At 43.4% G+C, this 114,533-nt stretch overlaps 1 protein-coding gene across 5 annotated transcripts; it reads left to right on the forward strand.

The window, feature by feature from the left end:
- Positions 1-3,405: 3,405 nt before the first annotated feature.
- On the forward strand, positions 3,406-108,895 carry top2b (DNA topoisomerase II beta). Of its 5 annotated transcripts, XM_078420956.1 has the most exons (38): positions 3,455-4,200; positions 4,942-5,025; positions 5,679-5,845; positions 11,349-11,537; positions 13,047-13,137; positions 14,756-14,819; positions 20,743-20,888; positions 20,988-21,085; positions 23,928-24,140; positions 25,746-25,919; positions 26,027-26,128; positions 26,221-26,358; positions 27,884-28,022; positions 28,258-28,415; positions 31,349-31,474; positions 32,889-32,999; positions 33,089-33,194; positions 33,447-33,556; positions 33,935-34,027; positions 34,110-34,224; positions 34,613-34,734; positions 35,525-35,673; positions 40,909-41,140; positions 42,739-42,873; positions 43,534-43,734; positions 43,829-44,024; positions 55,717-55,808; positions 72,958-73,113; positions 73,192-73,275; positions 74,432-74,632; positions 76,605-76,740; positions 77,797-77,955; positions 83,783-83,972; positions 87,344-87,435; positions 96,544-96,663; positions 101,397-101,627; positions 103,427-103,518; positions 108,406-108,895. In XM_078420956.1, the coding sequence occupies exons 3-38, from the start codon at positions 5,804-5,806 to the stop codon at positions 108,580-108,582; spliced, it is 4,980 nt and encodes a 1,659-aa protein (XP_078277082.1). In that variant the 5' UTR covers positions 3,455-4,200; positions 4,942-5,025; positions 5,679-5,803; the 3' UTR covers positions 108,583-108,895. The 5 variants fall into 5 exon arrangements, with proteins under 5 accessions (XP_078277106.1, XP_078277082.1, XP_078277098.1 ...); XM_078420972.1 differs by lacking the exon at positions 5,679-5,845; XM_078420965.1 differs by lacking the exon at positions 4,942-5,025.
- Positions 108,896-114,533: the final 5,638 nt, after the last annotated feature.

Raw genomic sequence — 114,533 nt, forward strand, 5'->3', positions numbered from 1 at the left:
GCATAGCAGTGGAAAGAAATGCCGTGCCTTTGAATGATTTGGCCGAGGGGGAGCATGTATAGAGAGAAGAGAATGGGGCCTAGGATGGAGCCTTGTGGAACTCCGCAGGAGAGGCTAGCGTTCACCTATTTTGCTAAGTACCAATAAGATTTTTATCATTATTTCAGATTTCTAGTCTCCACGAGAATTTACTTGATATTCAATGACTACTTGTAGCATCGTTGGAAGTTGTAAATAAAATAGTTGCCATTAAATCCAATATAGACTAACTTTATCCAAAGAGTTGTAGAAATGTGATACAAGCTACTCTGCGAACTTGTATTTCAATAGCATTCTTGATAGCACAAAAACAATTCATTATATTTTTCAGGACTGTTATAAATTATAATTTGATAATCAGCCACAATAAGAAATTAGGTTAGAAAATAAATATAGATTTCAAGGAGCACCTTGCACCTAGTGAGAGGTAAATTAGAAATTTAGAGCGTCAATGGTTGATTCTATTTCGGCCAGTAAAAGTGATCAAAATCAGGGATGTACAAGAAACCAGAATTATTAGGTATTAAGAATTGTAGTGATGGTGCTTTTGAGGCTTTTGTAGGGAGGGATGAGAATTACATTTGAGATATTTGGCTTGTTCAGTAAAACGCATGGTGGCAGAAAAGTATTTCGGGATTTAGAGTGGCATTTTGGACGGCTTTGTTTATTGGCTGTAGATCGAAGGAAGCTTCCTAGGAATGGTTTAGAATAGTAAAGCCTAGTGATAACAGGAGAATGGGCGAAGGGTTTCACAGAGCATGTGCTGAGGCAATTGCAAACTTTGGTGCAAAATGAGCAGAAGTACAAATATATGTTGATAATGTAACACGAGGCTCTATGTAAAGTCAGATTTGACAGGACTTGAACATCCTGGTTTAGTTTCGAATGACACCAGGATGTAGAATAATTGCAAGGGCTAGGGAAAATGAAGTAGATGTGAAGTAGATGGCTATTTGCCTGTTTAGTTGGGAAGAAATTTCTGGTCTTTGGAAATGGATGCAATACTCACAATTTAGAGCAGTGGAAGTATTGAAGGTCATGGTGGTAAGGTGAAGAGGGAGTCTAAATGCCCCACTCCTCTTATTTTCTTTTGTTTATGACAGTGTGTTTAAATTTTTTTATGATCAGCAAGTTTGGAATTTCATTTGCACTACATACTTGATGGGTGTCTTCAACTCCCCCACAGTTACTGAGATAAAAGTATGCAGTACAACATTTAATAGATATTTCAATTTTATGTGTATATTGCCTTCAAGTTAAATCATACTTTACTGAGCAAGCAAAATTATCTAGTTTATCCCTAGATTCCCAGTTCACCAAGTTTGGCAGTGGCTAACATTAAAGGCAACCCCAATGTAGGCAAATGATAGAAAGAGGAATAAACAAGTAATTAGAAAAGGAGAGTTATTAAACTTCTTATCATGTCCACACATGCTAGATATTGTGTTTCAGCCAAAACTGAACATAACTCTTAGCAATATCATTGTTCTCTGCGAGGTCCTCAGCTTTGTTTTTGTGCTCCAATAGAGGACATCTCAATAGGTGCTCCATAGTTTGTGGTTCAGTGCCACATATGCAGATAACGTCTTCTGTGTCTATATAACCCCACTTCTTGAGTCGCTTTACAACGACCAGTACCAGCTCTCAGTCTGTTGAGGCATTTCCATTCAACCCAGCTTGATTCAGCACCAGGAGGAAGTTCTTCTTTGGCATTTATGGACATGGATGTTGTTGATGGGAGATTGACTAGTCTCTCTTCCCATAATGCAACTTTAGTACCTTCAGCTGTATCATTTGGTTCAACTTCGTTGAGGAAGCTTTTCCTGGACTTTAGCCGACTGCGGGTTCATGGCCGAATATGTCGTACATCTGGTCTGGCGATGCTCTACTGCTTGCTGCACTGCGAAGAATCCCTGGTGGCGCTATACCAGATAGTATGTATAGGCTGTCAGTTGATGTTGGTCTAAGACATCGAGTGATAAAGCGGCAGGTTGTATTGATGGCTGGATCAATCATCTTAGCATAGGCTGATCTTTCCCAGACTGGGCAAGCATACTCTGCTGTTGAGTAGCAAAGGGCCAAGGCAGTTGATCATAGAGTGTCAGGAACTGTGCCCCATCTTGTTCCAGTAAGTTTGCTGACAATGTTGCTTCTTGCACAGACTTTAGCTTTTGTCTTTTCAACATGGGTCTTGAAGGAGAGACAACAATCTAAGGTGACTCCTAGATATACTGGGTGATCGCAGTTTTCAAGAGGGGTACCAGACCAGGTGACTGTTATTAAACTAATAACAGCTAATTGCTGGCATCTCAACCAAATTCATTGGGCATAAAGTTATGTTTCCATATTGCTAGTTATACGCACAACACAAAAAATGCTACGATTGTATTTTGTTTGACATAAAATATGCAGTAAAATGATTCAATGATTCATTGTTTATTTTCTGATTTCTATTTGTATACTAGATCAAGTGTGCCCAAACCTCTCCTGCATTGGTGCAGCACCCTCCTCCCCTCCCTCCTCCATCCACCTCCCCCTCCCCTCCTTCTCCCTCCTCCCCCTCCCTCCTCCCCCTCCCTCCCGAGATGTAAACTTTAAAATGTGAATAACTTTTAAAATATAACACCGATTTCAATGAAACTTCTTCCATTAGCACCAAAGGACGACGGCGAGCAAGGTGGGCCTAAAATTGTCACGCTATTGTGTACCGTTTTGCCTGTAGTTCAGGAACAAACAAATGGGAGTTTTAGTATATAGATGTTTAGTTGTATTTCTTAAAGCATTTCCAGGTGGAACCGTAAACTAAAAATTGGGTCAATAGGACATAGAGATAGTAATTGGAGAATTTGATGGGCGAATGCTTGGAGAATGGATTTAACTGAATAAAAAAAGCTGTAAATGATTTTAGATCATCCTCGTCCATGTATTGGAAACTGGGGAGATGTATATTAGCTATGCGGCCTTCACACTAACATAAAGAATCTGACTCCATGTCACTGGCAGGAAAGCAACTGTTCTCAGATAAATGGTTGGGGGACATGAATGAAAGATAATTAATACACATGGCAGTTTTCCATTATTCAAAACTTGGAAATGTGTATGTAGTCTGCTGTTATGTTTGAGAGTGATAAAAATAATGTTGAGTGTTGACCCCTCCAAATACAAATACTGATCTGATGCTGAATCAACTTCAGCACATCCTTAATGAAAAGCCGGCCGCTTCCCTGATGCCTGATGAAAAGCCGGCCGCCGTCATTGACACAGAGATCCTTCCACACCAGATGCATCAAGGACGTCGCGCCGGAACGAAGTCGATGATAGGTGGATGGGGACGACGGAGGCAGGCGATTGGCGGGGGTGGCCGGCAGCCGCCAGTCGGTGTGTGGCTCGCTCGGTGGGTCTGAGTGGAGCTGGCGGACGGGCGGAAGCGGTGGCGGACGGGCGGTCGGTCGGTCGGTCGAGCGGCGCGAGGGGCGACGGTGACGCTGCAGCTGCCTCGCGTTCCCATTGTCTGGGGTGGCCGCGTGAGAGCGCGTGCGCGCGCGCGCGGGCGGGCGGGCCGGCCGTTGAGACGTTGGTTTAACGGCCCGGAGGCCTCGCCAGGCCGCCGCTCAGTTCAGCCTCCTCCATTTTATCGTCAGGAACCGGCAGACCGTTTTCAGTGCGGGCATTTTGTTTACGTGTTTGCAGTCGCTCAAAGACAACAATCGGGAAGAAGAAGAAAGCAGCTCCCCACCCCCCCCCCTCCCCTCCCCCCATCCCTGTTGGTCCTGTGCTTGATGAACGCCATGGTGGCGGCCTCGCACTGAGGCGGGGAGAGACAGGCCGGGTGTAGGCGAACAAACGGCGATCGGCCTCCAGCCGTCATCCCGCTCCCGGCGCCCATTCTCCTCGGGCCTCCGTCGATACCCGGCGAGTGTTGAGAGCGTGTGCCGGCCGGTCACTGATGAGACGGGCAAAGCCGGGGGAGTGAAAGATCGGCCGGCTTGAAGCGACCGCCGACCCGGCGAGCGAGCGAGTGATCTAGTGATCCCCTCTGCTCAGCCCTGACTCTTCAGCAGCCGGCCGGCACCTTGCAGCGGCGGCGGAGACGGTGCGAGTGGTGCAGCCCTTGGGAAGATGTCTAAGGGAGACGGCGAGTCCGGAGGTTTGACCTGGGTGGTAAGTGTGTGTGTCAGCTGCGGGTCTAGGCTGGACCGAACAACCCCGATCAGTGTGTGAGAGGGAGGAAGGGAGCGGTGCCGCTCACCAGGCCCAGGTCGCCCGTTCCGGTGGATGGCTGGATGAATGCTGGGGCTACTAGTCTCAGAAACCAGCCAGTGTCAATCCAGGCAACACTGTCGTGCCCTGGGTTCATTCATCGTTTTTTAAATCAGAAACGAGCAATGTTTCTTTACAGAGTCAATGATTCAAACGTGCTCGGAGTTTTGCTAGTTGTCTTAAGGGTCCTAGCCTAGCGTCCCCATCTGCGTTTAATCCCGGCTGTCAATCGGCGTCTGATGTAACTTGACGCCATTCACGGCATTACACATGACAGAGACAGGAAGTAAACTTTCGGACTGTGAAGTATTGTATTTCATTGAAGAAATCACAAGCCATATAGTTGACGTAAATGTGAACCGTTAAAACGTTCTAATGTACATTGTGGAGTTCCGTTCAATCTCCTGTTTCAGTAATGATGAATATGAATGATGAAATGTTTTGGAACCTTTTTACAATGTATACAAATGGATGAAAGTACCAAAGTATGGTTTCTAAATTTGCTGTTGACACAAAAATAAGTAAGAAAGTAAGTTGTCAAGAGGACACAAGGAAGCTACAAAATAATATAGGTTAAAAAAATGGGAAATGATTTGGCAACTGAAGAATATTTATGCAAATGTGATTGACTGTTTTTGGCAGGAACAATAAAATGCACTATCTGAATGGTGAGAATCTGCAGAGTTCAGGGATGCAGAGGGATTGGAGTGACATAGTATACATAAGGTAATATGCTAGTGTCTGCAAGTTATTATGAAGGGAATCCGAAAGTAGCAAGGTTTTGTATTGGCCATTTCTGGAGTGTTGAGCACAGTATTGATCTCCTATTTTAGAAAATATGTTATGCATTAAAAGAAGTTCAGATGTTTACCCAAATAACAGCTTGACTGGGTGGGTTGTCTTCTGAGGAATGCTTGGACAAGCTGGGCATGTATCTGTTGGAGTTTAAGGAAGTTAGAGGTAATATGATTGAAATATGCAATACCCATCGGGATCTTGGGAGGATGGATGCAGAGAAGATGTTTCCGTTTGATTCTAAGGGGGCTGCCCACTGATGGAAGATGAAGCATTTTTTTCCTTTCAGAACATTGAGTCTTTGGAATTCACTTCCTCAAAGGATGTTGGAAGAAGAGGCAGATTCTATTTAATTTAATAGATAGATATTTTATAATCAAGATGATATAAGCTTACCAGGAAGACAGGAATTCAAAATTCAGATTATAATCAGATCAGCCATGATCAAGTTAAATGGCAGAGCAGGCATGAGGGGGTTGTGTGGCCTACTTCTGCCTAGAATGTTTAAATTCTGTAAGTATTTTATATGATCTTCAACTCTTCTACAATTTCTTTAATGTAATTTCATCCTTATCTGATTTTAGTGGTACTTCACCTGAATGTATTCAGCTAATCTGAATGAGCATGTTTTACATTTTCCCCTGATTGAATTAATGAATCAATCTGGATGGTGAATATTTAACAAAGGGGCTGGGATTGCCCTTAGCAGATGTGGATATTAACTCGGGAATCACAGTTCTTTGAATCTATGGTAAAAACATTTCAGTTGGCTATTGGGTTTTAAACAACTTTATTGCTTAGAGTCATAGAATATGGAATCCTTAAAGCACAGAATAAGGTCAATTAATCCATTGGGTTTGTGTTGCTTGTTGGTGGACCATTTAAGATAACATCCACCCTCAAACAAGATTTCAACCACTTTTGCAATTATGTTTCAGATCATAACCATAGCATGGATATAAGGTTTTCCAATTTGCCTGTTTCTTTTGTCAATTCCTTTTGAATCGAACAGTAACAGTTCTGCTTACATATTTTTTAGTGTTATGATGCAGTTCCCCTGTGGAGGGAGATACAGAGTTAATGTATTGATTTAATGACCTTTCAACAGAACGTTTTGCTTTTCAATTGCTCTCAACGTTCATTGTTTGCAATCTTTGTTACTTCAAAGAGCATGGGCCCAGTATTATCAATTTCATCTTATCACTAATCATTCGTCAATAAAATAATTATAATGAATTTTCTGTTCATTCTGTATGATCTTTATATCCTTATTAAGATTTGGTGACCAGAAAATGTTGCCGTTTGCTTGTGGGTGGTAGTCCGTTGTGTGGTTCAGCTTAGTGCCAAGCAGCCGGCCATTGCTGACCACAGCTCGGATGTGAACTGCGCACCTCTGTCGGAGGAGATGTCCGTTGGCACACCAAAGCAGGTGATCCAGTGGGCCGTGAGGGCACGTGCCCAGGTCGCAGTAGAGGTATCCGAGAGCGGAACGGCTTCTGGCCATCTCGTGAATCTGTCCACGATGGTGAAGAGGTGGGTGACACCTCTGGATGGGGGCTGAGGTCCAACGATGTCGACGTGGATGTGGTCGAAATGCCGGTGTGTCAGGGCAAAGTTCTGCAGCAGCGCCTTGATGTATCACTGAATCTTGGAGGTTTGATAGGGGATTCACCCTCTGGCCCAGTTGCTGACCTGTTTGCACAACCCGTGCCACATGAACTTGGCTGCCATCAGTGCCTTTGTTGACCGGACGGAAGGGTGAGCTAGGCCATGAACCATGTCAAAAATCTGGCGGCGCCAGGTAGCGAGGATAATGGATCTTGGCTGTCCGGTAGACATATTGCAGAGGAGTGTGGTGTCAGCGGGCCCGAATCGCACATCCTCCAACAGCAGGCCTGAGATGGCGGTGTGGTAGGCGAGCATCTTTTAATCCTCTCGCTGCGCCACATGGCCATGTAGTCGACATCTGAGGCCAAAGCGCGGATGTCATTGATGGCAGTGTGGGACAACGCATCCATGACCTGGTTGCTCTTGACTGCAATGTGCTGGACGCAAGTCATGTATTCTGAGATGTAGGTCAGGTGGCGCTGCTGTTGGGCTGACCAAGGATCAGACACTTTGGCAAAGGCAAAGGTGAGTGGCTTGAGGTCGTTGAAAGCTGTGAAATCCCTGCTCTCGAGGAACAAGCGGTCAAAAGCGCTGTATTGCTCCTCGGGGGTTCGCAGGTGACGACTGAAAAAGGCGAGGGGTTGTCAGCTACCATTGATCAGTTGTTCCAGCACTCCGCCCACGGCTGTGTCAGAGGCGTCGATCGTGAGAGCTGTTGGTGTGGTGGCCCGTGGATGTACCCGCACCTTTGCCAGCGCCCCCTTGGCGTTGTCGAACACGGTCGTGGCTGCGTTGTCCCAAACGAGCTCTTTCGGCTTGTTGGCCAATGCCTTGAACATGATCCTGGTGGCTGCTGGCACGAAACAGTGGTTGAAGTTGGCCATGCCGATAAACTCTTGGAGTCCTTTCACAGTAGAGGGTTTGGCAAACTTGCGAATCGCCTCGACCTTGGTTGGGAGTGGGACCTCTCCGTGCTGGTTGATGTGGTGGCCGAAGAAGTTGAATGAAAGTGAGGCCAAACTGACACGTGGCAAGGTTGATGGTCGGGCCATGCTCGTTGAGCCTCTGGCAGAGCTGCCGGAGGTGTGCGCAGTGATTCTAGTGAGAGCGGCTGGCGATGAGGATGTCGTTGAGGTGGATGAACACAAAGTCTAACCCGCAGCCCACCATGACCATGAGCCGTTGGAAAGCTTGGGCGGCGTTCTTGAGGCTGAAAGGCATGCACAGGAACTCAAATAGCCCGAATGGGGTGATGTGGGCCATCTTGGGGATGTTGTCTGGGTGGACCGGAATCTGATGGTAGCCGCGTACCAGGTCGATCATGGAAAAAATCTTGTTACTGTCCAGGTTTGCCATGAAGTTCTGGATGTGAAGGACAGGGTACCGGTCGGCTGTTGTGACCTCGTTGAGACGGCTGTAGTTCCCACAGGGTCCCCACCTGTGAAGTGGGGATGCCCAAAGGCTGTCTGAGCGGCAAACTATGCCTATTTCCTCCATCTTGCAGAGCTCATCTTTGGCCAGTTGGAGCTTGTCGGGGGTTCCTGCGTGCGCGTGAATGGAGTGGCGGTCCGGTGGTGGGGATATGGTGCTCCACCTCATGCTTGGGGCTGGCCGTTGTGAACTGGGGAGTTATGATGTCAAGGAAATCGGGCAAGATCCTGGCGCACTCATTTTCGGAGAAGATTACCGAGCCGAGGTGGGGCACAGTCAATTCGACGTGGCACAAGGTGATCGACTCGAACGTCTCAGAATTAACGAGAATTTGTCCTTTCACGTCGACCAGCAGGGAGTGCGCCCGGAGGAAGTCTGCACAGCCCAGCAGCGGTTGTGAGACATCTGCAATGGTAAATGTCCACTTGAAGAGACAGGAGTTGAAGTTGAGCGGGAACGTGCGGACCCCGTATGTTCTGATGTTGCTGCTGTTGGCGGCGGTCAGGAGAGGCTCCTTTCTGGAACAAGAGTCTGAAGAAGGGTCTCGACCCGAAACGTTGCCCATTCCTTCTCTCCCGAGATGCTGCCTGACCTGCTGAGTTACTCCAGCATTTTGTGAATAAATGCGTAATAGTGCTTGGTGACGTCGGCAGTTATCTGACGGATGTGGAATTGGGCTTCGGCTTGCTCAAACCACATTTGGGGCTGTGATGTCCAGAAGGTGGACTGTTTGAGTGAAACTGTGTTCTGCTGATCTGGATTGTCTCCTCCAGGCATGATGAAATCCAAAAGAGGCTCTTTTGGATTGTCGGGGTCACAACTGTAGAGGTTCACGTGTTGTATCAACACTCAGTTTAATATTTAAATGATACAGCTCAACAATTAGTACAAGAGGGCAAGGTGTGTGTTAGCGTGTTGACTGTGAGGTGAAGACTAGCTCTGTCGTCCGCTGCACACCGCCAGCAGACCACACAGGTCAATGTTGATTGTAACGACAGGTCCACGCGAGTGTTCGAGCTCGACGAACGACGGTTCAAGACCAAAGTGGGTCGGCCCAACACAATGCACAGCTAACTGCACAAGTACTATAATTTATGCATGTATCCTATTACTGCACAAGTGCTGTAATTTATGCATGTATCCTATTTTTCTTGCACACCCTTTTAGAACTGACATTTGGTCTATATTGGCTTTTCACATTCTTCAAAAGTTAATCCATTTTTTTTGTTATAAGCCACATCCATTTTGCCAGCCCACATTTTCTGGAAGTCTTTTTAATCACATCCCCAAGTTTGATGCAACTTACAGATTTTAATATAACCCCACTTCCAATCAGTGAAGCTGTGGTCTGAGCACTGCCTCTTGGTGAATATAGGTGTTCCAATCCAGTAGTCTAAATATCAACTATTTACCATAGTTTTTTTGCTTTTTCTTTCCTGAGATTTTATTAATCATTCCATGGCCTCACTTTTGCTACCCATCCTTTTGTTTGGTACTTTGTCTTCTAAACTCACTGTCTCTATCTTTTGGGAGATATTTTTGCAGAAGCCAAGATGTTATTGGAATAGATTTTGTAGTTGCAATTATGGTATGCTACTGATGTAAAATTATAGTATGCTGCTGATGAAAACTTTAAAGTATCCTGGTGGCACTGGATCGATGAATTGGAGTTGGCCTGGCAATAGGCTATGCTTGATCTGTTCACTCACATGGCTGCTGAAGGGTCTCATGTGGTCGCCCCCACTGACCTGTGACCACACAAATGCGGCATCCGCTGCCGCTCTGCTTAGGTGAATTGAGGATGCAATGTTCCGCTTCCCGAGCTGATCACGGAACTTTAGGCCGCCAACATTCCCCTTCACCTTCAATTGCTACCATTGTGGAGGAAGAGCAATAATAGAATAATGGAAAAGATTTTAACTTTCACTATGAACTGCAACTATTCCATTGCCTTTTCATTCAAAAAGCCATGGATTGTTGTATTTTCCAGGATTTAATCAAAAGTAAAGCAAATGCAAAATTAAGGGAACAGGAGTGATAGTAATGGAAGCCTAATTTGTTTTTTGGTTGAATATAAAGGATTTTTTTAACACAAGGAATGATAAATTTCTTATGAAAAAACAGACTCATGGCAACGTCATTATGAAATGCTTCATCACAGAGACAGAGATATGCACATCTTCAAACCTCATCTGCATTGGTGCGAGACCAAATGTAGACTAGGTGACCATTTTGCTCAATACTTGTACTTGATCCATCAAAGCATGTTGGATCTCCTGGTTTCTAACCATTTTAATTCCTCTTTTCATACTGACCTTTCTGTCCTGGGCTGCCTAATAGCCAATGACCACCTTTTGCAATCGCTGAAATAAACGATATCTTTACAGTGAACCGCAGCAACCTTCATTTACAGTAAATTTATAGCGATATCATTTCGAAGTTGAATATTTTTGATAATGAGCCATGTTTTGGATTTTCTGTCATTTCTCCATGAGCCAATATCTAACCAGACTTTTATGTCTATGCAGTTTAGTACCAAAATGTCAAATGCATCATCATTGATACAGTTTCTCTGTATAACCTGCACTTTTTTTTGTAGTTTTCACCAGTACAGTATGCAAAACCATAAAAACTGATTGGATTTAAACTTTTTTGAAATCTTTTCCTATGAAATAACCTGAAAATGTTGTCTTATAAAATGAGGAACAAATGGGTTTTAATGCTGCTTAGCAACCAATCTGGCCATTTAAGAATTAATTTGCTGAATGTATGATCCAATTCAGACTTTCAAAATGTAAGGGATTTTGTTCTGTCTGGGAGAATTCTTTAATGTGATTTTCTGTTCATCTTCTATGACTTCATAGTTACATTGAACTTGATAGTACTTGGCATCGGAAGAGAGCAAAACAATAGTTAAATCTTTTGTGGGAGCTCTCTTTGAGGTGTTACTGATTTGCTACTGGTTGTAACTTTCTGGTTATTTTGGAATTGGCCAATAATAAGTTGTTATCCTAACTGCATAGTTCCTTCTGTGAAATAATTCTATCGTTCCAAACTTTCCTTGTATGCAATGCGTGATGAGGTCTAGATTTGGTAAATTTGACCTGCCATTCCTCTTGGAACAGTAGAAAAAATCTGGTTCATAGTTACGAAAATATGATTTTTAATCCAATTATAGTTTTCTACAGTAAATTTTAACAACTTTTGTTCTGCAGACATTGTTCAGCAATCAGAAAGGTCTTGCAAATAAGGAAGAAATAAATGCTAAAGCTGACACTTCAAAAAAGATGTCAGAGGCTTCCAAGAAAATGTCTGTGGAGAGAGTTTATCAGAAGAAAACACAGTTGGAACACATCCTCCTCCGTCCTGACTCGTACATTGGTTCAGTGGAGCCCGTAACCCAGGTGAGAAATTATTACTTGCCTGTCGCATTCATGGTTGATGTGAAATGAATGAATTTGTAGTCTTTCAAATTTTTTAATAACAAGTAGTCACTGATAGAAACTATAGGTTTTAAATATTGCACTGAGAGTCATAAATTCTTATAAAATTGAAACATGCCCGTTAACCCACTGCAAATGCAGACCATCAACCACCTATTTACACTAATGCTCCAAGAATCCTTTTTCTTTCTTCTTCTCCCCATACTTCTATCAATTTATCACAGGTTCTCCATTTACCGATATACAATGGGCATTTTTACAGTGGTGTAAACCCATATGACTTTGGGATGTGGGAGGAAACATAGAAAATAGGTGTAGGAGTAGGCCATTCAGCCCTTTGAGCCAGCACCGCCATTTAGTATGATCCTAGCTGATCATCCAAAGTCAGTACCCCGTTCCTACTTTCTCCCCATATCCCTTGATTCCGTTAGCCCTAAGAGCTATATTTAACTCTCTTGAATACATCCAGTGAATTGGCCTCTGCCTTCTGTGGCATAGAATTCCACAGATTCACAACTCTGGGTGAAAAAGTTTACTTATCTCTGTCCTAAATGGCCTACCCGTTATTCTTAAACTGTGACTCCTGGTTCTGGACTCCCCCAATATCGGGAACATTTTCCTGCATCGAGCCTGTCCAATCCCTTAAGAATTTTATATTTATTTCTATAAGATCCCCTCTCTTCCTTCTAAATTCCAGTGAATATAAGCCCAGTCGATCCATTCTTTCATCATATGTCAGTCCTGCCATCCTGGGAATTAACCTGGTGAACCTATGTTGCACTCCCTCAATATCAAGAATGTCCTTCCTCAAATTAGGAAACCAAAACTGCACACAATACTCCAGGTGTGGTCTCCCTAGGGCCCTGTACAACTGCAGTAGGACCTCCTTGCTGCTATACTCAAATCCTCTCGCTATGAAAAGCTAACATGCCATTTGCTTTCTTCACTGCCTACTGTACCTGCATGCTTACATTCAGTAACTGATGTACAAGGACACCCAGGTCTCGTTGCACCTCCCCTTTTCCTAATCTGACTCCATTCAGATAACAATCTGTCTTCTTGTTCTTCATTGGATGCAATGTGTGATGAGGTCTAGATTTGGTAAATTTGAAACCAGAATATTGGAGAAAACCCACACAACCAAGGGAGAACATGCATACTTGAACAGCACCAGATGTCAGGATTGATCCCAAGAATGATCCAGAAGTGAGTGGGTGATCTGATACGGCATGTTTGCTCAGATTTTTTTTAAAAATTGGTAAATAGGAGAAAGGAATGATAATGAAGTTTCAAACCCATCTGCTAAGGGAACTGAATCTGTTTCATTTTGAGGAGGGAAAAGACTACATGGCATGTTTCAGGCCTTTGAATTCATGTATACTTGATTTATAAAAAGGAAACTCTTCTATAAAGGCTAATCTAATAGAGGAAATTGTAAATTCAGGAATTTTTAATTTTTATTTTTTTCAGTCAATGTGGGTATACGATGACGAAGTCGGTATGAATTTGAGGGATATTACCTTTGTTCCTGGCTTGTACAAAATATTTGATGAGATTCTAGGTAAGCTCTTTTATTTTCCCCCACTTCAACTGCCGTTTTAAGATAATTGTAGAGTAAAACTCGTTGTCCAGTTGTTTGGAATTCCCAGTAGTTTGATATCTGGCTTCTGCATTAGTCTGATACATGAGGTGGGAGTCTTGAGTGTGAGATGAATGCAATACTGGGGGCTCAAGAAACTAAAGGCAGCCAGAACAAAGCAGTCCACTCGAGTGATATGAGCAATCATTAAATACAGGTGAAGTTGTGGAAGACTGTTGGCAAATGTTGTGCCTCGATTTATGAAGTGCTGCAAGGAAAAGCGTGGAACTATAGGTCAGTGAGTCTAACTAACATCTATAGTCAGAAAGTTATTAGAGAATATTCTGAGGGATAAGTTATACATGCTTTTAGATAGACAAGGGCTGATTAGGGAGAGTCAGCATGGTTTTGTGTATTGGAAACCGTGTCTCATGAATCTGATTGAGTTTTTTGAAAATGCTACCAGGTTGGGACTGTATATTCCTTGGAGTGTAGGGGATGAGAGGTGATTTTATAGAGGTGTATATGATCATGAGGGGAATGGATAGGGCAGATGCATAATCTTTCACCTAGAGTAGGGGAATCAAGAATCAGAGGACATAGATTTAAGGAGAGAACAGCAAGATTTAAGGGGAATCTGTGGGGCAACTTTATTACATAGAGGGTGGTGAGTATATGGAATGAGCTGCCGGAAGAGGTAGTTGAGGCCAAAATTCTAGCAACATTTAAAAGACATTTGGACAGGTACGTGGATAGGAAAGGTTTAGAGGACATGGGCCAAATGCTGGCAGGTGGGACCGAGCGCAAATGGAACAAATTGGTCAGCATATATAACCTGGGTCAAAGGGCCTGTTTCCATGCTGTACGTGGCTGTAGCATGTGCAATCTAAGAAATTCACTGTAATTACTCATCTAGGCTACTTCAACAGCACCTAAATTGGATACCTCAAATCCAAGAGGAACATGGGAACATTACTTTTTGAAGTTCCCTTCCAAGTTGCTACAATCCTGCACTTCTAACCCACCACTCTATCTCCAGGTCCCTCAGGTCTAGGCTTAAGCTCAGGGGTGACCACGCTTTTACGGTTGCAGCTCCTAGACTGTGGAACAGCATCCCTCTCCCCATCAGAACTGCCCCCTCCATCGACTCCTTGAAGTCCAGGCTCAAAACCTATTTCTACTCCCTAGCGTTTGAGGCCCTCTGAGGGGGCGCTGTGAACTGTTTATGTATGTGCTGTTATGTTTGTGTGCCATTGTATGTTCGTTCTTAGTACCTGAACTGATGTACAGCACTTTGGTCAACGTGGGTTGTTTTTAAATGTGCTGTACAAATAAAATTGACTTGACTTGACTTGCACTTAAAATATAGCAGTGGCAGTCAGTAGAATAAACTGTGGTGGAGATTATCGCTACTTCATCAATGCTGAGCCAAAATTGCAATCCAGTTGTACTTTTCAGTGTACTTTATTTTCAGTGGCTGTTAATGGTGGTCTATTAGAGTTTAACATATAAAATGAGGCAAAGATCATTTCCTTTCAAATGTTATTTATGTGGTAGATATTTTTTGCTTTATAAAAAAAGTGGCTTTGTTTTATTTTAGTTAACGCAGCTGATAACAAGCAGAGGGACAAGAATATGACCTGTATCAAAGTATCAATTGATGTGTAAGTCTTTGCATTAGTACTGTGCACATTGCATGTCCATTGTCAGATTTACATTTTATTGCTTTTTTTCCATTAGAATTTAAGAATGATTTGCTGACTTTCTTATTCTATTGATGACTGTTTAGCAATTGATAATTGATTAAAAATATATTCTATTTGTAATTATTCTATTGATTATTGATAAATAATCAAAGATGTCAAGATCATTAATTTGATAACCGTTAAAGCTTAATAATTGACATCAATGTCAAATATTTGTAAACAAATTGTGCGATGGTTATCTTATCTGATTTGTGATTGGATTTGCTTGTATATTTGCCTGCTCGTGTGTCTAAATTTCTATTCTTCACTTTAATTTTCACCATGTTCAAATAGGGATCAAGGGATTAGCTTCTCACCTCCCTGGATTCCCAGTGAGCCATGTTACAAACTTATACGAGTCTTCTAGGAGATTCTAAATGCTGTACCTAGTAGCAAAAAAATATATAATCTATGCACATCAACAAGTGTGAATAAAATTGTTGTGGCATTAAGTGAAGTAAACTGGTGAAGATTAGCCAGAGATTGTAGAGATTGTTAGAGATCGCTGAACACTTAAGTGGAGTAGATGTCGGGCGTAGACAAGATTAAACAATGTATAATGGGTGTCATCATTGGCCTATATGAGATAACCAAATGAGGCTTGGGGTTAGAGTATGTGGCTGTGTGGCGGGCCATATAGTTTAAATCATAAACTGGAAAAGCACCTACTGACCAAAAAGATAAGCTTCAAATATTCAAGCTCGATAATTTGTGAAAGAACATCTTATTTGAAGTGTATACAATTTAATTTATTTTCATGGGCATTACACAAAGATGTGAGTGAAGCAGTAATTGTTTACTTTAAGACATTGCATGTTTTCACAAAATATTGAAGAGGGCTATTCCTCCAAGAAATTATTTAAACAGTTGGATCAGTAACCTGGAGGAAAAGATTTAAGACATTTTTTACCAAATGGGCGAAGATTTTTAAGGAACTGGGTTGTTGTGATCTGTAATGTGCTACCTGAAAGGATAGTGGAAGAATATTTCATATTAATTTTCAAATAGGAATTTGATTAATGTTTTCATTTTGAATTTGCTTAGTATTTCACTTCCATGAGTGGCAGCAGAAGTGTGGTATCGGTGTTGAAATCCTGAATTTTATTTTTGAAGAACAGTTAAACTCCAATAATCTCCTATCCAATTTTTCATAAAATCCAATAGTTTGTAACATGGCTCACTGGGACTTCAGTTCCCATGCTTCCTTTAAACTTGCTGGGTTTGTTGGAAAATTTATTATACTACTGTATAACATATATTTTTTAATATCAGAGGAATATTCATTAGAATAACATGCAATGGTCCAGAATAACCACCACCATTCATGTCCGAAGCATGCCAGATAAATACAATTTTACTATATTTTAAATGTAAATAATATAGAGTGGCGGCCCCTGGGGATTAGGCCACTCCCTGGGTCGAACCCCTTGGCACTGGATGGACAGGTCTGGGACGGCCCCAGGCTACGGGGTTTCCCTGGAGGGGTTTGGTGGCATTCCTTTGTCTGTCTTGTGGTGTGTGGATGCATGAATGATTATTAAACGACGTTCTCGGGACTTGCCTGGTGTCTAGCCTTATTTCAGGTCTGGACATCCACACCGCTACACTGGTGACCTCAACGTTCCATTATTTGAAACAATGGATCAAAACGCAGACCGGGGCCAGCTCAGCGCGGTCCGACTCAAGCTGCGGACGTTTTGGACCGCCGAGCCGGACGTCTGGTTTCAGCAGGCGGAGGCCCAGTTTAACCTCCGGGGCGTCACGGTGGATGCAACTTGCTTCTACTACATGGTCGGCGCCCTCGATCAGGTGACCGCTAGCCGCATCAGGCCTTACCCTCGCGCTGCTCCGGCGGACAACAAGTATCCCAGTTTGAAAGCACTCCTGCTCCGTCAGTTCGGCCTCAGCGAATTCAAGCGGGCGGTGAAAATCTTCCAGATGGACGGCCTCGGGGATCGGCGGCCGTCAACACTGTTGAGCGACATGCTCTCACTCCTAGACGGCCACCCGCCCTGCTTTCTGTTCCGGTTTGTCTTTCTTCAACAGCTGCCGGACGATATCAGCCTGCAGCTCGCCGGCGATTCCTTCGCGGACCCACAGGCCCTGGGTGAGCACGCCGCTATGCTGTGGATGGCCCGTCGGCGGGACGTGAACCCGCTGGACATGGCCTCCACGGCGCCGGTATTCGAACTGCAGGTTGGTGGAGCCATCCATCGCGTCTCGGCTGCGCCTCGGAGGCATGTGCGAACCGGCCGCGCTGCTCCAGCCTGGCCCACAGCCTGCACCAGGCGCCACCAGCAGACCTCTGTTCTACCACCAGCGCTGGGGTGCTACAGCTCGTCAGTGCGGCAAGCCCTGCTCGTTCCTGGGAAACGTCGGGGCCGGCCTCTGGTAATGGCTGCGGCGGCTGGTCACATTCATCGCCTGGGATTGGCGCTCCGGGGGTCGATTCATTGTTGATACCGGGGCGGAGTTGAGCATCCTGCCACCTTCACTGGCGGACATTCGTTCCGGTAACCGGGGGCCCATACTCACCGCAGCGAACGGAAGCCGCATTCGGACTTATGGGGTTAGCACAGTCCTGCTCATCTTTGGGGCCTGTCATTTCTTCTGACCATTCACTGTCGCTGATGTCTCCCAACCGTTGTTGGGCGCTGATTTCCTCTGGGCTCACTACCTCCTGGTGGACGTCAAGCGGCAGCGCCTGGTCCACTCTGCCACGATGGAGCTGATCACGCTGCGTCTGGGCGATCCGATTGCGCCGCCTGCTGGCCCGCTGTCGTCCGTGGACTCCTGCTACGCACAGGTACTGACCGAGTTTCCTGACATCCTGACCCCCCAGTTCCGCTCGTCGAGCCCCAAGCACGGCGTGGTGCACCACATTCCAACTACCGGCCCGCCCCTCCACGCCCGTGCACGCCGGCTGCCGCCTGATAAGCTCCGCCTCGCCCGGGAGGAGCTCCGCGCTATAGAGTCCTTGGGGATCGTCCGTCCTTCCGACAGCTCATGGACTTCCCCGCTTCACATGGTTCCTAAGGCAAGCGGGGCTGGCGGCCTTGCGGGGATTATCGGCGGCTGAATGACGCTACCACCGTGGACCGGTATCCCACGCCCCACATCCAGGATTTCAAAGCCCATCTGGCTGAGGCAACAGTCTTCTCCAAGGTGGATTTGGTGCGGGACTACAATCAGATCCCGGTCCACCCGGATGATGTGCCCACGAATGCAATTATCATGCCATTTGGACTTTTCGAATTCCTCCGGATGCCCTTCGGCCTTAAGAACGTTGCGCAGGCGTTCCTACGGCTCATGGACGGAGTGTGCCGCGGTTTCGTCTTCGTCTACGTTGACGACATCCTGGTGGCTAACCGCTCGCGGCAGGAGCACTGCACTCACCTTCGGCAGCTCTGTCAGCGGCTCAACAAGCACGGCTTGGCTATCAACATCGCCAAGTGTTGGCTTGGGGTTTCTACCATCGACCTTTTTGGCCACCTCGTGACCAGGCGAGGCACGGTTCCCCTGCCGGACAAGGTCGATGTCATCCGCCGATTTCCCCGTCCATCCTCTTCGCGTGGTGTGTAGGAGGTCATGGGGATGGTTGCATTTTACCACCGTTTCATGCCATCCGCAGCCCGGATGATGCGGCTGTTGTTTCATCTACTAGCGGGTAAGCGCAAGGACATTCAGTAGACTGCCGAGGCGGTGGCAACGATTGATGGCGCTAAGGAGGCCCTGGCTCGGGCCGCGATGCTTGTCCACCCGCGGGAGGATGCCCCGACTGCCCTCACTGTGGACGCCTCGGAGGCGACGGCCGGGGTGGTGCTGGAGCAGCTGACGGATGGGTGTTGGCGGCCCCTGGCCTTTTTCAGTCATCATCTCAGCAACGCCCAGAGGAATTACAGCGTATTTGACCGGGTGCTCCTTGCCCTGCACCTGACGGTGCTCCACTTCCGCTACTTTTTGGAGGGCCGCCCTTTCACCGCTTACACGGACCACAATCCCCTCACCTTCGCCTTTGCTAAGGTTTCCGACCCATGGTCCGCATGGCAGCAGCGGCAGTTGGCATTCGTGTCCGACTTTACCACTTCCATCCGCTACGTCGTAGGCAAGGAGAATCGGGTCACTGATGCGTTGTTCCGCCCCACTGTCAATGCTGTTCTCGAGATGGCCCCCGGCATCGACTATTCTGCCCTGACGACGGCTCAGCTACCGGACTGCCATTTCCGACCTACGTCTGGAGGGCGTCCCTTTCGGTCCTGGAGTGGCGATGCTGATGTGCGATGTCTCATCCGGTCAGCCGCGCCCCATCGTCCCTGCAGCATGTTTTCGACGTGATTCACGGGCTGGCTCACCCTTCCATCTGAGCGATGACGGCCCTTGAGGCTGCCCGCTTCATGTGGCACAGTTTGCGCAAGCAGGTTGCGTTCCGTGTCAGACTGCCAAAGTCCAGCGTCATGTCCGGGCGCCTCTCCAGGAGTTCTGCGTGCCCCGCCAGCGGTTTGATCACATCCACGTAGACATTGTGGGCCGGCTACCGCCGAACTGTGGTGTCACTCACCTCCTCACCGTGGTGGACTGCTTCACGTGGTGGCGAGAGGCCGTTCCCTTGGCTGACACTTCTGCGGCCACGTGTGCTCGCGCTCTGGCGGCGCATTGGATTGCCCGTTTCAGCGTGCCCAGGACATTTCATCAGACCGGAGAGCCTAGTTAACGTCTGAGCTGTGGTCGGCCATGGCTCGCCTGTTGGGTGTTCAGCTACACCACATCACGGCCTATCACCCGTAGGCGAACGGCCTGGTGGAGCGGTTCCATCGTCAGCTCAAGGCTGCCCTGAAGGCTCGGCTCACGGACCCGTACTGGATGGACGCGTTGCCGTGGATCTTGTTGGGCATACAAACCGCCCCAAGAGAAGACTTGGCCGCCTCCTCAGCGGAGCTCGTCTATGGGGCTCCGCTCACGGTGCCTGGGGAGTTTGTTCCGTTGGCGCAGGGGAAGCAGGAGCCGCCGTCATCCGCCATGCTGCCCCTCTGTGAGAAGGTGGGCAAGCTCGCTCCGGTACCGACGTCTCGCCATGTGTCGTTTCGCCGTCGCATCTCGTCTGCGCTGCAGGACTGCTTGTACGTTTTCTTGCGCCGAGATGCTCACCCGACGCCGCTCCAGCGGCTGTATGAGGGTCCCTTCAAGGTGCTGCAGCATGGGTCAACGACTTTCGTACTGGACATGGGGTGCCGGAGCGAGACGGTGTCGGTTGCACGCTTGAAGCCGGCTCACATGGACATCGATTGTGTTGGTTGCCCAGCCTCGGTCTCGGGGCCGCTCTCGGCAACCTGAGCCTACGCTGGTCCCTGCGCCGCCGGGTATGCGCACTCGGGCTGGTCGTCTCTTGCGTCCCCTCGGTCCGGTTTATGGTTCGGGGGGGGGGGGGGGTACTGTGACGGCCCCTGGGGATTAGGTCACTCCCTGGGTCAAACCCCTCGGCACTGGATGGACAGGTCTGGGATGGCCCCAGGCTGCGGGGTTTCCCTGGAAGGGTTTGGTGGCATTCCATGTGGAAGCATGAATGATTATTAAACGACCTTCTTGGAACTTGCCTGGCGTCTAGCCTTATTTCAGGTCTGCACATCCACACCGCTACAATAGAAAGTTTTTAAAACTTGTTTTTCATATGGCTCATTGATCTTGATCCCTGCTCAAAAGCTTGGATCCCTGAGTTTTCAAATGGTTTGGGATGTATTTTTGAAGTATTGCAATCTGTAATGTGCCATTTAGTCTATCCATTAAAAAAAAATCAGTCATATTGGAAGATAAATCCTCATTTAAATGGCTTTTTGTGTTGTTCAAGGGACTCCAACATTATTAGTATTTGGAATAATGGGAAAGGCATTCCAGTAGTGGAGCACAAAGTAGAAAAAGTATATGTTCCTGCTTTGATTTTTGGACAGCTCTTAACCTCAAGTAACTATGATGATGAAGAAAAGAAAGTCACAGGTAAGAACCATGTTTGCCATTACATTCAATTGTGAATAATATTTTCAGCAGTTGATGGAATTGATGCCAGTAAACTTGGTAATTGTATGGATTTTGTAGGTGGAAGAAACGGCTATGGTGCTAAACTTTGCAACATATTCAGCACAAAGTTTACAGTGGAGACTGCTTGTAAAGAATACAAAAGCAGTTTTAAACAGGTAAGATGCGATTTTAGTCCATTTTCATTAATCGGAAGTTGAGGAAACATTGTAGTTTGGAAACGAGAATGAAAATGTAATTATTTACTTATTCATCTATCCACTTAAACGTAGTCTGTAACATAAGACGGCATTATATGAAATTTGTAACAGTGTTCCAAATTTAGTCAGCTGCCATGTATGCTTCATCCCACATTACTTTGAGCACTATAGTAGCTCGGACCCTCAAGTCCTGGCAGCATCCTTGTATCTTCTCTGCACTCTTTCCAACTTAACATCATCTTTCCTATAACATGGTGCCCAATACTCTGAATGCCGTCTCACCTACTTCTTGTATAACTGCAACATGACCTCCCAACTTCTATACTCAATATTTTGACTAATGTGCCAAGAAGTCTTTTTGACTACCCTATCTACCTGTGACGCCGCCTTCAAGTTTTCCTCCAAAATTTTATATTTGGAAATACAGTAAACCCTTGTTTTAATGGACCTCTTCAAAACAGATTTGGTTATAGCGGACTGATCTACCGAAGACTGCCCACGCCATCCCCAGCCAATTGCAGCACCAACTGCCCCCACGCCGCCACCAGCTCACATCACCTCCCCAGCTGCTTGCAGTGCCGGCTGCCCGGCTCGCGCCGCTCCCCTGAAGGCCTACAGGCCAGGGCCGTCAACTCACCTGGATTTCAGGCCCAGTTCCAGACTAAGAGTCTAAAGAAGGGTGTCAACCCAAAACATCACCTATTCATGTTTTCTATAGATGCTGCCTAACCTGCTGAGTGACTTAAGCACTTTTGTGTATTACGATGTGTATTGTGTATGACATAACACGAGGAGTTAGGTATAGGAGCAAAGAGGTCCTTCTGCAGTTGTACAGGGCCCTGATGATACCACAACTGGAGTATTGTGTGCTGTTTTCGTCTCCTAATTTGAGGAAGGACATTCTTGCTATTGAGGGAATGCAGGGTAGGTTCACGAGGTTAATTCCCGGGATGGAGGGACTGTCGTGATGAAAGATTGGAGCCTTGTATTCACTCTAATTTAGAAGGGTGAGCGGGGATCATATAGAAACATAAAATTATTAAGGGATTGGACACGCTAGATGCAGGAAACATGTTCCTGATGTTGGGGGAAGTCCAGAACCAGGGGGCACAGTTTAAGAATAAGGGGTAGGCCATTTAGAACTGAGATGAGGAAAAACCTTTTCACACAGAGAGTTGTGAATTTGTGGAATCCTCTGCCTCAGAAGGCAGAGGATGCTGATTCACTGGATGCATTGAAAAGAGAGTTAGATAGAGCTCTTAGGGCTAGCGGAATCAAGGAATATGGGGAGAAGGCAGGAAAGGGGGAATGATTGTTGATCAGCCATGATCACATTGAATGGTGGTGCTGGCTCGAAGGGCCGAATGGCCTACTCCTGCACCTATTTTCTATGTCCATGTATGTATTAACCACCAACTGCAGGTACTTATACAATGATAATACCATACTCCTCGGTTATAGCAGATTATCAGCAATAACGGACACACTCCCCCCCCACCCATCCCTATGGTCTGCATAACAAGTATTGGCCCAAACCTTCTATTGAAATCTTAATGAGCCGCCAACTTGTCCCATGCTATTTTATTGCCTACACCTCAGTATGGTTTCCCATTGATCCCTTTTCCTTCTAGAGCAGGTGTAGATCTTTGACTAAGCTGCACACATAACAGAAATCATGTAATCATGTATTGTCTTTCTGCTGACTGGTTAGCACGCAACAAAAGCTTTTCATAATACCTCGGTACACTTGACAATAAACTAAACTAAGAAATGGTTTGATTCACTCTGCAATTGTAAACATGTCGCGCCAGATAAAAATATGGGTACATTTCACAGTGTTCATTTGGGGTCAGGTTGTTAGTAGTTATGTGTGCAAACAAGAGTAGTGGTGTACTGCTACATCAAAATGTTTTATTTCTCTAGTGAGTGACTTCCAAAACAGAGATATAACACATACTTTACAGGAATATAAGAAAACAAATACAAATTTCATGTTTTTCTGCTGTACCACAAATGACAATTTTAAAATTTAAATTTAAATGTGTGCTCCTGATCTTCCTTTTATTCGCTCTTTTGTGCCCAAATGCTCAAGCCTTCACACCAATCTCCACTGTGTCTTTTCCCCTGTTTTTTCCACATACCCCTGCTTAAGCACTTTAGAATGTATACTTTAGAATGCACACGGGTACTCTTCCCAAGTTGAAGTGTGAAATACTTGGAATCGTACTCAATCTATCTTTACATATTTGTGGAATCTAAATTTAGATTTGGAGTTTGGTGCTAAATATATGAATGTGCAAAGGACAAGGGAGGAAAATAAATACTTCTACCCGAATATAATCTATTTAAACTCCCTCCTGCATTAATTCTTCAAAAATTACCCAAAGCCAAAAAATGTTCATGTTGTGCTTTTCTGAAATCTTATTTAGATTTAGTTGTTATTGCTGATTTAGAGCTTGTATTTGTATTATTTTCATTAAATCTTCCAGCATTTTATTGAATTTAGCTTTAAGGTTAGAATACTCTTCCTTATGCTGAGGAATGTATTATTTTAATAATTGGGCCTTGGTTTCATCTGCTACTAAAATGTATAATTAATTCATCCTTTATATTTTGTATGTGATCATCTATAATTATTATCCTATTAACAAAGGCAGATCACATGATATTTTTCTTTGTACAATCAATCTTGAGGTAACTTCCATAAGGCAAAAGTAGTGATATTTGTTACATTTGTGCCTAATCTATGAACAAAATTAAATTTAAAAATATTTCAAAACATTTTATTTTCTGAATGCAGACGTGGACAAATAATATGAACAAATCATCTGAGTCAAGGATTAAACATTTTGATGGAGATGATTACACGTGTATTACATTCCATCCTGATCTGTCGAAATTTAAGATGGAAAAACTGGATAAAGATATAGTGGCACTTATGACGCGGAGAGCTTACGATGTAGCTGGGTCATGTAAAGGAGTCAAAGTCATGCTTAATGGAAAGAAATTGCCAGTAAGTAATTATTAAATGCATGTTTAGATTGCAATATTTACCGGATGTTTTTGAATAGTCCATAAATAAAAATATTCACCAGGTCTGGCAATATCTTTGGACAGAGAAGACAACTGATGTTTGAGGTTGATGGCCTTTTCAGAACTGGGAAAAGTCAGAAATAAAACAAGTTTTTTGAATTCAGTGGTAGTGTGGAAGGGGCGTTTTAGACAACCAAATAAGGGTGGAGGACAAAAGATTTAAAACAACGTGAGACTGAGCTGAAACAATATGATACAAGCAGGGTGAAACAGCTGAAAAGACATGTAAATCATAAATTGTTGGTCTGGAAAAAGCATTAATAGGAGAAGACACGTATTCAAAATTACAATAAAGGGAAATAAGTTCTGAATGCTCAACCAAAAAACACAGTGCTAGCGAAACTCTGCAGATCAGGCAGTATCTGGGGAGGAAATGGACAGGTGGTATTTTAGGTCGGGATCCTTCTGCAGACCCTTCTGTCGGGGAAAGAAAGTTGAAAAAGAGGTGGAAGCAGGGCAAGGTGGATACAGCTGAAGGTGGTGATTGGCAGGTTGATGAAGGTTAGTGATAAAGTCTACTAGAGGTGAAAAAAGAGACAAAAGGAAAGAAGAGAAAGAGTGAAATATAAAGTTGGCAGAGGGATACGGGTGAAAGGAGACGGTGGGGAGATAGGGAGGTTAAAAAGAAAATTAGAGATAGCAACCTTCATACTGGCTTGTAAGTTGCCCAAGCGAAATCTCAGATGCTGTTCCTCCAATTTGCATGTGGTCCCACTCTAACAGTGGAGAAGGCCCAAGACAGAAATGTCAGTATGGGAATGAGAAGGGGAGTTAAAATGTTTGGCAACCACGAGATCACGTAGGCCGGACTATGTGTTCAGTGAAATAATCGCCAAATCTACGCTTGGGTCTAGCCGATCTATAGGACCCCACTCCGGGAACATCAGATGCATTAGATGAGGTTGGAAGAGTTGCAAGTAAACCCCTGCCTCACCTGAAAGGACTGTTGGGGTCCATAGATGGAATCGAGCAAGGAGCGATATGCTGCCTGACCCACTGATTTACTCCAGCATTTTGTGTCTTATCTTCGGCATAAACCAGCTTCTGTGGTTCCTTCCTACACCATTTGCCTTATAACAGGAAAGATGTGGAGGATTTGGAGAGGGCACAGAAAGGCTTCATCAGGACGTTGCTGGGATTAGAGGGTATTAACTTAAACTGTTTTCTCTGGAACATTGGAGGCTGAAGGGAGACCTGATAATTATATAAATCTCTATGAGAGCCTTGATAAAATTGACAGTCAAATCGTTTTTCAGAGTGGAAATCCCAAATACTCAACCACATAGAGTGAAACAGTTTAAAGAAAATATGTTGGGCAAGTTCTTTTTTTTACATGGAGTGGTGCATGCCTGGAATGAGCTGTCAGGGGTGGTCTTGGAAGCAGACACAAATGGGGTTGAGAAGGAAAAATAGAACATCTATGATTGAATTATTGGGCAGGCTTAATGGGCCAAATGGCCTAATTCTACTCCTATGTTTTATGGTATGGAATGGATGTTTAACTGTGTTCTTGTTGACCTTTTAGATAAATGGATTCCGGAGTTACGTGGATCTTTATGTCAAAGATAAGTTGGATGAGACTGGCATTGCACTAAAGGTGGTTCATGAAGCAGTGAATGATCGCTGGGAGGTGTGTCTGACCATGAGTGAGAAAGGCTTTCAGCAAGTCAGCTTTGTAAATAGTATTGCTACCACGAAGGTCGGTATTTAAAAAAAGGGTATATTATCAAACAATGCTTTTTAAAAGATCTCGCCTAACTTTCTTGCAAATTAAAAATAATTCAAAATTTGATGTTATTTTCAAAGGGTGGTAGACATGCTGATTATGTGGTAGACCAGATTGTAAGTAAATTGATTGAAGTGGTGAAAAAGAAAAACAAGGCTGGCGTATCAGTAAAACCGTTTCAGGTATGTTTTTAGTAGAATTTTAGTAAAACTTGACAAAATAAATTTAAATTTGAGTATGAAGATAACTTCAGATGTGTTTTTCTTTTGCAAAGGTAAAAAATCATTTATGGGTCTTTGTCAACTGTCTAATTGAAAACCCAACATTTGATTCACAAACAAAAGAAAACATGACTATTCAGCCAAAGAGCTTTGGATCCAAGTGTGTACTTTCTGAGAAGTTCTTCAAGGGGGTTAGTATTTCAATGTTAATTTGTCAAAATATACAACTTTGATTTAATACATTGTGTACAGGTAGGAGGTAATTCTCATTAAAAACATTGGGTGACATTGGTTAGGGGTAAAGTTCTTAACCTGAAATAGAACTAAGTGTGCTCACAGCCTGTCACGTTTTGATGTTAATTAACTCATTCATTCAAAGAATTGCTGGGTTGATGGGTTAAATCTTTCAAGGAAGTTGCTTGCTTCTCTTTTTATAGGATTTCCTACTTAATGTTCATCGGGCTTTCCAGACATCTGGAAACACAGCAGGTAAAAAGAGAGTAAAAGTGTCATATCCACTTTCCAGCACTGGTTTGTAGACTTTGAGGAGCAGAATTTTCTTCAGGCCAACAAGCACTTCCTCCAAACACTTTCTACCATGCCACATCACTGACATTCTGTGATGATCACCCTCCTTTCTCAACATAACTCCACTCCCACTCACATTTTCATTGGAGCATCATTAAATTTTGCAAAGTAGCAATATGCCATGCTTCTTACCTTGATTGTTACTTGGTTTTCAGTGACTTAACCTAAAGACGGCTAAGCAATATATGTAAACATAGATATGTTAATATTTTACATTGTTAAAGCCTCCAAGTAGAGTCACTTACTATTGCTCTCTGTTGAGTCTGCCCCACACCCCCAAACACAGACAATTAACAAGCTGGAAAACGAAGACAAAAGCAAAAATGTTTTTGATTCAAAACTTAAACTTGATTTTCTTGTTATTATTTTCACTGCAGTTGGCACTAACTCGGTCAAGTTGAAACAGTTAAAAATCCTCACTCTCATGTTTTGATTTCAAGGCTATATCCTATCCAGTACAAAACTGGTTTGTTTAGCTTCAGATATCAATCTGTGAAGAACTAAACTCTACTTCTGTGGTGTGTTTTTTGTGACATCCTTCACTCCAATAAACAATTTTATCTTAGATCAACCACTCGTATCCTGTCCATCACCAATTTCCACCTTTCTAATCGCTTCAAGATATTCATGTTTGAATTTACTTATAGCTACCCCCTCTTGCCTTTCATCTTTCTTCACTTGGTTATCCACATAGTGTGATTGGTAGCAGCGTTAGCTTTACTCTGAAACTTGTTCTCTAAAACTCTACCATCGCTTTTTTTGGGTTTTAGAAAGTAGTCTCAGAGCTAGCATTTCTTCCAAGTTTTTAATTCCCTCTGCATTAGTTAAGGATAAGTTCCTGCTCCTTCCCCCTCCAGGATTATTCTAGGCTTTAGACAAATGATATGAATGCCATTTTCAGATTCATTAAAGATATTTTTGTGATTAGATCATTTTGTTGATTTAGACTAAGATGATTGAGCTAAGAGGATCCAGCAGAAAACTGGAGCCAAATGGTTTACTCCTCCTGTTTCCTATTTTATGTTTTATTGCATTTTGTATTGTTAAAATGAAATAGATATTTCTTGAATCGATTGTTTTTTTTTCACATTGTTTTACAAGGAATGAAAATTTCTTTGGTCCTTCCAGGCAAACAACTGTGGCATTGTTGAAAGTATATTAAATTGGGTAAAATTTAAAGCCCAGACCCAACTTAACAAGAAGTGTTCCTCAGTAAAACACAGCAAAATTAAAGGCATTCCAAAACTGGATGATGCCAATGATGCAGGTACAGTAAGTGCTTTTGCTTTCAATTCTGTTAGAACACTGATGACATAATCTATCATATCCTTGGTTTAAAATAAAGTAGTCTTTGGTGAATTTTTTAAAAAAAATCAGAACTACAGTGGTTTAAAAAAGGCCCTTCAAATATTTGTGTGCAAAACACTTTCGAAGATTCATTTAGCATTAGTCTTTTACATGCAAACTTTGTAAACTAAAGGACGTGCATATATTTCTAACAGGTGGAAGGCATTCATCAGACTGTACATTGATTCTGACAGAAGGAGATTCAGCCAAATCCTTGGCTGTGTCAGGTCTAGGTGTCATTGGCCGTGATAGATATGGTGTATTCCCTCTGAGGGGTAAAATTCTCAATGTTCGGGAGGCTTCACATAAACAGGTATGATCTTGCACAAGTAATGTCAAATTGCATTGTATACATTAACTTGGAATGAAGAATGTGCTATTTTGACCTCATTTGGAAACCTCTTTAATGTGAAAACAATTGTGAATGAAGCATTTGAGTGATAGTGCCGTACTTGATAAGAAGTGCGTTTAAAATGCCTATGCACATGTATTTTGCAGGTTGTCTTATAATAGCAAGTTTGTACTTCAGATTTATTTTTATATTCAAATAATCTCTTTTTTGGTTCACTCCAAACCCTCCACACCTTTAAGGAGAGTACAAGCTTAAGTGTCCAAGCTAATGATGTTTATTATTGATTACTCCAGTTGGGTGCCAAATAAATGGAGTATCATAACGTTAGATTACGCAATTTTGAAATCATTCGGCAAAAGATGGATGGGAAGGGAAGGTATTGAAAGTAGATGTTTTTCCAATTTCTCTTATTAAAGCCCCATATCATTTTTAGAGCTTTTTCTTGATTTTGATTTGCTATTTTTGGATGCCAATTTCACAACTAAAGCTTGTCTCTCTTTCTTCCACATTAATGTATCTGTTTTCATGAGACTCTTCTTAAAGTCAATATCTGAAGATTTTGCACGTCTTTGAGGAATCTGTTGAAATCTAAATTTGAATAAATTAGTTTAAATACCAGAATAAAGTTACATAGGTGTATCTTTTTGTGCCAAATTTCAGAACAAATTGTTGCACTTGCAAATCATGCGCAAGTTTTAAAATATTTGCATTTTGAACCATTAACTAACAAAGCAAGTTACAATGTGTTAGATTTTGTGTGAGAATCTAAACTGCAATAGGCGTTTAAAATTGGATAGCTGCTACAGCCATCAGAAACAAAGTTGTCATGAATCACCTTTCTTATTGCAATTTTTCTGTTCCCCCTTTGAACATAACTGTTTTGCAAATGCCATGCTCTCATTTTTAACCTGGTAGTAGACCAAGTAGACCCGTTGGGCCCAAACCTCTCCTGCATTGATGCAGCACCCTCTTCCCCCTTCCCCCCCTCCCCCCCACTCCATCCCCTTAACCCCCTTATCCTCCCTCTTCCCCCTCCCTCCCTCAGCCCCCCTCCCTTCCTCCCTCTCCCCTCCCTCCCTAGGAGATAGATTTAAACTTTAAAATGTGAATAACTTTAAATATAATACCGACTTCAATGAAACTTCTTCCATTAGCACCAAAGGGACGACGGTGAGTAAGGAGGGCCTACAATTGTCGCTCTAGTTCAGGAACAAACAAACAAACAAATGAGAGTTTTAGTATATCTATAGATAACAATCTAGGAAATAGCAGTAGGAGGAGGCCATGTAACCACCTCAAATCTGCTCTATTTTTCTATATTATCATGACCAATCTCCACAACCCTTGATTCTCCTATCGTCCTAGATAACTCAACGCCCACATCTAGGACAGAGAATTGCAAAAAATTACAACCTGAGTGAAAACAAAGACTTATTCCTAGTCTTAAGTGGTTGATCCTTCATTTAAAGATTATATCACTGTCTTGTACATTCTCCTGCTTTTAAAAATATTCATCACACCAACTTCTCTGCCAAACCTACCCAGAACCCTGTCTCACTAAGAATATCTGATATTCTTCAAACTCCCGGGAGTCTCAGAGATCCATTTAATCACTAGGAAAAAAAACTGCAGATGCTGGTTTAAATCGAACGTAGACACAAAATGCTGGAGTAACTCAGCGTGTCAGGCAGCATCTCGGGAGAGAAGGAATGGATGACATTTCGGGTCAAGACCCTTCAGTCTGAAGAAGGGTCTTGACCCGAAACGTCACCCATTCCTTCTCTCCCGAGATGCTGCCTGACCCACTGAGTTACTCCAGCATTTTGTGTCTACCTTCCATTTAATCACTTCTCATAATATCCTCCTAATCCCAGGAATTGATCTGGTGAATGTTTGCACCAACAAATGGTCTCAAACAAGGAGACCAAAACTAATGGTGTGTCCCAAGAGTGGTCAGGCTTACTTCTGTAAACCAATTTCCTTGTTGCAACTTATTTTCTTACATAATGTAACAAACATGGTTTGCAAACCTGGTTACATTACAGACAATTCCTTCATCTAAGGCATTAACATAGAATCTAACTGTAAAGTTATATTTCTTATTCTTGGTGCATCACAAGGAGTTGGCAAAGTGAAAAGTACTTTTTATAAACTCCTACCCTTTATAAACATGAGAAACACAGCATGAATAATTGTCACATGTAATATTAAATTGCTTTTAAGGTACCAACTCATTTGAAACGTGTGTATTTCCTGTCCGTTAATGGAATTGGATTTGTAAGAGCATAAGAACATACCATTCACAAATCAATCTACTAATTTGTTCCAGATTTTGCATTCAGAAGTTTAAGAAAGCACATTACACTCCCCACTCTAATCTCTTAAATCCTTTAAGACAACTTTTTGAAAAGGAGCCTAAAACATTTCTGGAAATTCTGCTTTGATTTCAAGAATGCCGTGCATTTGAATCTTACAACTGAAGCAAAATTGATGTTTAGCAACAATAATATTAATTGCACAGTACACTGTAAGTCATTGACAAACAAAATGTTCCTCTGATCTGTTTAAATAATACCATGAGTAATTGAATTCCCTTTTTAGCATGGCTCTAATGTTTGTTGTCAAACATACTCAAAGGCAATAAATCTTAGCTATTCTGTTGTTAAATAGATAACAGAAAAGAGGACTAAGCTTAATGTATTGTACATTTTGCTATTGAAACATGCTACTTAGCAATATTTGCTAGCTTGATATTTTGTGTTTTATTTCTATCATATACTAGGTATTTCAATATTGTTTCCTCTTGTGTATGTTACATACTTTTAGTTCTTACGTTATTAAAATACTGTGGGGGGAGTTCTAGAACAGTAAAGTTATGTTACTTTGTTGTGCAGATAATGGAGAATGCAGAAATCAACAACATTATCAAGATAGTTGGTCTTCAGTACAAGAAAAGTTATGATGATGCAGAGTCATTGAAATCTCTTCGCTATGGCAAGATTATGATCATGACTGATCAGGTCAGCATATTATATGAAATTAATCTTAATTAAAAAGATATACATGAGGTTATCCTGCATAAATATTACAGGAAGCCTGTTTTATGAGCATGCAAACTGACACAATCCAATCAATGTTCTGGGAATCAGTGCATAAGATCTGTTAAGACAAATCAAAGACTACAAATTGCTTATGTTATTCACAATTTCCTTTAAGTTTTCAGAGCCAACCTAACCAAAGCAGAATATTGTGTAGGAAGGAACTGCAGATGCTCGTTTACACCATAGACACAAAATGCTGGAGTAACTCAGGCAGCATCTCTGGATATAAGGAACGGGTGACATTTCGGGTCGAGGCGCTTCTTCAGACTGAGCATCAGGGGAGAGGGAGTTACTGAGACCAAGTGTAAGAGACCAAAGGGATGCAGATCAAGGAAAATGTAGAATTGACTATTGTTAGCTAGGAGCAGGTGACAACAAAGAAGACAGAGATTTATCTACTTCTATTCCATGTGGTGTATGGAATAATAACCCTAGCCTGTATCACACCCAGGTAACTGTATCCACGAATAACCTCAAGTTTAGGATTTCACTGAAGAAGATTTGGATTTGTGGAGAGCAGTTGGCAGTGAAAGTTCACCTGCCACCCTCCTTCATCTTGTGGGAGAGATCATCATCTCATGATTCTAGTTCCAGATCCGAATGGAAAATTTTAGTGAAAGAAAAATGGTTGAGACCTAAGGGAAACCAGGTGCATAGGAAGGAGGAAAAATGAAGTTTAGGAAAAAAAACTGCAGATGCTGGTTTAAATTGAAGGTAGACACAAAATGCTGGAGCAACTCAGCGGGTCAGGCAGCATCTCGGAAAAATGAAGTTGATAGAATTTTTTGAAAGATGGTGCAAATTATTTTTCTTATCCACACAAACCTGTGACAAAATCAGCAAAAACTGATGACTGTACTTTAACTCATTGTTTTTCTTGAGACCTTGGCACACTGTAACTACATCATTTTTGTTTTTTTATGGTAAGTCCACTTCAAAATAATGCTTTGGCAGCAATGTGTTTAAGATGGGTGTGGTCTCTCAGAGAAGATCTGTGTAAATGTAATTGAAAATTCTTTCTTTCTGACTGTTTCCTGGACTGATGTTGCAAGACTGAATGCTTTGGGTCATGGAATTTCATATTTTGATTATAGGGTAAGCAAAAAAATAATACGTAAAAACCAATGCAAAAAACTTTGATGTATGTAAAGAGAGGCAGATCCATTGCAGTAAAAGAAAAAAAGGATAACTATCACTGAAGCATTCATCATGATCGTGAAGACTGCTATGAGCGAAAAATTAATTTGAATTGTACGAGCAAAATCTTTGAAGTTTATAATTATGACTTGATAAAAAGAGTTGATATTAATTTGCGTATTTTTAAATGTTACAGGACCAGGATGGCTCTCACATCAAAGGCTTGCTGATTAACTTCTTTCATCACAACTGGCCATCTCTTTTGAGACATAATTTCTTGGAGGAATTCATTACTCCTCTCGTAAAGGCGAGTAAATCGTTGGCACCATCTAAATCGTATTGCTGTAGATAAAAATAAATATACGCAGTACTGATTATAATTTTTTTTAAATAAAGGCTACCAAGAATAAACAAGAATTGGCATTCTACAGCATTCCTGAATTCGATGAATGGAAAAAACACGCAGAAAACAACAAATCTTGGAAAGTAAAATACTACAAAGGTTCGTAATATAAAAGCTAAATTCAAAATAGTCAAAAGTAAGAACCGAGGAGGTGGTGTATACCTGACTTCATTTAATTTAGTAATTTTGTATTTTTGCGCAGCTGCCAACGTTCTTTTAATGCTGCTGATATACTTTCGAACTGGAGTTGATTTTGATTCTGCCAATCGCAGGTACTCATTAGAGCTAATGTTAAGTAATAATCATATTAAATACACATATAATGACTGGAATAGGTGATGTCTCATACAGGTCTCGGTACCAGCACATCAAAAGAGGCAAAAGAATACTTTGCTGATATGGACAGACACCGCATAATGTTTCGATATAACGGCCCAGAGGATGATGCTGCAATAACTCTGGTATTATACATAATAATAATCACTATAAAAGTCTCAACATGTCAATTTTATTTTCAATAAATGCCTCAAATGCTTTTCAAAGCTGGTTTAGCAATTAAAAGTTAAATTCTGTACTATTATTGTAATTAAACATTATGATTGCATTATTGGCATTTGTTACAGGAGTACTAAAATTAACATCCGAGGATTAAAAGCACAAAAATGAATGTGTTTTTAGTCCAAATTATTTCAATATCAGTGGATTTTAAGTTAGTTTATAAACTTTTTTTTATAACTTGGCTATAGTGTGAGTTAGTGAATTATTAGTAGTTAGAAACTGCCACATTATTTTCTTTCCGTGATGTAAATGCTGAATTTATGTTATTAAAAATATGTTAGGCTTTTAGCAAAAAGAAAATAGATGATCGAAAAGAATGGCTGACCAATTTCATGGAAGATAGAAGACAGAGAAGGCTACATGGATTACCAGAGGTCTGTAGTGTTGAATTACAAACTATAATTTTAATTTTCCATCGTGTTTATGAATGTGACTTTTTTTAATTTAATTTTACAGCAATATTTATATGGAACAACAACTAAATATTTGACATACAATGACTTCATCAACAAGGAATTAATTCTTTTCTCAAATTCTGACAATGAGAGGTCCATTCCTTCTCTTGTTGACGGTAAGCATCTGCAAATTTTCAGAATTGTGTCTAAAGTGAAGCCTTATCTCTTAAACATAAATTTGAGTTCAATTTTAGCAGAAGGCATCAAATTGTGATTTGTTTATTGCTACTCACACATACACACAAATGTGCCCATAAGCAGGCACACATGCACGCATATGCAAACACACACAGTTTTTAAGCCTCAAATGCTGGGAATTTCTCTTCCTGATTTGTTTCATTCAAATAAATAGCACAACCTAGCCTTTTGGGGGTTTTTTCTCAGCCACTATATCTTCATATAGGCCTGAGTTTTGCAGCATGTGATTCACTATCCATGAGAATTAAATCCATATTGTAAAGCTAAGTAATATTTGAAAAATCATATATTTTTGTTTAATTTCAGGCTTAAAACCAGGTCAGCGAAAAGTGTTATTTACGTGTTTTAAAAGGAATGACAAACGAGAAGTCAAGGTTGCTCAACTGGCAGGTTCAGTAGCGGAAATGTCGGCCTATCACCATGGGGAGGTAAGTAAATATTTTTGTACAGCTTTCAGTTGATGTCAAATAACAATTGCACCTTCACAAGAAACTGTTGATGCTGGAATCTTGATAGACAAGTAAAGTGCGGGAGGAATTCAGCAGGTTAGGCATCATTTATGGAGCGAAATGGAGAGACAACATTTCAGTTTGGACTCTTCAGACTGTTTGGAGTAGGGAGTTGAAAGGTGGAAAAGAAAGGTGGGAGTGTACCTCCTCTTTTACTTCCAACCACGGACACCAGCAGCCCTTCTAGGTGAAACAGAATTTTAGGATGGTTTAATTAGAATTTCAGAGTTTAATACTACTATTTGGGCAGTTCCATGGAATTGAGATTGATTTACTTCCACCCGAGTTCTAAGGTAACTGATGATGCCAATATTAGTACTTAAAAAGCTGAAGGTTAATGAATTAAATTCAGGCCAGAAATGGAGGCGTGCACGTGACTTGGACAATTGTAGAACTGGTATATTTTAGAGAGAGAGAAAGTAGTGAAAATGGTGATTGGGGAGACCACGGCAAGATTTAACTCAAGAATGATATTTAATATACGAGGCACCACAGCTGCCACCGAGGAATACGGCTGATATTTGAGTGAGATGTGCCAGTTAGGAGCATGTCTCTGCAATCTTCAGATTGTCTATGAAATTTTACTCACAATAAAGTATTGCTTATTTCTCTGTAAAGCGTCTTTGAGTATATGAAAAGCGCTATATAAATGTAATGCATTATTATTATTATTATTATTATTATTTATTAGTTTTGTTTTTCATTTTAGCAAGCACTTATGATGACCATTGTAAACTTGGCACAAAACTTTGTTGGAAGTAACAATATTAGTTTATTGCAACCAATTGGGCAATTTGGTACAAGACTACATGGTGGGAAAGATGCTGCCAGTCCGCGTTACATTTTCACTATGTTAAGGTAAGCCAATAGCACTGATTAGGAACAAAATCCCCAAGACATTGCTATATTTCTTGTCCCTATTTCACCTTGACTCCCCCTTAGATGCTAGCGGACTTTCAATGACAGATAAAGAATTTCATTGTATTATCTTTTTTTCTGGTTTATTAATCTTTCTGTATTTGTTGATTTTAGTTGTTGACCTTCCTGCCCGTCTTTTGTTAAATGCTTTGACAGGATCATATACAAATTTACTTCTAAAACATTTTGGTGGTGCATGAACATGATTATTGAAATATTGCGTAATAGTATTTTGGATTAGTGTAGCTAATTTATTATGCAGTAGCTATTTTTGTTGTATCTGAAATGTATAGTTTAGGAGGAGGTCATTTAGCTATCACGTCCATGCAGATCAAAATTACACCACAACTAAACAATTCTTCCTTTGAATTAATCCTCAACAGCACATACAACAACCAAGTAAATGTACTCAAGTCTGTCAAATCTTTCCAGAGTGAGTTCATTAAAACTAAATATAGTACTCTAGCTGTAGCTATTTGTTGTTCATACAAATTAAACATGACCTCCATGCTTTTAACATATATAACATATAACAACTACAGCATGGAAACAAGCCTGTCCGGCCCTACCAGTCCACGCCGACCATTCTCCCTGACCTGCACTCAGACCATAACCCTCCAATCCCCTCCTATCCATATACCTATCCAATTTACTCTTAAATAATAAAATCGAGCCAGCCTCCACCACTTCCACCGGAAGCCCATTCCATACAGCCACAACCCTCTGAGTAAAGAAGTTCCCCCTCATGTTACCCCTAAACCTTTGTCCCTCAATTCTGAAGCTATGTCCCCTTGTTGGAATCTTCCCCACTCTCAAAGGGAAAAGCCTACCCACGTCAACTCTGTCCGTCCCTCTCAAAATTTAAAAAACCTCTATCAAGTCCCCCCTCAACCTTCTACGCTCCAAAGAATAAAGACCCAACCTGTTCAACCTCTCTCTGTAGCCTAAGTGCTGAAATCCAGGCAACATTCTAGTAAATCTCCTCTGTACCCTCTCCATTTTGTCGACATCCTTCCTATAATTTGGCGACCAGAACTGCACACTATACTCCAGATTCGGCCTCACCAATCCCCTGTACAATTTCAACATTACATCCCAACTTCTATACTCGATGCTCTGATTTATAAAGGCAAGCATACCAAACGCCTTCTTCACCACCCTATCCACATGAGATTCCACCTTCAGGGAACAATGCACAGTTATTCCCAGATCCCTCTGTTCCACTGCATTCCTCAATTCCCTACCATTTACCCTGTACGTCCTATTTTGATTTGTCCTACCAAAATGCAGCACCTCACACTTATCAGCATTAAACTCCATCTGCCATCTTTCAGCCCACCCTTCCAAAAGGCCCAAGTCTCTCTGTAGACTTTGAAAATCTACCTCACTATCAACTACTCCACCTATCTTAGTATCATCTGCATATTTACTAATCCAATTTGCCACACCATCATCCAGATCATTAATGTAAATGACAAACAACAGTGGACCCAACACAGATCCTTGGGGCACTCCACTAGACACTGGCCTCCAACCTGACATACAATTGTCAACCGTTACCCTCTGGTATCTCCCATTCAGCCATTGTTGAATCCATCTTGCAACCTCACTATTAATACCCAACGATTTAACCTTCTTAATCAACCTTCCATGTGGAACCTTGTCAAATGCCTTACTGAATTCCATATAGACAACATCCACAGCCTTGCCCTTATCAATTTCCCTGGTAACCTCTTCAAAAAATTCAAGAAGATTAGTCAAACATGACCTTCCAGGCACAAATCCATGTTGACTGTTTCTAATCAGGCCTTGATTATCCAAATAATTATATATATTGTCCCTAAGTATCTTTTCCATTAATTTTCCCACCACAGACGTCAAACTAATAGGTCTATAATTGCTAGGTTTACTTTTAGAACCTTTTTTAAACAAAGGCACAACATGCGCAATGCGCCAATCTTCCGGCACCATCCCTGTTTCTAATGACGTTTGAAATATTTCCGTCATAGCCCCTGCTATTTCTGCACTAACTTCCCTCAATGTCCTAGGGAATATCCTATCAGGACCTGGAGACTTATCCACTTTTATATTCTTCAAAAGTGTCCGTACCTCCTCTTCTTTAATCCTCCTAATTTCCATCACTACTCTACTTGTTTCGCTTACCTCACATAATTCAATATCCTTCTCCTCGGGAAATACCGAAGAAAAGAAATTGTTTAATATCTCCCCCATTTCTTCCGGCTCAGCACATAGCTGTCCACTCTGACTCTCTAATGGACCAATTTTATCCCTCACTATCCTTTTGCTATTGACATATCTGTAGAACCCCTTGGGGTTTACTTTTACATTACTTGCCAAAGCAGCCTCATATCTTTTTTTCACTTTTCTAATTTCCTTTTTAAGATTCCTTTTACATTCTTTATATTCCTCAAGAACCTCATTTACTCCCTGCCGCTTATATTTATTGTATATCTCCCTCTTTTTCCGAACCAAGTGTCCAATTTCCCTGGAAAACCACGGCTCTTTCAAATTATTATTCTTTCCTTTCCACCGAACAGGGACATAAAGACTCTGTACTCTCAAAATTTCACCTTTAAATATCCTCCATTTCTCTATTATATCCTTTTCATAAAACAACAATTTCCATTTCACTCCTTTTAAATCCTTTCTCATCTCCTCAAAATTAGCCTTTCTCCAATCCAAAATCTCAACCCTTGGTCCAGATTTGACCTTCTCCATAATGATATTGAAACTAATGGCATTATGATCACTAGACCCAAAGTGCTCCTCAACACATACCTCCGTCACCTGACCCATCTCATTTCCTAACAGGAGGTCCAACACTGCCCCTTCTCTGGTAGGCACCTCTACGTATTGCTGCAAAAAACTATCCTGCACACATTTTACAAACTCCAAACCATCCAGCCCTTTAACAGAATGTGATTCCCAGTCTATATACGGAAAATTGAAATCACCCACAATCACCACTCTGTGCTTACTACTAATATCTGCTATCTCCTTACATATTTGCTCTTCCAATTCTCGTTCCCTATTTGGCGGTCTATAATACACCCCTATAAGTGTTGCTAAACCTTTCTCATTTCTGAGTTCCACCCAAACAGCCTCCTTAATCGAGCCTTCTAGTCTGTCCTGCCAAAGCACTGCTGTGATATCCTCCCTGACAAGCAATGCAACATCCCCACCTCTTGCCCCTCCGATTCTATCACATCTGAAACAATGAAATCCTGGAATATTTAATTGCCAATCGCAACCCTCCTGCAACCATGTTTCACTGATCGCCACAACATCATACTTCCAGATGTCAATCCAGGCTCTAAGCTCATCCACCTTTCTTACAATGCTCCTAGCACTAAAATATACACATTTAAGGGACCCATCATTTCTTATTCTCAGTTTATTTCTTTTCCCTTCTTTCTCTCCTACATATTGGGTCTGAGTGTTTCCCTTTTCTGCCTCCTGCCTCACACACTGCCTATTAGCTATCTGTGTTTGAGTCCCTCCCCCCAACCGTACTAGTTTAAAGTCTTCGCAGTTATTTTAGCAAATCTCCCCGCCAGGATATTGGTTCCCCTCGGGTTCAGATGCAACCCGTCCTTTTTGTACAGGTCATACTTCCCCCAGAAGAGGTCCCAATGATCCAGAAACTTGAAACCCTGCTCCCTGCACCAGTTCCTCAGCCACGTATTTATCCTCCACCTCACTCCATTCCTATTCTCACTATCGCGTGGCACAGGCAGTAAGCCTGAGATTATTACTTTGGAAGTCCTTTTTTTTTAACTCTCTTCCTAGCCCCCTGAATTCTCCTTTCAGGACCTCTTCCCTTATCCTACCTATATTGTTGGTACCTATATGTACCACGACCTCTGGCTCCTCTCCCTCCCCTTTCAGGATATCCTGGATACTCTCAGACACATCCCGGACACCGGCACCAGGGAGGCAAACCACCATCCGGGTCTCCCGACTGCGTCCACAGAAACGCCTATCTGACCCCCTCACTATAGAGTCCCCTATTACTACTGCTCTCCTCTTCCTTTCCCTACCCTTCTGAGCAACAGGGCCGGACTCCTTGCCAGAGGCCCGGGCACCGTCGTTGCCCCCAGGTAGGCTGACCCCCCCAACAGTACTTAAACAGGAGTACTTATTTCCAAGGGGTACAGCCACCGGGGTACTCCCTAGTCCCTGCCTCTGTTCCTTGCCCCCCCTAACAGTGACCCACTTGTCTACCTCCCGTGGTCTAGGAGTGACCACCTCCCTGTAACTCCTATCTATAACCTCCTCACTCTCCCTGATCAGACGGAGGTCATCAATCTGCCGCTCCAGGTTCCTAATACGGTCCCTTAGGAGCCCCATCTCGTCACACCTGGCGCAGATGTGGATGTCTGGAAGACTATCAGACTCCCAGATTCCCCACATCTGACACCCAGAACAAAAAACTGCCCTGGCAGTCATACTCTCCAAACAAAGCCCCGCGCTCGGTTACTAAACCTACCGCCCGGCCGCTACTCCAACCGCCCGCTTTTGTATTCATTGCTTGCCTAGTAAATGAAATTATTCTGTATGCCACCTCTGCTATCATATTGGCATGTCTTGATCCCATTTAGGCATCCATGAACTGGCGATCCAAGTTTCCTCAACACTTCAACATAGCTTTTTTTTTGTGTATTCTCATATTTTGCTCCCCTAAATTATGCTAGATTGAATTTCACTTACCACTTCATGCCTATCTTGTCCATAATATTCTGACACAATATAACCTTTCAGCCGATCAACTTCATGGTCAGGTTTATCTGAACACTTGGGGTTTACCCAAAACAAAGTTAGGCTGATTGTACTTAATTAGGCTATATATTTCTGAATGACCATTTGTAAATCCATAATAATAATAATGGAGTAAAGCTTTATATTAATAGCATTGAGGTGTAGATCAGTCATGATCTGACTTAATGACAGAAAAGGCTCAAGTACCTGAATGGCCTGTTTCCATTCTTATATTTGCACAGCTAATGCAAAGGCAAATGAATTCCTTCCTCATTGTCCAACATACAATTTTAATTATTAGTACGTTTCCTGTAATGTTGCTATACATTTCTATCATAATAATTGTAATATATGCTAAAAATATTTTGAGGTTTAATGTGTTGAATTTGTTTTTAGTACATTGGCACGCTTGCTTTGCCCTCATGTGGATGACAATTTGCTGAAATTTCTTTATGATGACAACCAGCGAGTTGAGCCAGAGTGGTACTGTCCCATAATTCCCATGGTCCTTGTTAATGGAGCTGAAGGTATTGGTACAGGATGGGCTTGTAGAATTCCTAATTATGATATCCGGGAACTAGTCAACAATGTCAGACGGATGCTGGATAGCTTGGATCCCCTTCCTATGGTAAATAATGAAAAACATATGCCATTTTTCTGAACCTTTAATCATAGTTTAATAGATTACAATGTTTTATACTTCCAAATGTGTGTATATTACATTGGTGCATGATTTTAAGAAAGTATATTTTCTGAAGGAGACCTCGTAAAGCACTGATATGGATGTAGTAGTGGCACAGTGGTTAAATCACCAGACGAATAATCCAGACTCATGGAATAACAATCCAGAAGTTAGACGTCATATCTCACCATGGTAACTACGGAATTTAATCTCTGTTAATAAACTGGGTATTAAAAAAAATTGAAATTATAAAATTTTGCAAACCGCTGAGTTCAAGGACAACTATGAAAGTAATGCGCAAATCTTAAAATAATCGAAGTATTGGAAGTGAAATCAGTCTTTACCAATTTGTATGTTCTCTCCTTGATCTGTGTTGGTTTTCTCCGGGATCTCCAGTTTCCTCCCACACTCCAAAGATGTACAGGCTTGTGGGGTATTTGGCTTGGTAAAAATGTAAATTGTCCCTAGTGTGTGTAGGTGTTAGTGTATGGGGATCGCTGGTCGGCATGGACTCGTTGGGTCGAAGGGCCTGTTTCTGTGCTGCATCTCTAAACTGAACTAAACTGGGTATGTAATGCTACATCCTAGTTTCTTTTCATCTGAGTTGAATGGAAATGAAAATTGGGTATGGGTGTGATGTAAACTTTTGCTTTGCTATTGTTACTAGCTATATAATCTATAATGACACTTCAAGGAAGTCCTATTTGATTTGATATTATTGCATTACATATTAAATTGATACCTAAACTTTCAATTGTAGTTTACGTTGTACTTTTTGAGCAAGATGAAGGTTGTTTTCTTTGTATGTCGCAAACATTTATTCCTCAAAAATCATTGACAGTTAGCTGGCCATTGAAGAAAAAAAATTGTTGCACCTCGCTGAAAGAATGAACTTTAGCATTGTTGACAATTCGCAAGCAGATTTTTAGTAATTACTTTGGGATGTTTTCAAAAGACCAATATTATGACTTAATTTGTTCTTCATTAATTAATATTATCAAGAGTCAATAACTTGTCAATCTAGATGGCCACCTGATGTGAAACTGACAGACTATTCTTAAGAAGCAATGCTGTTTTGATTGCTGCAGGGAGGTTACATGGAAACATTTTCCAAGACTTTTTCTTCCAAGACAGATCTCTTTCTGCTTGTTAATTTCCAAAGTAACTGTTAAGTGGTTCTTTGCTTGTCGATCAAAGTTGTGTATGACCATTTGGGCTCGCATGATGCAAATGATGTTACCTAATTTATCGATTGATTTATATACAATTCACGTGATGGAAAGACACGATATCGCTGTATGGCTGTGTGATAAAGATAAGGCTTTAATTCGGATTCTTAAGGTCAACTGTTAATTTATATGAAAAGATGTTCACAATTTTTTTCAGCATATTGTTTAGATGCATCCAGTTCATTGGTGTATTAATAACAAGCTGGATATGGTTGGCTTAGAAATACATTTATCATCAGTGAGATTATAAAGGAAAGTTAAATATTTTCCCGGAGGTATAATCACTCATTCTTTTACCTTTCTTTGATTTACAAGTTACCGAGCTACAAAAATTTCAAAGGAACAATTGACGAAGTGGGCCAAAACCAATATGTTGTTAGTGGTGAGATATCAGTTTTGGATCGGAATACCGTAGAAATCACAGAGCTTCCAGTTAGGACTTGGACACAGGTAACATGTATAACGAGTTTTAAATAGGTTTTATAATGCCAGTAATTAGGACATTTATGAAGTTAGTAACAACTGGTGAACATGGGTACAAATATGTACACGTTTTCTCTAGAAAGTGGGGATAAAATTGTGTTTTTCCATAAAGAATTGTTTTTGAATGCATTCTAATCATTCTCACAATCCGGGGATAGGGTTTTTTTCTGAATTTTTTGTTTCCTTTATGCTTCAATTAAGCTTGGTGACTAAAGCAATTTCTTGATGACGTTTGGTCAGTTATGACCCATTAGTAATTTATCCTTCCATTAAGTTTAAGGGTGTTAAATCAAATGGAATCACTCAAGGAACTGATTCCATTTGATTAAACATTGTTAATTTATTGGAAGAAGTTCATTAAGATTTTTATAATCAGTTATGAAGGTTTACCATTAAGTGCTGTGTGTTGCAATGTATTAAAAATAACTTGTAGAGCTGAGGAGGAATGAGGTGTCCCTTTTTGTAAAAAGTTACTTTCTCTCAACATCTTAACATGTGTAAATTTGTTTTTCAAATATTTTGTGTGTGCTGGTAACTACTAACTATAAAAGTATAATTTTATTTATAATTGAATAATAAAATTATTTTATTCTGAATTGAATAAAAGATTATCTTTTTATCCTAAAGGCATACAAAGAACAAGTTCTTGAGCCAATGCTCAATGGAACTGAAAAGACAGCAGCTTTGATAAATGACTACAAAGAATATCACACTGATGCCACAGTCAAGTTTATGGTAAAAATGTCAGAGGAGAAACTTGCGCAAGCAGAAGCTGTTGGTTTGCACAAGGTGTTCAAACTACAAACGACTCTCACTTGCAACTCCATGGTAGTGTTTTTTTTTAAACACATTTTGATATGAGAAATCACTAATTGGATGTATTTAAAACTACTTCATACAGCAATAATATTGTTCATTGCAGGTCCTTTTTGATCACATGGGTTGCATGAAGAAATATGAAACTGTGCAAGACATCTTAAAGGAATTCTTTGATTTAAGGTTACATTATTACAGTTTGAGAAAAGAGTGGTTGTCAGGAATGCTGGGAGCAGAGTCTGCAAAACTAAACAACCAAGCTCGCTTCATTATAGAGAAAATACAAGGGAAGATTACAATTGGTAAGGATGGCTGGATTAAAATACAAAATAAATATTTTCATGCTGTAACTTATTAATTAGAATTATGTGCTGTATAAAGTATATTGAGACATACAGTGTTGGAGTAATTCAACGGGTCAGGCAACTTCACAAGAAAAGACAACATAATGGATAAGTGACATTTCGGGTCGGAGCCCATTTATAAACTGCAGTGAGAAGAGAGGAGGGGCAGGACAAAGCCTGGCAAGTGATGGTTGCAGGGGTGGGGGTTAGACAAATGGTTGAACAGAGACCTAAGAGGAAAAGACTAAAAGTGTGAGATAAGGATCAAAGAGTTGCAAATGTTGAAGTCATACGAAGGAATGTAGGCCAGGGAGCAGGGAAATAGATACGTCCAGGGAAGAGAGAGGGGATAGTAGGGGGGGGTGGGGTTATAGTAAATTACCTAAAATTGGAGAATTTAATGTTCATACCATTGAGTTATAAGCTACCCAAGCAGAACGAGGTGCTTAGTTTAATTTAGAGATACAGCGTGGAAACAGGCTCTTCGGCCCATCAAGTCCATGCCGACCAACAATCATCCCATTTACTAGTCCTATGCTACACTCCAGGGACAATTTACAGATCCCAATTGACCGACAAACCTGCATGTCTGAATGTGAGGAAACCGGAACACCCGGAGAAAACCCATGCAGTCACAGGTAGAATGTGTAAACTCCGCATAGACAGCAACTGTCTTAAGTGTACAGGATCTAATTCGGGTCTCTGGCACTGTAAGGCAGCAACTCCACCATTACGTTACTTTGTATTCCCACCCTTTGTGCCCCACCTGGACTAGCACCCATTTCTTCACCTCCACTTGCATTCCCTTTACTGGCTTCACCATTCTCAACTCTTCTATCCTTATCTTACACATTACAATACAATACAATATATCTTTATTGTCATTGTACAGGGGTACAACGAGATTGGGAATGCGCCTCCCATACGATGCAATAATTTAATTAATTTAAACAACAACAACCCAACGAAACAAATTGTAACAGTTTTAAGACGGAATAAAGTGCAAGTAGATCTGTGCCGGATCACTGCGATGTGACCATCCCGTTCATCATATCATATCATATATATACAGCCGGAAACAGGCCTTTTCGGCCCAACAAGTCCGTGCCGCCCAACGATCCCCGTACATTAACACTATCCCACACCCACTAGGGACAATTTTTACATTTACCCAGCCAATTAACCTACATACCTGTACGTCTTTGGAGTGTGGGAGGAAACCGAAGATCTCGGAGAAAACCCACGCAGGTCACGGGGAGAACGTACAAACTCCTTACAGTGCAGCACCCGTAGTCAGGATCGAACCTGAGTCTCCGGCGCTGCATTCGCTGTAAAGCAGCAACTCTACCGCTGCGCTACCGTGCCGTTCATAGCAGCTATGGCCCTGGGGATGAAGCTGTTCCTGAGTCTGGAGGTGCGGGCGTAGAAGGCCTTGTATCGTCTGCCCGATGGAAGGAGTTCGAACAGACTGTTGCAGGGGTGTGAAGAGTCTTTGTGGATGCTGGTGGCTTTTCTGAGGCATCGTGTGTTGTAGATGCCCTCCAAGTCTGGTAGCTATGTTCCGATGGTCCTCTGAGCTCTATGGACCAGTCTCTTCATCTCTGGCCCTTGTCAAGCCATCTGCCTATCCAAACCACCACCAACCCCCCCCTCCCCCCCACAATAATCAGTCTGAAGAAGGGTCCTGGTCCTGATTTCCAGAGATGCTGCCTGACCCACTGAGTTACTCCAGCACATTGTGTTTTTATTTGTAAACCAGCATCTATTCCTTGTTTCTAAAATATATTGAGAAATTGTCTTGTCTTGTTTGTAAATACGATAAGATTGAATGATTTAATTGGACAAAATTCCAATCCATTCCCTTTATGTTAGGATCAACTCACAGCGCCTCCAAAAAATACTAGAAAAAAACAACTAAATTCAGCTAAATTAGTAAAGAAATCTGCTTCTGATTTTTTTCCTCTGTTTACACCACCTGAAAAGCAGATGAACCTAAAAATTATTAACTGTCAACAAAAATGAATTCAAACTAAGATCAGAGGATTGGGACTCTTTTAAAGAGCAACAGAAGATAACTAAAAAGGCAATACGGGGAGAAAAGATGAGGTACGAGGGAGGGTAAGCTAGCCAATAATATAAAGGAGGATAGTAAAAGCTTTTTTAAGTATGTGAAGAGGAAAAAAATAGTCAAGGCAAATGTGGGTCCCTTGAAGACAGAAGCAGGGGAATTTATTATGGGGAACAAGGAAATGGCAGACGAGTTGAACCGGTACTTTGGATCTGTCTTCACTAAGGAAGATACAAGCAATCTCCCAGATTGATTAGTAGGACTACATGTTACAATCCCTAAGGTTTGCACTACAATTGACTGGTGGTGTTCTTGGGGGTGACCACTAGGTAATGTTGCTACCATTCAGACACATCTTCAGTTGTGTACCTCAACGTCACTGGGTGTTGCGGCCTTTTATCACAAGATACCCTCTGTCAAGGCAGGCCCACCGCAGGGTGATCAGACCTGGGTGTGTCTTATGGTTAGCCTCTAGATGGTCACGTGGCAGCCCAGACAGCATATTTTCTTTTCAGCCACAGCCAGTGACTGCTCCGTTCTAGTGGCCAGAGATCCTAGTGTGACGGGATGAACTAAAGGAAATCCACATTAGGCAGGAAATGGTATTGGGTAGACTGATGGGACTGAAGGCTGATAAATCCCCAGGGCCTGATGGTCTGCATCCCAGAGTACTTAAGGAGGTGGCTCTAGAAATTGTGGACGCATTGATGATCATTTTCCAATGTTCTATAGATTCAGGATCAGTTCCTGTGGATTGGAGGGTAGTTAATGTTATCCCACTTTTTAAGAAAGGAGGGAGAGAGAAAACCGGAAATTATAGACCAGGTAGTCTGACATCAGTGGTGGGGAAGATGCTGGAGTCAATTATAAAAGATGAAATTGCGGAGCATTTGGATAGCAGTAACAGGATCGTTCCGAGTCAGCATGGATTTACGAAGGGGAAATCATGCTTGACTAATCTTCTGGAATTTTTGGAGGATGTAACTAGGAAAATTGGCTGGGGAGAGCCGGTAGATGTGGTGTACCTCGATTTTCAGAAAGCCTTCGACAAGGTCCCACATAGGAGATTAGTGGGCAAAATTAGAGCACATGGTATTGGAGGTAGGGTACTGACATGGATAGAAAATTGGTTGACAGACAGAAAGCAAAGAGTGGGGATAAATCGGTCCCTTTCAGAATGGCAGGCAGTGACTAGTGGGGTACCGCAAGGCTCGGTGCTGGGACCGCAGCTATTTACAATATACATTAATGACTTGGATGAAGGGATTAAAAGTACCATTAGCAAATTTGCAGATGATACAAAGCTGGGTGGTAGTGTGAACTGTGAGGAAGATGCTATGAAGTTGCAGGGTGACTTGGACAGGTTGTGTGAGTGGGCGGATGCATGGCAGATGCAGTTTAATGTGGATAAGTGGGAGGTTATCCACTTTGGTGGTAAGAATAGGAAGGCAGATTATTATCTGAATGGTGTCAAGTTAGGAAAAGGGGACGTACAACGAGATCTGGGTGTCCTAGTGCATCAGTCACTGAAAGGAAGCATGCAGGTACAGCATACAGTGAAGAAGGCCAATGGAATGTTGGCCTTCATAACAAGAGGAGTTGAGTATACGAGCAAAGTGGTCCTTCTGCAGTTGTACAGGGCCCTAGTGAGACCGCACCTGGAGTACTGTGTGCAGTTTTGATCTCCAAATTTGAGGAAGGATATTCTTGCTATTGTGGGCGTGCAGCGTAGGTTTACTAGGTTAATTCCCGGAATGGCAGGACTGTCATATGTTGAAAGACTGGAGCGACTAGGCTTGTATACACTGGAATTTAGAAGGATGAGAGGGGATCTTATCGAAACATATAAGATTATTAAGGGGTTGGACACGTTAGAGGCAGGAAACATGTTCCCAATGTTGGGGCAGTCCAGAACCAGGGGCCACAGGTTAAGAATAAGAGGTAGGCCATTTAGAACGGAGATGAGGAAAAACCTTTTCAGTCAGAGAGTCAGTCTGTGGAATTCTCTGCCTCAGAAGGCAGTGGAGGCCAATTCTCTGAATGCATTCAAGAGAGAGCTCTTAAGGATAGCGGAGTCAGGGAATATGGGGAGAAGGCAGGAACGGGGTACTGATTGAGAATGATCAGCCATGATCACATGAATGGTGGTGCTGGCTCGAATGGCCTACTCCTGCACCTATTGTCTAGTGTCTATCTCAACTAGTGGAACTTCTTGTTAACTGTTCTATATTGGGGCTACAAGATTTGGTGAAAATGTAACAATAATTCATCAAAACCTGCTGAGATTTCTGATCAGTGTAGTTAGTTTCTAAAAATTTAGCATGTTCCATGCAAAATACTGCCAACAAAAGTATCTATTTATACCTTTTGGAAAAAAATATCAAGGCAATATTTTAGAACAGGGGCCTTCAAACTTTTCAGCATGAGGGCCACATTATATATGTGCACATTTATTCGAGCCGTCGTAAAAAATAAAGGAGTGAGTTTTATGAATTTAATGAACTCAAAAAAATTTAGACTAGGTTACGTTAGATTAGATTAGGAAAGGTTAAACTAGGTTTGGTTAGATTAGGTTAGTTTGCATTAGGTTTATATGGCAACAAATAAATAATATTCCATTTTTAAAGAGCTTGAAATATTGGAATATACATATGTCGGTATACAATTATTTATAAAATAGAAAAAAATACAGTGACCGCCACTGGGGTAGAGAGAGTGGGGGGGGGGGGAGAGAGAGTGGGGGGGGGGGGAGAGAGAGTGGGGGGGGAGAGAGAGAGTTGGGGGGGAGAGAGAGAGTTGGGGGGGAGAGAGTCAGGGTAGAGGGAGCAGCGGGTGAGAGCGGGAGCGCGGAGAGGAGGAGGGTGTCAGAAGGTCCGGTGAAGGAGCGCCGCCACTTGCGGGTGCTGCTCCCTCCCTCCTCTCTCTCCCTTTCTCCCAGAGCCAGCGAGATTTGCGACGTTGGACCCTCTGACCCCCTCCCCGTGCTCCCGCTCTCTGCCGCTGTTCCCCGACTCTCTCCCCCCCCCTCTCTCTCTCTCCCTGGGGTGAGCGTCGGCGGCGAGGAGGGAAGTTTCTTTGATTTTGTTGTTTGCGAGGGGGCGCTGCGATCTCTCGCCTTGTCCTGGATCTGGGCCAGTGGCGATCCGCTCTCCGGCGCACCTTCGCCGGTAGCTTCTGCCTCCAGTCCCCGCCGCCTAAGAGCTTGCTGCGGGCCGGATACAATCTCGTGGTGGGCCGGATGTGGCCCGCGGGCCATAGTTTGGAGAGCCCTGTTTTAGAACATAGGTGGAGTCAATGAACTTTTCTCATTCTAAAACGCAGTCTATTCAGCTTACTTTTGTATTCCTTGCTTTAAATGTATATTCTACAGTCAAATTTGCTCTGTGCAAAATAGATTTTTGAAAGTTTTATAAGCCAGAGAAATAAATAAATTGGAGCAAACTGCTCATTGCGCTCATCAGCAATGTTTTGACTTTCTACAAATTATTGATTCCTGCCGCTGCTCTTCACATTGTATATTGTTTTGGACGAGGGCATTGAAGGCATTGTGGCAAAGTTTACAGATGACACGAAAACAGGTGGAGGGGCAGGTAGTGTAGAGAAAGCAGGGACTCTGCAGAAAGACTGGACGGGTTGGAAGAGTGGGCAGAGAAGTGGCAGATGGAATATAGTGTAGGAAAGTGTAGAGTCCTGCATTATGGTATTAGGAATACACCCCTCCTAACCCTTCCGAATTTTGCGGAAAGTTTCTGCTTTCTTCTTTCATTTCCGCCATTCCGATTTCGCCTCACATTTTTCTGCAAAACAGTTGGAAATTGCAATTTGTCAATTCGACCACTAGAGGTCGCTGGGCGTTCCGTGAAAACCCCCCGCGCCCTGGAAGTCTCCCTGAAAATGTGGCACCTAGGCTGGGCAAGGCAGCCAATCTCAACCTCATCGGGACTTCCATGGCCAATTTGTCAATTCGGTCACTAGGGGTTCCGCGAGAAATCCCCCTGCCCTGGAAGTCTCCACGAAAATGTGGCACCTAGGCTGGGCAAGGCAGCCTATCTCGACCTTATGGACCTTATCGGGACTTCCATGGCCGATCGGTGGGTTGAATTTGCAACATGCTGCCGGGGCTCTGGAACTCCAGCCCAGCTGGAGCCAGCACATCTATCCCCATAGTCGTCTTCCTTGGCCGGCTGGATAAACCAGCAAAACGGTAGCGCAGCGGTAGAGTTGCTGCTTTACAGCGAATGCAGCGCCGGAGACTCAGGTTCGATCCTGACTACGGGTGCTGCACTGTAAGGAGTTTGTACGTTCTCCCCGTGACCTGCGTGGGTTTTCTCCGAGATCTTCGGTTTCCTCCCACACTCCAAAGACGTACAGGTATGTAGGTTAATTGGCTGGGTAAATGTAAAAAAAAAAAATTGTCCCTAGTGTGTGTAGGATAGTGTTAATGTGCGGGGATCGCTGGGCGGCACGGACTTGGTGGGCCGAAAAGGCCTGTTTCCGGCTGTATATATATGATTTGATAACTCTGGAACCAATAGTGCCAGAAAATCAGTGGTGGAACTGTAAAGAGTAAATATTAAATTTAAGTGCAAGATTTTATAGCTATATTAATTAATTAATTAATTAAGATGGAGTTAAAATATAAAACACAGCAGAAAAGGCAATTACCACCTTTTTGGGCTGACTATCAATTAAAGTGCGAATTTACTTGAACAAGTACTTCCGTATGCTTAGTCGAGTTGCATATATCAACTCTTTCTTCATAACTTAGTCATACATTTTATGACCATTGTTCTTTTATTCAATAACAAGAGAATTGGGATGTGTAAGGAAAAAGCAAAATAGAAAAAACAAAACAAAACAATTTTTTTCTTTGTGTTGCAAAAAGTATCTCTTCAATAAATTTTCTATAAATCGCAGAATATACTCATGGTAGGCCTGACATTGTACATGTAGTCCAAGAACTACAGACTGTTGGAAATAATGGTAGTTTTTCCACACATGAATGTAGCACAACGTGTACGCGCATTTGGCGTGCATGCCCTGTTTTTTGCTGAAAAGTTGCATAATGCGCCATATTATGAATTTTGGTGTAAAATTCTGAATTTTGGGCATCAAAATTATGAATTTGTAAAATCAAATGTTGGGAGGTCTGGGAATAAAGGCGTAGACTATTTTCTAATTGGGGTGAGAATCCTGAGGTGCAAAGGGACTTGGGAGTGCTGGTGCAGGATTCCCAAAGGTCAATCAGTAAATAAGCGAGTTTGGTATCTCGACTGAGCATGCGCCGGTCATAGGTCACAGGGGCAAAACATTCTCGCTGGCTGATCTGCTGCGTGTATACAGACCTGAGTTTCAACTGTATTTTCCAGTTTTGCTTCGTAGATGTAAGAAAATACTGCTTTTAAAAATATGAGTTAGGTGTATTTATGGTCAATTTGTGCAAGACTATGATTATTTTGTAGGTTTTATTGCTTTATGCTTCGATGTGTGTGCGAGATTGTTATGATTTTCTTTTGCATTGTAACTGCTCCTCAAGCGGGAATATGTCACACTTCCCAAACCATGAATTATTCTTGGTTTTCCAGATTGTCGGCGATGCAAAAGAAAAAAAAACATTTGACCGGTTTGTCTGATCAAACCCTCCCTCTAATTTTCGAGGATGTAACTAGTAGAGTGGATAAGGGAGAACCAGTCGATGTGTTATATCTGGACTTTCAGAAGGCCTTCGACAAGGTCCCACATAGGAGATTGGGGTACAAACTTAAAGCACACGGTATTGGGGGTTCAGTGTTGAGGTGGATAGAGAATTGGTTGGCGGACAGGAAGCAAAGAGTAGGAATAAACGTGTCCTTTTCGGAATGGCAGGCAGTGACTAGTGGGACCCCAGTTATTTACAATATATATTAATGATTTGGACGAGGGAATTGAATGCAATATCTCTAAGTTTGCGGATGACACGAAGCTGGGTGGCAGTGTTAGCTGCGAGGAGGATGCTAGGAGGCTGCAGAGTGACTTGGATAGATTAGGAGAGTGGGCAAATGCATGGCAGATGCAATATAATGTGGATAAATGTGAGGTTATCCACTTTGGCGGCAAGAACAGGAAAGCAGAGTATTACCTGAATGGTGGCCAATTAGGAAAAGGGGAGATGCAACGTGACCTGGGTGTCATGGTGCACCAGTCATTGAAAGCAAGCGTGCAGGTGCAGCAGGCAGTGAAGAAAGCGAATGGTATGTTAGCATTCATAGCAAGAGGATTTGAGTATAGGAGCAGGGAGGTTCTGCTGCAGTCAATAGACAATAGACAATAGGTGCAGGAGTAGGCCATTCAGCCCTTCGAGCCAGCACCGCCATTCAATGCGATCATGGCTGATCACTCTCAATCAGTACCCCGTTCCTGCCTTCTCCCCATACCCCCTCACTCCGCTATCCTTAAGAGCTCTATCCAGCTCTCTCTTGAAAGCATCCAACGAACTGGCCTCCACTGCCTTCTGAGGCAGAGAATTCCACACCTTCACCACCCTCTGACTGAAAAAGTTCTTCCTCATCTCCGTTCTAAATGGCCTACCCCTTATTCTTAAACTGTGGCCCCTTGTTCTGGACTCCCCCAACATTGGGAACATGTTATCTGCCTCTAATGTGTCCAATCCCCTAATTATCTTATATGTTTCAATAAGATCCCCCCTCATCCTTCTAAATTCCAGTGTATACAAGCCCAATCGCTCCAGTCAGGGCCGTCTTTACAGCATTATGGGCCCCAGGCAAAGCAGTGTACTGGGGCCCCTACGACAACTCTCCTCCTCCCACCCTCCCCGTCGCCCCCACCGTTACTCTCCCCCATCCCCCTTTCCCTACCAGCCCCCCCCTGTCGTGCCGGCGAAAAGCACTTAGCGATGGACTTAGGGTGCTACATTGTTGCAATAGACAATAGACAATAGGTGCAGGAGTAGGCCATTCAGCCCTTCGAGCCAGCACCGCCATTCAATGCGATCATGGCTGATCACTCTCAATCAGTACCCCGTTCCTGCCTTCTCCCCATACCCCCTCACTCCGCTATCCTTAAGAGCTCTATCCAGCTCTCTCTTGAAAGCATCCAACGAACTGGCCTCCACTGCCTTCTGAGGCAGAGAATTCCACACCTTCACCACTCTCTGACTGAAAAAGTTCTTCCTCATCTCCGTTCTAAATGGCCTACCCCTTATCCTTAAACTGTGGCCCCTTGTTCTGGACTCCCCCAACATTGGGAACATGTTTCCTGCCTCTAATGTGTCCAATCCCCTAATTATCTTATATGTTTCAATAAGATCCCCCCTCATCCTTCTAAATTCCAGTGTATAAGCACTTACAGATCGCTGTGAGAAGCACTTAGGGATGGAAAAGCAAAGCACTTAGGGAGCTAATTGTTGCGAAACAGATCGCTGTGAGAAGCACTTAGGGATGGAAAATGTTGCGAAAAAACACTTAGGGACCGAAAATGTTGCGAAAAAAGCACTTATTGAACCTACATTTTTAAAGCAGTATTTATTTATTGCAAGTCACTTAACATACACAGATCAGCATGGGGCCCCTATGCTCGTGGAGCCCCGGGCAAGTGCCCATCAAGCCCATGCGTTAAGACGGCCCTGGCTGCAGTTGTACAGGGCCTTGGTGAGACCGCACCTGGAGTATTGTGTACAGTTTTGGTCTCCTAATCTGAGGAAAGACATTCTAGCCTTAGAGGGAGTACAGAGAAGGTTCACCAGATTGATCCCTGGGATGGCAGGACTTTCATATGAAGAAAGACTGGATAGACTAGGCTTATACTCGCTGGAATTTAGAAGACTGAGGGGGGATCTTATAGAAACATATAAAATTCTTAAGGGGTTGGAGAGGCTAGATGCGGGAAGATTGTTCCCGATGTTGGGGAAGTCCAGAACCAGGGGTCACAGCTTAAGGATAAGGGGGAAGTCTTTTAGGACCGAGATGAGAAAACATTTCTTCACACAGAGAGTGGTGAGTCTGTGGAATTCTCTGCCACAGAAGGTAGTTGAGGCCAGTTCATTAGCTATATTTAAGAGGGAGTTAGATGTCCTTGTGGCAAAAGGGATCAGGGGGTATGGAGAGAAGGCAGGTACAGGTTACTGAGCTGGATGATCAGCCATGATCATATTGAATGGCGGTGCAGGCTCGAAGGGCCGAATGGCCTACTCCTGCACCTATTTTCTATGTTTCTATCACCCAGTAGACACAAAATGCTGGAGTAACTCAGCGGGTCAGGCAGCATCTCTGGAGTGAAGGAATGGCTGACGTTTCAGGTCGAGACCCTTCCTGTGATATTATAGGGAGGGTTTGATCAGACAAATCGCTCCGTTGGATGCTGACTTCTGCAGCTGTCTAATTGCTGCATGAACAGCAGCTTCAAATTTACAGTGGTCATCCATTGACATTCTGCACAAAGCAGCAATTCATACACTCAAAACATTTGTTTAATATTTTTTTTAAGCAGTATTTTCTTACCTCTACAAAGCAAAACTGGAAAATACGGATGAAACGCAGGTGTGTATACACGCAGCAAATCAGCCAGCGAGAATGTTTTGCCCTTGAGACCTATGACCGATGCTCAGTTGAGATACCGAACTCGCTTATTGAATCGGTATTAAAGAAAGCAAACATAATGCTAGCATTTATTTCAAGAGGGCTTGTATACAAAAACAGGTACGTAATGTATGTAATTCAGCATTTTTAACAAGAACTAGACCAAGTGGACCAGTTGGGCCCAAACCTCTCCTGCATTGGTGCAGTACCCTCTCCTCCCCCTCCCCTCTCCCCCCTCCCTCCTCCCCTCCCCCTCCCCCCTTCTCCCTCCATCCCCCCTTCTCCCTTTCCCCTCCCCCCCACTCCAACCCCCTTTATCCTCCCCCCTCCCTCCCTAGGAGATAGATTTAAACTTTAAAAAATGTGAATAACTTAAAAAATATAACACCAATTTCAATGAAACTTCTTCCATTAGCACCAAAGGGATGACGGTGAGTAAGGTGGGCCTAACATTGTCGCACTATTGTGTACCGTTTTGGCTGTAGTTCAGGAACAAACAAACATGAGTTTAGGTATATAGATGCTCGAAATGCTGGATCTGCAAAAATTGTTGAACTCTTGATTTGAGTCTTCAAGGCTGCAAGGGGCCAACTTTTAAGATGCACTGTTTCTTGCATTAATGTTCAGCTTATTGGATCACGGTAAGGTCAAGGATACAAGTTAGAGCAGGAATGGTAGGAAATGGGGTAGCACATGCATATTCAATGGAGATAGTCTGCTTATGGATACCACTTTGTATTTGATAAGCTTGCCATAGAGGATACCACATGTGAGCAGAAAATATATATTAAAGTTGAATAATGTACAAGTAAATCTCTTCTTCATCTGAGAAATGTGTTTGCATCCTGGAATGATGGTGTGGGTGGAGGTATAGATTATATAATGCAGTTTCTGTGAATGCACACAAAGGTGTCTGGGTAAGAAATTGAACATTAGGGACAGGTGTAAGGTTCATTCATGCCACCTGCATTTTTTAAAAAAATGTGTAATTCAACATTTTTCTCTTCAGAAAATAAATCAAAGAAGGACCTTTACCAAATGCTCATCCAGCGTGGCTATGAATCTGACCCAATTAAAGCCTGGAAAGATGCACAAGAAAAGGTAAAATATAACTTCACCAAACAACATTTTAAGGATATGTTATCCACCACATTAAATCAAATGTAAATTTGCATTTTAGATCTTTGAGAAAAATTCTAGATTTTAATAGTATAACTCCCGAATGAAATTTCTACATTGAGTACACTCATGGATATGATTTTTTGTTTTGTTTTTGGTATCCGATCGTTGTGTAAGTGTAAGTCAAGTATGTTGTTAAAAAGATTGTATTTTAATCATTTTAGGATAATTCCTATTTCAAAGTATTGCAGGATTTTTAGATGCATATATTGTCAAAATTACTTTTATGGTATTTATTGCTTTTATAAATACAGTTAAGTTGAGCAGCTATTTATTTTATGCCATGCTTTCATTTTAACCACTGATTTAAGAAGGATAACTGATAGAACTCATAATCGTAGATAGAAGATAGACACAAAAAGCTGGAGTAACTCCGTCACATTTCGTCGCCATTCCTTCTCTCCAGAGATGCTGCCTGTCCCGCTGAATTACTCCAACTTTTTGTGTCGCTATCTTTGGTTTAAACCAGCATATATATGCAGTTCCTTCTTACACATAATCATAGATGGAACGGTTTTACTGTCAAAAAAGTAATTACCACCAAGATTTTAAATTTTATTCTTAACGAGACCAAGTGGACCCGTTGGGCCCATTCCTCGTAGAAGGGGGACAGGGAAAGGGATAGGGTGGCACTCATCCCGGCCCCGTGGTGCCAGCGCTGCAGCCAGAGCGAGCCGTGGACCCAAAGCCTCTCCTGTATTGGTATAGCACCCTCACCCCCCCCACCATTCGCCCACTCAATCCCCCTTATCCCCCCCATCTCACCCACTCCATCCCCCCAACCCCACCCCCAATCCCCCCTCCCCTCAACCCCACCCCCCTCCTCTCCCTCCCAGAACCAGGGGCCACAGTTTAAGAATAAGGGGTAGGCCATTTAAAACAGAGATGAGGAAAACCTTTTTCAGTCAGAGGGTTGTAAATTTGTGGAATTCTCTGCCTCAGAAGGCAGCGGAGGCCAGTTCTTTGAATGCTTTCAAGAGAGAGCTAGATAGAGCTCTTAAGGATAGCGGAGTCAGGGGGTATGGGGAGAAGGCAGGAACGGGATACTGATTGAGAATGATCAGCCATGATCACATTGAATGGTGGTGCTGGCTCGAAGGACCAAATGGCCTACTCCTGCACCTATCTTCTATTGTCCCCCCTCCCCTCCCCAGCCCTACTCTCCCCTCCCCAGCCCTACTCTCCCCTCCCCACCACCCCTCACCCCCTCCACACCCCCCCTGCCCCCTCCACTCCCCCACCTTCCACCCCCCCTCCATTCCCCACCCCACTCCCCTACCCCGACTCCCCGGTGGCAAGCTTTGAACGTATCAACGGGTCCCAAATGCGCAGGTGCGGCCATTCCGAAGCTGAGCAAAACACGGCAACCCTCCCTATACTCTGCATGCGCCGAAGCTGAGCACAAAATCGCAACCCTGCCACAACTACGCAGGCGCCGGAGCTGAACAGGCAAGCCTTGATCATATCAACAGGTCCCAACCGTGCGGGCGTGGTCTTTGGGTTCCCATTGTAAAGTCATACGTGGGTGATGGCAACTGGTTCCAACTGCGCATGCGCGGACTCGGACTTGGACTTCCCATTGTGACGTCATACGCGACTGACGGAGAAAGGGAGAGAAAAGTGATTTTTTTAACTTTAAAAAGAGATTTTGAAAGATTAAAAAGTGATTTTTTATTAATATAACATTTATATAATAATAATAATAATAATAATAATAATAATAATAATAATAATAATAATAATAATAATAATAATAATAGATATATAGATGAATGGCTTGTTATCTGAGATGTGCATAAATTTATTTCCTCATCCTTGCCCTCAGAGCAAAAGAGAGATTTTCAGCTATTTCTTCCGTGGACCTGGAAATGGTCGACAGTGCTGTCCTTTATTGTTTTCCTTCATTTCCCATGAACTAAGGAGGCATTTAAGAGTTAACCACATTGCTGGGGCTGGAGGCACAAAGAAGCCAGACTGGATAAGATGCCAGCTTTCTTACCTTGACGAACATTAATGAAATTAGATGGGGTTTTTATGCTAATTCAGTTGGTTCATGGCTACCATTACTGAAAGAAATTCTATGCTTTTGTAATCTTTACTTAATTTAATTTCTCCATCTGCTACGCTGATGGAGTTTGATCATCAGTCTGGCCTAGAAATCTGGCTGCTGGGAATAGGATTACCACACCGTATGATTTGGTTCTTTTTTTGCATTCAAGTAATGTGGGCTTTCCTTGTGATGCCAATGTTTACTCCCTAACCTATTTCCCTTGAACTGCAGTTTCAGAGGTGCTTAAAAGTTAAGTTACAGTGGATGCACGTCAGGATACTGTTCATTGTCTACAGCTCTACCTTCCACGCCATGATGCTAAATAAGCTCATCCTAGATTTTGGTGGTAGGACCCCCATCTCCAACTGGCCTCTGGACATTTGATCAGCAGTCCGCACTCAGTTAGATCTGGTCATTACATGTCCTCCAGTCTGACCCTCTACACTGGTACAACTCTGTTGTCTGCCCAGTCCCCTCCTCAACTCCCTGTACATGCTTCACCATGTGACCCAATGCAGCTCCAGCCTGATCTCTAATTTAGCCGATGATATCACTTTTGTCAGCCGGATCAATGACACTGATATGTTATGGCAAACTGCTCTGCTCTTGACTGCCTCAACCTGCAGAAAGAAAGTGGTGAACACAGCCTAGCGCATAACAGGCTCTGTTCTTCCATCCTGTCCATCTTCAAGTATTGCCCCTGCCCCACCTCTCTTTTCCAAATTTTCTGTTTGACTAAAATGGCTTTGAAATCAAACCGTGTCACCTAAAATCACTGTGTAAAGAGAACATAGGCCATCTTGATTCATTTCGTAATAATCACGTGTACAGTACAAATGTGTAGGAAGGAACTGCAGATGCTGGTTTACACCGAAGATAGATAAAAAATGCTGCAGTAACAGTGGGACAGGCAGCATCTCTGGAGAGGAGGAATGGGTGCCGTTTCAGGTCGAGACCCTTCAGACTGAGTCAGGGGAGAGGGAAACGAGATATGGAAGGGTACAAAGAACATGTTAGGTGTGAAAAGAACAGATCAAAGCAGCCCATGATCAAGGAAATGTACAATGGTTCATTGTTGGATATAGGGAAGGTGGCAACAAAGCATATAAACAGTAAAATGAATCAGGAGGACAGTGAAAACAGTAGGAGAACTAGGGTGGGGGAGGACGGAGAGAGAGGGAAAGCAAGGGTTACTTGAAGTTAAATAAATTAATATTCATACTGCTGGGTTGTAAACTGCCCAAGCAAAATATGAGGTGCTGTTCCTCCAATTTGTGTTTGGCCTCACTCTGACAGTGGAGGAGGCCAAGGACAGAAAGGTTAGAATAAGAATGGGAGGGAGAGTTAAAGTGTTTAGCACCCGAAAGGTCACAGAGGCCCAGGCAGACTGAGCGAAGGTGTTCAGCGAAATGATCGCCCAGATTGCGCTTGTTCTTGCCAATATACGAGTCCTCACTTAGAATAGTGGATACAGTAGATGAGTCGTGAAAGGATTCTGACAGTAATTTTTAAACTTGTAACTCTAATAAAAAAACTGATATAAAGCCAAGACCAATCATAAGTGCTTCATTTTTTCACTGCTAACGAATGCCCGTGAAACCCACCTGTGATATAAAGTACTTTTTATAACTATAATGAATGAATAAATGAATAAGTTTATTGGCCAAGTTTATTGGCCAAATATATACAAGGAATGTGTCTTGGTGCTCCGCTCACAAATGACAACACAAACATACAGTTAACAATTAAGAATAAAGCATAAACACATCAAAACAATAAGAGTACAACATTACGGTCTAAACATGTGGGTGAAAATAAACCAGAGCAAAAAAGAGACTACAGACTTTGGTTATTGAGTGGAACTGCTACTCGTGGGAAAAAAGCTGTTTTTTATGTCTGGCTGTGGCTGCTTTGACAGTCCGGAGTCGCCTTCCAGAGGAAAGTGCTTCAAAGATTTTATGGCCAGGGTGAGAGGGGTCAGAGATGATCTTGCCCGCTCGCTTCCTGGCCCTTGCAGTGTACAGTTCGTCAATGAGGGGAAGGTTGCAGCCAACAACCTTTTCAGTTGATCGAACGATCCGTTGCAGCCTCTGGATGTCGTGCTTGGTGGCTGAGCCAAACCATACCATGATGGAGAAGGTGAGGACGGACTCAGTGATAGCAGTATAGAATTGGTGGACCATCATTGCCTGTGGCAGATTGTGTTTCCTCAATTGCCGCAAGAAGTACATCCTCTGTTGGGCCTTTTTGACTGTGGAGTCGATGGTGGCCCCCCATTTAAGGACCCTGGAGATGATGGTTCCAAGGAACATAAATGACTCTACAGATGTGACTGTGGTGGTGTTGAAGAGGGGGAGCTCTTCGAAAGTCTACAATTAGTTCCACTGTCTTAAGAGCATTGAGCTCTAGGTTGTTCCGATGGCACCAGGACGCCAGCTGCGTCACTTCCCGTCAGTAGGCAGATTCCTCCCCATCCTGGATCAGTCCAATCCGGTTGTGTCATCCGCAAACTTGAGGAGCTTGACAGAGGAGTCTGTGGGAGTGCAGAGTTGGTGTAGAGAGAGTAAAGGAGAGGAGAGTACGCAGCCTTGCGGTGCTTCTATACTGACGGACTGCGGTCCGAGATGTGCTTTCCCATATATACACCGAAGAGCCAAAACATTATGACCACTGACAGGTGAAGTGAATAACATTGATTATCTTGTTACAATGGCACCTGTCAAGGGGTGGGATATATTAGGCAGCAAGTGAACAGTCAGTTATTGAAGTTGATGTGTTGGATGCAGGAGAAATGGGCAGGAGTAAAGACTTGCGACTTTGACAAGGGCCAAATTGTTATGGCCAGATGACTGGGTCAGTGCATCTCTGAAATGGCACGGCTTGTGGGGTGCTCCCGGTCAGCAGTGGTGAGTACCTACCGACCAGTGGTCCGAGGAGGGACAAATGACAAACAGGGTGTTGGGCGCATAAGGCTCATCGATGCGCGAAGGCAACGAAGGCTATCCCATCTGGTCTGAACCGACAGAAGGTCTACTGGGCACAAGTCACAGAAAATTTTAATGGTGGTCACAGGAGGAATGTGTCACAATACACAGTGCATCGCACGCTGCTGCGTATAGGGCTATGTAGCCGAAGACCAGTCAGAGTGCCCATGATGACAATGTTTTGGCTCATCAGGGTATAAACACATACACACATACTCAAAAAAACAAACAATAATAGTGCAATAATAATCATAGATTATTATAGTTCAGAGCTTATTTGAGGTTGTCGTGTTTAATAGCCTGATGGCCGTAGGAAAGAAGCTGTTCCTGAACCTGGACGTTACCGTTTTCAGGCTCCTTTACCTTTTTCCTGATGGATGGGGTGAAATGAGTGTGGCCAAGATTGTGTGGGTCTCTGATGATGCTGGCTGCCTTTTTGAGGCAGCGACTCCGATAAATCTCTTCTGTGCTGGGGAGGTCAGAGCCGGTGATGGACTGGGCAGTGTTCACAACTTTTTGCCGTCTTTTCCGCATCCGGGTGTTCAAGTTGCCGAACCAGGCCGTGATGCAACCAGTCAATATGCTCTCTACTGTACACTGTAGAAGTTCAAGAGAATCCACTTTGACATACCGAATCCAGTTACGCGATTTTTAAGGCGACTGCCTGCGACTGTCAAAGTCGCAGCAGATCGCCAAAATTTATTTTACCCTACGACAATGACCATGACAATGCCCAGTCAGGTCGATACAAGTAACTTTTTTTGTGAAACTAGCACCTGGCTGAGAGATTACACCATCTTCGGAAACATCGCAAAATTCACACGCTTACCTAACCGCCAAATTGTCGCCTCCAATCTACCTGTCGGTAAATAAATTGGTTAAACAAAACTATCTTCTGGTATCTTCAAATGCCTTTTTTAAATTTTAGTATTACGTGCTTCTAAATGCATCTGCAACAAGGATTTTTCAGTGAACCTCCAAGAAATGATACTAATCAGGCAATTGAATCTGGCAACAAATATCAAAGTGCACTATCCTACCATGTTAGTTAATCTTAAACCACAGAACCATTTAGCCCTGCTACATACTCTCTCTCATACACACGCTTCTATTAATTGGAATAGAGATATTATATGCAACGTCCTTTTCTTTTTGATGTTTAAGCGGTGGAGGAATGTGGTTCTTAAAATGACAGGAATGGATGTCTCAAAATGTCTCGAGGTTATTCCACTGTCCGGCGCTTCCTTGTAACCTACTGCAGTCAGGTTGAAGAAAATAGAACTAAAAAGCTGGAGTAACTCAGCGGGACAGACAGCATCTCTGGAGAGAAGGAATGGGTGACGTTTGGGGTTGAGACCCTTTCTTCAGACTGAGAGTCAGGGGAGAGGGGAAACGAGAGATCCCTGGACGTTGGTAAGGAACAAATGCATGAAAGATGAGTTGCTCCAGCTTTTTGTGCCTATCTTCGGTTTAAATCTGCAGTTCCTTCCTACACACACACACACACACACACAGTCGGTCCGAAGCTGGGATTGAACTAGCTCGCTGTGTAGGGGGTTCACTGGTCTGCGCTGCTCCCAGACACGAGGGCAGAGCACACTTCACCGTTGTCTTCTTCGTAGCCCCAGGGTTGCGACATCGCCTTGTTCACACCGAGTACGTGCACTTGCTTGCTTGCTTGCTACTGAGCCTGAGCTGGAATGGAATCAATGTCCTAGGGGGAGTGTTTGCTAGTGCTGTCGGGGAGGATTTAAACTAATGTGGCAGGGGGATGGGAGCAGGAGCAGAGAGACAGAGGGGTGTAAAATGAGGGTAGAAGCAACCGGTAGCAAGGTGAAAAGTAAAAGTGGCAGGCAGACAAATCCAGGGCAAAAATCAAAAAGGGCCACTTTTCAACATAATTGTATAAGGGGTAAGAGAGTTGTTAAAACAAGCCTGAAGGCTTTGTGTCTCAATGCAAGGAGTATACGTAATAAGGTGGATTAATTAAATGTGGAGATAGTTATTAATGATTATGATATAGTTGGGATTACGGAGACATGGCTCCAGGGTGACCAAGGCTGGGAGTTCAACATCCAGGGATATTCTATATTCAGGCGGGATAGACAGAAAGGAAAAGGAGGTGGGGTAGCGTTACTGGTTAGAGAGGAGATTAAAGCAGTGGAAAGGAAGGACATTAGCTTGGAGGAAGTGGAATCGATATGGGTAGAGCTACGAAACACTAAGGGGCAGAAAACGCTAGTGGGAGTTGTGTACAGGTCACCTAACAGCAGTAGTGAGGTTGGGGATGGCATCAAGCAGGAAATTAGAAATGCGTGCACTAAAGGTGCAGCAGTTATAATGGGTGACTTCAATCTACATATAGATTGGGTGAACCAAACTGGCAGGGGTGCTGAGGAAGAGGATTTCTTGGAATGTTTGAGAGATGGTTTTCTAAGCCAACATGTCGAGGAACCAACGAGAGAACAGGCCATTCTAGATTGGGTATTGAGTAATGAGGAAGGGTTAGTTAGCAGTCTTGTTGTGCGAGGCCCCTTGGGCAAGAGTGATCATAATATGGTGGAGTTCTTCATTAGGATGGAGAGTGACAAAGCCGATACAGAAACAAGTGTTCTGAACTTAAAGAAAGGTAACTTTGAGGGTATGAGGCGTGAATTGTCCAAGATAGACTGGCGATTGATGCTGAAAGGGTTGACGGTGGACATGCAATGGAAGGCATTTAAAGGTCGCATGGATGAACTACAACAAGTGTTCATCCCAGTTTGGCAAAAGAACAAACCAGGAAAGGTAGTGCATCTGTGGCTAACAAGGGAAATCAAGGATAGTATTAAAACAAAAGATGAAGCATACAGATTAGCCAGAAAAAGTAGCATACCAGAGGACTGGGAGAAATTCAGAGTCCAGCAGAGGAGGACAAAGGGCTTAATTAGGAAAGGGGAAATAGATTATGAGGGAAAACTGGCAAGGAACATAAAAACTGACTGCAAAAGCTTTTATAGATATGTCAAGAGAAAAAGATTAGTTAAGACAAATGTAGGTCCCTTGCAGTCGGAAACAGGTGAATTGATCATAGGGAACAAGGAGATGGCAGACCAATTGAACAAATACTTTGGTTCTGTCTTCACTAAGGAAGACATAAACCGTCTGCCGGAAATAGCGGGGACCGGGGGTCTAATGAGATGGAGGAACTGAGGGAAATCCAGGTTAGTCGGGAAGTGGTGTTGGGTAAATTAAATGGATTAAAGGCAGATAAATCCCCAGGGCCAGATAGGCTGCATCCCAGAGTGCTTAATGAAGTAGCCTCAGAAATAGTGGATGCATTAGTGATAATTTTTCAAAACTCTTTAGATTCTGGAGTAGTTCCTGAGGACTGGAGGGTAGCTAATGTAACCCCACTTTTTAAAAAGGGAGGGAGAGAGAAAACGGGGAATTATAGACCAGTTAGCCTAACATCGGTAGTGGGGAAAATGCTAGAGTCAGTTATTAAAGATGTGATAGCATCACATTTGGAAAGTGGTGAATTCATCGGACAAAGTCAGCATGGATTTACCAAAGGCAATTCATGTCTGACGAATCTTATAGAATTTTTCAAGGATGTAACTAGTAGAATGGATAAGGGAGAACCAGTCGATGTGTTATATCTGGACTTTCAGAAGACCTTCGACAAAGTCCCACATAGGAAATTGGTGTACAAACTTAAAGCACACGGTATTGAGGGTTCAGTGTTGAGGTGGATAGAAAATTGGTTGGCGGACAGGAAGCAAAGAGTAGGAATAAACGGGTCCTTTTCGGAATGGCAGGCAGTGGGGTACCGCAAGGCTCAGTGCTGGGACACCAGTTATTTACAGTGTATATTAATGATTTGGACGAGGGAATTGAATGCAACATCTCTAAGTTTGCGGATGACAAGAAGCTGGGTGGCAGTGTTAGCTGCGAGGAGGATGCTAGGAGGCTGCAGAGTGACTTGGATAGATTAGGCGAGTGGGCAAATGCATGGCAGATGCAATATAATGTGGATAAATGTGAGGTTATCCACTTTGGCGGCAAGAACAGGAAAGCAGAGTATTACCTGAATGGTGACCGATTGGGAGAAGGGGAGATGCAACGTGACCTGGGTGTCATGGTGCACCAGTCATTGAAAGCAAGCATGCAGGTGCAGCAGGCAGTGAAGAAAGCGAATGGTATGTTGGCATTCATAGCAAGAGGATTTGAGTTTAGGAGCAGGGAGGTTCTGCTGCAGTTGTACAGGGCCTTGGTGAGACCGCACCTGGAGTATTGTGTGCAGTTTTGGTCTCCTAACCTGAGGAAAGACGTTCTTGCCTTAGAGGGAGTACAGAGAAGGTTCACCAGATTGATCCCTGGGATGGCGGGACTTTCATATGAGGAAAGACTGGATAGACTGGGCTTGTACTCGCTGGAATTTAGAAGACTGAGGGGGGATCTTATAGAAACATATAAAATTCTTAAGGGGTTGGAGAGGCTAGATGCGGGAAGATTGTTCCCGATGTTGGGGGAGTCCAGAACCAGGGGTCACAGCTTAAGGATAAGGGGGAAGTCTTTTAGGACCGAGATGAGAAAACATTTCTTCACACAGAGTGGTGAGTCTGTGGAATTCTCTGCCACAGAAGGTAGTTGAGGCCAGTTCATTGGCTATATTTAAGAGGGAGTTAGATGTGGCCCTTTTTGCTAAAGGGATCAGGGGGTATGGAGAGAAGGCAGGTACAGGCTACTGAGCTGGATGATCAGCCATGATCATATTGAATGGCGGTGCAGGCTCGAAGGGCCGAATGGCCTACTCCTGCACCTATTTTCTATGTTTCTATGTTTGCTACGGACTCATCCTCACTCTGATCACACACCAGCCGATGACTGGTGGGAGCATTGGCTATGGACCAGCTTTTATAGGTTGCACATCATTGGATAAATTACTTAGAAATACAATAAATTCAGACTACAATTTTTTTTAAAATAACCAAAATCAACTTTATTCAAACAAACTATATTCCGATGAAAGATGGATAACTACATGCAAAAATCTTTTTAAAAACAGAAACTTCAAACGATTACAAAATATACCTAAAAAGTTCACTGGCCGGACCTTGCTGTCGGTTTGTTCAGGTGTACTGAACAAACTTTGACAGCATCGCGGTCTCTGCCCCCATTCCACAGCTGGCTGTTGCAGATGCACTTCTGTCAGCTGTCAAAACGGGTTTTGACTGTTCCTGTCGGACCTTGTCTTCTCCTGATCCCGGTACCTGTCCCCGGTACCTGTCTCCGGTTCATGTTGGTAGTCAACAATGAAATTCATCCATCCTCAGTACCGGCGACAACCTACCAAACCTGGGGACAGCATGTGACAGCGCCCGCAATAAACTACGATACTTGGCGACAAAATTTCGAACAGTTTGATTTTTCAGAGATGAGCCGAGATCTGCTACGACTCATTGGATACTCACGATCATGCCCGCGACACCCTAGCGAATGTGTGGCGACAGCCTAGTCGCCGGCAGTCGCCTTAAAATCGCCTAACTGGGACAGGCCCTTTAATCTTCTCAGGAAGTAGAGGTGTTGATGTGCTTTCTTTATAATTGCATCAGTGTGCTGGGTCCAGGAAAGATCTTCGGATATATGCCCGCCCAGGAATTTGAAGTTTTTGACTCCACCATCGTCCCGTTGATATAAACAGGATTGTGGGGCCTTGTAGTGGGTCTGGACGCAGCAGGAATCAGGCAAGACGCCAGGTAAGGATCAATAGTAACTTTAATGTAGCATCAGACATCCACTCTCTTCACTCACTCGCATGAGAGTCAACTCTCGCCCCTTCAGGCAAACCCCGTAGCTCCAGACCCCTCTCCAGCCCTGTCCACTCAGTGCCGAGGGGGATGACCCAGGGAGTGGCCTAATCTCCGGACGACCCCCCATGTCCAAAACAAAGGTGGCAGGGCCACGCTCGAGCACCTTGAATGGTCCTTCATACGGACGCTGAAGGGGCGTCCGGTGTGCATCCCGGTGCAGGAAAACAAACGGACAGTCCTGCAGAGCGGAAGGGACATGTAACCGAACCGTGGCGAGACATCGGCACCGGTGCCAGCGTGCCCACCGTTTCCCGAAGGCGTTGCAGGGCGGCCGATGGTTGTTCCTCCTGACCCTGGGCTGATGGAATAAACTCACCGGGCATTGTCAGCGGGGCCCCGTACACCAATTCAGCCGGGGAGGTGGCCAAGTCCTCTATGGGCGCAGTGCGGACGCCCAGCAACACCCACGACAACGCGTCGACCCAGTCCGGGCCTTCAGGGCAGCCTTGAGCTGGCGGTGGAAACGCTCCACCAGGCCGTTCGCCTGCGGATGGTACGCAGTGGTACGCTGTCGCCTGCGGATGGTACACCTTGCGCCGCCAGGCAACGGGAACGATGGGGCGCAGCTGCCCGGTGGAGACATCGCACAGCAGCGCTGCGCCCCCAGTGCCACAGGGAACGTCCTCCAACCGTAGGCCCGAAACGGCGGTACGATAGGCGGACATCTCATCGTCTGTCAACTGGGCGGCCGCTTGCAGGACGGCGTGGACCGCAGGTCGAGACAAGGCGTCGGCCACTCTGTTGTCCTTGCCCCCGATGAAACGGATGGAGGTAGTGAACTCCGAGACGAAAGCCAACTGCCGCTGCTGGCGAGCTGACCACGGGTCGGACACCTTGGCAAATGCAAAGGTGAGGGGCTTGTGGTCAATGTATGCGGTGAAGGTTGGCCCCTCGAGGAAGTAGCGGATGTGGCGGGCTGCAAGGTAAAGGGCGAGGAGCTCGCGGTCAAAGACCCTGTAGTTCCGCTGTGCGCAGCTGAGGTGCCGGCTGAAGAAAGCGAGAGGTTTCCAACACCCATCAATCCGCTGTTCTAGCACCGCCACATCCGAAGCATTGACCATCAGGCTGGTCGGTGCATCTGCCCGTGGGTGCACGAGCATCGTGGCCGTAGCCAGGGCGTCCTTGGAGCGTTGGAACGCCGCCACCGCATCGTCAGTCCACTCGACCTCCTTGCGCTTGCCCGCCATGAGGTGGAACAGCGAGCGCATGATCCGGGCTGCAGACAGCACAAATCGGTGGTAAAAGGCCACCATCCCAATGAACTCCTGGAGGCCCCTCACGGTGGTCGGGCGTGGAAACTGGCACACCGCGTCCACCTTGTCCGGGAGCGGCAGCGCCCCTTGCGGGGTCACGTGGTGGCCCAGGAAATTGATGGACGACACCCCGAAACGGCATTTGGCGATGTTGATGGCCAGCCCATGATCACTGAGGCGCTGGCATAACTGGCGGAGATGGGCAGCATGCTCCTGTCTTGAGCGGCTTGCCACCAAAATGTCATCGAGGTATACGTAAACAAAGTCCAAGCCAGGGCACACACGGTCCATAAGCTGCTGAAAAGCTTGCGCAGCGTTCTTAAGTCCAAACGGCATACGGAGGAATTCGAAAAGGCCAAATGGCGTCACAATGGCCGTCTTGGGGACGTCGTCTGGGTGGACGGGAATCTGACTGTAGCCACGCACCAGATCGACCTTGGAAAATACCGTGGTCCCAGCCAGGTGTGCGTTAAAGTCCTGAATGTGGGGGACCGGATACCTGTCAGCGATGGTAGCTTCGTTAAGCCGACGGTAGTCACCGCAAGGGCACCAGCCACCATCTGCCTTGGGGACCATATGGAGCGGGGACGCCCACTGGCTGTCTGAGCGGCGCACAATACCCAGGGACTCCATAAGGCGGAACTCCTCCCGAGCGAGACGGAGCTTGTCCGGTGGAAGACGCCGCGCCCAGGTGTACAGGGGCGGGCCGGTGGTGGGAATGTGATGCTCCACCCCGTGCTTCGGGGCGAAGGAATGGAACTGGGGGTCGAGGAGTTCGGGGAACTCAGCCAGAATGCGCGAGAACGTAACGTCCACGGACGACAGGGGCCCATCCTGCAGTACGACCGGGTCGCCCATGCGGAGGGAAACAGGCTGCAAGGTGACGGAGTGTACCAAACGCTGCCGCTTGACGTACACGAGCAGGGAATGTGCCCGTAGAAAGTCTGCACCCAGCAACGGCTGGGACACATCCGCAATTACGAATGGCCATGAGAACCGAAGTTGAGGGAGAGCGTCCGCACCCCATAAGAGCGGATTGGAGTCCCGTTTGCTGCAGCGAGGAGGGGGCCGCGTTTACCACAACGGAGGTCAGCATTGGAAGGGGGAAGGACGCTCACCTCAGCCCCTGTGCCCACAAGGAAACGGGCCCCGGCGCGGCGATCCCACGCAAACACGCGATGCATCTGGCCGGCCGCCGAAGCAATCACTGACAGCCGGCCCCTGCGTTTCCCGGGAACGAACAGGGCTGCCGACATTGACGGGCAGAAAGGCTCCACCGCCGGTGAAAGTAGCACCAGCCCCTTCTGCTGGCGTCTGTGGAAACGGGCGGCTGTGCGGGCCGATCCGACCACCAGCGACTTCCGGCGGCGTGCGGACGAACTGCTGGCAGGCTGCGCGGGAAAGACGTGCTGCCGGCTGGGTGTGCTGCTGCAGCCGGGTCCCGTTGCGAAGGACGTCGAGGAGCGGTGGAGATGCGGGCGATCGAGGCCCCTACCTGCGGATCGTCGTCGGTCGTCGGAGGGACTTCCAGCGCGTCAAAGGCCAGCAGACGGGCCATCCAAAGTTGATCGGCGCGCTCGCCCACCGTCTAAATGTCGGTGAACGGGTCGTTGATGAGCTGCTGGCGGAGATCCGATGGCAGCTGCAGCAGGTAAGAATGTTTAAATAAAAAGCAGGGCTCGTGGTCGCCCATCAGCGCTAACATGTCGCCCAGTAGTACCGACGGGCGGCGGTCACCCAGGCCCGGCATCCGGAGGATCTGGGTTGCCCGCTCGGCCTCGCTGAGGCTGAACTGCCGGAGAAGAAAGGCCTTGAGGGCCTCATACTTATCACCCGCCAGGGGGGCGCGGAGAAAAGGTCGGACCCGTCGCGAGGTGGTCGAGGGCGCCGATCACGTAAAAGTACTTGGTGGCGTCGGCAGTTATGCCCCTCAGGGCGAACTGCGCCTCGGCCTGGTCAAACCAGAAGTCAGGGTCGTCGGTCCACAGGAGAGGCAGCTTCACTGCCACGGCGTTGAGAGCGATGCGGTCGGCAGGGTCCACGTGGTGGGGTCCGGCAGGCTCCAGAGGCTGCTGACCGGCAGGGTCAGGTAGTGCATGTTGAGGAGCGGTCGGGTCCATCGCGATTTGCGAGGAAATGTCAAGGGTCACCAGTGTAGTGGGTCTGGACGCAACAGGAATCAGGCAAGACGCCAGGTAAGGATCAACAGTAACTTTAATGTAGCATCAGACATCCACTCTCTTCAGTCTCTCGCATGAGAGTCGTGTCTCGCATGAGAGTCGTCTCTCGCCTGAGAGTCAACTCTCGCCCCTTCAGGCAAACCCCGTAGCTCCAGACCCCTCCCCAGCCCTGTCCACTCAGTGCCGAGGGGGATGACCCAGGGAGTGGCCTAATCCCCGGGCCCGCCAAAGCCTCATCTTTCCTCTTCCAAAGTCCACAATCAGATAATTGGTTTTACTGATATTGAGAGCCAGGTTGTTGTGCTGGCACCATTTGGTCAATCGGTCGATCTCATTTCTATACTCAGACTCGTCACCATCTGTAATTCGTCCAACCACGGTGGTGTCGTTGGCGAACTTGAAGATGGAGTTCGCACTGTATCCGGCAGCACAGTCGTGAGTATAGAGTGAGTAGAGCAGGGGGCTGAGCACACAGCCTTGAGGTGCTCCCGTACTAATTGTTAATGAGGAAGAAGTATTTCTGCCAATTCGAACAGACTGCGCAGAGACCCAGTTCCGTGAGCTTGGTAACCGGCTTTTAAAAAAAAAAATTAGCAAAAATATTTATTCAAATATTAAGATAATATATACAAAACAATAAAACCAAAACAGAACCCACCACCAGAATACTATACAAACAAATATACCAATTGAAACTATTAAACTATTATATTACAATCCCCATCCAGGATACATCCAATCCCCCGTGGTGCCCAGTGGTACCGGAAATCCTCCCGTGGACAGCGCGTAGTCCTTCTCCAATACCACCTGGGTGCGGATGTAACCCTGAAAAGGGGTAGGCAGCTGGCTCGGGCAGAGCCCTCTTCTGCCTAGCGCCATGAGTCACGGATGGCCAGCTTGGCCAGGCCCAGGAGCAACCCAACCAGGACATCTTCAGCCCTACCCTCTCCCCTTACGCACAGTGTCCAAAAATGAGGATGGTGGGTGAAAAATGCAGCCAAAAGGCAAGGAGCAGCCCCTTTAGATATTGAAACAGAGGTTGCAACCTCACACACTCCATATACACATGGTACACAGACTTTTCCAGTCTGCAAAAGTGGCAAGCGGCTGGCGAGTCTGTGAACCGCGTGAGGAACAGATTGCAGCGGACACCTCGGTGAAATACCCTCCACCCCAGGTCCCTGATGGAGAGGGGCAGAATTCCTGCGTAAAGAGACCCCCACCGGGGGGCCCCCTTGCGACCAAAGACAACACCGACCGCCACTTAGTGTCCGGACGGTGGACCAGGGCGAGGAAGTGCAGGGTGCGGAGGAGGAGCTCGTACAGGACACGCCGCCCTGCGTCTCGGAGGGAGATGAAGGGTGTCGAGGAAATGCGGTTCATGTTGTGTGGGACGGGCTCCCGGGAAGGATTACGGCGCCTGGGTCCGACGAGTACTTCCGGCTGAGTGGGGGTTTGCTCAGCCGCAAGTACACCACACGTTTGAGGACACCCGGCGGGGTGGGACAAGGGCCGGCTACTCTCATGCCCAGGCCGTCGCCCTCCGCCAGCGGAGGGGGGGACCCAGTCGACAGCAACCAGGTTCCAGACTCTCAGCAAGTCCCGGTAGAAGCCGGACATCCCCAGCAGGACACCAAGCACTACAATGAAACAAAACACAAATAAAAAGACAGACAAAGACAGTCCAAAAGGCACGGGGCCAAGTCCATTACACGCAAACAAGTGTGGAACAGTTCGAGGGAGGGAGGCGAGTGGTGTTGCCTCGAAGGTCAATAATGGCGGCTCCCACTAAAAACTGCTGCGTCACGGCCTCTTTGCTCGGCTCTCCAGCGTTCCCTGGCGAGCTGCAGACTTTCGCAAGCAATCCCCGCTGGTCTTCGCTGCTCCTGCAGCAACGAAAGGGATTCACCTGCGGTCTGTTGTTGGAAGCCTATCTCCGAGAGAGAGGAGGCCCCTTCAGCTCCAGGTCTCAAGGCCGCAGAAGAAGGTCGAGGGTGCAGAAAAACTCCCACGCCGCAAGAAAACCAGACGGTCCAGTCAGTAGCGACGAGGCAGTGGGGGGGGGGGGGTTGTTCTGGATGCAGGTGTAACAGTCCAGACAGGTTTTTCTCCCCCTTTATGTGCACCACAGTTTCCTGGCAGGTTGCCAGCCTCAGTAGTGGGTGCTCAGCAGTCAGTTGATAATACTGCTTGCAGTCCCAAAACACACAGAAACCTTTTAAAAAGATTTCTGTAGTGTCGCAACGATACCCAAACATGTTTAGTGTGCCGCTGTACCTCCTCTGAATTCCAAAGATGTTTAAAACACACTTGTTCGAGTGATTGAAACAGAGCTCCTTGGATGATCCCCTCCAAGCTGGTCATCCCCTCGCGTAACCAGCTTGGAGGGGATGATGGTATTGTACGCCGCCGAGCTGTAGTCTATAAACAACAGCCTGACCTAAATGTTTTTATTGTCCAAGTGGTCCAGTGCAGAGTGGAGAGCCAATGAGATCGCTTCCTCCGTTGACCTGTTGTGACGGTAGGCAAACTGTAATGGGTTGAGGTTTTTGTTGAGGTTACATTTAAGTAGTTAAATTTTATGTAATAAATTTGAAAATTGGGGATTTTATATTCCATAACCGAGCTAATATTTTGATTAGTGTTCTGATTCCTTCAACTATATCAATTTCTACTTTAATATCTGTAAAGGTATTCTATAAATTGAAACTAGGTAATCTTTCTCAGTACCTGTCTTTTCCTTTTGTAGACAGCAGCAGAAGAGGAATTATTGGAACTAGATGATGGCACTTCAAGTGTTTCCGGTGCTGGATCTGGGCCAGACTTCAACTACATCTTGAATATGTCTCTTTGGTGCCTTACAAAGGAAAAAGTAGATGAACTACTGAAACACAGGGATTCAAAGGTAATGTGCTGTGTCCATATATTTTTATACTTGTGTGGCTATTTGCATGAATGTTATAATAAGCTATTTTTGTTGCAGGGAAAGGATCTTGATGATCTCAAACGAAAGAGTGCTCCTGATCTTTGGAAGGATGACCTTGCTGCTTTTGTTGAAGAGCTTGATGTAAGTTTGACAAACGTGTCCACCTGGGAGCGCATGTTTTGAAGCTTTAAAATAACTTAATATACATATGCTGTCCAAATGTTTAATTTGTTTTAACATTGTGCATTTTGTAGTCATTACCGTAAATGCTTTCTGTCCCTAACCAGAAGGAATGAGGTGAATCTTATCGATCAGAGTCAGAGTCAGTTCCAGTGGAGCACTAATACTCAGCTATATGTCATGGGCATCTCTATTCAGCAGTTCATGCATGCCAGTCTGAGACTCGGACTGAGAGTACTGAATCTGTCATCTTGCTCCATCGTTGGATTTCTTGTGAAGTCCTGTACTACTTAGATTCTTCAGCATTGTGTTGAGATATTGCCTTTCAAATCTACACGAGGTCAGGCTGACGTAGGATCTGAGACCCAGTAATTTCAATAGGGGAAGTAATTCTTCAAGAGATAATTATCACGCTTTAGTTTTTAAGTATAATTGTTAAATCTTTCAAAATTGTTAAAATCTTTGACAGCTTTTTTAGAAAACAAAGCTCCATCGCCAGCTTTGTGATCTTGAGGCAAAGCCTCCTTATTATGCCAAATGAAGTCTGATTGCCTTCTGGGTCTCACTACCTGACATGAGGGATTGAAGGTCAATCTTTTGGTTCAACAATGCAGGTCCCGAGAGTAATAATCTAGCCGGAATGACAATATTTCTTCCACTTATCTATCAGCCCTTTCTAAATTCAGAATAATAGATTCAATTGAACTTGTGTAAAATAGCATTTAATATACAAAATGTTAATGAGAACAAAATCTGAATCTTACTGTTGTGATTTGCAGTTCATATGAAGTCAAATTAAAAAAGCTGGACTCAACTTGGATATTTTAAATTATATTGGAGGTCTGATGCACAGTAGATAGTAAATTTGCCCTGTCGCCAAAGCTATGCATTGCACAAGTTTTTAGTGAAGCTGCAATGCAGACCATGGAGAGAAATATGTAACAGTAGCAGTAAAATAATCTAATTAGATTTGAATATCATCAGTTGTCAATTGAAATATTTAGAATTCAGGCAAATATCTCCATTGCTTCAATATAGAGCGCTTTATCTCTTGAATTACAGTGAAAATCTTAAAGATATGATTGTTAAAACAAGTCTATTTCTCACATTAATGCAGCGTGTGGAAGCTCAAGAGAGAGAGGATGCTCTATCAGGATTTGTTACCAAAGCGGTCAAGGGAAAAGTTGGTAAACCGAAAATGAAAAGGGTGCAGCTTGAAGAGACTCTACCCTCAATTCATGGCAGGAGAATTGAACCTGTCATTACATTAGCAATGAAGGCAGATGGCACAAAAAAATTGTTGAAAAAGAAAGGAAAGGTAAGTTTACAATTACTTAAGGGCACATTTGGGGTATATTGTAAAGTTTCTGTCATTCATTTCTAAATTTTGTTAAATGGTTTGCATTGTAATAATGGTATTATTGCAATTGGGATTTTAAATTACATTTATTTTGGATGCAATGAAACTGCATTGGCCAGGTCCTGACTATTCCTAATGACAAAATACTCAATTTGTTAATCAAAGAACTTTTTCCTTGTCCTTCTATTATTTTAAATTGACGATCATTTACTGACATCGTAGCCCGAAGGAATGTGCTTCTTCTTATTTAGTTTGTCTTTCAAGATTCTTTATAACCTGGCACTTCTGGTATTTTGCCATGGAATTGCTACATTGTTGCACATTCATTTTGCACAATACTTTTTAATCATAGTTTGTCCTAGAGGTTCATAACTGTAGAAAGGAGAGGCCCTAGAAGGACACCGGCTATAACTAAAACATATATTTCAGAGTGATTCCAAAGTCATTTGACAAAAGATCAATTTAATCTAAACAGAGTTGTTACTTTCTGGGGACTCAGTTACTATATCATTATAACTATATGTTTTTTTCTGACCACAGTTTGTTTTCTTAAATTGTGGTGGAAAACCTATTTTAAATGCATTTTGGATCTCCCTTACTTACTGCAAACTAACTTTGACAAAACAGATGATTCTAGGAGCTTACCAATCATGGAGTTCCATTATGTGATTTGAATTCACTTTATTGAACTTCCATTTTGAAAAACATAAATATTTTGAATCCACTATTAAAGTACTGAATCATCTGCACAATTGTTAATTATTCAGACAAACATTTTTTAAAAGTTGTGTGCATGAGAATTTGGTCGGCACAGTGGCGCAGCTAGTAGAGCTGCTGCCTCACAGCATCAGAGACCCTCGTTCGATCCTGACCTCGGGTGGAGTCTGAGGAGTTTGCACGTTCTCCATGTGGCCGCGTGGGTTTCCTTCCACATCCCAGACGTGCAGGGTTTGTATGTTAATTACCCCTAATGTCTAGCGAGTGAATGAGAAATTGGGATAACCTGGAACTGATGTGAAAGGATGAACCATGGTTGGTGTGGGCACTGTAGGCCAAAGGGCCTGTTTCCATGTTGTATCTCTAAATTAAACTGAACTGAAAAAAGCTTAGCCACAAATGTTTGAGGGCTCTAGTTAAAGAAGAATCTTGTATCAATGGATCATAAAGGATTTGGTTGTCTTCGCTAAAAACGTAAAACATTTCCATGGGGTTTTTATTATTTATTGTTCTGTTTGCATGTAGATGTTCAGGCAACTAACATTCAAGCTTATAGAGGCCTTCGTTCTTGCACATTCTTTCAATTAATCTTTTTTCCCCTCTTTTGATACATTTATCCACAATAAATCATAGTTATCCATTCTGTAAGCTACGATTTTAATGTCTCTACTTTTTGCCAAATTGCCTACTTTTTTGTCGTTATTAAATTTCCAGTGAACATTGATGTCCCATTTGTCGCTTTCGACCTTGCAGCCACTTCTCATAAAGTCTGTAAACTTTTAAAGCATGATTTACCTTTAAAATCTATACTTTACTTGACCAACACATATATATTGAAAAAATAGGAAGGAAATTATTATTCCTCTATTTAGCATATTAAAGAATTTATATTTCCTTTGAGACATTGAGTTATACAGCACAGAAACAGGCCTTCAGCCCAACTTGTGTATTCTAACCAAGATATCTATGTTAACTAGTTCCATTTATCTTTGTTTACCCATATTTTTTCTAAACCTTTGTATTGATGTACATTTCTAAATATCTTTTATACATTGTAATTGTACCCACATCTACAGCCTGTCTGCTCCGGCAGCTCGTTCCGTTTTCCCAAACCCGCTGGATGAAAAAATTGCCCTTCAGATCCAAGGCATTTCTCTCAATACAAATATTTTTTTTTATTAGTGGGCTGTTATTGTTCATATTTAATTTTCAGGGTGATGCAGATGCAATAAAGCTGGAATTTGATGAAGAGGTTGGGGCAGCAATAGGAGAAGGAAATGGAGAAGCATTGGACACAAGTGAGGCCAAGGTTAAAGCTCCACGCCTGAAGAAAGAAAAGAAGGAACCTGGTGTGTTTACACAAATTAGGATGTGCTCCACTTTATGCAGTAGACAAACTATATTAACCAGAGTGAGAAGCATGCAGTGCCCACTAACTAATTCGAACACATACAGCATTTTCTTAAATGTAACTGGTATTAATAAAGCAAAGTCCATTCCTAGACTACATCAAAACAATTTAAAATTCAGTGTCATGTTGAATGTTATAATAAAAATAATGAAAATTTGAAGAATGTACTTCTGTCAAAGTATTATCCTCAACTAAAATAGAGCAATGTCAAAGAAACATCACTGCTATAACAAAGTCAATATTTGCAGGTTTGTACAGATATGATTTACGACATCGCTCTTTGCCTTTTTATTAAAGGACTGCTGCCTCAACCTGATCAACTGTGACATTGAAACAATGAAATAGCATAATGTTTATTAAGTATGTTTTCTTTCCAGGAATGAATTGAATAGCATCCTACTCTGCACTTTAAACACGGCATGAAAACTTTAAGCTGTTTATGATATGTAAATCAAAAATATTGCAAATTAACACCTTCTACAGTGGCCAGGATTACCATATGTTCATTAATATACCTATTTTGTAACATGAATAAGTTATAATATCAAAATAGGCTTTTCAGCCGAACAAGTCTCTACCAAATATCAAGCACCCATTCATCCTAATCACTTTTTAAAGTCCTCACATTCTCAGCAATTCCCCCCAAAGTTTCTACTCCTCATCTACACATTACAGGCAATTTAGTGGTCAATTAACCCACCAACTGCATTGCTTTGGAAAGTCAGAGGTAATCAGAGCACCTAGAGAATACACACAGTTGTAGGGAGAACGGTGCAAATTTCACAGATAGCATCAGAGGCCAGGATTGAACTTGATTGATGGAGGTGTGAGAAAGCAGCTCTGTGTCTGCTGCGTTGTCTCATTTGATAACGGATTGAATATTGTCATTAAAATCACATCTTTTGTACATTAAAACTCTATAATTATATATAATAAATTCTGATTACAAAGTTTAAAAACGCTTATGCCACTAATTTCTGTATTTGGTTCTCAGGTGCCAGAGCAAGAAAAACACCTCAGATTTCTAAATCTCAAGTCAAAAAGGGAAAGAAAAAAAACCCTTGGTCTGATTCAGAATCCAAGACAGATGATGACCTTGAAGAACCCGACTTAACATATATTCCCAGAGAGATCACACCTCGTAGAGCTGCAGGTGATCAACATGAATAACCCTACCGGCTGGGTCTTAATGTACTAATAAATAAGTCTCTCTGCTCTTTTTGTATTTTTATACTTCCCTGGAATATGAGCATCACCCGAAAGTTCAGCATACAATGCTCATGTCTAATTATCTGCCAAGTCTATGCTTAGCCACCATCTTGAACTGCTGTAGTACTTGTGATGGTTGATGTTATGTGGGAAGTACCAGGATTTTGAACCAGTGCTGTTGAAGAAATGGCAATATATTTCTAAGTCGGGATAGCATGCAACTTGTCGGAAAACTTGTAGTTGGTGGCTTTCACATATCTTCGTTACTGCCCTCCTTTGGGATAGAGATGATGTGCCATTAGCAAATGAAAGATTCCTGTGACCATTTCCTCAGGGCAGTTACGTTCCTGATCAATGATAAATACCAGAATGTTTATGGTGAAAATTCAGCAATGATAATATTGTTGAATGTCAAGAGAAGGTGGATAGCCTGTGTTAGAGATATTTGTCACTAATCCACCCAAAGCCGAAATGCTCAGGAGGTGCCAAAGAAACTGAAAGTTACTCAATTCAATGAATTTCCTTATTTCAGTCCTGTTGCATATGGCAATTAAACATTCTTGGCCATCAATGAACATCCATGCTCCAAATTAACTGAAGGTCAATTATGTAGTATCTGATGATACATGAGCCAAGGATAATTTTCCAAGGAATCCTGCTGTGTTGCCTTGGGATTGAGAGCGGATTCTCCTTCAACAAACAACCATCCTCCTTTCCATCTACACCTCAAGGAGAATTTCTACTTAACTCCAGTTGGCTTTAGTCTTACCAGCCCTCCTTGATACCACTCTCATTCAAGTGCTACTTGACGTCAAAGAAAATCAGTATACCATTGGGGTTATTAAAGATGTAATAGCAGTGCATTTGGAAAGCAGTGACAGGATTGGTCAAAGTCAGCATGGATTAATGAAGCAGAAATCATGCTTGACTAATCTTCTGGAATTTTTTGAGGATGTAACAAGTAGAATAAATAAGGGAGAGCCAATAGGTGTGTATCTGGACTTTCAAAAAGCCTTTGACAAGGTCCCACACAAGAAATTAGTGTGCAAAATTAGAGCACATGACATTGGGGGTAGGATATTGACATGGATAGAGAACTGGTTGGCAGACTGGAAGCAGAGTAGAAATTAATGGTTCCTTTTCAGAATGGCAGTTATTGACTAGTGAGGTGCCGCAAGACTCAGTATATACTTTACAATATATATTAACGATTTAGATTAAGGAATTAAATATAACATCTCCAAGTTTGTGGATGACACAAAGCTGGGTGGCAGTGTGAGCTGCGAGGAGGATGCTATGAGGCTGAAGGGTGACTTGGATAGGTTGGGTGATTGGGCAGATGCAGTATAATGTGGATAAATGTGAGGTTATCCACTTTAGTGGCAAGAACAAGAAGGCAGATTATTATCTGAATTATGTCAGATTAGGAAAAGGGGAGATGCAACGAGACCTAGGTGTCCTTGTACATCAGTCACTGAAAGTAAGCATGCAGGTATGGCAGGCAGTGAAGAAAGGTAATGGCGTGTTGGCCTTCATAGTGAAAGGATTTGAGTTTAGGAGCAAGGAGGTCCTCCTGCAGTTGTACAGGGCCCTAGTGAGACCGCACGTGCAGTATTGTGTGCAGTTTTGGTCTAATTTGAGGAAGGACATTCTTGCTATCGAAGGAGTGCCGGGTTGGTTCACCTGGTTAATTCCTGGGATGGCGGGACTGACATATGATGAAAGAATCGATCGACTGGGCTTATATTCAGTGGCATTTAGAAGGATGAGAGGGGATCTTATAGAAACATATAACATTCTTAAGGGACTGGACAGGCTAGATGCAGGAAAAATGTTCCCATGTTGGGGGAATCCAGAACCTGGGGTCACAGTTTAAGAATAAGGGGTGGGCCATTTAGGACTCAGAGGAGGAAAAACTCTTTCACTCAGAGTTGTGAATCTGTGGAATTCTCTGCTACAGAAGGCAGTGGAGGCCAATTCATTGGATGTGTTCAAGAGAGAGTTAGATATTGCTCTTAGGGCTAATGGAATCGAGGGATATGGGGAGAAAGCAGGAACAGGGTACTGATTCTGGATGATCAGCCATGATCATATTGAATGGCGGTGCTGGCTTGAAGGGCCGAATGGAATACTGCTGCACCTATTTTCTATGTTTCTTTGATTCAGTTTGGTGTTGAATCAAAGGTTTCTTGACGTCTAGTAGCAAGAGGTCTTGAGGGACAAATTAACCAACATAACTAGGAATGAACCTTCTCTGCCATTCATCGAAATCCTGGTCGATCTTTCTCATCCGCAATTTCTTGTACTAGAACATATCCTTTGATTCCCTTGCGTCCAGAAATCTATTTTTTTCTTTTTTGTTTTGACTGAACTCTACATCTAAACTCCACAACCCGGTTAGAGAATTAAAGGATTCGCCTACTGAACAAAGGAATTTCTCATTTCATTCTTAAATAGTCTACCCTAATCTTACCACAATGATTCATTGGTCTGGACTTCTGAGGTTGGGGGAAACATTTTACCTACATTGATTGTGTTGAACCTTGTAAGAGTTTTTTTTTGCATTTTGGCAAGGTTATATCAAACTCTACTGAACACTGGAGAATAAAGTCAGCTCCACGTGTAATTAGAATAATAAGCTTTTATTCTTATACTCAAATTATCTTGCAGAAGTAATCAACATTGCATTTTTCCTTCTGACTTCTTGCATCATTTTCGCTTTAGTCCTCAATGACGTATACGAGGACAGCTAGATGTCTTGAATACTAATACTTCCCAATCTGTCACCATTTTAAATAAAAAAGTACATTGCTTTTCAGTTTTTTAGATGACTTAAGATTTTTCTGTACTAAAATTCCATCTGCACACGTACCAAGTTTGACTATGTCCTTATGAAGCCTCTTTAGTTCTCCTCATTACTCAAAATCGGGCATAGTTTTAAAGGAATTAAGGGATTTGGTGCTAGTGCAGGATGAAACAGATCAGCCATGAACTTAATGAATGGTTGAACAGGTTCAAGAGGGCAGATGGTCAACTTTTGCTCCTAGTTAAGTTACTTGAAAATAGGACATTTAATTCTCTCAGCCAAATCGCTGATGTAGGTAACATTATCGTATGACCTTGTTATACCCCCTCTAGCCACAGTCTGCAACCTGAGAATGATCTATTTGTAGTTTTTGTTTTCTACCTAATAACCAATTATCAATCCATGCCATTATATTGCCCCATATGTGATATATTCTAAATTTGACCAATCTCCTTCCAGAGATCTTATCGAAAGCCTCTGAAAATCTAAATATTGTACATTCAGTAGTTTGCCCTTATTTATTCAAAATATGACATCCTCAAAGAATTCCCAAAACAGATTTCCCTTTCATAAGTTCATTAGGTAGCATCAGTTAGCAGTAGTGACTGGCATTTATTAAATAATATAGTAGCAAATGCATACAGAGATGTCTTTTGGACTCAATGTATTGCATAATTTATGAAGCTAAATCCTCTTGTTCGATTGTCCCCACCATTCTTGCTTAGAAGTGTCAGGACCTTTTGATCTGATCCTATAGTTATGGAAACATGTAGCTCTGTTATTGACTTGCTGTTTCCACTGTTTAATATGTAAACAGTGTTGATTTACTTCACCAGAGTGGAGCAAAGTTTTAGGTAGCATGGCAGCTGGTCATCAGCATAAAGGTTCCTTGCTTGTGGGTAACCTGATATCGCAAGGTTTTGAGGTGCAGAATTAACATTGAAGATTCCTGTGACAATTCTCATCTTACCACTATCTGCTTATCTGCCTCCAATTCACATACAGGTCCTCCCCGTCTTATGGCAGGGTTCCGTTCCTGAGAACTGTTCGTAAGCCGAACAGTTCACAAGTCGGAAATGTGGCCACGAACCAAGTTCTCACTAAGCAGAAGATGCCCACAGAGGTGGGTTGTCCCATAGGAATAGATAGACTGGTGAAGCATTTTAAATCTTGTTTTGGCTCTCTTGATAATAAAGCTGATATTAACAAATTGCAAAAGATGAGGTTTTAAATGCTGTTGAACATACTGCTGCTGGTTCGGTTGCATGTCTTGAAATAGGATTTACAAAATGGACATCGATGTGTTATAGAGTCATAGAGTGATACAGTGTGCAAACTTGCCTACACCGGCCAATATGTCCCTTGATAGATTGTATTCTTTCTGGGTTCAAAGTGACAAAATTCCAGCTAGTGTCAAGAACTTGCAGCCTCACAGTAGCTGACAATCCATCCCACTGATCTCCTAAATGCTCATTTGTATATGTAGCTTATTCGTAATTCTTGCATTCATAAGCTGGTGACGACCCGTATGTCCTGAGTTGGAAATGTTTTGCCTTTTGCCGTTATCGCGGTTCTAACTCCAGGAACAGCATTTACCAGAAGGACTGCAGCACTTCAAGAAGTGAGTTCGTCACCATCTACTCAGACAATTAGGAATGGACAGCATCTCTACAAATTTGTATATCTTGTTTTGACAGTAACACTGACATTCCAAATTATGAATATGTTTTTTGGAAAGGGACAATAATCAAGACCAACCATCCCAGGATCTTTTTCTATATGATGTTTTGGGGTGTTCATTAGATTGAGCAGTTTTTATTTCTAACATTTTAAGTTGTTTTAAAAAAAAATGTTTTGTCTAAACTGCTTTCAGTGTACTGCTATTTTCTACAGGATTTAAATTGATTTTTACATGGTTGAATTGGATTGTGATAAAGAAAATATTTCACATCAGCAAATCATTCTAATGATGTTATCCATGTCATATGAACATAAGCTATTCATCTTATTCATATTCGCTTGTTATGCCAGTTATCCCTAAATGCTTAATTAAAATTAGCTGGTACCTGAGATGATTACGGTAGTTAGATTTTTTAACTCAAATCAGACAAAAGTAGATGAGGGAGATAAGATTATAAGAAAGTAGGAGACTGAATAAGCCACAGCCCTGCCTCTCATTCACAATGATCATGGCTCATCTACACCAGATCGTGTCTCTTTTATGTCAATTCTGCTGACCCCCCCCATCCCTGATCATTTATCTACTTTCTTTTTAAATACCGCCAATGATCTAGCCTCTGTAACTATTCAGTGTAGAGCATTCCAGAGTTTCACCACCCTCTTCAAGCAGTTGTATGTACCACTATTTTAAATAATCATCTTGTCCCACAATCTTGTAACTATTCCTCCTCATTTGAGATTCTCCCTTCAGTCTTATCATATTATGCCCTAAGGACTTAATCGTCACCCTCATTTGTCTAAACTGCAAAGAATATAGATTTAATTTCTGTAGCTGCTTATGCAAAACTCTCAAACCATGATATTTGCCTAGTGAGTCTCCTTTGGACAGCCTCCAATGCCAGTACATCATTTATTAAATAAGGATAAAGTGTACAAGACTGTGCAGCACTCCAGGTATGCCCTCATCCATACCCTGTGACCTTGCTTCTCGTTTTTAATTCCAACCCCCTTGCAAGAAAGGCCACTAAGCCAATTATTTTCTTTTTGTAATAGGTTATGTCAGCAGCCTTGAATGGGAGTGTAGACTTCCATTAAAAGTTCTTCGTGGAGTGAAGACTGCTAATTTGGAAAAATGTTCAAATTGCTCTTTTAAAATTATACAGATGGAGTAGTACATTTTGGACTGAAATTATGTTTCTAGTCTTGTCTTCAGTTCTAGGCATGTGATAATTCAGAAAATTAATGCTTTTAATATAAATTTATAGTTGTAACTTTGTTTCCATAGCTGAAAAGCCGAAGTATACTTTTGATTTCTCCGAAGAGGAACCAGATGATGATGAGGATCTGAAAATGAAATCCGAATCTCCAAGTATGGAAGAAAGGGATGCAGAATTTGTTCCTTCAGACAATGGTGGAAAGGAGGATGATGACGATGATGATATTTTCACCACCAAATCAAAGCAGTCATCTCCGCAGTGAGTATTCAAATCTAATTCCCCAACGATTCTGGAGGCATTTAACTTGCTAGCTGAGCAATCTAATTTTTTTGCCTCCTTTTGCAGGCCAGCAACGTTACACATTGAAGAATGTCTCCATGTATTGTTGCTATTTATTGTCACCTGAAGTTCACTGAAAGTTCCATATTTAATACGTAAATGGTATTTTTAAGGAAGTTCACACGTCATTTGGTTAACACTAGTCTGGTCATTTAATTGCCCAGTAGCCTTGGAAGATTATTTATTTTGCATCCTTTTAACTATGATTTGTATGCACTGCCTTTCGTGTTAGTAGAAATAGTCCATAATATGGTATCAAGGCCATGGTTTTAACTTTGTATACATGTTTGGAAGAAATTCTCATGACCTTTTTACTGGCTCAGTTCGGTTAGGTTTTTGCTTGATCTACGTTGCACGCCCTCAATAGCAAGAATATCCTTCCTCAAATTTGGGGACCAAAACTGCACACAGTACTCCAGGTGCGGTCTCACCAGGGCCTTATACAACTGCAGAAGGACCTCTTTGCTCCTATACTCAACTCCTCTTGTTATGAAGGCCAACATTCCATTGACTTTCTTCACTGCATGCTTCCTTTCAGTGACTGATACACTAGGACACCAAGATCTCGTTGTACGTCCCCTTTTCCTAGCTTGGCACCATTCAGATAATAATCTGCCTTCTAATTCTTACCACCAAAGTGGATAACCTCACACTTGTCCACATTAAACTGCATCTGCCATGCATCCGCCCACTCACACAACCTGTCCAAGTCACCCTGCAACCTCATAGCATCTTCCTCACAGCTCACACTACCACCCAGCTTTGTATCATCTGCAAATTTGCTAATGTTACTTTTAATCTTTTCATCCAAGTCATTAATGTATATTGTAAATAGCTGCGGAAGCAGCAACCGAGCCTTGTGGTACCCCACTAGTCACTGCCTGCCATTCTGAAAGGGACCCATTTATCCCCACTCTTTGCTTTCTGTCTGTCAACCAATTTTCTATCCATGTCAGTACACCACCCCCAATACCATGTGCTCTAATTTTGCCCACTAATCTCCTATGTGGGACCTTGTCGGAGGCTTTCTGAAAGTCGAGGTACACCACATCCACCGGCTCTCCCCTGTCAATTTTCCTAGTTACATCCACAAAAAATTCCAGTAGATGAGTCAAGCATGATTTCCCCTTCGTAAATCCATGCTGACTCGGAATTGACTCCAGCATCTTCCCCACCACTGATGTCAGACTAATGGTGTATAATTTCCCGTTTTCTCTCTCCCTCCTTTCTTAAAAAGTGGGATAACATTAGCTACCCTCCAATCCACAGGAACTGATCCTGAATCTATAGAACATTGGAAAATAATCACCAATGCGTCCACAATTTCTAGAGCCACCTCCTTAAGTACCCTGGGATGCAGACCATCAGGCCCTGGGGATTTATCAGCCTTCAGTCCCATCAGTCTACCCAACACCATTTCCTGCCTAATGTGAATCTCCTTCAGTTCCTCTGTCACTCTAGGATCTCTCCTCTGTCACCATAGGATCTCTCATCTGTCACCCTAGGATCTCTCCTCTGTCACCCTAGGATCTCTCCTCTGTCACCATAGGATCTCTCATCTGTCACCCTAGGATCTCTCCTCTGTCACCCGAGGATCTCTCCTCTGTCACCCTAGGATCTCTCCTCTGTCACCCTAGGATCTCTCCTCTGTCACCCTCGGATCTCTCCTCTGTCACCATAGGATCTCTCCTCTGTCACCCTAGGATCTCTCCTCTGTCACCCTAGGATCTCTCCTCTGTCACCCTAGGATCTCTCCTCTGTCACCATAGGATCTCTCCTCTGTCACCCTAGGATCTCTCCTCTGTCACCCTAGGATCTCTCCTCTGTCACCATAGGATCTCTCCTCTGTCACCCTAGGATCTCTAGGGTGACAGTAGAGGAATCAAAAGAAATGTCATCTGTCCATTTCCGCCCCCAGATACTGTCTGACCTGCTGAGTTCCCCCATCAGTTTGTTTTTCACTCAAAATGCCAGCATCTGCAGTTGCCTGCGTCCCTCGACATAAATATTATGTCTTTTTCAGATTGACAGGCTGTTATCAACATTGCATTATGGGGATGAGTACTGGGGCCCTTGACCACTGATAATTTGTAATATGATTGTGAGAAGGAAAGTGCATGTATCCAGATTGCTAATGAAATTAAGCTGGTTGGTAAGGTGAATTGTGATATGGACTGGTTAGTGAGTCATAAAGTGAAACAGCGCGGAAACAGGCCCTTTGGCCCAACTTGCCCACACCAGCCAACATGTCCCAGCTACATCCGTCCCACCTATTTGCATTTGGCCCATATCCCTCCAAACCTGTCCTATCCATGTACCTGTAACTGTTTCTTAAACGTTGGGATAGTCCCTGCCTCAACTACCTCCTCTGGCAGCTTGTTCCATACACCCACCACTCTTTGGGTGAAAAGTTACCCCTCAGATTACTGTTAATATTTTTCTCCTTCACCTTAAACCTATGACCTCTGATCCTCGATTCACCTGCTCTGGTCAAGAGACTCTGTGAATCTATCCAATCTATTCCTCTCATGACTAGGAGGTTGTAAATGCAATAAAATGTGAGAAAATAGCAGACGGGAATAACAGTTTTAAATGATGTGAGGCAAATGCTGATCACAGACAAATCCTAATTCACAGATTTATTAAACGCAACATTAACATGCAGCTATAACCTCTGGGAGTTGGGAATTGGGATTGTAGAGTCAGCACATGGAGTTTTGGATGTGAGACAAAGCTGGAAAAGAGAGATGGGAGCGGGAGAAAGCCTAGCATGTGATAGTGACATGTCCTGTCCAGATCTTTTTAATTGGTTAATTTTAGGTTTGTGTTCAATGTTTGCCAAAGGGACATTTATTCAATATACATTTCATCGATGATTATTGTTCCTGCCAAATAATATCCATCCAGTGTAGTTTGCGATTTCAGTAAAGATAGATTTGTTTTTTTTAATGCTTTTTGAGCTGAGCATCATATTTCATAATATATTATTTTAAATTCATCCTGAACAATATATATTCTAATACTTTTTCAGTAATTAGAATTGGGGATTAGTAGTCTCATTTCAAGGATGACCTACTATGGTTCACTGAAGGATCTAAGGTGATTTAGTTATTTAATTTTGGTGCTATAAATCCATCCATTGAAATTAGAGGTCTTTATGTGGGAAGGCTGTCTGCTGGCTGTTTCCTATTCTATGTTCCTTCTCTCTCCCTTCGGGTCAATTTACAGTTTTAACAAGATATTCAAACATCAGTTTATTATAAATTCTTATTTTTATTTTCTTTACCTAGTGTTGCGAAAGTTACCCCACAGCTCACAAAAAACCATGAGCCTGAAAATATATTCTCCTCATCATCTTATCATGAGAGATCAGAAGAAACGGGTAGGTCAAATTATTGTCGACAATAAATGTAATGCTGCTTTTTCACTGGGATGGAGGGAGAAAAAAAAATGCATTGGGCTTTAATGGATTTTTTTTGTTGCTAATAGTACTCAGTGGATCACTCCATTGTTTATATGTTGATTTTGAGTGAACATGCTGACTTTGTTTGCTTATAGAATGCTGTTAGATCCGTAGTCTCTTAACAACAGATTGAAGACTTGACACTTTCCAAGCTGATGGTCAATATGTTGTCAAAATGCAACATTACTAATTAAACCTATTAACCTGTTTGATTCTCCTGAAAATTGGTTAAAAATTCCATAATGTAGAAGGATCTCTGCTGGAGTGTAAAAGATCAAGAGAAGACTCTATTGAGACTTAAGACCGAGAGGAATCTTGAACCATGAGAGCAAGTGGAGGGGACATTTCTCTTGTGGTGGCTAAAGCTAGGGTTAACTACTTAAAAATAAGTGGTTTCCCATTTAAGAGGGAAGAGGGAAACACTTTCTGTTAGAAGGTCCTCACTCTTTGGAATTGTCTTCGTGGGGCAGTGGAAGCGGAGTCTTGGAACATTTTTAAGGCAGACATGGATAAATACTTGATATGGGTGAAAGATTATCTCGAATAGAGGAGATGGTGTTGAGGCTACATCAGATTAGCCGTGAATGTTTAATAGTAGAACATACTTGAGGGGCCATGATGCCTCATGTTGCTCCTAATTTGTATGTTTGGAATGGAACAGAGTGGATGTCAAGGCTCTTTCAATAAAATTTACAGGGGAAAATGGTTTAGTTGTTGGTAGTTTGTTGAGTAGATGTATGTTTCTAAAACAAAATCTAGAAATAATGCTAATTTGTTTTCTAATGCAGTCTAGTTTCAGTTAGAAAAATGAAGATTTCTAGAAATACTTGGGGTTAGCAGTAAATACTATCACACAAATTGTTATCTTCAAATTTGCCTTATACCGCATTATCCATATCATCTCTAAATAGATAAATATTATAAATATGGCTTCATCACATAACTTTTCACTGCCTTCGGGTCCAATTTGAGTACCTGCCCATGATGTTTGCACTCCCCCCATATGACTATAAATACTGATGCAAAGTCACCACTTCATTTCTCTGCTGTTATATTTCATATAATAATCAGCGATAACCAATAACTAATGAGCAATAAGTCCAAATGTGTCAGAACAGCAGATGCTGATTTACACCGAAGAACGACACAAAAAGCTGGAGTAAATCAGCGGGTCTGGCAGCATCTCTGGAGAAAAGGAATAGGTGACTTTTTGGATCGTGACCCTTCTGCAGGCTGAAAGTCAGGGGAAAAAGAAACAAGATATATAGATGGTGATATAGAGAGATATAGAACACACTAGACCAGGGGGACCCGTTGGGCCCATTCCTCATAGAGGGGGGACAGGGAAGGGAGAGGGTGCCACTGAACTCGGCCCTGTGGCTCCAGCGCTGCAGCGCCGCAGCCAGAGCGAGCCGTGGACCCAAAGCCTCTCCTGTATTGGTCTAGCACCCTCGCCCTCTCCCCCACTCAATCCCCCTTATCCCCCCTCCTCTCCCCCACTCACCCACTCCATGCCCCCCTACCCTCCCCCACGCCTCCCTCCCCTGGCCCTACCCCCACCCCATTCCCCCCTCCTCTCCCCCCACTTCACCCACTCCCACTCTCCCCACCCCATCCTCACTTTCCCCCACCCTTCTCTCCCACTCGGCCCCACTCCCCTCCGTGGAGCTGTTGGCGGTTACCATTCCCCCATGCGTGCAGCGCTGATTGCCGGCGAGCGGCTGCAGCTGGGGCCCGGTGGGAGCCTGGACTACACCTCCTGGCCGGCGGCGGGAGGCACGCACAAGATGGCGGAGCGAGGAGGTGAAGAAGGAGAGCGGCTGCCATTTTTCGTGGAGTCGTCGAAGACGCTGTCTGTTGAAGCGGGTGCTGGAGGAGACGCGGGAGGAGGAGGAGAAGAAGCTGCCCGCTGGGGGTTGTTGTCCAGTGATGGTGCGGGGTGCCGGGCCCAGGCGGAAGCGGGGACTCGACGATGCTGTCGGTTGAAGCGGGCGCTCGAGGAGACGGAGGGGAACGTTCAGTCGACGGGGTCGACGACCATCTCCCTCCTGCTCGAAATGTACCCCGGGACCGGGTGAGGGCAAGGGGGGAGAGGGTGATTTTTAAACAATGATTAAGGTGTTGCTAAAATGATGGCGCTATCGTTTACCATTTTGACGTAGTCCCACAGCCAAATCTCAGAAAATTATACATATATATATATCTATATACTAAAACTCAGATCTTGTATATATATATATGTAGGAGCCATTTTGTAGTTATTAGTTATTTTTGGTTATTAATATTATTATCTTGTATCCTGCTGTAGACTGGAGTCTAGAGTTAATGCAATGCTTACGTTGGGGCTGGGCGGAGCTAGAGTGGGGGCAGTTGGGTACGTGCTGGCGGAGAGAGTGTGTATGAGCCAAGGAGGTGCTGACAGAGGGTCAGCCAGAGGCTCCGCCAAAAGTTATATTAGCCAAGATGTAATCGCCTGTTTTATTAACAAGAAGATTAATACAAACTGTCGAAGTTATATCCGGCAACCAGTATCGATCGCATAGACTGTGGTAAGATATGGAATTTTACCTAGCGAATTAATAACCAGTCGATGACAAGAGATATGCCAATATGTTTATTGTACCTTCAAATAAAGAAGACTAACTATCAAATGTAAGGAGGATCTCTGTTATTATTTGTTCGAGTCATTACACTTATCGTTCACCCCCGGTCTATGCAAGTGGCAGCTTGGGAGCAAATTGATAGACGAGAAGCTGGCCGCTACATCGTGTAAAATTCTTTCTTCGCTGAAGCGATCAGCTTGAATCCACTTCTTCGGAAAGTTCAGAGAACTTGCAAGAGACGAAGTGTGAGATCTTATGTGAACTGGAGTGATTCATCGTGAAATCTGCCTAAGCTGGAACGATTTATTGGAATTTACTCTTCGGAAAGTTCAGAAAGCTTATCTTCACAAAGGAAAGACGAAGGCTACAAAAGTTTACTGACCTGCGAGAGATTTATTGCCAAAAGTTGAAGCATTATATCTGTCTCTTAGAGTTATTTGAAGAGAATTAGCTCTTGGAAAGAGACTGTGGGAACAAACAGCAGAAATCGTAGTCTGCTTTAAATTTGTTTTTTCTGTATGAGAAAACAAAGGCTGTTTGATAAAGAATGATCAAGAGCTTGGAATGCGGACAGCGTAGCAACGACCTTGCGAGTCTCTGGTTACCAAGTCTTGTTTAAAAAATATACCAAGATAGTGGAAAGGAAAACATATCTGACTTGTGTTACAAACTGCAGAATGTCTGAAATTAAATCCGATGTTCAGTCACAAGGTGGCGATGGTGGAACGGCCCAAAGTAGAAAAAAGGGCCATTAAGCTTACTCAAATTGGCAAAGATATGGCTTATGAAAACAATGAGAAGCTGAAGAAATGTAAATATAAGATGTCTGTGAAGACCATGGAAAACATCAAAGAGCTAATAAAATTAGGATTGAGAGCCGAGGTGCAGCTCAATCTGGATCAACAATCACCTCAAAGACGAAATCTACAGCATCTATGGAACATTGAGAGAGCTACAGTTAGCACCAGGATGCGCAAGAGAAATGGATGCAGCAGGTGGTCGAAAATTTCAATGGATTTATCCAAGATGTTGTTGAATGGCTAAGCAAAGAAGGTCATGAGGCTGCACCCTCCAATGTTGAGGGCGCCTTATGCGAGGGTGGCGATGACGCCGACTCCATCAAACCTGGAGATAGTGCTTCAAATATTTCGACCTCTAAGTTGAGCATCAAATCTCGTGCATCTTCGACGCTTTCTGTTCGGTTCTGGCTGTTCTTGCTGAACAAACTGCGTTCATGGCACAGAAGCACGAGATTGCGAAGCAAGAAGGCCAAATGGAGGGAACAAAAGAAAGACGAAGAAGAACTGAAGAGAGGAGAGAAAGAACGGAAGAGAAGACAACTGAAAGAAGAAGAACAGAGGAGAAGACAACTGAAAGAAGAAGAACAACTGAAAGAAGAAGGAGAAGTGATCAATTGTAAAGAGAGAAAGAACGATTGGAGCTGGAGTCTAAAATGGCAGCAGCCACGACAAAACTCAGTGTACTTAGCGCTCCAAGATCAAAAAGCAGCTCGATAGTATCCGATAGGATGAGTTCTTATTCAGGACGAGGAGTCGTCAAAAGCCAGTTGCCAGTTGGACGGGAACCATCCGCAACTGAAACCGTATGATTTTGCCAAAAGGGTAAACCAGAGCGCCACAATTTCATTTCTAACCGATTTCTTGAAGGTCTTCAGCGTGTGACGTCACAATGGCACCGTGCGCCTGTGAGATGAGCTCACGCCCCCCCTACAATTCATGCAGATATATATAAATATATTTGTATGTGTGTTTATATTTCTCTGAGAGACAAGTGGACCTGCAGCCAAAACGGTCAACCACAGCGCCACAATTTCAGCGCTGCCTTAATCACCACTGTCCTGGCTACTGTTTATAACAAGTTTTATTTAAATTGGTTGTATATTTTTAAAGTTCAAGACTTTCATTTCTAAACACATTTTTTCCAAGTGCTGAGCGTATGACGTCACCAGAGAGGCACGCACGGCCTCTCCTCACTCGCACTAACAAGATGGACGCCGTTAGTGGAGCCGCCCGCCCGCAATCAGGGGCTCCTCTCTCCTCACTCTTTCTGCTCTCCCACACCCGGGGGACACGTCTCCAAGCAGGAGGGAGATGGTCCTCATCCTTCCCTTCAACCCACGCACGACGTCCTCGAGTCCCCCCTCCCGCCCGGGCCCAGCGCCCCGCACCGTCACAGCACACAAGCCGCAGCGCAGCGGGAAGCTTCTCCTGGGGGAATGGGGGGAGGTAGTGGGTGGGAGGAGCAGAGAGTGGGGGTGGGGGGTGGGAGGGAGAGTGGGACTGGGGAGGGGGACAGCGGGGGAGGGTGGTGGTGGGGGGAGGGGACAGTGGGGAAGAGTGGAGGTGGGGGGGAGGGGCACAGTGAGAATGGGGGTGGGGCTGGGGGAGGAGAGGAGCGGGGGATGGTGGTGCGGGGATGAGAGAGTGGTGGTGAGGGGGAAGGGGGACAGTGGGGGTCAGGGAAGAGGGGAGTGTGGGGGGAGGGGGTGGTTGGGAGGAGCAGAGAGGGGATGGGAGGGAGACTGGGGAGGGGGACAGTGGGGGATGGGGATGGTGGTGGGGGGAAGAGAATAGTGGGGGTGGGAGGGAAGGGAGACAGTGAAGGTCAGGGAAGAGGGGAGAGATGGGGAAAGGGGGGGGAAGGTGGGTGGGGGGGAAGGGGACAGCAAGGGAGGGGGTGGTGGTGGTGGGGGGATGAGAGAGTGGGGGTGGGGGAGAAGGGGGAAAGTGGGGGGCAGGGAAGATGGGAGAGTGGGGGGGTAGGGAGGGGGGATAAGGGGAATTGAGTAGGGGGTTGAGGGTGCTACACCAATACAGGAGAGGCTTTGGGTCCAGGGCTCCTCGGTCACCCCTCTCCCCTTCCCTGTACCGCCTTTAATTGCGCTCCCCCTCCCCTGGAGGAGCACGGCACCACAGTGAAGGAGAAAGAAGATGGCCGCTGGCAGGACGGTATCAGTGGCTCCCTTTCCCCTCCGCCCCCGCCCCTCCTCTCCCCCCATTGAGATTCTTTTTTTTTTTTTTAAGAGACAATTTATTTTAAAGGATAAAACGTGATTTCCCCAGGTCGCAATGGAAACCCTACGAGGAACGGGCCCTAGTTAGAGACATTTTAAAGTTAAGCTAATCTCATTTCTAAACACATTTTTCCATGGGGTGCTGTGCGTATGACGTCACCAAAGGGCACGCACGGACTCTCTCTTCACTCGCACAAACAAGATGGACGCCGTTAGCGGAGCCGCCTGCCTGCAATCGGGCTCCCCTCTCCTCGCTTCTCTCCTGTCTCCCCTCGCTTATCTCTCCCCTCTCTCATCTCTCCCCTCTCCCCCACAACCGCCGCGAGTAATCCTAGCTCGGCTAAGCCACAGCTGCTGCTGCGCTGCCCGTCTCCAGTAGTCCTGCACTCCCTGCTCCTCCCTGCACAATCGGTAACTGGCTTTCGCCACCAATGGCTCCACGGAGGGGAGTGGGCATGGGGGGACGAGTGAGTGTAGGAGGGGGGTGAGGGTGGGGGGGGGAGGAGAGAGGGGGGGGCTGGTGGGGAAAAGGGGGGGTGGGGCAGAGTAAGACTGGAGGAGGAGAGAGTGGGACTGGGGAGGGGGACAGCGAGGGTGGGGGGAAGGGTTGGTGGTGAGGGGAAGAGAGTGGGGGAAAGGGGGGTGGTGGGGAAATGGGGTGGGGAAATGGGGTGGGGAGAATGAGAGTGGGGGTGGAATGTGGGGGTGGGGAGAGTGAGAGGCGGTGGGAGAGGAGAGAATGGGGGGAGGAGAGAGTGGGGAAAAGGGGTGTCATGGGGAAAGGAGGTGGGGGAGAGGGTTGGGGAAGAGAGGGGGCAGGGGAGAGTGGGGGTAGGGGGGGAGAGGGGGAGGGGCTGGGGAGGAGGGAAGAGTGGGGTTGGGGGGAGAGTGTGGTGTGGGGAGAGAGGTGGGGGTGAGTGAAGGGGAGGGGGGAATAGTGGTGGGGAGGGGGGAATGGGGGTGGAGTGGGGGTGCGGGCAGGGAAGGGGCAAGTGGGTAGGGAGGATGGAGTGGGTCAGTGGGGGGAGGAGGGGGGGGATAAGGGGGATTGGCTGAGGGTGCTACACCAATACAGGAAAGGCTTTGGGTCCACAGCTCATAGTGACACCCTCTCCCCTTCCCTGTTCCCCCTCTACGCGGAATTAATTTCTGATCCCGGCCAATAGGTTATTTCCAATCTCATGCATTTTTACAATACCATACTATGTCATAGGAGCAGAATTAGGCCATTCGGCCCATCAAGTCTACTCTACCATGGCTGATCTTTCTTTCCCTTTCAACCCCATAACCTTTGACACCCTCACTAATCAAAAACCTATGAATCTGTGCTTTAAAAATACCCAATGACTTGGCCTCCACTGCCATCTATGGGAATAAATTCCACAGATTCACCACCCTCTGGCGAAAGAAATTCCTCCACATCACAAGGATCTGTAGGTGCTGGAGACTTGTGGCGAACACAAAGTGCTGGAGGAATTCTCACGCACTTTTATGTGGGATCTGAGGACATCTGCAAGAGAGTACGAATAGCGACTAAAGGCTCCCACATCTGTCACTTTAAATAGCTCCTCTAGGCGGGATACAGCTAGATTTCTTTCAGCAAATTATTTTACAGACCCGTGTTAGCGCTCTCATGAGCACATGTTTATGTAAATTATTCAGTCCATGTTTATTTCTGTTACCTTTGTTAAATGATTTTGGCAGGTTTCCAGTCAAGATGAACAATTGTTTTGAAAGATCATGACTAAAGCATTAATGATTTCTGTACCTGTTTACATATCTGTATGTGTAACCTTGTATGAAAAAAGCTTTTCAGGAGATTAGTATATCTTATTCTCTTTAGTTTCTTGGTCATTTTTTTAGTTTCATAGAATTTATTTAATTCCTCTCGTCGATTTCAGTTGTTCTGTTTACGTCCCTCACAACTCAGTCTTAGTTTCTTTGTTGGTTCCATTATCACCAATCTATCTGTTAACAAGATGTTTCCATCAGATGGTTCCCTTCCCATCCTACATAATTCTCTGGTGTCTCCCAAGGATTGATTCCTCCAATTCAGCTTTTCTGTGTGAAGAACTTACCCCTCGGGTCCCCTTTTAAATCTATTCCCCCTCTCACCTTAAACCTATGCCCTTTAGTTTCTTTGATTTCCCTTTCCTGAGAAAAAGAATGTTGGCGTTCTCCTTATCTCTGCCCCTCATAATTTTATACTTCTCTACAAGGGCACCCTGCAGCATCCTGAACTCCAAGGAATGAAGTCCCAGCAGGTGTTTTGTAAAGCTTCCTTGCATTCTTTCCAACTTAATGACGTATTTCCGATAGAAGGATACCAAAACCGTCCACAATACCCCATGTATGGCCTCACCATTGTCTTATGCAACTGAAACATAGCATCTCAACTCTTGTACTCAATGTCCTGACCAAGGTGAAGACATAAAGGTATTATTGATTAATTTCTGATGACAAAGATTGGTAAGAAAATAAATTGTGAAGAGACACAAGGAGGCTATAAATATAGGTTAAGCAAGTGAATTAAAATGTGGAACATGTGAAATTGCTTTTTGTGTTTCCTGCCATAAATAGGCATGTGATAAGCTCTGGGTGCAGAAGGATATAGGTGCCCAAGTGCATGATTTCCAAAAAAAAGCTAGCACACAGTAAAAACAAGTAAATCGGAAAGCAAATAGAGTATTATTGTTTATTGCAAGTGAAATTAAATACAAATATGGTGGTTATACCTCAGTTATATAAGGCATTGGTGAGATCACATCTATACCACTGCACAACACTGGTCTCTTTATTTAAGACGGACTCTGAACAAGTGAATTGGAGCAAGCTCCTGAGGTCTGCTCATCATTTAATAAGATCGTAGGTAATCTGTTTTTAACCTGAATTCTATATTTCTGTCTTCCTGAAGTATCCTTTCATTGCCTCCCTTGTCAAAAATGTATATACTTTTGCCTAAAAATGATTCAATCATTCCCACCCTCTGAATGCAGTTAAAGTAGAATTCCTAATTATCTACTATTCTCAGTCTTTTTTGTGTATATATATATATATATATATATATATATATACACCACCAACAAGGGTGTACATACCTTTGTTATTCACTCCATTGTCAGTAGTCAGGTAATGAACTGCAGAAATTAGAATCTATCCCCATCATCTCTTTTCACATTTCCTCCTTTTATCCACTGCCCTTCCATCATGTGCATTTGCCCATCCGACAACTGTTTAGCCAAATATGTATGTGGTCACACTTCCTGATATTTTAACCTTTGGCTTGGTGTCCAATTTCGTGCTGCCTTTGAATTTAAGACAATGATTTTTGTTCATTTCTTGCTTCTATATTTAAGTGCTTCACGATGTTGAATCATTTTCTGTATACAGATATATTAAAATCAGATAGCGATGAAGCGTCGTCTCCAGTGTGTTCATCTCTCAGCAATATCAAAAGCCCACATAAGTCTCCTGTTAAATCTCAGACACCTATACCTGCTGCTAAGAAAGGTAAGCAGTTAATTTTAGTCCTTTGCTATAGAGTTAAGAATTGAGGAGCCAGGAGATAAGAGGAAATTGAAAAGGAACTGTAGTTTGCAACCTGGCAAAATAGATTTTTAACATCAATGCAAAAATTGTATGAAAAATGAAAATGCTTACTATAAAACTGGTAAATGCAGAGCTATCTGCATATACAAAAATATATTAATATTTTAATTCCACTTCTGTCATCAGAATTGAAAAATACCAAAAATAAACTAATCTTTTAATGATGCATAAAATACTTAGAAAGCTTAACTGGGTAGATGGTGAGAGCCTTTTGGGTTAAACATACGAGTTTTCAAGTACCTTAAATATATATAAAATATCTCTATTAAAAGTTGATGAGGTAAGTTGTTGCTAATAGTTTTACAATCAAGTAAAATGTACAAAAAATATAATCCTTTAAAAATCGCTTAAATAAATATCGATGGCAATGCTGGACACTTCATTTTAAGGAAAATATCATACAAAATTCGATAAATGGGTGACGTTTCGGGTCGAGACCCTTCTTCAGATTGATGTCGGGGGAGGGGCGGGAAACAGTTAAGAAACTGAGTTACTCCAGCATTTTGTGATAAAAAACTCCAGAGATGCTGCCTGACCTGCTGAGTTACCAGCATTTTGTGATACCTTTGATTTGTACCAGCATCTGCAGTTATTTTCCTATACAAAATTCGATGATCCTCATCTCTCACGAGGTGAAAAAAAAAAGGGGGGTTTTTCCCATTGAACAGACAAGGCTATTACTAGACAAAATAGATTAAAGTGGCTATCACCATAAAACAGAGAGGGCCAACAGCAGTAACATTTCTGAAGTCAATCCAATGTTTTTCTTTTGAGTAGGGGAGTTTCTGAGTGGCTTTGGCAATATGCCATTACATCATAAGTGTGAAAAGGAAAGTTGTAACAGGGCTGCTCTCAAATCTGTTGGTAGAAGCAAGTACCAATTGCTAGGAACTTAGCATGTAGTGGCTGAGGCACACAGGATGCTTGATCATCTGTATGCAGATATGTTAATACTTTGGTGGATAAAAATGTAATATCATTTGGAAATGTCATGGCAATGATTGGGCTTGGAAATCAGATTATTTCAGCTGCAGTAAAAATACCTGATAATCATAATCATACTTTATTAACCAAGTATGTTTTGCAACATACGAGGAATTTGTTTTGCCATAGTCATACCAATTAAAAAGCAACAGAACACAAAATACATTTTAACATAAACATCCACCACAGTGACTCCTCCAAATTCCTCACCGTGATGAAAGGCGGAAAAAAAAAGTTCCATCTCTTCCCTTTGTTCTCCCGCGGCCGGGGGCCTCAAGCCTTCCATTGACGGGACGATCTTGACTCCCGTAGCCGGTGGCGTTTGGGCCCTCTGCATCGGGGCGATCAATTTCCTGTATCGGGGGGGAATCTCAGCTCCCCCGCGCCGGGCGATCTACCCCTGGTTGGGGCTGGTCGAATCCTTCTGCGATTTGGAGCTCCCGACATCTCTACCCGTGACTGCGAGCTCCTTGGTGTTGAAGTCCGCAGGCCACAGTTGGAGCGTCGATCCCAGCCAAGGGATCGCACGCTCTGATGGCAAGTCCACGACCCCACGGTGGGGCTCAAAGTCAGTCCCGAACAAGGCCTCCAGCTCCACGATGTTAGGCCGCAGACCGACCGGAGATACAATCTGGAAAACAATCGCATCTCTGGTAGGGTAAGAGACTGAAAAACAGTTTCCCCCGATCCTTTCCCCCACCCGCCCACATAAAACAAACCAGAGAACATTAACACAAAATAAACATAGCACGAAAAGTAAGGAAATTTGTGTTTGGTAGATTATTTCTTTGTTGTAACAATGCTTCTTGGCAATAAATCTTATACCGTTGGAAAGCCTGTTTATTTCCCTTTTAAATGGTGCCACATTTGTAAGGAACATGCATTTGTGGGATGAGCAGCAGAGCTGAGTATGTGGGTTGCGCCCATGAAAGATTTGCCAAATCTTCTCTGCCAATGCCAAACAGCTTATTCTGCTGTTGCTATTGACTCTTGTTTTGAGTTTCTGGTACCCCCAGGTGCTGACAATCAGGTGCCTGATTGGCACCTGATTGGCAGCATCTGTGAGCATGGGCCCTGCTACAGTGGTCAGTAGGTGTCTGCTCCAAGAATCGGCATGCCACGTTTGACTGATCTGGATAGGGCCCATGCGATAGGGCAACTTCAAGCTGGTGTTCCGCAAAACCAAGTCGCGGCATTATTTGGAGTGAGCCCTAGTACCATCTCCAAAGTGAAGGCCAAGTTCCATATAACGGGGGATTTCAGAGACAGGCCGCGAAGTGGGCGTCCCAAGAAGACGACACCCGAAGAAGACCGTTTCCTCACCCTGTCAGCACTTAGGAACCGTAGGCTGTCTTCTACAGATTTGCAGTCAAGGTTTGCAGGACGATATGGCCGACGGCTCTCTGCCCAGACAATTCGGAACAGACTGCACGCAGCCGATCTCCGGTCTCATAGGGCTGCCAGGAGGCCTGCCATGACTGCCCTTCACCATCAGGCCCGTTTGCGCTAGTGTCGGCAACACGTGTACTGGAACCTGAACATGTGGAGGAACGTTATGTTCAGCGATGAGTCCAGATTCTGCCTACGGCAGTTGGATCATAGGGTCAAAGTGTGGAGAAGACGCGGAGAACGCTATGCTGATTGCTGCACCAATAGAGTAACATCTTTTGGTGGAGGCAGTGATGGTGTGGGGCGGCATCTCCCTCACTGGAAAAACGAGGCTTGTCATCATTGAAGGCAATCTCAATGCAGAGACATATCGAGATGAGATTCTGCAACCAGTGGCAATCCCATATCTCCACAGTCTGGGACCGAACTCTATCCTCCAAGGTGACAATGCTCGCCCCCACAGAGCAGGGTTTCTCAGAGACTACCTCCAGAATTTGGGAGTGGAGAGGATGGAATGGCCTGCCAGCAGTCCTGACCTCAACCCCATTGAACACTTATGGGATCAGCTTGGGCGTGCTGTTCGTGCCAGAGTGACCAACACAACCACGTTGGCTGACTTACGACAAATGCTGGTTGAAGAATGGGATGCCATCCCACAACAGTGTGTGACCAGGCTGGTGACCAGCATGAGGAGGAGGTGCCAGGCTGTTGTGGCTGTGTATGGTTCTTCCACACGCTAATGTTTATTATATGAATAAAATGTTAAATTGCCAATATGTCTTGTTTCTTCAGACTTCAATCATCCAATCCACCAAACAACACCGAACAAGAGTCAATGGCAGAATAAGCTGTTTGGCATTGGCAGAGAAGATTTGGCAGATTTTTCAAGGGCGCAACCCACATACTCAGCTCTGCTGCTCATCCCACAAATGCATGTTCCTTACAAATGTGGCACCATTTAAAGGGGAAATAAACAGGCTTTCCAACGGTATAAGATTTATTGCCAAGAAGCATTGTTACAACAAAGAAATAATCTACCAAACACAAATTTCCTTACTTTTTGTGCTATGTTTACTTTGGAAATTAAACCTAGACAAATTTCTGGAACCTGACTCACCGACATAAAGCAATATACTGTCTGTATCTCTTCACTGCTCAATCTGTGTTCAGAATAGTTAAAGTATATATGTGAAAAATATGAATTTGTCAAATGGTCTTTGATTATTTACAAGAAATTAATTAGGCCCTAGTAAAATTATAGGTGAGTTGGAAAATGTTAAGACCCTGAGTAGATTCAACGAAGTTTGGCAAATTGTCAGAGTTTGTGGGCTCTCTCACCCGAGCTGAAATTTGCTTTCTTTCTGGTATTGTATTACTTTGATTTTTGTGGATTCTCTCACAAATGCACTCTTCTATCAAAACTAGAATAAAGTGCTTTATCAGTATCTCTCCTGTCGCCTTTTTTCATCTAAGGTTCATATGAGAAAAAGGAGCTCTGGACTGATGAAAAAGTGTGCTGATGGTAGGCCATCTACCAGCAGCAGTATCATTCAAGAGTGTTTTGTTTAAAGCACCAGATATGACTGGAACAATGAAATTCTTATTTGTTGCAGGTTAATGTTGAATGTTAATGTTACAATTAGATAGTCTTCCATCAGCAGATTTCCCCCACTCCGGTCTTGCTGGCTTAATTACAGCATTCCCAAATTTCTAACATGAACTGTATTTTGCTTTTTTTGTGATTGTATTTCACAGCCTTTTCTTTGCCACGGCAATCTACCTTAAATTTTTGATTTAGTCTCTGAAGGAATTTTTGTTTATCTCTTTACCTGTTATATTTGGATTTTATCTCCACAGATACTTCTTAATATTTCAAAAAAAATTTGCCTGTTTTTTACTGCTTGCAAGACATATTCTTAATCTAAAAGGTTTAGATTTTAGCATCTGTATGTGGTATGGCCACCAAAATCATGCTGGACCACAAAACAATGCTAAATGCACTGCAGAACCCATTTTCCTCCTCTGTCACCTATCAATTAAGTTAAAATTCAATGTATTGTGTCCCTACAATGTTTTTTCTTCCTGTTTCCTTTCCCAAGTTATGGAATCTAATATATAACCAATAGTTCAAGATATTCCTTAGCTTTAGTCAGAGGTTTATTATGTGCAACAATCTACAAAAATTTAGACTACTTTTCAGACTTCTGCCAAATTCTGTGTCACATAAATGTTTATAATTCAGTTTTGTCAATCATATTCAGCAGTGAAAAAAACACCCAACACTGATGGCACATCCAAGCATAAGCGACCACCTAAACCTAAGAAGCCAGACCCTATGGATTCAGACTCTGACTTGGGCTGTGGCATGCCAAAAAAGGTAACACCACCAAAACGGAAACAGTCGCCCAAACCGAAGAAAACAGAATGTTCAGACTCTGATTCTGAATCAGATTTGGACTTTGGTATGCCAAAGAAATCATCAAGTACAAAAGGTATTTTTTTAAATTCACTTTAACAGCTACCATTATTCTAATCTATCTTAAAATTGTCTTATTGATGGGTATTTTTATGTAGAGTTGTGGAGTGCACAGCACAGAAACAAGCCCTTCAACCCAACTCATCCATGTTGACCATAATGTCCAATTCCCCTCCCTTTTCACCTTAAAACTATGTTCAAAAACCCCACTGTGCTGGAGGATCTCAGCAAGTCTGGCAATACATATGAAAAAAAATTGACAGACATTTCGGGTGCGGATTCTTCACACGCCGAAGACATGTCTGCATATCTCCCCTTCTAATTACTGCTGACTAATGAATATAACTCCATCAAAACAATTGTCTGTTTCTTATTTCTGACGTTTTACCCGTTATTGAACAAATCCTCCAGAATATCCTCAGAGTACCACTGCATTGCCGTCCCTGACCAGCAGAGCAACAGCCCTCCTCATTTGTACATTCTGTCACACTTGAAATCACTTGTACTCTGGAACACTGAGCTACCAGTCCTGGCCTTCCATCAACCACGTTTTCATGATTGCTACAATTTTACAGAAGCCAATTAACTTAAAATTTGGAGGCTTTGGAGGAAACCATAGCACCTGGAGAAACCCCACAGGGTCACACAGAGAACGTACAAACTCCATACAGAGAGCACCTGTAGGCAGGATCAAACTCAGGTCTCTGGCGTTGTAAGGCAGCAATTCTACCATTACGCCACAGTGCAGCCCACATCAATCTGACTCTCCACATATTGCACTATTCTAGATCCCAACCCCCTGCCTCACTGGTTTAAACCCTTTCATGTAGCACTAGCAAACCACTCTAAGATATTGATTTTCCCCTCCAGTTTAGGTGCAACCTGCCCTTGTACAGGTCATTTCTGCCCCATAAGGGTTCCCAATAATACAAATTGATTAAACACTTCTACCTGCATCAGCTCTTTAGCCATACATTCATCTCTCCTATCTTCCTTTCCCTATATTCATTAGCATGGTAAAGGGATTAATCCTGAGATTTCCTAGCTTTCCACTTTTTACCTCACTCAAATTCTGTAGGACCTAATTTCTCTAAATTGCGTCATTGGTGCCAACATGGACTACAGCTGCTGGCTGTTCAACTTCCCGCAACAGCGAGCCAACAAACCATTCTAGAATCTTGCTCTCAGCCAGAGAAACACCTATCTAACATTTGACTTAACACTTCAGCTTATCCTGTCCTTCCCTGCTGTGCAACAAAGCTTGTTGTGGTGCCATTGATTTTGGCTGCTGTCGCTGCTATCCCCTGAGAGGGTATCCACTCCTCTAACTATATCCAAAACGAGATGATAGGGGAATAGGAGCAAGGCGCTGCTGTATTGTTTGCATGACCCTCCTGGCCATCCACTGACTGAGTCTTTATTGTGATCACCTCCCTGAAGTTCCTATCCAAAACATTCACTAAGATGCAAATACGAGGGAGTCTAACTATCGCTCCAAACAATCCATGTGATGTGAGAGTTGCTATAGATGGACATACCTCCATCAAACATTGTTTTCAGAATTTCTTTCCAATCTCCCACATTGCAGTCAGCAAAGTGGTATGTTTTTTTCTCTGCCAAGTTACTTTGGGAATTAAAAATAAAACTTTGCCTTACCTAGTCACCACTCAGTCTCCCTGCTGAAGTCTCACTTGTCAAAGCCTCTGTATTTAGACCTCAAGCACAGCACTTTGACCTCAAAATAAGCCACTTGCACTGGCCTCCCTTTCGATGCTGCTGGTTAATAAAAAACAACATTGTCTTACCTTGTATCAGGTAAAAGTCGTGGAAAGAAGAGAAAACAGTCTGGCTCTGAAGACGATGAATATTCCCCTCTGAAGAAGTCCACTAAGTCATCAGCTAGCAAGGTTTGTACACAGAACTTTTTAAATATTGTTTTTCTTCCATTTTAAAATGTATCAATTCAATATAAAGATCAAGAAAATTTGGCAACAGTATGAAAAAAAACCCATTATCAATAAGACCAGATTTGTTTTAAATCATACATCATACAATTATTGGACAATAACCATCTTCTCAAAAAGATTACTCCGCCATCTAAATCCTGAGGGATAAAATTGAAGGGAATCAGACCAGTTGCATAAATAATTTTTTGGGGGGTATTGTACACTGCCTAATCATGAAGCTTCTATGCCACATACCACAGACACCACAAATGGATGAAATACTTTTCACTTGCCTGGAAGATATTGCAGTTATAACAATACATAAATTAGATCAAAACATTTTACTATATCATGCCTCATTTACTAACTGAAAACACGTATTCCAATTGTGAAAAAATATTGTGTAGGAAAGAACACATGCTGTTTTAAATTGAATATAGACGCAAAATGTTGGAGTAACTCAGCGGGCCAGGCAGCATCTCTGGAGAGAAGGAATGGGTGACGTTTCGGATCGAGACCTTTCCTCAGACTGATGTCAGGGGAGTGGGTGGTACAGAGATAAAATGTAGACAATAATACTGGTTGGAGAACTGGGAAGGGGGAAGCAAGTGCTACTTGAAGTTTGAGAAGTCAATGGTCATACCGCTGGGGGTGTTAGCTACCCAAGCGAAATATGAGGTGCTGTTCCTCCAATTTGCGCTGGGTCTCACTCTGACAATGGAGGAGGCCCAGGACAGAAAGGTCAGTGTGGGAATGGGAGGAGGAGTTAAAGTGTTGAGCATGTGTGTTTATGGATAGGACAGGTTTGGAGGGATATGGACCAAGCGCAGGCAGATGGGACTAGTGTAGCTGGGACATGTTGGCCGGTGTGTGCAAGTTGGGCCGAAGGGCCTGTTTCCACACTATCACTCTACGACTATGACTAACAGGGAGATCAGGTAGGTTTAGGCGGACTGAGCGGGGGTGTTCAGCAAAACGATCGCCAAGCTTAGACTTGCTGATATACAGGAGTCCACACATGGAACAGCGGATACAGTAGATAAGGTTGGAGGAGGCACAAGTGAAACTCTGCCTCATCTGAAAAGACTCAAGGTCCTTGGATGGAGTCGAGGGGGTAGGTATAGGATAGGTGTTGCATCTCCTGCGGTTGCAGGGGAAAGTACATGGGGAGGGGGTGGTTTGGGTGGGAAGGGACGAGTTGACCAGATAGTTGCGGAGGGAACGGGCTCTGCGGAAAGCAGAAAGGGGTGGAGATGGGAAGATGTTAGTAGTGGGATCCCATTGGAGATGGTGAAAATGTCAGAGGGTTATGTGCTGATTATGTTAAAAAATATTGTTCAGTTTACTCTAGGATAGCTCTTCATAAATATACACATGTATTGTAAATATATACTGTTACAGTATAAGCATTAAGTACGCTCATTCTTTTGAGTTGAAATTAATTTTTGGGGGAATGTGATAGTCTATAATGGGTAGAACTAATATACCTAACAATCTAGATAATTATTTCCAAGAGAAGTATCATCCTGAATAACTACATTGGGCAAAATTTGGCAAACAAAGTTATATGGCACAAAAATAGGCCCTTTGACGTAACCCTTCCATACTGACCAAGATTGAGAAGTCAGGGAGACTTCCAGTATCCCCTGGGAGGTGTGTCCAACTGCTACTACTGACTGACAATATGAAGGAACTAGAACTGTGACTGGACGAGTATAATATATTCCTTTATTCATCCCACACCGGGGAAATTTACAATACGGGGTGGACTGGGAGAATGAGAGGATCATTGATAGGAATTATGGTGAAGTGGTCACACCTAAGGTACAGGCAGAAAGTAAATGGGTGACCACCGAGAAAGGAATAGGCAGAGAGCTCAGGAATCCTTTATGGCCACATCCCTCCAAAACACATACCCTTTTGGATAGTGTTGGTTGGGAGATGGAGGGGTGACCGTTCAGAGGAGAGCAGCAGCAGCACTAGTCAGATGTGCGGCATCAGGCCTCCCTCTGAGGCACAGTGGGATAAAGTGAAAGCAGACATAGCTACAGTGATAGAGACTCGTTAGATAGGGGGTGAGACAGGAAATTCTGTGGCCGCACACAGGACTCCAGGATTGGCTCCTGGGTGTCAGGGTCTACTATCTCTTGGAGCTGCTGCAGAACATTCTTAATGAGGAGGATGAGCAGCCAGAAATCATTGCGTACATTAGCACAAATGGCATAGATAGGAAAAATGGGGTGGGATTTGATAAATATGTTCAAGAATGTTCCCTCAGGCAATATATAGAGGACTCTCCAAGGGAGGTGGGCAAATCTTGACGCACTTTTAGGAAATTGGGCAGGGCACGTGTCAGTGGACAAGATTTTCTTTGTCCAACAACCACAGTGCTATTAACTTTGAAATAGTTAAGGATAATGAAATGGCTGGTCTATAAGCTAAAGCTTTAGATCAGGGCACGGCCAACTTTGATGGTATTAGACAGTAATTTTGCGTACAGTAAAGATTGCCATTAAGAATTACAGCGGCATCTTGATCAGCTGAGCAGGTGGCCTGAGGAATAGCAAATGGAGTTTAATTCAGACAAGTGTGAGATGTTGCATTTGAGAAGTCAAACTAGGGCAGGAACTTCACAGTGAATAGTAGGGCCCTGAGGAATATTATAGAGCCAAGGGAACTGATGCTCCAAGTACAAAAGTCTCTGAAAGTGGCATCGCAGGTAGACATGACGGTGAAGAAGGCTTTTGGCACATTGGCCTTCATCAATCAAAGAATTGTGTTTTGAAAGTTGGGACATTACGTTACAGTTGTACAAGATGTTGATGAGGCGCTACTTGGATTATGTGTTCAGTTTTGGTCACCCTGCTGTAAGAATGGGGAAGATGACATCAAGTTGGAAAGAAAGCCGAGAAGATTAACAAAGATGTTGAAAACGCTCTGAGCGATAGGCAGAGGTTGGGCAGTCTAGGATTATTCCTTGGGGCAAAGGAGGCCAAGAGGTTATCTTATAGAGGTGTATAAAACCATCAGAGGAATAACTAGGGTAATTGCAGTCTTTTTATGCAGGGTAGGGAATTCAAAAACTAGAGGGCGTGGATGAGAGGGGAAAGATTTAATGGGAACCTGAGGAGCAACTTTTTCACACATACGGTGGTGGGTATACGGAATGAGCTACCAAAGGAAGTAGTAGTGGCATATGCAATAACAACATTTACAAGACATTTGAACAGGTACATGGATAGGAAAGGTTTAGAGGGATATGGGCCAAATATGGACAAATGAGACTAGCTTATTTGGGGTATCTTTTCACAAAATGCTGGATTAACTCAGCAGGTCAGGCAGCATCTCAGGAGAGAAGGAATGGGTGACGTTTCGGGTCGAGACCCTTCTTCAGACTGACCAAGGTCAAAGCGGACGTGATGTTTCTGCAGGAGTGCGGGCTGCCACACCTCCGCTGCTATCGGAGGTGGTCACGATGGTGGCCCCACGGACTGTCGGTATGGTCGGGGGGCAATGATTGTCGCGCTTCCGGTCTGGGGATCTTGCTGGGGGGAGGGAGCTTCACCATCACTGAGGTCAGGGAGGTGTCAGTGTGGACATGTTGGGCTGAAGGAACTGTTTCTGTGCTGTATGACTTGTAGCACAGGCAGATAAAGGGTGATCTTCTAGAGATGTTTAAGATCATGAGAAGAATAGATTGGGTAAATTAGTCTTTTATCCAGAGCAGAGGAATCAAGAACAAGAGGATATAGGTTTAAGGTCAGGGGCGATAGATTTAATAGGAACCTGAGGGGCAACAATTTTTACTCAAAGGGTGGTAGGTATATGGAACGGGCTTATACAGCTCAATGATATCCTTCTTGCAGCTGGGCAAACAAAACTGAGCACCATACCTCCTGCGTGGTCTCACCAACGACTTATGCAATTGTAACGTGATGTCCCAAACTCAATGTCCTCAATTGTACTTAATGCCCTGACTGATGAAAACAAGCATGCCAAATACCCTTATTTGCCTTTAACTCATAATGTGTATACTTATTCCATATCTGGAACATATCAATGCCCTTTTTCTGTAGTCACTGCCTATTGAATGATTATACTTTGAAATAATCTATAGAGTAGTTTTACACTATTTCAATATCTTGACCAAGCATTCTCCTTTTGATCTCGTATTTCAAGTTAATAATTTCAGTGATAAAAAACTGTTTGATAATGTAGAATTCTTGTTCACCTGTCTCAACCAAGCTGCTCCCTGTTCTCTGAAAGGAGTTTTTGTAACTTCCAGTAAAGTTGTGAGGTTATTGCACAATAAGGTTTATTCAGTCAATGAATTGCAGATATTGCCAGAATAAGGTTTCATAATTAAAAGGATGAGATAAAATGAGTTGAGCAAAATGTAATTATGTGCAGAGAGCTGTGTGCTGTAGACTGCTCACTTCTAATGTGTTGAAATTGCATGAGGAGAATCAGAAAGATCAATATAATGCCATGAAATGAAATGGCATGTAATTGAAATTCCAGGAGCAAAAAACATCCTATTAGTGAATTTTCAAATCTGTATTCAAGATGTAGAATATTTTTTTAAATAGACAGATTTCTACAAATGAACACCCTTTCCTTCACTCCATTATCATCCATCCATGTCAAATGCATTTTGATTGCCTGGACCATTAAGCAGCTCTTTTAGTTCTTATAAATATGGTTGATTAGATAAATAATAATGTAGGAAAATTCTGTGTAGTGACACATCTATTTCAGACTGTAATTTTACATTTAAAAATATTTATAATTATACGTCAAGAATATGCTAAATGTTTCCGATTTGATTTTGATTTTTAATTTTCTAAGAAATCTAAGAAGTCATTATACAATGATGATGGTGAAAATGACTTTGAGACAGCTGACGGCATTCGATCAAGCACACATTCTGAAGCATCTCAATCAAGGCTGGGCCGAGCCAAGAAAGAGGTGAAATATTTTATAGAATCAGATGAAGATGATTACAACGATGATATGTATGATTAATTGTTTAAAAGAATAATTCCAGAAAATTAATGTATCTTGTGTCTCTTTATTTTTATCTCTTCTATCTGATTCTTTTGTACATTTTGGCTCGTTTTTTGTGAAATTGTACCTGTTTTTATTGTGTGTAGATGTTCTTAACATTTTATCATGCATACATGCAATTTTACTTACTTTTTTTACTTGTTATAAAATTCATGTCTGTGTTGAATAGCCTTGTAGAAATGTGATAGATTGCTGAAAGCACACATTAATTGTTTGAGTGAAAGAAATTACAAATCTGAATGCCTTTTTTTAAAATGAACTTGAATAAACTTTTAGAAACAGACATTTTGTGCTGTGATTTCTGATGCAAGATAAATGATTTGAACCGAATATCAAGCAGTGGTGGGGAAGGGGGATAAATAAGTTGGGAGGGGTTAGGATAGGGTTTTTATAAAGTCTGAGCATAACCCCCCCCCCCCTACTTTTACATTCAAAACCCTTGCTAATGAAGGCCAGTATCCTATATGTCTTCCTCTCCATATAGTCTACCCGACTGGCTTCCTCTCCATATAGTCTACCCGCATGGCCACCTTTAATGTACAGTGTACATGCACTCTGAAGTCTCCATGTTTGTCAATATTTTTCATGACCCTCCCATTCCAACCTCATTAGTATTTCCAAAATACATTGCCTTACATTTGTCTTTGGATTAAATTCCATCTGCAATTTTTCAGCCCATTTCACCAATACAGCACATCTCACTGCAGCCTAAGACTACTTTCCGCACTATTAACAACTCTGCCAACCTTCGTGACATCAGCAACCTTACTGCCTTGCTTCCCAAATCCATATCCAAGTTATTCACGGCTATTACAAATCCTTGTATTAATCTCAAGCATCCAATAGCAATAACAACCAGAATCCACTGCCATGGCAGGGAAATTTTGCATCCAGTTTGCCAACTTGCCCAGGATCCCTTAGACTCAAACTTTCAAACTGTTTTCCCATGTTGGATCTTACAGCAATATCACAGGCACAAAGACTCAAACAACACACACAAGCATAAATTATACATCTATTTATAAATTAAAATCTAAATTTTGCAAGCCAAAAATATTACTAAAAAAACAAGACAGTGCAAGAAACATTTAGAAATTGGGTCCATGGCAGCGCAAAAAGTCACCCGTTGTATTCCATTGCCAGGTAGGATCTGGGTTGTGCAATTTACACGTTCTCTTTGTCACCATGTGTTTCCCCCGGATGCTCTGGTTTTCTCCTATGTGCCAAAGATTCAATTGCCCTTACGTTAGTTGACAGTAGGTGAAGGGGGATGGGTGGGAATGTTGATGAGAGGCAAAAAACACAATAGGAATTAATGTTCCTAGGTGTTTAATGGTTGGTGTGAACACTGACTGGAAGAGACCATCACCATATTCTGTGACAGTAACAAACTGATTTAGCTATACAAAGCTCAAATAAAATCTTACCTAAACGACAGTTTGGGCACTGCAACCTAGGAAGATACTAAATATTTAGTAGATCCTGCACTGGTCATTGTTATATTTCCAAATTAGCAGGTTAACTTGACCTGAAATTTTATGATGCAGATTTTATAGATTTTGATAACCATTTTAAATAGGTGGAGATGTTAAAGGAAGACATTTCTAAAGCAAACAGAAAGTGCTGGAGTAACTCAACGAGTCAGGCAGCATCTTGGGAGGACATGGATAAGTGACTTTTCAGATTGGGACCCTTCGTCAGACTGATTGTAGGTAGGGGGTGGAAAGGTGGGGGCAGGACAAAGTCTGGCAAGTGATAGGTGGATACAAGTTAGGGAGCTTCAATTAGCAGATGGGTGGATAAAAGCTAGAGATGAAAAGGAGACAAAAGGGTGACTTGGGGTAGGAGCATTACTAGTCCCTATCTATGCGAATGTAAAGGTTTCAAAGGTCTTTTATTGTCACGTGTACCAATTAAGGTACAGTAATATGCAAATTACCATACAGCCATATGAAAAACAAAGCAACAAGACACACAACTACATAAAAGTTAACATAAACATCCACCACAGTGGATTCCCCACATTCCTCACTGATGGAAGGCAATCTGCTTCCTCTTTATTCTTCCATGGTCGGGGTAGTCGAACCATCCGTCGGGGCGATCGAAACTCCCGCAGCCGGCGGTCGAAGCCCCTGCGTTGGGGCGATCGAAACTCCTGCGTCGGCACTGTAGCTGGTCTGAATGTAGCTGGTCTAGTGGGTTATTCTGGGGAATATTTTAGGAGTCATTTGGACCAGTAAGAGATTGTCAGAGAAGGCTTTGGCAGCAGACGTTGGGAATGGGAGTCCAGCAATGGGAGATGGTGGTGGAGTAGTGCTGAGCAGTGGGACTCCGGCTGGAAGCTGGGGTGTGAAGGCCGATGTCATGGAATTGTATGAACACCTTCTCAATAATGCAGGGAAAGATCCCGACAAACAATGATCATACAAGGGAAGGAGGACTCACTTGATCTCAAATCAATTCCAGATAGAGCAAAATTGTGAAGGTTGTGCAGGGAAACTGAAGCATGCTGCTGTGCCACTGCATTCTGTAAGGAGGAGGGGAGGGTGGGCAGAGATTTTGGAAGAGAACGTTTAAGTTGTGAAACACTACTGGAGGAAGTTTCAGACTCCCAAGAGTTAATCCTGGGTGGTCATGAGTTTGGATGGAATTGGTGAATGAAAATTGCTGGTAAAATTTGAGGGCACGTGACCTTCAGCTGCAGGAGTTGTTTGGCTGAACATGGCATAAGCATCTTTGGGCTGGCAGTATCATTATAATCATCCATTATGCTAATAAGTCTGGTTGCAATTATGTATTATTTCCATCTTTGGTGTTATCACGCCAACAATGTAGAAATGTGTGTCTTTGTGGGTCTGCCTCTGAGAAGATTATTATTACAGATGAGAGAAGAGCTATCTTGGAGGCAACCACATTCCAGATTTGAATTTTGGCTTCAGTGGAAGGTATTTGCATAGCAAAAGTAATCAATTGTACATTTTGCACATTGGGATATTCTCAGAAGGATAATAAAAATGCCACATAAATTCATGTTCAATATTTCTAACTTCCCGCATTGAAGGAAATAGACAATAGAAAATAGGTGCAGGAGTAGGCCATTCGGCCCTTCGAGCCAGCAACGCCATTCAATGTGATCATGGCTGATCATTCTCAATCAGTACCCCGTTCCTGCCTTCTCCCCATACCCCCTGACTCCGCTATCCTTAAGAGCTCTATCTAGCTCTTTCTTGAATGCATTCAGAGAATTGGCCTCCACTGCCTTCTGAGGCAGAGAATTCCACAGATTTACAACTCTGACTGAAAACGATTTCCTTATCTCCGTTCTAAATGGCCTACCCCTTATTCTTAAGCTGTGGCCCCTGGTTCTGGACTCCCCCAACATTGGGAACATGTTTCCTGCCTCTAACGTGTCCAACCCCTTAATAATCTTATACGTTTCGATAAGATCCCCTCTCATCCTTCTAAATTCCAGTGTATACAAGCCTAGTCGCTCCAGTCTTTCAACATATGACAGTCCCGCCATTCCGGGAATTAACCTAGTAAAACTACGCTGCACGCCCTCAATAGCAAGAATATCCTTCCTCAAATTTGGAGACCAAAACTGCACACAGTACTCCAGGTGTGGTCTCACTAGGGCCCTGTACAACTGCAGAAGGACCTCTTTGCTCCTATACTCAACTCCTCTTGTTATGAAGGCCAACATTCCATTGGCTTTCTTCACTGCCTGCTGTACCTGCATGCTTACTTTCAGTGACTGATGCACTAGGACACCCAGATCTCGTTGTACGTCCCCTTTTCCTAACTTGACACCATTCAGATAATAATCTGCCTTCCTATTCTTACCACAAAAGTGGATAACCTCACACTTATCCACATTAAACTGCATCTGCCATGCATCCGCCCACTCACACAACCTGTCCAAGTCACCCTGCAACCTCATAGCATCTTCCTCACAGTTCACACTGCTACCCAGCTTTGTATCATCTGCAAATTTGCTAATGGTACTAATTTGCTAATTCCTTCATCCAAGTCATTGATGTATATTGTAAATAGCTGCAGTCCCAGCACCGAGCCTTGCGGTACCCCACTAGTCACTGCCTGCCATTCTGAAAGGGACCCATTTATCCCCACACTTTGCTTTCTGTCTGTCAACCAATTTTCTATCCATGTCAGTACCCTACCTCCAATACCATGCGCTCTAATTTTTCTCATCAATCTCCTATGTGGGACCTTGTCGAAGGCTTTCTGAAAGTCGAGGTACACCACATCCACCGGCTCTCCCCTGTCAATCTTTCTAGTTACATCCTCAAAAAAATCCAGAAGATTAGTCAAGCATGATTTCCCCTTCGTAAATCCATGCTGACTCGGAACGATCCTGTTACTGCTATCCAAATGCTCCGCAATTTCGTCTTTTATTTGACTCCCGCATCTTCCCCACCACTGATGTCAGACTAACTGGTCTATAATCTCCCGTTTTCTCTCTCCCTCCTTTCTTAAAAAGTGGGATATCATTAGCAACCGTCCAATCCACAGGAACTGACCCTGAATCTATAGAACATTGGAAAATCATCACCAATGCGTCCACAATTTCAACAGCCACCTCCATAAGTACCCTGGAATGCAGACCATCAGGACCTGGGGATTTATCAGCCTTCAGTCCCATCAGTCTACCCAAAACTTTTTCCTGCCTAATGTGGATTTCCTCCAGTTCCGCCATCACCCTAGGATCTCTGGCCACTAGAACATCTGGGAGATTGTTTGTATCTTCCTTAGTGAAGACAGATCCAAAGTACCGGTTCAACTCGTCTGCCATTTCCTTGTTCCCCATAATAAATTCCCCTGCTTCTGTCTTCAAGGGACCCACATTTGCCTTGACTATTTTTTTCCTCTTCACATACCTAAAAAAGCTTTTACTATCGTCCTTTATATTATTGGCTAGTTTACCCTCATACCTCATCTTTTCTCCCCGTATTGCCTTTTTAGTTATCTTCTGTTACTCTTTAAAAAGAGTCCCAATCCTCTGGCTTCCCACTCGTCTTTGCTATGTTATACTTCTCTTTTATTTTTATGCTGTCCTTGACTTCGCTTGTCAGCCACGGGTGCCTCTTACTCCCCTTAGAATCTTTCCTCCTCTTTGGGATAAATTGATCCTGCAACTTCTGCATTATTCCCATGAATACCTGCCATTGCTTTTCCACCGTCTTCCCTGCTAGGGCCTCCTTCCAGTCAATTTTGGCCAGCTCCTGCCTCATGCCTCTGTAATCCCCTTTGCTATACTGTAATACTGACACTTCCAATTTTCCCTTCTCCCTCTCAATTTGTAGAGTAAAACTTATCATATTATGGTCACTGCCTCCTAATGGCTCTTTTACCTCGAGTCCCCTTATCAGATCAGGTTCATTACACAACACTAAATCTAGAATTGCCTTCTCCCTTCCAGTACAAGCTGTTCTAAGAATCCATCTCGGAGGCACTCCACAAACTCTCATTCCTGGGGTCCATTACCAACCTGATTTTCCCAGTCTACCTGCATGTTGATATCTCCCATAACCACCATAGCATTACATTTGCGACATGCCAATTTTAGCTCCTGATTCAACTTGCACCCTATGTCGAGGCTACTGTTTGGGGGCCTGTAGATGACTCCCATTAGGGTATTTTTACCCTTACAATTCCTCATTTCTATCCATACTGATTCTACATCTCCTGATTCTATGTCCCCCTTGCAAGGGAGTGAATATCATTCCTTGCCAACAGAGCAACCCCACCCCCTCTGCCCATCTGTCTGTTTTTTCTATACGTTGTGTACCCCTGAATATTCAGTTCCCAGCCCTGGTTTTCTTGTAGCCATGTCTCAGTGATTCCCACAACATCATACTTGCCAATGTCTAACTGAGCCTCAAGCTCAT

This window comes from Rhinoraja longicauda, chromosome 2 (assembly GCF_053455715.1).
Source record: "Rhinoraja longicauda isolate Sanriku21f chromosome 2, sRhiLon1.1, whole genome shotgun sequence".
Lineage (NCBI taxonomy): Eukaryota > Metazoa > Chordata > Chondrichthyes > Rajiformes > Arhynchobatidae > Rhinoraja > Rhinoraja longicauda.

Coding starts and splice junctions, on each gene's coding strand:
- top2b (XM_078420956.1), top strand. CDS start 5,804: ATGTGGATATTAACTCGGGAATCACAGTTCTTTGAATCTATG. Junction 41,141..42,738: donor GCTTGGATCCCCTTCCTATG/GTAAATAATGAA, acceptor TTGATTTACAAG/TTACCGAGCTACAAAAATTT. Junction 96,664..101,396: donor TATACCTGCTGCTAAGAAAG/GTAAGCAGTTAA, acceptor AATCATATTCAG/CAGTGAAAAAAACACCCAAC.